The following is a 138,881-nucleotide window of genomic DNA, read 5'->3' on the forward strand; positions in this document are numbered from 1 at the left end:
AAGTTTGCAAAGATTGTGTGAAGTTAAGTAGTTTTAAACTATTTTCCTTCATCAGCAATTGGCAAATTAGGGAAATGTCCAGTGTTGACAACTTTATACGCAGGTGTACAACGGTTTTCAAATAATCACCATTTACTCCCCATTGAAGAAACTTGTTTACGCCATCACCAAAACCAATTAAATTTAATGTATGAAGTTCGGTGTTGTTCATCACCATACTCTGAAGAGCTGGTACAATGCTATCATCAGGCACTTTATGAGTCCTTACAGTAAGACTAATTAAATTTGACCAAGGTTTTGACTCACACATTGAGTCTGATTCCATACTATCACAAAAGTGTTGAGCGAAGGCATTATCCACAACACTGTTCTGGTCTGTGCAATGATAAACATTCAAGTAAACTTCTGCTAAGGACATGCAAATAGAACCAATAGGTAGGATTGAAGCTAGTGAAAAACAGCCACTCAATTTCAATTCACAAAGATTATGGCTGAGCATTGTAGAAAAATAAACCAGGTTAGCATCCAGTAGGTATGGATATTCAAGATAGAATGATTTCAGATTAGGTACACACTTCGCCATCATTGTCATGTTTACTTTGTCGTTTTGCAATTCGGTAACTGCCAGTGGAATCGGTGGCCACTGTGTCCCTAATACCTCTAACTCGAGTGGCCTTGGACCACAATTAAAATCGCATAACCAAGCGATTCCCTTCCAAGCTTGAGCATGCGAAAACCGGATGAGCTGTGGACACCAATACATAAACATGGAAGCAATGAAATTTTGCACAATGGGGCAATCGACACCAAGCATGTCAAATGTTCTCAATGTCTTGGCTACTTCAGTTCTGCAGTTGTTGATCACAAACAAGCCGCTTAAACTTTTATAACTTATCTTTCTTGGCAAAGTTAAGTTGTCCGAAATGTCCAAAGAAAGCAATTTAACACAATAACGACCAATAGCTTCCAGTACATTCCCGTCATATTGAATTTCACTCATAACCAGGATTTCTAAAGAATGAGAAAAATTGGTCACGAGTTTAGTCAAGCATTTAGCTGTGATTTTTGAACATCTTGACAGGTTCAATGCAGATATGTTGGAACAATATTCCATGACATACTGCACATTATTATCATTAATTATTTCATGCGGACAATTAGAAAAGTCCAATCTAGTAATCAAATGGCACATTAGTTGCAGACTAGGTTGAAAGTTCCATGGCATAGTTTCTATAAAACGATCAAATAAGATGTGTGCCAAATCCCCTGAAAGATCTTTGAAGTACGAATGCTTGATAAGTAACAGAATACCATCTCTATAATGAAAGTGTTTAAGATGTTCTGCGATATATTCACAAATGACCTTGCTAGCAATAGTTTCAAGTGAGTCAAAGGTAATTAATCTTGGCATTTCGTCTTGACAGTATTTCATGAATTTTCTTCTGTGCTTTTCAAAAACACTATTTTTTGCCAAATAATCGTAACTTACTTCACAGAGAACCTATTATGCAAATGAAAACAAAAATTAGATTTAAGCTCTTTATCAAAAATAAAATATTCTACCTTTCATGCAAACAAATTAAAGAATGGATATTGGTACAATAATATATATAAAAATAAACTAAAAAAACTGAAAACAACATATTTTGCAAAAAGTTTTTTAAAAATGCATACCAGTACACTTTAAAGGTAATGTATATTTAAGCATCAAGGTACAGTTCCAGTAAAACACTTTCTCACTTTCATCTTCTTTGTTTTTACGTAGCTTGCACATTAAAATACCAAGTTTTTTTTAACTGAGGACATAATTATGTTTTAGGTTACTTTTTCAACGCTCAGTTTTTCTGACTTTTGGGGATTTTACAATTAAAAAGGCCATTTTAAGCATATATCTACCTAGAACGACGAAGCGCATCAATTACTTTCAATTTGAGTTACTTCTCTTCATTTTACGGATCTTTTTTGGTGGGAGGCCGCCTAGACAGCTCTTCTTAGGCTGCTACATCCTACCTGGCCTTTAATGTAATTCGATAGCCTACGCCTTACCCTCCTACAGCACAGTATGGCATTGATTTCGGCTTATCTCAACAGATATAAACATGCATTAAAAGAATCCTTCGAAACTATGTCAACAGTAGGTGTAGGTTACTTACAACTGCAGTAGGGCAGCACTATCTACTAACTTTTGCTAGGCCTATAGATTGCAAACGTGCGCAACACATTGTTATTGCTTATGATCCAGCCTGGAAAATCAGTCAAGCATACAAAACATTTTGTCCTCTCATAAACATCAAACTTTTTTTTTGTTCATAGGTTCCGTGCTTCTAGAATTTGCCGTTTTGTAGTAAACGGATATCTTATGACCCAAACGATATTTACTGCGGGTATTGGCTTGATTCCAGGGTTAACTGACTCTCGCGGAATCAAATGTCCGTGTCCCGTAAAATTGAGGTTATCTGGCATACAGTTTTACACACTATTACACATATAGGCCTACAACAACGTAACAATATTGAGTGGGTTGAATCGTCCGCGGGTTGAATCGTCCGCAAGTTGAATCGTCCGCGGGTTGAATCGTCCGCAGGTTGAATCGTCTGCGGGTTGAATCGTCTGCGGGTTGAATCGTCTGCGACTGCGGGTTGAATCGTCCGCAGGTTGAATCGTCCGTGGTTTGAAACGTCCGTGGGTTGAATCGTCCTAGGTTAAATCGTCCGCGGGTTAAATCGTCCGCGGGTTAAATCGTCCGCGGGTTGAATCGTCCGCAGGTTGAATCGTCTGCGGGTTGAATCGTCTGCGGGTTGAATCGTCTGCGACTGCGGGTTGAATCGTCCGCAGGTTGAATCGTCCGTGGTTTGAAACGTCCGTGGGTTGAATCGTCCTAGGTTAAATCGTCCGCGGGTTAAATCGTCCGTGGGTTGAATCGTCCTAGGTTAAATCGTCCGCAGGTTAAATCGTCCGCGGGTTAAATCGTCCGCGGGTTGCATCGTCCGTGGGTTGAATCGTCCAACCACCCTTATGAACATCTATTCCTTGACGTTCCAATTTTTCTATATTATTTTTATCACAACCCAGTGATCGTCATTGATTATTACTAGGGCAAGTTTTTGCAACTTTTGCAACTTTTTTTTACAGCTTCCGGCAGCTTCCTAAATACTCAGAATTTATGTAGTATGATGTTTTAAGCTGTTTGTAAGAATTTTATATTGCAACTTTTTGCAACTTTTTTCTATTTTTCATGCAACTTTTTACTGCAACTTTTATTAAGTATTGTGCAAAATGTGAAGGAGTGATTTAAAAAACATGCTATAAAACTTTTTCTAGTATGTTTCTATTCTCTTTGCTTTGCATAACAAAGATATATGTGTTGGATTAGCTGCATCTCAATGTTATCTATGACGCAACACTTGGCTTGCAAGCTAAAAGTTTAACAACCCCAGCCAAGCACGACAGTGCTCCAACTAAATTAGAAGTGGAAGTATGACTTGGCTTTTGGCCAAGCCTGCACAAACGGGAACAGGTTGTGTCTAGTCTTTCGAGGTCAATTTTTGTTGAGATAGCTTAGTTAGTTGCAGACCTAGAGGGTTTGGGGTGTGGTATTTGACTTGTTTTGGGGGGAGGGGAGGGGTGGGTTAACGCTTTGCTGTTTGGCTTTTTGCAGAAAATTATTTCCGCATTGCGTTATTTTCTTGCTGCGTACCGGCAAAAAATGTTATTTTCGGCGGTCTCGCCAAGCCGTCCGTGAAATGGGAAAGTACCAAATTTGACAGCTCTGCAGGAGCTGACAGCGATATGCTGTCATGTAGGTTTCAAACCTATAGATATAGAACATAAAAATGTATACATGATCGATTGTATAGCGAAGAAAGAAACGGAACAAGCAGACACTCTGCAAATCTTAAACTGTTGGGTTATACAACGGATCCTTTCGAGTATCTCATACCCTAATGCTTTTAAAAACTTGTGCATAAATGCAACTTTTTACTACAACTTTTGTTAAAATTAAGTGCAACTTTCTCACGTTTTTCGTGCAGCAAAAACTTGCCCTAATTATTACTATTGATTAGTAATGACTGAATAAAACGCAATAATCAAAAAATGGGTCAATTGATTGCGTGTTCTTTTCTTATATAGCGTATCGTTACGAAAATATCTCAACAATACCACATTGCAGTGTTCGATTTTTCTCTGATCATTCTAATTTCTATCTGTATTATTCAACTGGCAAGAAGCTAAGCTATCTCCAGAAATAAGAATTTTCGTGCATGAGACATTTCTGTCCCGCAATTCCATCGCATTTAGCTACTTGACTGATTTTTTACCAAGACTCTGATCTAACAAAGTGCATTTTAAGCTTATTGGCCTGAAATCTATGTCAGACAGTTAGCGGGTTAGTGGATTAAGGCATCTCAATTTAAGGCCACCTTGCCCGAGAAAAAATGTATACGGTCATTCAAATTATATTTAGAGCTGATTTGTTTGGTGACAATCTGTTCAACTTCAAATGCAGACATTATTTATCTGTCTTTTAGGGACTAACTCCACAAAGATAATTACAGAAAAAATCGGTGTCTATTTGCCTTTGCGCGCGATAAGACAAACAGTGGTTCAACCACAAGCGTCTATAAACAAACACTAGTTACGAAGTAGATGATAACAACAGAAAAAGGCGATATAATTGGAACGCTTGAACGCGCATCCCGCAAAAGATTAAATCTTTTTAATCACAGGGTGATTTGTTAGATCACTTGGTAACCTGGTAATCACATGGTTCGAGCAAAGGCTCTAACATTTTTATGGCGATCTAGCTGTTAATCTCTGACGTAATTGTCTCAACTGATCATGGTACATAAAAACATTAATTAAAATATGGATCTATTGTAGCCTATACGTCTAAAAACTACAATTGTCCTAGCCATCAAAGATATAGGCCTACTACTCGCCTCATGTAACCTTATAGATTATAAAAGAAAATTAAAATGTAACGCTATATTACAGTATTTGCTTTTTGACACATTTAAATCAGTTTTTAATTTGGCAGCGTTTAGTGACGGTTTTGGTAACAACGGCAGCCCTCTTCACTGTCCAAAGTGTTACGCATTTATCATTAAAGCTCACTCTAAAATAGTACGACAACTAGCAACATTTAGGAGCAAGGTATTGGGAGTTATAGGCATATGAAGAGATAAAATACAGAACAGATAAAACAATAGGAATAACAGAGCAATAATAACAGAATAACCGATAATAATAATAACAGAACACTACAGATAAAATACTAGAACCAAAACAGCAAAAAGTAGCCTACAAGTTGTTCGTACGTTTCGGTTACAATCATGAATCAAAGTTTTCGAGAAACAAAAAGACGGCAGAGTTATAAGTATTCGTTACATGGAGAAAAAATCGATTATGTGGGACTGACGAATGCTAAACCAGAGTTCATTTTGTTTTGATTATTAATTATAATGATAACAATATCGACCAAAATACCGGAGTTACGAAATTGTTATCCAGTGTCTTTTCTCTCGAGTATTTACGTTTTATATAACTAGCTGCAGTGTATTGTTCCAGATCAACTGGTATGTGTCGGTTTTGTTTTTTTCCAATCAATGTATTAACAAATAACTATCACCACATTGTGATCAATGCTCTTTTCAGTAAATACATTAAATAATATAATTTATATAATTCACCAGGAAAAAAGGAATATTTACGTCATGTGTGTGTTTGCGTCGTGTAAACTTTCTCAACTACAGTATATTGGTTAATCTTATAATAACGCCACTTTCCAACGTAGACCAAAAAGCACGTTTTCCCATTCTGCATGTGAAAGAAATCATATTATTATTTCTTCCGCTCTCTCGGTTTAACTTAAACAAAGCAGTGCTTTGGAAGTTTTGTTATTCACGTATCTATGCCTACCTATAGTTTATAGATGAACTGTAATGAAATTCGATTATAACAAACACAAATTTTAAGTTAGTGTTGGCTTACAAATTTTTAATGGTAAGTAAGTGCAAAGCGGGACCTATATAATGTCACAACGTCATTAACTGACCAAGATTTCAAGGTAAACTTGATGTGACTTAATGATGTAAACTTCAACTAGACGCAGTTGCTTCTGTGACGACAACTTTTCGTAGTTGACTGGAAAAAACACTTGATCCTGTCGTACAACATTTACTATTGTATAGTGGTTATGATCGTGTCTCTATGACAAATGATAAAAACATCAAAGATTGGCCAATTTTTGAAAGAGGTCAGTGCTTTGTTATTGACAGGTTCGAGTGTAGTTAATCAATGTTAATCAATGAACTGCGGTAGTTGTGAAAAGTCGATAATTTATAGAAACGATAAACACATGCAGAAAAAAACGAGGGTTGAGTACAGTGGTTGGATTCAGCCGGTTCACACCGGTTCGTGCGAAACGGTTCTTGGAATTTTAATGACTTTCGGGAACCGAAAGGTTGTTAACAAGCGTATGTATACGTCTATATATATTGGCCCCGGATCAATATGGCATGCTGGTAGTGAGAAAACCGGATGTTGAAATATTTGAATCCCACCAATGGTTGACTATAGTGCTACAAAATAGATGAAGTAACAGTCATTGGACCTTTTAATCGCGCTATAATAAACTCTCCGTGGACAAATAAGTTGCCAGGCATCTGCATGAACAATGAACATTCCAATCTAACAAAAGGATTTGCTTATCCAGACATTTGTAACAACTTGTCATAATCGCAAGCTAAAGTCTACAGATGCATTTACTTCGAACATCGCTAAACGTATAGGCGCCAATTACTATGCGTGATGCTTGCTTGGCTATTAGCAGTAATTGGCCAAAGTGATGTCACAGAATTGTCTGTAACTTCTGTCGCTTGCTTCATAAAATGATGGGTATCTTTTCACCTTCACAAGTGCACAAAAAATTTAACTTAATATACAGTATGTGAATTTGGGAATCATTGAAAGATAAAATTTGCAACTTTACGAAGTTTTTTTGAAAATTTCTCACAAAACGAGTCATTTGGTCAATCTGAAATTGCATTTTTAAAATATATTTACATAGGCTTACTTACTTACAATAATGACTTTATGTCCTAATTTAAAAAAGTTAAAAAATAGTTGTTTTGGTTAAAAAAACCACTTATTAAAAAGTTTGAGTTGGAAAAATTCCTAAATTTGCATTGAACAATCTAAAAAGTTTCAAAAAAATTCAAGTTAAAATTACCGAAATATTAAGGTTTGAAGTGACGAAAAGTTGGAAGTCATTTTCAAAATTTTATTAAAAAAGTTAGAATAACCATATAACTTACTTTAGATGTAGCTTTAATGCGATGTACCTGTATGCTACTGCTAAAAATGGTTGGATAGCTCAGTAGAAAGACTCTTTGCAGTTGAAAGTGTTACGTTATTTTTATTAAAATCGCATGAAAACCATATAGCACTTTTTATAGGTGTAAAGTGCTAAGAGTTATCGGTTACATTTCATTCGCTAAACGAACACTATAGAGCCAAGACAGTCGAAGACGTTTTAATTATTCTGATACTTAGGTCGATAATTAATTCAATCATAATTATCAGCGTAGTGGAGGAACAACCAGGTTTGGTAGGTGGTAAAGAAATATCGACTATATAAAAAGGGCAAATCCTGGAACACATTCATTCACTTGATTGGTATTAATATTTGAAGTACTAGTATCGAACAAAACATCTAATTAATTAATCAAGATATATTTTGTGGGGTCTTTCTTCTTCCATCCAGGGACACAGGTTGGTTCCATCTTGACGGTGACACAACGCTTATGTCCTGCCAAACTATCAGCGTAACTTTTGTTTTATATTAAATGTGTTTTTTGTAATTTGGGTTTGGTTTCCGTGCTGACGCTAATAACTTTTTTACATTCTCTTAAGGATCTGTAAAGCACGTTTTTGCCCTCGACGTCTCGTCACATTTGCCGGTCCAATTTGTGGAAGTTTTTGTCATTAGCTGCTAATAGGCCTATGTTTGCAACCACCTGCGTCAGCACAATTTTTCGTTTCCCACATTGACAACGAAAAATAAAATAAATGAAATTCATAATCTTATGTTGGACAATAACCTTTAATGTCTTATTTTTCTAGCATTCCTTTGCGAGTGTGCTGTACGTCATAATTGGTTTGTTCGTGTTTTCACAGATTTGCTTAAGGGTGGCCCACAAACCACACGTGCAAGTCCTTTACGAGATAAATTCAGATATGCAGTTACAGCAAACGATCTTTTGTTCAGGGACGAGTTCGTAGCGGGTACATCGGCGGCAAACAGTAAAGCACGTGTGCGTTTCACTGTTTTCCACTAACCAGTTGCCAAAGGAATATCAAAGAAAATCCAAAGTTTAGCTTTTCGTTAAATGACCTGTCAGCCACGTTTACTCACTAACTGTAAATTTTTAACTTCGGCAATGCAGTAAATTTGTAAAAGGCAACTCGTGTTTACCTTTATCAAAAACTGCCAATCGATAAACAGCAAGTTTCGACTTGATTTTCAAATCGTGGCCTTAATTTGCTGCAATAATATTGCCTTAAACGAATGGAATGGAAAAAATGGATATGTTTTGACTAAGCAAGTAAACGAAATTTCAGCGAGTAAGAAATTCCCCATGCAATAAGAGGACACATTATTAATTATTTATTTCAATTAATTAATTTTAATCCCTGCGCACGTTACAACCTTTCCAATTCAGTTCAAACCCATGTCATTGACATAACTGGTTCCAAAGTCAAGTTGTTTTGGTGGAGTGGAGAAGCTCTAGTTTAATAATCTTATTAAGAATAATTGCATACTACAGCTTCACTGCACATACCCATCGTTAAATACTTCTAATATGATATAAACTTGAAATTAAGTTTTATTTAACACTTTTGGGAAAATATTGCTTGGAGCAGATGGCTTTACCTGTGAACATGCTGCTAAGTTTATAATGATCTTTCTATTTAGATAAGCAGTATGGATGACCTGCCTTTAATTTTCCCATTGTTTATAATTTTAGTTTTTTCAGTTGTTTTCCTGGTATGCTTTTACGTCTGCATAAGATTTGTGGTGAGTAATTTAAAATTGTTTGTACTAATAAAATTTTATTAAAAACGAATGCACTTAAAAGTAACAAACGCACCACTTGATCAAACTATTTCTATTGGTACATGTATATGCATATAAGTGAGGAATGTTGTTGGTTTTGAAGGGCTTGGAAATACATGGTAAACTTTTACAAGATAGGTTACATTTTACCCATAGTCTGTTCTCTTCTGTTTTGTATGACCCCATTTTTCTTTTTCAGTGGATCACCCTTAGAATGCCATTTCCGGATATGTTGCTTCGTATCATTGCTCTCTTTCGTTATTCGTTTTTCGTTTTTGCGTTGGTAACATTTTTTAGTGAGTGTCATTACCTGCTTTGTATAATACTGCGAGTATGTTGGTATCTCAAAGTTCTAAAGCAATGTTTCAAATTCAATTTTACTTTCTCTACTATATTTAACTGCGTTGGGATGTTAAATTTTACTTGTGGCAAATAATTTCAGAATTTTTCCAACGGTGGGTTTTACAATTTTGAAAACATGGAAGTTTGCTGTGCAGCTGAAACTCTCACTTAAGCTGTCGTAAGTATGTATGTATGCATGTATGTAGTATGTAGTGGTAAAGTCTATTTTGATGCATAAATCTCAAGGAAATGTTATAAATGAAAGTATTGATATTTGAACATTTTCGTGAAATGTGAAAGGTGATATTTCTAAATTTCTTGCCCAACAGTGACCTATTTTATCACAAAAATCTCTACTGATAAAAGAAGCTGCCTATTTTCCGTAATAGAAAAAGTTGTGATACGAGTTGAACTTGTGAAACTTGAAAATAAATGAAATAATAAGTCATATATAATTCATGTGTTAGTTATAATAATACGTTAATATAATTTTAACGAATCAAAAAATATGGTTTCATTGTTTCAGACAACTCTGTTATCTATACATGACTGTTAAAAGTAGTGCATACGCTTATGTTGCTATACCACTTTTAAAGCCAATTTCTTTCAGGTGGTTAGAAAGACTTTACGTCGGACATCAAAATCATGCATCAGTAGCAACATTTTTGTGGATTTTTTGTTTTCCGTAATTTTTACTGTATATTCAACATACAATGTTAACATTCATTTTGTTTATTTACTTTGCAAAAGTTTATTATAAAACAATTCATGGACATTGCTTGGTGGAGATGGTACCGAACTATGTTTGGCAATAACTCTATAGCCTACCCTTTTTATTTTTAGTCAAGGGTGGCACTAGAATTTGTTCATTGCCCGTAATATTTCCGGCTTGTAATCACAAAGTTATAGGGCTATATGTATTCAATTCCTACACTGTTGCTGGTTGTCGGTGTTTGGTTATTTTTAGGCCGATGCTATTTTTTTAAGTTTCTGCCCAAATCTATACCAAAATTCAACATCAGCTGTGGCTCTAGCATAACTGTGAAATGTTTTGATGGAGTTTATAAAGAAACCTGGCAAACATGCGTTTGAATGACAGGACCCACACCAAAGCTGAGCTTTTAGGGTACTCCACAATGTCAATCCGGCGCTGAAAAACTAAGCTGAGTAACATTACGGTACAGAAATAAATGTTGGTTTTATCACACTGTACGCTTGGGAACCATGTGGTAAATGGGATGGTCGCGCAACCATCGTCGCTCGTCAGGACTTACCCAGATGAATCTCGATTCTCAACATGGTTGTTACAAGTTAAATACTAATATCAGGGCAATCAAACTCGTATTAGAACTCGTATAAGAAGTTTCTAAATTTAACTTGAAAAGTTTTGGATAACAACAAAATGAACACGAGAATATTACAAACGAAAATGTGTAGAAAAAGGTAGGGGTATGATCGCAGATATTAAAGACATTGTTAACGGCTATACCTAAATAACAAGTAGGCCTAAGGTGCAGTAGCCTACTGTAAATTGATCACAGCAGCAAGACACTAACAAACACGCATTAAACTAACAATTACATTAAATTAAGCAAAAGGTTGTCAAAACAAATTCTAAACAAGAAAAGATAAGGAGAAATTGAAAATGGCGATAATGACAATGTTGGTTACCAGTGTTTACATTTCTGTTACGGCTTTGAGAGTTTGGGTTAATTTGGGTATTGGTACGGTATTGAATAAAACTGTAGAATTTATAAAAAAAATACTTGAAATATTGCTTAGGCTTATTCCGGTAATAGTAATACCATCTGAAAAGAGCTGTTTTTATAAATAAAATGGAAACACTGGTTACCGTCAATGTTATTACGCTGTCGCAATTTTCTCGCGCACCCATTACAAAATAGTTTGAAATTAAATAGATTTATCTAATTTTTGCTTTAATATTTTCAGTTCGCCAATTTCTTGTTTATTTGTTTCCATTTTTTATTTTCATGTTTGGAAAATTTCGTTTTGTCAAGTATGGGATTTGCACGGCACAAATAGTTTTTTTTTCTTGCTAACTATTTTCCGGTCTTACCTTGTTCCGTTTGAAAATTTTCGATTTATAAACTTTGTACTGATAATTATTTACAATGCATTATATTTTTTCGTATAAAATATCTAATTTATCCTACTTTCCTTCTTGTTCAAAAAATTATGGTAACTTCATTGTAGTAAATAAATAAAACACAAAAATACAATGAAAAATAAATATACTGCAATAAATAACTACATTATAATAGAAAAATAATAAAAATACAATAAAAATAAATACAATACAATAAAACAAAAAAATATGCTCACAGAAAAACAACGAACAGGAAGAAAGCGGTGAAGCCCTCGGAATGAGGACTATAAAACGTATACAAGGTGTGACGTCAAGAGTCTTAATACATGTCATAATCGTCGTGACGCACATAAAGTCAAGTCACTAACAGCGCAAACCAAAGTCAAGTTGAGTCAATTTAATTACATTCCCAAGTTAACCTTATCCAAACCGGGCTCGCGAAATTACTATTTTAACTAGGTGTGGCCGACACTTCGCACACATTTTCAATCGTTATTTACTCGAAAACTATACGTTGTAAACTGATCGGACTTTTACAGATTAGTAGCAAAAACATCTGGCTTCCTGTATACATCATTGTATACACGTTTTGTTGTGACTGTGTGCAGGAGAAGCCACACCTACAGTGCTGGCAAAAAAAATCTTTACATAGACAAAAAAATCTTTACATAGACAAAAAAAATCTTTACAAAAAATTCAAACGAAAGGACTTCACAAATTATGTCTTTTATTGCACATAAAATATTGTCAATCAGTACTTTGTCATCTCGCCCTTGGAATTGATGACAATTTGAAGCCTTCTGGGTATGGAATCAGCAAGGGAGGCAAAGTAGGTGGAGTCCAGGGTTACCCAGAGTTTTTTCAGCTCATGCTGAAGATCATTGATACTGCTTGGCCGCTTCTCTTGAATTTGGTTTTTTAAGACATTCCATGCATTTTGAATCGGATTAAGGTCTGGCGAATTACCAGGCCACTCTAAAACCTCGATAATATGCTCATTAAGAAAGTTTTTTACGATCTTCGACTTGTGTGCTGGACTGCTGGTGCACCATCATGCATGAAATGATCACACTGATGAATCCTCCAGAATGTGAGAAGATGATCTTTTAAAACAGTGATATAATTGCTTCCTTTCTTTGTTACATTTCTCGGAAGGAAGTACAAACCTGCCCGGTCCATATTTCCACTGAAAGCACCCCACACCATTACACTGCCAGGGTGTTTCATCGTTTTAACCGTATATTTAGGGTCATACCGTGATGCGGTACTCGGACGACGCACCATCTTTGGGACTCCCCTCACCAGTCTAAAAGTGCTCTCATCACTGAACATTACTTTTCTCCACTCTTCAGTTGTCCAATATCTATATCTTTTGCAAAAAATGAGTCTTTTCTTCTTCATAGCTGCAGTAAGCATGGGCTTCTTGGCTGCACGGCGACATGGCAGACCAAGGTCCTTTTGCAGTCGATGACGAATTTTCCTGGTGGAGACGCAATTGAGAAGCTCTGGGTGCTTGTTTTTCAATTCAAACGAGGTTATAGACGGATATGATGTTACTTCACGCTTCAAAAGCTTATCCGTTCTTGGCGTGGTCTTCTTAGGTGCGCCAGAGCCTGACTTCCTCTTCGGTACCATCCCGGGTGGAAATGACGACGTCGATCTTTTTAACTGATAAATGGCCTCTCTTGAGACCCCAATATCTCTGGCTACAGCAATCACAGAATCTCCCTTCTCTAACAAAGTCAACGCACGAGACTTTTCTGCCATTTGCATCTTCTTTCGACCCATTTTCGTTTTTGCAATAAAATTTCCAAGTCCTCAAAATTTCAAGAAATTGAAAAATACTGACCGATTTCACCCACCTTACTATTCACCAAGCTGCAACACAACACGAGGAACGCAGAGCATTGTCTTTGCGGTGAAGTATAGCCACATAGTAGATTATGACGTAAATACAAGCGTTTTTGTGACACAATGCTTTTGGCGGGAACAGTAAGTAAAACACATACATGGATTTTTCATGTAAAGTTTTTTTTTGCCAAATCAATGTAAAGATTTTTTTTGCCAGCACTGTAGTGTAAATAGGGTTAAGTCAAGTCGAATCAGTATAACGTTTATCAAGTCAACTTGTCAAGTCCAAGTCTTACCACCAGCCAAGTCTTACCACTTAATAACCGAAGTGTTTTATGTGCAGTCTTACATTTTTTTGTTTTTACTACTTTTTCCTGTTGTTGAAACCTGTTTTTTTGCGGTTCATTTTGCCAGTAGGTAACCCACTCTCGTCAACAATTTTTGTTTTTGTTACGTCCCCATGTGCACTTGCTTACATAAATTTCTTCAGACTATTGATTATTGCATTACTTTTTCCATTGGTGTTGCAGTATTTTGAATTGTACGAAGTGGCTACCAATTTACAAGTTTACACTTGGCGATACAACCTGAAATTTGTCTTTTAATCATATTAAAACTATTGTACGTTAACCTTGAATAAGATTGAACAGCTTTGTGCTGTTTTTACAGTGCAAATATTTATTTTTACAAACGACAAATACACGTATGCTGAGTTTGTGGTCTTCAAAACATTTATGTAACCTCTATGAGATTTCTATAGTCTTTAGTGGTCTTTTTATGGAAACCACCGAAAAAAACTTTGGTGATTTTTTTGAGGGAATCCCCGAAAAATAAATTGCTGCTTCAAAATACAGTACCATGTTTGCCACCAGATGTAATTTCAATAACAAAAGGTGCTCAGTTGGTGAATTAATTCTTTTATGAACTAACGTTTCGCAAACCCATACCGGTGAGCTTCGTCAGGGCAGATTACAAGAGAGAATTGCTGCTTTGTTTATCAACAAGGTTATCAAGATTTTTGCATTACGGTAGCCGGTAGGTTAAGTTATTACTGTATTGGTTGTTGTTTGACGCTGCATGGGCTGATGGGTACATCGTTAAGTAAGAAAATGACTGCTTCACTGTAAATAAGTCACGCAGCATGTTGTTAAAGATAGTTTTTATCTTATCATTTGGCTACATAAACATTATTCTTGCACGTTTTGAGCCTGTGGGCTTTGCTGCTTTCCCCAATCATTGTTTGTTTGTATGGAATTAATTTTTATCACGCTATAATGGTTAGCCTTTTATTTTTCGTTCCCCCAAAAGCAATGACAGAATGAAAAGAAATCCGGTCTGTATTTCATGACAGAATTTGTCGACATCTCGAGTGTCCTGGTGTGCAACGACTATAGCCAAGTGTGCCCCTGTTCAATCTTTCTTCAGTTCATACCCAGCCTAATACTTGTAATTGTAACTACAAATATATCTATCCTAACATAACACTTTATCAAAAAATATTGTGGGCCCGATAAGTTTTCATCACTTCAATCCCAAATACATTCATACCGCTCAAGGTCTTTCTCTATGCATGACTCCTTATATTTTACTATGAAATGTCTGTCAGTATGATAGTCACTTGACAACGTTGAGGCAAAATTTTGGTTAACTCGGACCAGATTGAGAAGTTTGCTAAGTACGCGGGGGATAGAGTTTAATTGCGCATATAATGACTATTGTTTCATCATGTTGCACAAGCATTTCTCACTCAAAAACTGCAAACTTTCCAATCTGGAACTCGGATTCCAAGTTTATCTAAAAATTGGATTCCATGGAAAAGATGTGGTGTTTCGTATCGTGTATTCTTGATACTTGCTTGTAGCAAAGTTGAAGAAAATTAGCAAATCTTTTTCAACTTCTAAGTTTATAAGAAAATGCAGAATTGTAGCTAAATTTATTTTTATATACTCAGTATGCGCTATTTCACCCACTGATTAATACCATAAATGCTGAAATAAGACAGTAAGATAAGCTGCTAGGAATAATGGTAAGTAAATATTATTGGAAGTTTAGAATAAGTAGATGATATATCTATGCAAGTCCAATAGACCCTTTTCGAGTTACTGTTCGGTTGGAAGATCTTTTTCAATTGCCTATACAATATCGCTTTAACAATGGAAATTATCGACCCACTTTGATTTTTTTAGATTGCAAACGTTTTGGCCATTGCTTTGTTACAATTTCACTCAGTTGGGTAACATAAGAATTCCTTTACACAATACAGAAAAAATTTAAAAAAATTTGTTGGCTAGTGCTTATTTAACAGTGGTTTGAATCCTACGCACTGGACTTGTTTGATATGATGTATGGATATGTGGTCAGTGAAACATGCAATGTTAAATGCATAAGAATTTGCATGAAATCTGCAGCACCAGCACTTTACACAGACTAATTTTGTTTGGCATTTCAAGCAAAGTTTAAAATAATCAACTAGAATTAATATATAAACTGAATTACTACATTCAGTGGTGCTGTAGTTACCATGCAAACTCTTCCGCATTTTAAGTTGCATGCTTTCCTGACCAGTATCCAAACATCATATTAAACTAGTCCAGTAGGATTCAAACCACTGTAAAGTAAGAACTAGCCAATATATTTTCAAATTTTTTTCTTTATTGCGTAAAGGAATTCGTTTGCTACTCACCAGAGCAAAATCTTTACAATCCAATGCCTAAAACGCTTGTAATTCAAAAAACAATTAAAATAAGTCAACATAGGTGACTGAAAAATCTTGTCACCCAAAAGAATGGTGACTGTAACTTGGAAAGGGTCTACATTGTTTAAATTGATTGCTTGTTAGATGTAATTCGATAGAATTATTGCCGAACAAAATATGGAACGCAGCCAGTAACAGAAGTTTTTAAGCTTATATTAAAGCTTAAAATCCGTGAGCAAAGGTTGTGAATTTTGGACAATAACCTAAATATAATAATAATTTTATCCTTTTAGGTCAAGTTTAACACTAAAAACTATTTGAAAACAAAAGAGGCACAGAATGAAAGTTTGTTGCGTACGATTTTTGAATGCAGGTATTTGCTTTATTGACGTTAACATACAGTATTTCAGTTTGTGTTTCATAAGTACACTAATTATACCTGAAGAAAAGCATGCAATAAGATTTTATGACTTTATATATGTGACATTTACTACAAATTTAAAATGAAAAGCTTTCAGATCGATTGTTTGCAGGGCTTCAAAATGCACCAATGGTAGCATGTCAATATCCTTAGTTAATTCAACAGAAACAAACTTTGCTGGGCCCGAAATAGTAACGGAAACTTCTTCCTTCTTTGATGACAGACGATACTCAGCTGGTATGTGTGTATTTATTAGATGTGTTTTATTGGATTATATGACAGAAGACAAAGAATAGAGGTCACTTATGTTACAAACCAATATACTGCCAATTATTTTGCAAAAATAGAGTTGCTAAAATATGAAACCAAAACAACAAGCTAATGCTTCAATTATTTCTAGGGTTTTTATGTTAATATAGCATTGGATACATGTGTTTAAACTTTTTTAAGTTTAATCAATAATTACTACTGTTTCTCCATACAATATTTTTGAGTAAATTAAATCGATTAGGCCAAAATGCCATTAATGTTGCTACTTTTTTCTACTGACTTCATTTATTTTCGGATTAGGCTTCATAATTCTGTTCCTTCTCACTCTCATATTGGCTTCTTTTATGTTGAGCTCTCTTGTTGACTATTTGCTTCAGAAAAAGTACACAAGAAAATGTGAAGAGGTTAGTATCAGCACATGTGCTGTTGTTATACAAGTTTTTTTCTTTATTTTCTGACGCAGTATTTCTTGACGCAGGCTATTAGTTGCGCTGGAAAATCAAGTAGACAACGTCGCTATTCATACTTTTCTTCGTTTTTCCCAAAAAAGTATGATACTACTTTTTCTTAGAGAAACCCACACCATAGTATTGTTTGCTTAAATATCAAAAAAGTTGGAAGTGTGTATAAAGATATGTGCAAAAGATTCAAGGGCCTTTGAAATTGATTTCAATGTTTTTAAGGAAAAAGCAACAAAAGAGTACGAAGTGTAACTGCAGAAACAGCTGCCAAATTTTGAACTGCGTAAAATGTTCCAGTTCCTGCTCATACCAGACCAATGTGTCATCAGAGTAACATTTTTTCTTTGCATATTTAAACGTTGAATGAGTAAATTTCTTTTGGTGTAGCATTCAATTATAGTAGAACCTGTACTATTTTTTACTTTTATTACCTTCATGTCTGTTAACAATTTAATTCTTTACTTTACTGTAGAATATGTAGATATAAATGCTGTGTGTGTGGTAGTGTATTGGAAAGATCAAACAATTGTTGTGTTTATTCCAAGCATTTGCGAAACTGCTTTAACATTTAATATTTTTACAATTGACAGAACATCATATGGCAGTTTACTTGACATCACAAAGGAAAATCTAAAAAATGTCCGCACTTTGACAGATTTGGGTAAATGGTAGTTAAATTTCATATACCGGTAACTCTTACGGTATTACAAATATTATTTTCTTCCAATCGGTGTGATTAATATGTCTGAGAATTACTGGTAATTCCTATTTGATCATGTCCTCGTACTTCTGCTACGCCCTTATATTTTGTATTTCGATTTTAACAACATTTGTGTTTGTAGTATTTTTCTCAATAGTTTTAACATGTTTTGCATGGTATTCTCTAACCCACTCCGAAAAAAAGGATTTATTGCTTTTTTTTATTTAAGATAAACTGAAGATATTCTTTATTAATCTCTCAAATTCTCATTACAATGGACTTTCCATTAGAGAAGTGAGACAGTTTGCCATTCAGTTTGGAGTACCTCCAAGAATGCTCTTATCTAACCGTCCAACAAACTTCAGTTCTAGTGAATCTAGTAGGTCATTTCTGCTACTAGCTAGGGTCTGAATTTAAACTAAATCACTATTTCTACATAAAATAACTTTTGCTTTTAGTACTTGCTGCACAATGTATGGTGAAATGCTTGGAATGGATTCATTCCAAGAAATTAACCGTAAAAGCAACAGATGTTATCGAGTTCTTTGATGAAGAAATGCAAATGAGAGGATTGGCTGATGACATGAGGCTAGCTGCTGGTTATTCTCCAATACCTGTTTGTAGGTGGTCCTCCATCAACCTTGTCAACGAATCTGCGAATTCAGCTTCATCTGCATTAGTACTCTCAGATGGTTCTTCAATACAGCAGACTCCATGTGCTTCAGTCTCATAAGTCTTGTGCCTTTCAAACACATCTAGAGCAAGTGCATCAGTTTCTAATTGACTTTATCCAAGCTTCAACCCTATCGCTCTATTTCGTTTGAAAATCTTGCCATACAGTATTTTTACACATTTTCATTGTTACTTTTCGTTTTTGCTGGTGCCGGAGTTAATTTGAAAATTAAAGATTCCCCACTCACAGCCTTGCTATTTGTAATGTCACGTGCAGTTTAATGCAGTTCATTTGTTGCAAAGTTTGTTTGTTTTTTTCTAATGTTTTTTGTTCATTGCCTTCAATTGAGTCAGATAAGTACTAAACTTTTGTTATCATCTTTAAGGTGTCATTTTTTATTATTACCATGTGTTAGTACTGTGAGTATTCCTGCATAGGGACTGTGTTTCTTTATGCTATTTTGTTCGTTTTCATTTTTTATATATGCACAAAATTTGAGTATTAACTAACAAAATGTTGTGTGCGTCTGCGAGACTGGGTAACGTATATTTTCCTGGTGTCTGAATAAATTTTCTTAGGGACGACTTGATGGAAAGCTAATAGGTCTTGATGCAGCATGATAAGGGTTGAAACTAAAAGATTTATTGAACGATTGCGAGAAATGTTGATATCTGACTAGGGACCTAGTTTGCTAAAAAACTTGGTGTGATATGCATTGACAGTTTACAGAATACTGTTCCAATTGTGATAAACTACGGTAATTGTTCAAAAGTTGGGCAGACGTCCCTAAATCGAGCTCCCTGTATGTGACAACATGTCGGCTTGATGTTATTCGGTTAAAGCCCCGTTTGCAAATTCGTCCTGGGTTCGATACACAACGGCGCTACCCGTTGTGAAGAAGACAAGAACAATGATTGTCTCTGTTGAACCAACGATATAAAGAACATGATAGGAAACTGCTAGGGGAAGTACCGTTTTTATTTCGCCCTCGTTACGCTTCAGTGCGGTCACATTCGTTTCACACGTTTGACTTTGGTTGAGCCTTGGACTTAGTGTAGCCTTACGGAGAAAGAACTATGATTAGGGGAAGGTGACCTTTGGAAGCGTATATATCAGTATAGCCTATAGGCCTAGCTGAATTTGGTTAACTTTGAAGTTTACAATGGTGCGAAATTTTTAAAACTCGGTGAAACTAGGCCTAAAGATCTACAGGTATGCTTGCAGATTGAGACTGCAATATTAAAATGCCACGTATATGTTGCATGCCTGAATGCAACAACTGTCAACCTCAGCACAATTTGTTTAGTGTACCAAACAAAAAAATTTGTATCAAAAAAAGAAGCATGGGCAGAAGTATTAGAAAGAAAAAGTTTGTCATACCGAGAGGACAAGTTCATGCACATGCACACTTGCAAAACCAGTACTAAAATTAGCCTGAAATTTGTACAATTACTCGAAGTACGATGGGTCAATTTTGACAACTAAAACATTTCTGACACGGCAGGACATTCATCTTTCGAACCGTGTAATCGCTTTTCTTTTAACTACAGCGATAAGAAAATAAATTGAATGTTTACAAGTCTAGCTCCTGCCATCAAAACTAGATAGCAAGCATTATTACATCATCCAGCATTCAAGTCAAACAAAGCCTTTGTTACATCATAAACATTTTATTGCATTTGAATTCACACCTAGGGTGGACTCACCACCTTTATTTAAAGACGAAACGTGTACAAATGTGTAACATACAAATTAAAATTGCGTTTCAGTTTACGCAGAATTTATCCTCCAACATACTCGAGAATACTAATTTCATCAGGAGTGAGGTTGCGGAGGCACTTGTTGGTTACACTATTCGGACTTAATTTACCTGCCGAATTAATGATCTGACTCCGTGGTTGCGTGCGGTTAGAAATCTCTAACCTTAACGTGTTACTACTGTTACTAGCCGAAAGCTATTACGATTAACAGATACAGTTTATCAGAAAACAATCCTTTATTGTAGGAACTGTACAGGTTCCGATTAATATGACACAAGCACAAACTTAGCATTCACCAATTAAAACAAGTCTAACGAATTACATTTTAACACGACTGACGTAATACGTTCGTGCGATTCGATATCTCTCTGTCTGCGCCGTTACTCGCGCAGAAGTTCGAGTTTATAAAGCGGAGCGATGTGAGCGGAAATATTCAACACAATATACACGAACATTTCAGAATGTGTGAACGATAAAAACAAAGCGTTGGCAATGGGAATTACATTCAGTTAAAACTAGGATGTTATGAAATCACCTGGTAACGTACTAACGGCGTTTTCACATAAAGTTATTTAGAGCAAGTTTCCAAATGTTGCATCACGATTGCAGTGTTATAAAGTTGCAACTGCAGCCAAATTGCATCTGCAGAACTGCTGATTGCAGTCTTGTAAATGAACAATGTTTTAGTAACTAAATGGCGCATACGTTCTCACAATTGATATAACGTTATTGGATGTGGCTCCCAAGCCACTACATTCCTCCCCCGCTACGGAAGGCAAAAAAAAATTGACAATTAAAATGTAATATACTGATTACAACAATGAGCATGCAATACGACGGAAAATCGGTAACGATACGAGCACAAGACAAAACGACGCAGCAAAGAAAAGGTTATTACGCATGCACTAAGCAAAAGAGATATACTAAAAATGTCGGCCGACAACTACAAAGGGAAATGGTAAAAGGTTACATGCATACGACATTAGCGGCACCGAAAACGCGTTTATACAATTAAAGAACCTCAAAGTTTGTGTGTGTCCGCGAATTCATCACGAGACGACGAAGCGGGCAGCGCGTCATCAGAAGATCCAGAAGAAGACGGTTGGTCACGAGAACGTCGAAGCAAGGGCGACGGATGAGTTTGTTGTGGATGTGCATCTCGATGGCTGCGTCCAGCGCGAATACGGGATACAAGGGATCTGGCATACCGCAAATGCTGCGGAGATGATCGGATAAACCCGATGGTATGGCAGAAGGCCCACATCATGGCAAGTAGCTGCAGGATGAAGATAAGGGCTGAGAGAAAAGGATTCGTAATCTGTGACAATGCAAGCAGCAACGTTTGTTTCGCGGCGTGCGCGAACGTGTCTGCGACGTAGGATCCGTTGATCATAGTTTCATCAGTAGTAGTAAGACTTGTTATGACATTTCGCATTTTCTCCTTAAGCAGGTTGGCTTCAGACATAGAGCTGAGCAGCGATTGAAAGTCAGTGAACGAGTCGGAGTCAGGCAGCTCGTTGAGAATCTTCTCGTAGTCGGGAGCGTTGTAGCTGAGGTGTATAGTCGACAAAGGTAAGTTGAGTTGGTGCACCTGCACATGTTCGTGCGATAAGGTGTAGTTGTGATAAAGGACCGTGTCCCCATGAACTCGGAAGACAAAACTTCTAGCTGGTCGATACGATTCCAGCAGATGTACTCCCGGTAAGACAATGTTGTCTGAAATGAGTTGGCCGTATTGGCTGTGGCCGTTTTGATCGCGATAAAGGATGAGAGGGCGTTGACTGAACGCGTTGCGGTACGCAAGTGACGGTAAGACAGTACCGTTGATAGCGTGACATGTTGCTCTGGACATAAAATCTCCAAGGTTGGAACCCATGGCTTGATGTCCAAGAGTAGAAGACAGTATCTCAGTAGGGAAAATCTTCCCAACTGCTTTGTAGAGTGTGCCAATCAGCTTCGTGAGTTGACAATGTAGGAACTTGTTGTCTTCATTGAACGTAGTGAGAACTTCGGAAATGTAAGCGAAACATGTAAGCATCAAACAAATGAACATGTTGTGTTTGTAATCAGAGAAACGTTTCGGTGGAAGGATTTTCCAACCAGTCCAAGAAGTCCTGAATGTGGCAGAAGAGGTTGTAGCGTCGTCATCATCGTCGTCTTCGTCATCTCCGTCAGAAACTGAACTACTTTGAGCTGGAGCCATTGCTGTCGTTGTTGTTAATCAGCTTGTTTACAAGAATAAAGTTAACAGTGTCCGCTTCATTGAAACACGTCGGGTCAACGTCGGTGGTCATCAAAATGCGGAGGCACTTGTTGGTTACACTATTCGGACTTAATTTACCTGCCGAATTAATGATCTGACTCCGTGGTTGCGTGCGGTTAGAAATCTCTAACCTTAACGTGTTACTACTGTTACTAGCCGAAAGCTATTACGATTAACAGATACAGTTTATCAGAAAACAATCCTTTATTGTAGGAACTGTACAGGTTCCGATTAATATGACACAAGCACAAACTTAGCATTCACCAATTAAAACAAGTCTAACGAATTACATTTTAACACGACTGACGTAATACGTTCGTGCGATTCGATATCTCTCTGTCTGCGCCGTTACTCGCGCAGAAGTTCGAGTTTATAAAGCGGAGCGATGTGAGCGGAAATATTCAACACAATATACACGAACATTTCAGAATGTGTGAACGATAAAAACAAAGCGTTGGCAATGGGAATTACATTCAGTTAAAACTAGGATGTTATGAAATCACCTGGTAACGTACTAACGGCGTTTTCACATAAAGTTATTTAGAGCAAGTTTCCAAATGTTGCATCACGATTGCAGTGTTATAAAGTTGCAACTGCAGCCAAATTGCATCTGCAGAACTGCTGATTGCAGTCTTGTAAATGAACAATGTTTTAGTAACTAAATGGCGCATACGTTCTCACAATTGATATAACGTTATTGGATGTGGCTCCCAAGCCACTACAAGGTTACTTGATGGCAATTCTGTTGTATTTTCTGCGTGTATTTTCCTAGAGTAAACAATCCAACTTATTGCAATTGATTTCAGAAAGTTGGAACATATTATACCACACCATTCAATATCAGTATAATACAACATTAATATCTTATCACATTAAATGTTAAGCTGAATCATAAAAATATATACCTGAGAAAAAGATCAAACATTTTTCTTGTGGCTTCAAGTGATTTGCATCGATCTGCATTCGGGCCAAAAATATGAAGAATTCTAGATATGCCATGTATACTAAACGTTGTCAACAACTCAGATCCAGTTGGTTTGGTGGCGAAAATGTTCATAAAGTAATCAATGGCTTCTGTCGTCAAATCATCTGGTGATTCACATACCTCAACCCACATACTTTTAACTGTTTTGCAAGAACACGTCTCAGAGGAAAAGCCTTAAAAAATGTTAGCTTGTGAAAAATCCTGTATTTGGCATACACACAAATTTATCTTGCTAAACATGTAAACTTATAAAAATATACAAAACCTTAAGGCTGCAGGACTTACCTAAATAACCACGATGCTTGACCTTTTGATGAACTTCAAAACCTCGCTGACTTTTAAATTTTTCATCACAGTATTTACACCTAACCAGTAACATGCAAAAGTAAACTCATTAAATGTATCCAACCTTCTATTTTCCTGGTGTGAGAGATAGTTTCTAAATCATATAAAGCTATAAGCACCATATACTTAAAAGGTCTCTTAGCCTCAGCCTATCTTAATTCTTAACTTACTGAAAGAGATCATTAGCTTGCAAAGCAGAAGATGATACAGGCTTGATTCTACACTTTTCATCGTCGACAACGATTTCAATTAAATATTCAGCAGTAAGTGCTGGTGCAGACGACATGTTGGCAACTGATAGGCTACACACGTTTGAATCGTCAAAACAACGTAAACAGCAACCTCACTTCTCAGTAATCGATAAACGAACCATGCAAATGCGTATAACTTTTCGCCACGACTCGCGTAGTGTGAGTGAGTAAGTGTCCGCAACCATGCGTGACGCGGGCGAAACAAAACCTTCTCTTCTCATAAAAAAGAAACAAACGAGGAGGAGGTAGTTTCCCATCATGTTCTTTATATCGTTGGTTGAACAGTTCTAATTTCAAATGATAAAAACAACATGAGTGTTTATTGTCGATCAGATTGTCAAGTGGTTCGAATCCTGGCCTCGCAATAATGTGGCGTGTGGTCGATACACAGTGACGTTTACCGTTTTAATGCCTTTGGGCAAGGCATTAACGACGTTTGCTCCTCTCAATGGGCCATTGGGCCTGGTGAACAGTTCTGAATCCGGGCAATACTTTATAAAAAAATTTAAAAAAAATTGTGACCATCGGAACTTGAACTAAGGCAAGCTCGTTAACTGAGGCTCGAGCGTTGAGGATTCATCGCCGGACTAGTTGTACAAAGTCTTCCCGCAGTCCAGGGATAAGGATTATCGTTAGTCATACCCTATATTGGAACTTGGACAAAAACAAGCTCCGTAAACGGGGCTCAAGGAATGAATTTCAGTCTTGAAAAGGCTTTTTATAGTCTTCGAATAAAAATTCTGATACCACACCAACCAAAGCTGTGTGTTTTTATCGGTAAGAAATAAAAATCAAATGGAGCTAGTATTCAAGTAAAAACTTCATTTAATCGGCTCTTCTCATTCTACGATTCGATTGAGGAGAAACTAAAAAAAGAAAGTGAATCCCAACAAGCTCAGCGTACGCAGGTAAGAACCAAAATATTTAACGAAAAAAACGCAAATCAAAATGAACTTGCAAAGGAAAACTGCTTGATATGTGGCATTTGGAGTCGTGTTGTTAGTTGTTGTTTAATGTTCATAAATCAACTTTGCTGATTTGCAATTTTATTTAACACTTTTTCGCTTATATTTTATATACAGGTACTTCTTTTTATATACTTTATGTTTTTTTTATCTGAACTAAGGTAAAAAAACTTGCTTTAAAAAAGCACAGTAAGTTGTTGTTTAAAACCTGGCGCAGATATAAAGGCTTTCGGTGTTGGACGCCACAATTTTCACAATCAAGGCAAAACTATAGATATCTTATATATAACAACAACTTATATATAAGATATTTATGAGCAAAACATAACAAAAGCAGGCACAAAAAATAGCTGGATTAGAGGGTCACTGTGTTGGTGTTACAGGGTTACTGGCAGTCTGCCACCATTGTCACGGTGGGGAAATTTTAGGCCTATCACCAGGCCCAGACCTACTTTATTGGTAAAGTGTGGTAAACGTACCTACGAGCCTACTGAACGTTAATGACGAATTATCGTATCGAATATATTTCGCTATTGCCCGTTGACTGTGGCGTGTAGAAAGGCCTGGCTGGAATGTACGACTGTTTCGACGAGAAATCGTGTGAAAATTTTAACTTGTTGGTTTACACTAAAGCCTCAATTCTTTGTTTGTTTACCATGCATCCGCCGTTTATCGAAGTAGGAAAATATGAATACGGTAAACGGCAATTACCAATTAGGCTAGTCTGTGAACTGAAATGTATGCTGATTTTCAAATTAAAACGAAGTACTAGCCTAACTCTTCTAAAGTTTAAATTAACCTAAAACTAATCTGCTCTGACCCAAACTTTAACTTCTCGTGACGAAATTACTAAGGTGCTGTATGCCGCCAATAGAACTAAATGCTATTTTAAATGACATTTTTTTTCAGGTATAGTGCACAACCACATAACGTCACAACTTGAGTAGCTGAGGTCCTGTGTACAAATGCTTTCTTTGGTTATGTGCTTCTGCTCTAGAACCCTTTTTTCCAAGGTGTAAATAAATTCAAAACTAATCTATTCCTACCTAAACTCTCACCACTCATGACTAAAATACATAAAAAATAAATTTGGATAAAAAAGGAAGTCAAACAATAGCAAGATTCAAAGCCCAAACTTCCAGCAAACGAACCTATCGTTAACCACTACTCCAACGCATTGCTTTCTGCCCCTTATTCAAAATGAGAGTGGTAAACCCATCAGCGAAAAGCTGTCGGTCACCGTATTGTGATTCAGCATCTTCGGTAAACAGACATCGATGAAATAGTCACTTCGTTATTATTTGATAATTTGACATGAAGATAAAAAAGATTCTAGTGTGCATGTTGATGAAGGTGTGTGTGTGCGTGCAGGTGCCACACTTTCCACTACAATATATTGAGGAAGGAAAAAGATGGTGCTAATTTTTTTACTTTTCAACATGCCATAATATGACAAAGGCAAATAAAGCAAAATATGCTTACACACAATCATAGAATGAGATTTAAATCAATTTTGCAGCACTCATGTGTCATGTCTTGCTGTCACTTTCTAGACATTTACTTTGGTCCTTCTATTCAAAGCACAATTCTTCGTTTATCACACAGTCAGCACAGATTGCATATTTACTCCTAAAAAAGGCCTAAAGACTTTGCATATGGTTGAAAAATGCTTCCAGGTTTTAGACTTGTTCAGTCACCTCTAGTTAAGAAACTTGTGATTTTGCACTAATGGACTTGATGCTAATTTAATCTGGTGCATGTTCCCTACACGAGTAAAACTTAACAGTTCGATCGGAACAAGGTAATTACAAGAAACAATATAGGCGGCTGGGATTCATAACACTGTGTGGAAAGGTGTTGTGAAAGGTTAGTGATAGATCACATTATACAATAAAAAGGTTTTTAGCTCTGATCTTAAAGCATGCGTCATTCAAAACTGAGCTGCAAGGTTGATTAATTGGCGCGTATATGCCTGTCTGCACTTTTTAACCTTCTTGGCCATATGAGAGGTATTAGTGCCAACTTCTTGTTTGTTAGGTGCAGATTTTGATTCTTCAGTAAGCTTGTGTGCAATCTGTTTGGTATGAAATATGAATGATTCATATAACACTGCATAAAAATTTGTTTGCGACTGTTTAAATACATTCAACATTCAGCTAAGTGCAAAATCATTTATAGACGTTCGCTTTAGCGCACTTCTAAATTTTGTAAAAAACTAGAGCGTGTCATTGCCCAATTTTGAAGCTGGGCTTATTTGAAGCTGTTTTGTAATAGTGTTCAATGAATTGTTACAGTTTTACAGAGAGCAACGATTAGAGTTATTCTTACTGAAACTAATTTAAAGGAAATGGTTCATTTTTGGGCCATTTTGTGTGGCCTTCTCCTGGTGAGTGCACCACGCCTCTCACTCAGTACTGAAAATGTGGAAGCATTTGATAATATCGAACAGGAGAGCAGCAACTGTGAAGACAGATGTGATTCCAATGATGTGAGCCTGGAATGTTGTTAGCTACTTAGTTCTCTTATTGACTGTGATTAAGTTTTAACTTTGAATATCATAGTTTCTAAATGAAAGCTAGTTTGGAAATTTATTATAGATCTAAAATCTTACTGCAGTATATATATTTTATGTCATTATAGCAAACAACTGGTGATGCCTGCAAGCGTGGTTGTAGGTTATTCAGTATCTCAGAGTGGGTCACATCAAACTTAACAGAAGTAGAAGGTGACTGTTTCTCAGGTAAAATGTATATTATATATACAACAAGTAATTCTTTCTGAGCTCTAGTTGTGTGTACTGTGTTTGCGAAAAAAACAGAGATTTTTGCAATGCAAGCTTCTTAACTAGAAGTTGAAGTGATCAATTAATTGAATTTATTCAAAGTTGGTACAATAGATAGATATCACTATTTTCTACATAAGCATTTGTGTCGAACTACCGTAAGTTAAGTTACTTTGAGCTATTTGAAGTTTTGAGTTTTGCAAAGTTGTGTTAAGTTATTAGTTTCCACTGTAAACTAGGATAACTTGATTGTAAGTTTGCCCTGTTTGTAAACCGCTCTCGATCGTAAGTTGCATGTAATGGTACAGTAAGTCTCTGCAAGACTTCAAAATACAGAGAAGAAAAATGTTTTCTTTAAAACTGCTGGCCAACAAAAACGCTCTATAAAGTTTTACTTTGATGACATTGCAGCTTACAATCAAATACATTTGCTATGCAAGCCTACTGTTTTGATATGTTAGAACTTTATGTTGTTATAATGTTCTTGAAATTCATATAGCATGCAAGGAAGCTTACCAAGAGGAATCGACAAGCAATCGGAATGCTTGCATTAATGGTTGTCAATTTGCAAAACCCATTGCTGAGAAACGCAAAGCAAAGGTGAATTGCCGTTCTGTGCAGTTACTTTGTGTGTTGACATGTCAGAATTATATAATTGCGATGTTGCTAAGTTTATAATCAATTCATTTATCTGTTGCCACATGTTTAGATAATTGCAATGGTGAGCAAAAGTATACAGAGTTTTTTGTAACATAATTGTAAAGATAGTATATATAATTTAAATTTCTTTTTTTCTTCTGTTCATGCTTTTATCGTTACTATTATTTTAATTTTTCAAGGTTATATTGTAATATTGAATTTTTTTTTAGCTTTCTGAACTTGAACCCAGTATTCATTTGCAGTATGTGTTTCCACTTTCAAATCTTTATATTGAAGCAAAAAATCCATTTGAAGATATGTTTAATGAGGTATATGAGATATCTATTTCTTGTTGACGTTTTATAGGCCATGTAATGTTTTAATGTTTTCAATCTTGGTATCTTCAGCATAATTTTGTGAGAAACTTTGCTAGTTAATGCAATCCAATTGGAATTAAATATATTGCATAGCCATCTCTGGATGATGATGGTATGATGAACCAGATGATGGGAGCCATGGCAAGATCATTTTCCAGGATGAACTCCATGATGTATTCCTCCGCTCGCGCCACTCAGATTATCGAGGTGGATGATGGTGATAACCATGAAATCGTTATCATTGAAGTAAGTGTTGTTGTACTAAGTATAGAACCACTCATCCTTTTTTATACTGGAAATATGAATTTCATAAAGTGCTGGTAAATACTACTAGTACTACAAAATCCTGAAAATCAACTACAATTTCTAAAATTGAGTAATTGACATATTGCATAATATACTTCTCTTCATTTCTATATTACGATTAAAACTGACGCAGATCTTTCAACGTAACATATCGCTACAATTTGCTTATTGCAATTAAATATAAGAAGCAAATGCTATGAGTCATTGCTGCAGCAATGCATTTATTGTTTTGCCTATAGCGTAATCATACAATTTATCTACACTGCCAAAGTGCATGGTGTTGCAGAAGCAATGGAAGCATATCTTTCCAGTAACAATTACTTGTTGGACATTTGACAGCTTTCACCCATCTCTTTCCCTTATGTGATTTCACCTAATTTGATAGATTTGTTGCTTATATTGCAGTTTGGAGATCCAGAGATAAATACACCGCATCCGAATGAGAAGAAAGTCATGCTAAACACTGACAGTGGTGGCTCCAAAACTACTCTTGATGATATCATTGAATCTAACCTTCAAACAAATGCCAACAGGTTCATAAATGATGATTTATTTAGTCGTTAATCCTACCTTTTATAGTTGCTTAACACCAACCAGGTAACCCACAGCTTTCACATAAAAGAATTGTCAGCAGCTTCTAATTTTTCATTATTTTATTGTTATTTGTTTTAGCAAGCCGTTCTTTTATGAGTTTAATTTCATGAATGAGTTCAAGGATGAGAAACCTGATGATAGTTACTGGCGTTCGGTCAAAAGTAAATTCCAAGAGTGGTGGGATTGCTTCTCAAAGTAATTAATACTATTTCATTTTGTACAAAGCCTTAGTTTTGTTTTGTCAATTTTTGTTAGTAACTGGTTTACCAGTCGAAATAAAATGCTTGTAAATTCCCCGTAGAACCTTGTGATGTAATTATCCAAAAACAAACCTAACTGACCATGACTTGAATACAAGCAATCTTTGTCACTTTATTACATTTGGTGTAGAAATTGCCAGGCTTGGAGACATTTTAATCATATAATGTTAACTATTACCCTTTAAGATACTTTGATAATTGTTCTTGCAGTTAAATTTTGCTTTTATCTTTCACAGAAAATCCAGCTTGCCTGAGTTAGTTCTTCTGTTGTTCTGGTTGTCAACATTGCTGCTTCTGTTGGCAGCCTGTGCTTTGCAGTTTCAATCAAGTAAAAAGGTATGTTTAGTAAAGGTTTTGTGGTTGGGTTAAGTAACATTTTCCTAGGTTATGTAAAACCTCACGCTGCAATTCCTGTCAGCATGAAATGTATATAATTATGGTTGGTATAGATACATCTGGATTTTGTTAAATTTTGTATGACCTAAGGGCGATTTAAGTAGTTATGTGGGACATTTTCAATATAAACTAGGCCTGTGTGAAACCCGTTATTCCACTATTTTGTTGTTTTCTTTCATATTTCTATGCATTGTTATTGTGTTTTGTAGCAGTTTTGAAGAATTACTGTTCTTTGTGTGAGCATTATGTGTTTGTTTGTATGAACAATACGTTATGAATGCAGGAAGCTCTTGTGCATGTCTTTATTGTCACTAAGCGTATTCACCGAGCATCATTTGCACACTAGTGTGTTGTGCAATGATGCTGTTTGCTCAATATCCTGTACTAGGCTGCAAATCTTGTGATTTCATAACACCAGTTTAAGCTTTGTAGTTTTCACCCATGAACATAGTTGATTAAATTAAACGAATATCTAATGGTAGCAAAAACAATAAGCAATATTAATTTTCTACAAACTTCAATTGATATGGTAGTGGTTTAACTAACTTTTGTGGACACAAACTAACTTATTTAGGAAAACAATATGATGTTACAGTAATGAATCAAGAATTATGTTCAGTAAATTGCTCTATAATTCTATTATTAATTATTATTAACAGAACTGTGATTTGGCGTATGACTCAAAAACTTAAAAGTACAACAGTTTTTGAACACATGTTGGGCCTTTGATAGCATTATTAAGAGTACTGTGGTGAAAGTGACCTTATATGTATTGAAAAACTTCATGAGTCTATTTAAGTAATGGATATTTTAAAGCAACGCGGCCATATAATGTATCCATTAAAAATAACGTAGGTCATTATGGGCTGTGTATTAATCACACAATATATTAATCACATATTCACACAATGGCCACTAAATAGTTGGTTATAAGATGTTCATACATTGCATAAAAATAAAGTGTATTTCACATGTGAGCATCTGATTTCGCCAAAAAGGACGATTAAACATATTCTGTAGCTGTAATAGTGTAAATCTTTTGTAACAAGTAAGAGCATAAAATAAAATTACATGGACACAAGTTACACAACAAATATCCTTTGCCCAGTGTGGTGGAGACAGATGACCATGGGTTGTTGTTTTTGAAATGTAATTTTACTTTGTGCTAAGCAAATAGCAAGCCTACTGTTTTTTTTGTTTTACTCATAACACCAGTGGTAAATAAGCATTGCTTAACAGTTTTTTTTGTTGTTGACGGCAATCACCAAAAAAACTGAAAGGAATGTTTGTGAAATAAAAAGTTTTTTTTGATTTGAAAACTACTATTGAAATAAAAAGCAGTTAGGTGATAATAATTGTAATATATATGTTTCTTTTTTGTTTGTAACTACATAATGCTTTTGCAAAGGTACATAGTCAAAATTTTGTACTAATGACCTTCTTCCATTTCCTCGCTTAGTTAGTGTTAACATTATTATATGTGTTTCGCATAACACAGTTTGACAGGAACAAGTAAAGATAACCTGTTACCATATTAGTTTTCACAGACAACCACAGTTACAACTCACTAAGGTACTGCGGCACAGCAGCATTTTGCGTTGTTGCCGTTGCTGTTCGTTTCACACATAAATGTCAAATGTTTTTTCGTCCGTTTTGATTACACCAGTTTGACGGAAGCAGACTTTGACAGTTGCCTTGTGTTTTACAGATGAGTGTTAATGGAGATCTGGCTTACATCACTGACACAAAAGGGAAGCTTCCTTCTCACGTCAAGTACTACCCTGTTCCTGAGGGAGGCAAGAAATCACCTTATTTTATGGCGTCAGTAGTTGGCACCCGAGAAGAAAAAGTCCCCTTGAATGACCCTCGATAAATGGGGATCGTTTTTCTTTAAGCTGTATTATACAATTGTCTAACCTTATAACGCACTTTTTGTGGTGTAGTAGTGTCTTGTAACTGAAGATTGCGCGCTTGTTCGAAAATATTAGTAGATTACTCACCTATTTTATTCTCTGCTTTCCACTCTTTAAAACTAGAGTTTGTCTGCCGCACGTGGGCGCGCGAGCGCTTTTAATAGGCAACGGGTTGTTTTGTCGTTCATGTTCCTGTCTGTTAAGGCCAGGGAGTATTATATTACGGTAGTAGTGTAAAATAAGTAGCGCTTTTGATTCAAAGCAAGGGTAATAAATAAACTTCATTGCGAGTATTTCAGTTTGTTTTCTTTGCGCATAATACAGTTTCTATATGCTAGTTTACCAACATTAACATCTTCAATTTTTCTGAATTTGCGAATTGCGAGTTACAGAAATCTTCCAAAGCGACTTAGCCAATCTATATCAGTGGTTTTTAAACGGATAGCCATGGTCCGTTGCTAGGTCAACATTTGCGGACCACAAGAACATATTCAGTGACCGGCAGTATGGGTTGTAAGTAAACGGATTGTTAATGGGGTTTTTAACTTCGCTTGTCAAATGGCGCTACAAATTTACGTAAAAATGGCGTGATCTAAGCTGTTCAGGAAGCCAAATAAACACATCACTACTTAATTGTAAATCGCATGAACGTTAACTGGATGACATTTTATCTGGTGTTGTCATTGTAGTTCATGACGTAAAACGTTAATTTCTAGAGTGAGGTACGCTATGACCATTGTTCACTTTATGATCGTAAATAAGTACGTAACCGTCTAACCGTACAATGCACACGTATCTAAATTTGCTGATATTTAAGCACGACTGAACGAACAAATAATTACGGGTGAAGCGATCCAATGCGTTTTGTTCAAGCATGTGGATGCACTGAAAGATGTCAACTTTACGGTAGTTACGGTTGAATAGTCACAGCCAAAGAGTTGAAACAGAAATAGCCACAATTTAGCGGAACTAGCTATTTTTGCATTCAAGTTGTAATCTTAAAAGTGGCAGTCACGTGATAAGTTTTCAGCCAGTGGAAATGTACCGTAAAATTCTTAACTTTAACCACATGTCTGAAGATAAGAGAAAATAGAACTTGGACAACTTTGAGTTTTTTAAAAAAAAAACTTCAGACACGGAAAGGCATTTGGGTATTTCAGGCACAACTAAGTGAGTAGTGTTTAAAGCTACAAAAGCATAGTCTACTCTGACGACAGTATTTTCTATATCGACTTCTAACCGTTGTCGAAAATGTTCAATAGTAAAATTACGAGCGATAGTTTTCAATCTTAAGATGTGAGTCAAGCGCTAAAACAATTTCACCTTCAATTTAAAAAAATTTGTAACTAAGAATACTGGACATATGATTTTCTAATAATATTTAGTGGTTCAGCAGTAACGTCAAATATGTGTCGCAAAAAAGCGTAAATTTGTTGCTAAATATCATATACGTAATAGCGATTATGACGTCACCGTACAAAACCATACAAATGACGCATATTTTGAATCAGGTATGAATAAAACGTTTCGTACTCAAGAAATAGGCAAGATGTGGTTTTCACTTCAGTACATAACAGAAACGCCTTGCGTTAGTGACGTAACTTACAGCTGGTGAATTTATACCGGTGAAGGTAAATGCGAATCAAGTTACAGTTGGGTTCAATCTCGGCGGTTTGCATTAGCCCAGTCCGATAACGGTAAATTGATCATCGTGAAGACACCGGTGCTTCATTGTTACTATGAGTGTGACATTTCTATAAACTATTTATAAATATGTTTTAGCACTTGCCTCTCACTTTAAAACTGAGTATACTATAGATGGCAATGCATGAGTCCAAGCAAAAGGTCGCCTCCTGCCATACAAGAATGAAAGCTACAAATCACAGGAGTGGAAATAATTGCGTTTGTAACACTTACATTATAACCATAAACTCATCCAATGCAAGATACGAAAATTTTTATGCACTCAAATAAAGAACTCTATTGAATCGTAAAGTAATAAAAGTCAAAAGGTTTTAGAGAACTTGCCATTGAATTAGAACGACACAATGTTACTGAAATGCCTCTGTTTAAGCTTTAGGAAGAAATATCAGTTAGACAGTTTTAGATATTTCATGAAAGAAACACTACTGTTGTTTACTAGTTTGTGCAACATCTTGATTTTATTTGGACAACGAAGTCTTTACGGCTTTACGCAGCATCTGTTTTTATCAAAGCGCAATATTTCCTAGAATTCAAAGTTATAAACAAAACAAAAAAACTGGTCAGTGCGATAGTTAGCAAACCGAACATTTATGTGTTTTTTAAAAAAGTAATTAAGACATAACGTAAAGTTTTTCATACTTAAACTAGTCGCAGAAGCGAATAAAAAAACAAAACAGGCCCAGAAAATGCAGTTACGTAACCAACTATTTGAGGAACTAATACCAACTAGAGCATACACATAGCGGCATACACTGTGAATGCAGCTTCTTGTACGTTGCAAACAGCAGAAAAGGCATAAATTGTAATTCATAGAATCTAAAAGCAAATGCTTTAAGTCGTTGTCATGTCTACTAAAGTTTTAGCGGCAACTTACGGAATTAACTTATGTCGTGGAGGAAGAAATGTATTTAAAGTAGCTCGAAACTCAGTGAATGGTTGCCGACAGTCACCTACTTTGGCATTACTTTCTCAGCAAAAAACTGAGTCTCTAAAAGCATCAAACGCTACTTTTTCGACTGAAAGCTGTCTCTTAACCTCAGGTAAGCTATATTTGTCTATTAACATATCGATAGGCTTATACCGATTGGTGTTTTCTATGGTTCCATAGGAATTGCACCCAACGTAATTCCATCAACCGCGATTGTACACACATGCGATTGCACCCACTCGGAATTGCACCCACACGGAATTCTATCCACACAAAATTGCACACACACACAGAATAGCACACGTTCGGTCTTTAGGACTGCACCAAACAAGTACTGTAGTACATAAGTAAATATGTACGTACTTTTCATATATAGAGTGAATGCTGCGATTATGTGTAACCACAAAACACAGATTCAGCAACTCAAACATCATGTTAAGTGCCAAATGACTCACCAGTTAAAGACTGAATATCGGATTAGATAGAGCTTAGTTTAAAGGGGACAAGTGGAGATATCTGCCCCCACGCTCCAAATTAGGTCAGAGTTTTTTATAATAGAACCGTCAGGATAAGATCATTAGGCTGCGTCACTGACGTAATAAGTGAGGCATTATTGGGCCATGCCCCTTTACAAACACCAGGCTGCATTCCACGTTAGTTATGCCATGACGTTGGTGTGGCACGGAGCCAATTCACGTCTTGGCACAACCATGGCAACTGTAAATTCAATGTTTTTCTTTTGTTTAGACGAAAAAGAGCACAGTATCTTCTTTTTTTAGAGATTACAGTTGGATAACGTCTTTGTTGCATTCGTAATGTACGCCAAACTGACCTTCGCCTTACCCATTGCACAGAAAGCACCCTGGTACAAACACAATTTTGGTGCCCATTGGCGTTGTCGCATAGTTACTCCTTCTTGTTCATTGCATTTTTGTATGCAATTAATTATCGGCTATATGATCTAGGAAAACATAATTAGCTTATTAGATGGGTGACATGGCATAAAAATTGTTGTATAGGCGTTTCAAAATTGTGCACCATAAATTGCCAATTTTTGTTTATATAAATAGTAAAATACATTCCTTTAAAGCAATTTTTGAGCATTTTAAACGGAATTATGTTGCGTGCAATGCCGTGGCCAATACTGTTTTCTATGAGCTACAGTGGTGGAGTTTAGGTACGTTATTTTGCACGTAATGACCTAGACAGAACTTTCACACACTCAATTTTTAACTAATTTAGAGATTGAATTAATCAAACATTACTCTGTAATTGCGCACTCGCACTTGTCATTTTTGGTTGTGTGGCACACGCAAGATCTTGCTAAAAAACGACCATACTCTGCAGTCTGGGACTCTGAGTGCAGAATCATGTGATGCATTTGTATCTAGACCCTTGCACCTGAATTGTGACGCCATGAAGTGTAGTGCACTTTTGTACTACACTGGACATTTGAATACTTCCAAATACATTACATATAAAATGTTTTCTGCTGTAGGGATTCGGCGCCAAGGAACTTTGTCTGCTCCATCTGCTGTTTCGTCAGACAAAGGGGATCACTTTCACCAAGACATGGAGGTTGGAACTTCCACTTCAACTCCTCCTGCTTCTCATACTCCACTAATTAAGCTAAACAAAGTTGCAGTGGTTGGGAAAATGACTCGATATGAATTTGAAAAGCAGCGATATGACGGGTTCAGTGAAAATGAGTTCAAGAAAGCGGTAAATATTACTATCCAATTAATCGGCTTGAGAAACCTATAATTCTTTTGTGCAGCTAGAAGAACAGAGAAATTTTTTTGCGTTTGGCATATAAGGTTATTATACTTTGGTAGGCTGATTAATTTTGATGAAAAACAACACTGAGACTTGAGAATTGCAATCAGAAAGATACAAAGATAACTTAGAAGTATTTTTGCATCTATTTATCGCAGCTTACAGTAAAAGGGTCAAGGTACGAAACTTTGCTGGCCCAACATGAGAAGCATATGATAAATCTTGGAAAGATTCTTGATGTCTTGAAAAGAAAAGGGATAGAATATCGGGTTTGTACACGTGGGGAAGCAACTTATTCCAAAGACACTGTGGACTGGGCCGATGCAGTTATCACTGCAGGTGGAGATGGAACTTTTCTTTCTGCGGCGAGCAAGATTAAAAACAGAGAAAAACCTCTTATTGGAATAAATACAGACCCAGAGAGGTAAGAGTTAAGTTAAAGTATACCTGTGTAATAATTGACAAGTTTGATGATAGTGAATTTATTCGAAAACATCCAAGAAGCATAAATGTTGTCTTCGCTGATAATTGAAAATTTGTTTTTACGAAGGACTAATCATGCAATTTTGCTCAAACAAGTTGCTCAGATTTAGAACTTAAAGTTGACAAATAAACATGTTGTTGAATAAATGTATATTTATGCTTAATACCGAATTACAGCTAATGAGGTTGTAAATGAATGACAAGCAAAGCATGATTTTGTTTTAGATCAGAAGGTCACTTATGTCTTCCTCCAAAATATAACTCAAACTTTGAGGAAGCTCTTGACAAACTTGCTGACAGTAAATTCCAGTAAGTGCACAATGCTGATTAAGTTAAAATTGATCTAAATAAGTTATAATTGGTAAGAATTTAGCATATATACCACTTGCATAGTCAACTCAGGTATCCTATATTTTGTGTACACTACCATTATTGTTTCCTATAGATGGCTGTACAGGCAGAGGATTCGTATTACTATGACAGGTTCCAAAGCTAATTTCAAACCACTTGACAACGGATCTATGCTGCAAGAAAGGATGAGAGATCACAGTAACCATCATTCAAGTACTTATTTCAGTGTTCTAGATTCTGACGACGATTCCTTTTTAATGCAAAGAAACGCCAACCCTTTAGAAGAAGGTATAAGCTTGTGTAGAGAATTATTTTTCGCATACAATGTTGGGCACTTTATTGTGGTCGTACTGTAGGTGGTTATAGCTTTATTAGAGTACTAATATAATACTGTATTGCTTTGTAAATTCTGTAATAAAAATGCCTGTCAGACCTTTTGTATGACATATCTGACTATGCAATAATGTTGTAAACGCAGTAACAGAATCTGTCACAAACAAATTCGTATTCATCTAAAAATCTCAGGGTTGTATTTGTACCACAGGTGTATCCCATAAACTTCAAAGTTACTGTGATGTGCTTCCAGTTTTAGCTCTTAATGAAGTGTTCATCGGTGAATCGCTTGCTTCAGTGTAAGTTACCTTGTAAGGATGTGCATTAATTAATTATTTATGCTGCTCATACCAGGGGTTTGTTACCAGCTTTGTTTTTCTTAAACCAGCGCAATGTTAAATCAATACGTTCGCTCTGGTTCTTTGGATAATTTTTTTTCTATACAACGCATAAAGGCATAACTGAAGCCCCATTAGGGCAGCTTCATGTTGCTCTTAATTAAACACTTGCAGTAGTTTTCCCATGAGTAAAAGATTTTTGCTTCTGTGATGGACCGTTTGCACATGAGCAACTAAGATCTGCAAGTTCTTGTAACAGTAAGGCCGCAAATGGCCTGACAATTTAAAGTTTTGCCAATCTTGATTAACTCTGAATTTCTTGGTGTTGAAATAAGAACCTCGAGGTGTTTTTGTGTTATTCATCAACAGACCTTCCTACTATGAGCTTCAAGTTGATAATGATCCATCTGAAAAGCATAAAAGCTCCGGATTGTGTATTTCCACTGGAACTGGATCAACCGCTTGGTCGTATAATATCTGTCGTCTCCATACAAAGACCGTGAAGTCGGTTTTGGAAATTGTAAAACGTTTACTCGCAAACAACAACGACACGACTAAATACGATGCTCTCTCTGACGATGAGGTCTTAAAGGAAGGTGGGCTGGCTTCAGATTTCGTATTTTATTTTCCTTTGCTTCTGTGAGCGTGATTAAATTGATTGAAACAAGTACATCATAATGGACTATTTTGTTACATGTTCTATTTTTTGAGTATAAAGACATACCGTACTGGACACTTGTGTAACTAATTCTTTGTCATGTTATGTTGGTAGCAGGAATGGAAAAAATATACAGCTGTAGATGTTATGAAAGATTGTAGTTAATATTTTCAAGTTCGACACAAATTTCTATGTAGTAAATGAGAATTAATCACATGTTAAAATGTTGTCAAGTCACGGAAAGACATGGGGACACTTTCATATTTGATGCCGCGGAGAGGAAACTGTTGTGTTCGATTCGAGACCCGATGCAGAATAAAGTCTACCATTGCAACACACCCCATCGATTTGCCGAAAAGCTTTTCATCAGGTTTGGGCAAAACGCGTGGCTTGGTTGCAGTTTTATGCGTTGCAAATCTACGCTCTATGTCTTATTTTCAACGTACATCTCAAGTCACGCTTTCAATTACTTTTCCTGTGGTCACTATGTTAAGTCATTGTGTTGCGTAAATGAAGCGTGCATGTATGCATTACGTTTTACTTACGCAACATTTAACAGACCACTATTAAGCGTAAGCCTACTAAAAGGAGACATTGAATAAAGCTTCGTAAATTCCCATTAGATCACATTGATTGGTTCGTAGCCTTGTCATTATCGCAAGTTTTTTACGCAGAACGTGAACATGGCTTATGTAAAACTATTTGCCTGTTTTGTTAATTTTGCTTGAATATATATTGCACTTGTGGAGCCACTTCAGAAGCGTAAAATCAACTTCGGTCTGTCACGTGCCTATATTTGTGGTTACGTCACAATCGAGTTATTGTTACAGATCGCGTTGCTGGGATGCGACTTTGTGCGTGGATGGCGACACCTCATTTGTATTCAACGACGGCGCCACGGCCGCCTTGCAGGTTCTGCCCGAGGACGCGCTGAAGACGGTTGTCTTGGACGAGGATTAATCCCGGCTTTTGCAAGACGAGCTTGCTTTTAGCCTGCCTTATTGTTTGTTAGATCTTCCAGGTTCAGTCGTTTCAACGTCAACATTGCACTTACAACTTAGTGGTAGAGTTCCTTTTTATTTACGTACCAACCCGTTTGTAATACGCAGTTTCGTAAGATGTTATTACCGCGAAGTCAGGCAGTTGGTCTGTGCTTGATCTTATCCACATTTCTTGCCTTTCTGTGCTGTCAAAGTTTTCATGATTACGTCGTATTTGTATTGAGGTTATGGACTTAAAATTTTACGTATATTAGATTTGCTGGTGGTTTGACAAATTGCTACGTTATTTAGCAAGGGCTAAACACCTGTTTATGTGGTCTGGTGTTTATTTCTAGTTTGATATTGTCGCCCATTTCTTATTTTTATATTTTGCGGGATTTGTTGTCTGCGTAAAATGCTTTACTTCGACCTGAGTTATTTCCTATGTCTGAAAATTATGTTATTTGTTGTGTTTTACTCTTTAGATTTTAGAATAAGAAAATCGACTCAATGCTATGAAGATGTCTTTTAATCGAAATCAAGCAATAGCTTGTATGCAGACTTCTGAATTTTGTTGCGCAGCTGATCTTTCACCTTTTAATGACAGTATCATGCAAAGCAAAAAATCAAAACTAAAATAGTAGTAAAACCAGTATTCGTTTCTTTATTCCACGAAACATAATTACGGTATGCAGTATTGTTAATCATACTAAACAAAATCACAACAGTAGCCTATGTCCTACAAAGGTTTAAAATGATCACATGATAGGATACACAATTACGCATAATTGTTGGCACTTTTAATGCCACGACAATTAAGAACCAGTTGACTTTAAACGTGGGTCACTGCGGAGTTCCGAGCACGGTCGTCAGTATCTGGAAAATCAATGATTACAATGGAGTAATGAGCACAAGAGACACCTGGACAAACCATGGCGATTAGAAGCGTAATCGGCAACGGTTTTATTGCAAGTAGTGCTGCAACTAGCGATCTAACTCTAAGTTTCTTGCATGCTTTACCGCTATACGTGGAAAAATGTGACAATTAAAATCAAAACTTTTTGTTCAACCATCACTAGATGACGCACCAGATGCTGATGATCGCAAAGTGCTTTGGTTTGAAGAACTTGACGTTACAGAGATGACGTCATCGTGGGCTTGAATTCCGGCAGAGGTTGTGGGAACTTCAGGAAGTGCTCTTCCGTCTGTGACGAAAACACAACTCATACACCAATCCTAATTATCTGGTATATCTTATTGACTCATACCAGCACTTCGGTTATTTTGAGTGTTGATTGCGTTTCTTGGCAATTGATAGTTTCGCAACGGTGGTCGTCTCGAACCCCTGTAAAAAGTTACAAATGAGGCGATATTGCGTATAGAAGATTACCGTTGAACACTTGTTACGGAATTACACTTGCCTCGTAGGAATGCCGGGCTGAAATGGCAAGTTATAGACGTATTCGTATTCATTCTCTTCGTCGCTTTCAGCACTCTCTTCGGCGCTTCCCCGGTCGCTGTTTAACTCTTGATGTTCTTTCATCTTCTCCGACAAGAGGAAATCGTAATGCTTCTTACAAACCTGCAGCTTTTCGTTCCTCTTTTGTAGTTTCTGTAAACAGTTTTAGTTTGCATGGACTTCGACATATGTACACGGTAATGTATAGGTCTAATCTCGGCATTTTACTTTCGCCGTGGGCAAATAGGCTTAGATGAAAAATATGAACCACACCTTGGTTAAACTGCTTGAATTACTTAGAGCAAAGTGTTAAATGTTTCTATCGCAGACGTGGTAAGTTCTCCAAAATATTTGTGTCGTTTTAAAAAAACTTTTCATGATATTCTTTCCACAGTTTGTAACAAACTTAACTCTGACTTTAAAAAAAGTCCCTACATTTTATCTTCTCTAGAAGGCATATGGGGAAGGCCCCGTGTTGTTTGGTAAACCGTGACGGCATGGATTATGTTACCTCCGTTTGCGTACCACTTCTATATTTTGCAACGAATATTTGCAATATTTTAACTGCAATGTTTTATGAGAAAACATCTACTTCTGACCTTTGCTTTTTGGTTCGTCAGTTTTAGGCAATTTTTCAGTGATTCCATTGCAAACTGGTAATTCTGTAAAATATGAAATTATGAAAAATGGTCGCCAAGCACTGATTATTAAAAATACAGTTATTGAAGATTTAAATTGCTCTATAGTGTTATAGTTCGAACGTGACAATGGTTGAAAAGTATAATATTTCTTCACGGCTCTATTACCGCTATTTGGCTTCCTTGATATAAACGCTATAACCATTTATGCATCAAACATTTAATTAAGGCACTGTTTAGATTCTAACTGTATAATAATAACGGTATATGTTTGTTTTGAAAGTTACCCAAAATACTTTATGTCGTAACGTCATTTACCTTTACATCGTCTTCTAAATTTTTGATCATGTCCTTGGATTGGTCAATGTTTCTTTGAAGGTTCTACATTCAAAATGAGACCATTGTTTTAAGTTTTAAAGGTTTTTTTAAACGGTATTTGGTATTTTATAGGTGTTGCACTTGAACAAACGTGTTACCTGTATATCAATCTTTGCAACCTTTCTCTCATTTTCCAAAACAGAAATCCTTTCTTGACTTTCCTACACAAAATTAGTAGATAGCAGCAAAAATTGCATTATTTGTTGGTAAATTTCATTTGGGTCATATAAATGCAGGCTATACGTGTATATGATCAATAGGATTAATGAATAAACGATAAACTATAGCAAAATATGACCTTTTATTTGAAACAAAATTTCAAAAAAGTTGGAAATATATTGATGAGCTTTTATTTTGCAAAAAAATACATAATTCCAGTCTTGGCTGTGTATACAATTAAAATTTTTGAATTGGTTTTAGCATTTCCATCAGGAAGTTTTGCAAAGTTTAAACAAGGATAAAAGCTTAGCAAGTGACAAACCTATCTTGCTAAATCTATGATTCGACTCATGTTTGTTGTGAAACTTACTCGTTCACTTGCTTGAAGCTGACTCTCAAAAGAAGTTACTTTTCGTTCAAATTCTCCGATTTTTCTGCGCAACATCTGCAAGAAAATTTGAATAAAAGATTAAACGCAATAATACTCAGTAGTTTAGCGTGCAATCTACCGCTCAGAATCCTTTCTTAATATTTGGTTTTACGTGAATTGTGGCATCCTGTGAAGTTGACTCAGTAAAAAACCTTCTTACTTACGTCATTTTCATTTTTAGCCCGATCTGTCATTCGTTCCTGTTCGTGACTTTGCTGTTTCCACGCCTAAAAAGTAAACATAGATAAAGAAGTTTTCTCAAAAGTAAATGCAAATTTCGAACTCTCATTTCAAAGTACAAGAAAATTACCTCTATTTCGCGACCACTTGCCGCTATTTCCTTTTGCAGGTCAACAATCTGCTCGCTCTTGGCCTGAACGTAAGAATAAATTTTGCTTTAGCGACATAAAAATCCAAAAACTACTTAACGTTGTAAATATGGAAATTGTTAATCTAATGACACCGTTTTTATAAAAAACAAAGAGGCGTAGATAGATCACCTTGTCTTTATTTTCGAGGACTTTCTTTTGTTCAGAAATCGATTTCAAAGTTTCTGCTATGTATGGTGCTTGTAGTGAAATTGCTTGTATGTTCTTAACAATAGTAAATAGTTTATTTTTAAATTCTGTTTTAAGACTTAGTATATATTGGCCTGCTTTTTAAAGGATATTGTGCGTCTTTTAATCAAAGGCGCCATAAAAACATTATAAAAATATTCTTACCACAATTAGGTTTGAAAAAGTGTCCACAATTCCATTGCAATCGCCTCCATCAGTTGCTGATGTCACTGCTTGCTGAGCCATTTTTAGGCTAAATAACTTACTGCGCTGTATAATATTCCAAAAGACCGAACCTGCAACCTGCTGCAAACTTGTCCGCTGCCACTGAATGTTTTTGTTGATGTCAGACAAAGAAATCTTGGTTGGAACAAGGCAGCCGCTGATAAGGAAGTGAAACCTCACCCCTGTCACAACTCACCGATTCCATGATCTGTGCGTGACGGTGACTTTCAGCGGCGTTCGACAGATGTGTTTTTGCTCATAAAATGCCTTTTGAAAATTGCACGCATTGACTCCTCTTCTGTCTGACATTTACTTTAACTTTGATTCAAAGTTGACGAATAAAGAGAAACTTGAGCGAAAGAAAGAGACTCGTGAATTTTTCCGCATAACAGCGAATAATTTTTCACATTTTTTCTGTGAACACTCAAAAATGATCATGGTCTGCTTTTTTCCCCAACTTGTCTTCTCCGAAACGTGACATCAAAAAACAACAACGTATGCAAAAGCTATGTATGCATTGTTAGTTATCACCTACACGGCTAGTCACATGCTCTGCGTTTGCTCTTCAAACTATTAATAATCTTTTATTTCTTCACTGGTGCGCAGTAAAAACAACGTTCCTCATTATTCACCAATACAAACACCAGTCCAACTTACAAAGAACCAAATGCAGAATGAAAAGTAAAACTCTTGTCCATAAAGCCATAGCGTAACCAACTATAATTAAAGTGTGAGATAAGAAATTGTTGGGCAGCTTAACAATCTTCGGGGGGAGTTGTGGGTAAATGCGTAAACCGTGTACGTGTGTAGTAAACTTACTAAAAACAATAAAAGGCGGCACAAGTGGCATATCGATAAATTACTAATACCAAACACGCCGTCACACATTGTGTACAAAAATGGTCGCAACAATACGGGTGGAATACATCTTATTATACACCTAAAAATACATCATGAAATACATCTAACAATACGTTTGAAAACATATCAAAGTGCAATTCTACACTAACACGCTTTTCAGCATGGTTAATACACAAAGAATCAACAAACGTGAAATTTGGTGACATACTTTGTTTGTTATTCGTTATTTTACAGATGCACATTTAACGGTTAATATAGATAATTCAATGATGTCGTTAGGTACAAGCTGCAATGAGCAAAATTTGCTAATCACAGATCATAAACAAAGCAAAGCAACATAAAACATGTATAAACGTTGTAGTTGTACTGATCAGAATACATACATATATAAACGTTGTAGTTGTACTGATCAGAATTTACACTAATTTGGAAATAACGTTAAACTGAAAAAGCAACGCAAGCCACTGTGGAATCGACCAGGCTATTTGTTTCGGAGCGATTGTTGGTTTCTGAAAAGATAATAAACGTCAGTGAGATTCAGCATAAAATAGAGAAATGAACGGATACATTCAAACACTCAAGAGGCCAACTGACCGAACGTAGTGTATGGCCAGTTCACACACACACACACATGCATAGGCTATATATATATATCAATAAGCTTCAGACAGGTAATACAGCCTGTGATGCGATGTGTGTTTGTGTGTATTTGTGTATATGCTCATACAGCTTACTTTACGTTCTATACCAGTCGTTTGTTCGATTAAATTTTTGCTTATGCATGGACTTATACATAAGTATATTAGTATATACTGTATCTTGTAACGTATGCTTACACAGATACTATGACTGCATGCGTACAACAATGGACAGGTTTGGGTCAAAATGAGCTTTTCACATCCGACAACGGAATAAATGATATCTCAGTTTGTGCAAATATTACAAACCATCGCTGGATGGCGTAACAGCTGTCGGTGACTGCCAAAAACTTCGGTTTGAGAAACTCGAAAGTGAAGAAGTGACGTCATCGTGGGCTTGGGCTCCGGCAGATGTTATTGGGGGGTCCGGTAGTGGTCTTCCGTCTGTGACAAAAATTGTGTAGTTTATTACTAAGCGGCATCGGTCCTTGTTATGCTGGACCAGCACCAGATACTCCAGAGGCTGCTTTTCAAATATCGGTTAACTTTTAAAGCAAGTTTTATAAATTGCGTCTTGCTTCATTGATAAACCTTTCTATCAAGTCAGCTGACTACAATAAAGATCACCCAAGTATGACGTGTACATGCCTTGACCGTTCATTGTGTTTCTTAAAGAACGCCGGAATCTCGAAGACAGCCGTCTTGAACGTCTTGATTGCCTGCAACAAATTACAAGCGGTCTTACTTAATAAGCTTTCAGACGTGGTCGTTTGTGGATTTTGTGAATTTATTGATCCAAAGTATTTGCCTCATGGAAGCGCCGCGCTGAAATTGGACGTAATCGTACTCATTTTCTTCATCTTCTTCTTCATCATTGCTTTCATCTTGCTCTTCACTGCTGGAATCTTGCTCTTCTTTCATCATCTCCATCAAGAGAAACTGGTAGCGCTTTTTGGATTTTTTCAACTCCTTATTTTTTTGCTTCATTCTCTAAAAAAAGAAACCAGGTTTTTTAACTTATCCGCCGTGGTGTAAAAGCTGGTGAATCCCCGAAGCTTTGCTTCCCTCGGGGATGCATTTGTTCGTGCAGGTTGGATGCGAATCGTTTTAACTCGATCGCGTGCAAAGGTGTTTTCGTCTTATTGTTTAGACCGATTCGCAAATATTTTATACAAATATTATACAAATATTTTAACCACCTTTGAACTCTGTCTCGTCAACTTCAGATCGTGGTTTAGCAATTTCGTATCAAGTTCATCGATCTGCAAAATGCATAAGAAATAGCACATTTCATCGTGCTTATTTGTGTGTTTCCAAGAGCTTTTAACAGGCGTTTGTCTTTTTTCGTAACGTATAGTAAACTTTACCTTTAGTTGTTCTTCCAAGTTTTTAATGATGTTTTTCAAATCGAAAACATTTTTTTGAAGGTCCTAAAATAAACAAAATTACAACATTTGCATTACAAATGCCTATAAAAGAATAGTTTATGAACCAAACATAATCTTTTCAAGTTAAAACAGAAATACGTTCATACCTGTTTTTCAGTCTCCAAAGATCTTTTCTCATTTTCCAGAGCAACGGTCTTTTCCACTTGCGCCTATTGGTTAAAGAGAGAAACTAAGTTGATTCAAAATAAATTACCTTTGAACATTCTTAATATTTTACAGTAAAAGCATTTACTACAAGCAATAATCCGTATGCTATCTATAGTACTTACTGTAAAACCGTTTTTCACTGAATGGTTTTAAGTAGACCACTGGTTCCCAACGGGAACCACACTTGGAGCGGGAACCGTTGGCTTAAAATCTTTAGAGAGGAAAATTTGGCCGAGGAAGCAAATGGAGAAAGATAATAAAACTGGGCAGGATTTTGGGCTTATTGCTTCTGCGACCGTATCGTATTACTATTGTAACTGTTTACCAGTCAAAACGCTTACTCGGGTCGTGGTTACATTCTTAAATTGGCTAAATGCATATTATTCGTTTAGTGAAAAAATTTTCGCCAAGGTTTTAGGAGCATTTTTACTCGTTTAAGATTTGCGAGTAAATTTTGCCTTTCTTTATGACATCTCAATGTATTAAATGTTATTGCAAGTTTATGCTGACAAGGCAACAATTGGAAACAGTAAGAGAATAGTATTTAAAAAAGCGTTAAGAACAACTGGGGTAGACTCAGACGGTGTAAACTGTAAACCCTTTGTGTATATTTGCGGCCAGACGACACTTACATAGCGTCAGCATGCGATGCTATCTGTCTGAAATTCCTGTAATGATTTTGCTGATCCGCCTCGGGTGTTTATATTTATGAAAAGTTGCGTAAAATATAGAAATTCTTGAACAGTAATATTTTGAAAATCGTTTTGTTTGAAAAAAAACAAGGCTCCTACTTGAAGATCGTTTTCCAGTTTGTTGATTTTTGGTCCACTATCTTCTATTTTCTTCTGCAATGTCTGTTCAGTGTATTAAAACACGCAGATAAAATATCATGTACACCTGACACAACTTTTGTCATATTTCAAACCATCTTAGCACCTCACTGCTGTATATATACCTTGTATTCATTTTCTAGATGTTTGTTTTGGTCCAGCAGAACTTGCAACTCTTGTTTTGCATCTGGTGCTACTCTTGAAATTTGATCAAAACTCTTCAAACAAATAAAATAGAATATTATTTGGTTGTAACCAGGACACCAGGGTAAACAAAAACTACATGTTAGATAAAAACAGAACAAACATTTACGGAGTTACTTATATGTGACTTTGCAATTAAATTTATCAATCTTATAACTAATTAAAGCTTTTTTATTTCTGCCTATAACGTGCCAAAATTTTATCAAAATTTTTCAACACTTAGGAGAATAATTAGTGTTTGGTCGCTATTTTCACCATTGCTGTGTTCACAAATCTTCGCAATGCCTTTGCTGGTGTACCATGTCATTAGTCTTACTGGCCTGTTGTTTTGCCATTTATCAGAATAAGAAGTAAGCTAGTTTAAAATTTGGTGACAAAAGATATGTACAGTATTTCCTTTTCTTGTCCTTTGTAGTCATGTAATTCGTATTTTAGTAATGCAGGAAGTATTTAGATCAGATGCAATATCTATTTCCAAGTCTATGCTTTGGTCCTGGACTTTTCATTAAAAATTAGCCCTAACTATATCGTTCCAATGATTTCAAGCTACAATAATTTTTGCTTTCGAATGCTTCCTGTATACTGACGCTAGAAACATACAAGTTGTACGACAGTCGCTCGCGGAAAATGTGGTAACTTCAGATATTTTCAAAGAATAATGCATTTACGCCACACATAAGTTTTAAAACAAATATGTGTGTATATTTATGCGTGTTTCGTCCAAAACAGCTAGTAACGTAAGAAATCTTCACCTTAAGCAATATGTTAAGGTTATGGAAACCCGGTCTGCCATCTTGTCCGTCTGGTCCTGAGGAAACTGATTGCTGGGCCATTTCATTAAACAATTGTTTCTCTATTCCGGAAAACTATATCTACAACAATCGATGTTGTCAACCTTTTTACCTTGAACAGTTCCAAACGCTATCAGCTGATTCCGCCCATTTCAATGAGTGCTTAAAACGGATTCGGTTTGGACCCACCCATTGTGACTCTCTCGATTTTGGCGAAGAGAAAAAAGCACGTCAGATTTGAAACGCGCTTGCTTCGATCCGACTAAATGTGATGAGAGTTTTTGACCACGCCCGGATGGATCTTAATCTTTGTGCATACCTACGAGGATTATATCTATTTGGTTGCATTTGGCGATGTTATGAGTGGTAGCTATATTTATATACGATGATACGTGTAATATGTCAAAGGTCGATTGAATTCTTCTCAAACTACTTACTTGAACAATTCATTTTACGCAAGAAAAGCAAAAAAATTACTTTTAAAATGTCTTTTTTCTAAGTGACACGCCTTGACGACAGTTCTATTTACAACATACAGTGTGTACTTGTTATATATACGCTCCAATGTAAAATATAAAATGTTTGCAACAAATTCGATGGCATTTTGCAACTGCCATTTTTTAAAGATGTATAATATAACTATAAGACAACGTATCTATAGGAAAAATGATGTTGCTCTGAAAAACTAGTAAACTTCTTATGAAATGTACGATCTTACGTATGAATTAATAATAATAGTAATTAATAACCCATACGCTGTTGCATGTAAATAAAGTAGAAAAGTAGGTTATCGAAAAGACGGCAAACAAAACAAGATACACCAATGCACAACTAACTAATCTATGCAACAACAGAAAAACCACAAGTGAATCAGAAAAGAAACAGTAGCAATGGAGCGAACAGCAAACAGTACGCTTTCTGTAGGTTTGCTTTAAAACATTAAATAGTGGAATTATAATTAATAATTATAATAATAATTTTAATTAATAATGAGCCGTTGTGTACTATTACATCACAAAGGCAGTTTTGCAGTTGGTCAAATTAGTGAAGGTGCATCTCTGACTACAGCTATCGTCTGCTCACGTGGAATAACGACCTTATGGACAAATAAAAATAAATGGATTTTTGTAATAATTGGATTTCGTTTTATGGACCCCTTAGGCTTAAAGCATCTTCTCGGATCCCTTAGGGGTTTATGGACCCCAGGTTAAGAAAGGGAGGAATCCGTCAGTTTCCAAAATAGAAAAACAAGCAGTGAAATGATCTCAAAGTAACGCAAACAATTTATACTAATTAGTAATGATTTATGCAATGATTAATGTAAAGGATGTGATTAGCGAGTAAATAAAGCTGCTTTAAAGCGTTTCCGACTTGCGTATTGATGTCGGGGCCGACAAGCGACGATTGGGCGTGGGTGGGCCTGTAAATGAAACAATATTATGATTGATTGATGCTTTTTATTTTGATGCAATGAGGATATATCAGTTAAGAAACGTATTGATGATGCGCACGTTCTCACGTCTTCACGTACATGGAAGTTTTAAGTACGTCGTTTTTCATCAAAGAATGTTGACAAGGCATTTGATAAAAGTCAAAAGTACTCGCCTTGATTTGAAAAGCTAAACGTCGAGCTTTGATCTCTCAGCATTTGAACCTGTACCGAGCCTTCTGAAGAGCTTGATTCTAAATCACCGCAAGGTTGCTCCGCGCCCTCTCTCGTCCTGGGATGTCGAAGAACACGTGGTGGAGGTAGAGAGGGAAGCGGTGGTTCTGAAAAAGTGTATGACGTGTATGTGTATGACGTGTATGACGAAAATTTAACTTTGTATCATTCACGTGGTGCCATTACGAAGATCAAATCACTTTCATCACCATCATCACCATCATCATATGACAAAAACTTCATATCATTAACATTTCGTCTAATAGAGCCTCATGCTTACTTTCATTACTTGACTGTGGCGTGGGAAGGGTTTTACACCTTTGCGATGTCCTGATAAAAACATACAAATGTCACAGTATAGTTTAAAAATGCAATGTAATAATATCAATTATTTTGATAAACATAAATATGTTTCTTTCAGTATTGCTTGTTTTACAGCAGCATAAAATTATTAAAATTCCATTTGTTGTCTGCAAGAGATTCAGACGTTGGCTTTAACCTGAATTTATTGTTTGAAAGCACTAAGTATAACGCGCACATATTCTGAAGGCAAAATGTAACCCCTTGGGGAATCCCCCAGGGAAATTTAAAAAGTTTCACATCGTTTGCGAGTTGCGTAGCTTTTTGCTTAACCAATGACGGAATGTGCCATTTTGAGTGGGTTTTGTTCACTCTCGTTCTCTTTTATTCTTATTTTGTGCGCGTATTCAGCTAGAAATTTGCAATGCTTTTGCCCACACAGGAATAAAAAAAAGCAGTGCTTGTACTTACCTCCAAGAACTGTCCCGTTTGAAAAAATTTTTTGGTCTGGTCTCTCCTGATGCGCAACTTTCTGCTGCTGCTTGGTCGACGTTAAGTTGAACGTAATAGGAGTTTGGATCTTCGTATATGTCATCTTCTATGTCGTCTTTATCTTCGCATTGTCCTAAGTGCTCTAGAAGTACATTGTGTGTCAGCTTGTGCAAATGGATGAGGTCTTTAAACGCCTTGCTATGTCTGCTTTTGCCCTGCGTACAAAAGAAATTACCCGAATGAGGGACAGTGACAATATGCACTCGATACAGCTTGTTGGGAAATTAAATTATGCACAATATTCGGGTCAATTTCTTACTGTTTCTTTCTTCTCAAAGTTTTTGCGAAGTATTTCATTTTCCTTCTGTAGTTGGTTTCTTTCTTGGCAAACTCTTTGACATTTCTCGGCAAACTCCTTCAAATTTCAGAACTTTTAGCTTACAGTTGTGCATATAATTAAAAATGCTTGTTGCATGTAGCCACATAGTTTTGTTTCATTACTGTGTGATGATATTATAATTAATGTAATATACGGGTTAAATAAGATTTGGAAATCTCGTCTTCAAGGATCGAATCAGCGAAGCGTAACACTGCGTCATGATAACTTCCCGTTATAACTTGTGCTATAAAATTTCGTGTTGCCCTTTTTTGCATGCGTTTAGCTTGTTGTATAAGTTTTTCATTAGCGTTTACTATTATTACTATTAGTATCAGTAATATTATGCAGTTGACAATAAGAAAAAAGTCTACCGAGATCAATGCTGTGAAATGGACGTCTTTATGCTGTTGATGTGCCAATGTTCTGTTTAAATGTAATCGTTCAAAGAAGAATTAATATAATCAGTTTATACTTTATACAGTTGTCTTTCTTGTGAAAACTACTGTTGAATTCAATTTGAAGAAGTTCAGTGTCAAGTTAGACAACTTCGTTGTCACCTTCACAAGACAATAATTCATTAAGGTGAACAATTAAGTCTAAGGTTGAGAAAAGCAGACAACGACCTTATGACACTCATATACCATCGACCGCAATAAACAATTCAACAAGCAAACATTGTAGTGAAGTGGGTCAACCCGTCAAGTTCAACTACCATATACACCCATTCCATTACAAGTGTGATTGATCTTAGTATACTTTTTGCTTACTGTCAACTGCATAATATTACTGATACTAATAATAATAGTAAACGCTAATGAAAAACTTATACAGCAAGCTAAACGCATGCAAAAAAAGGCAACACGAAATTTTATGGCACAAGTTATCAAGGGAAGTTATCATGACGCAGTGTTACGCTTCGCTGATTCGATCCTTGAAGACGAGATTTCCAAATCTTATTTAACCCGTATATTACATTAATTGTAATATCATCACAACTGCTTAATCAAATACTTTGAATAAATTTGTGATTTTACTTTTTTCTCTTTGGTTAAAGCTTCGACTTTGACTTTGAACGCCAATAATTCCTTCTCCAGATCTTCCATTCTATTTCAAGTAATTTATTCCAAAATTTATGAGTATAGGCCTATTGTCAATATCTGTACTTAACATCAAAAGCCTGAAACTCAATGAAAAAGAAGTGAAGTGCGATTTTTCAAGGTCAGAACAATTTTAACTCTGCCGTTCCATTGCAACACATCCGCTTTTTGTCACTTAATAACTGTGAAGTTTAATTATTAACAGCCACCTTAATGTATGTAAGATGGATCGAACACTAAAATATTAATACAAAATGACCCTCTGCAGTAACTAAACATTGCAACGTTTTAGTTGACTCAAATGCGTCCAAAATTTCCTGACTTATTTATAAGACTAATGAGAGAGAGCAAACCACTTTATTCGTTGCAATCTTTTAGCTGTGCATTTCTTCTTCTTCTTCATTATGATTATCTTCAAAGCCAAAGTGTATAGGCTATGCCAAAACGAATCTTTTTCTTTTGTTTTATTTAAGGAAACAACGGCATGTGGTGGTTTTTGCGTTAACGGTTCCCCATTAAGGAATATATAAAATTTGACGATTAAACATCAACAATTGTTTAAATCCGTATTAAGATGATGTCATAGACAGTTAAAGCTTAACTGGGGTGACCGGAGACATGTCCGCCCAATTTTTGAGCAACTATCATAGCATATCACAATTGGAACTGTATTCTGTAAACTGCCAATGCATATCACACCAAGTTTGTCCTGTCTAAAGCTTTCTAGCAAACTAGGTCCCTGTCTGGAAGACTACCGCAGAGTTGTTTTTCTGCGCCTTACGTAAATGTAATAAACTCAAAGCAAACCAGCGCAAATAAGCAAAATATTATTTTGCAGTTACTATTTGTTTATTAGGTAATAATCTGTTCCTACTTCAGCTATCAAAGATTTAATGAACTTTGGGGCAGCCGATTGCTTGTTTTCACTAACTGGGTTTTGTGCATTTTCTGCGTTGCCGCTGATATTTTCCGCTTCACTCTAGAAAGATTAGGCCTATATGTTCAGTGAAATTAGGCCCAAATCACGCATGGCTTTACGGGCAATTGTACATCAGACAACCGAGGCTAAGAATAATAAAATGTTAGCAATTTACCGCAAAACGATTAATTACAGCAGCATAGAGTATACTGTCAGTAACTACTGTACAAGTTCTTCAAACAACTTCTCGAGAGTTTAAACTAAACACTCGCCTTGTCCAAGAACATTACAGTCCTAAATACTAAATGAGTCTGCACCCACAAAGACATACATCTGTTACGTCACAATTCTATCTACAGGAGACTTCCCGCGCTTACGAGGAGCGAGCATAGTGATAGTCAAACGGTTGATTTCCTAAAGTACAAGAACAAGTCACATGTGAAAAAATAAAAGCATCAGTTTCTTTTAACTTCTGGTGAATCGAAATTCAGGCGAATCAAAGTAATTTAATCTTCGGTTACAAAGGAAGGCAAAGATGGAATCCCCAGTACACACCCTGATAAACCCATTAAAGGTGCAATCTTAAAAGAAACGACGCTTTTTGCTTGTGTGAGGAAAGGCGTAAACAAGCCATGTAACAATTGTGTACATCAGACAAATTCAAAGCGAAGCATATGACCAAAACTTTAAAAACGTTTGGTTAATATACATAACATGCATGTTAAGTACAGAAGAATGTGTACATATAGGCCCACTCCATTGCTAAACAAAAGTATGTTTAAGAGTGAATTGCAAATGTCACACTGTTTTCACGTGAATGGTAAAACATACAAACTGGGTTTGCAGAATCGACAGATATAAATCTATAATCATGTACTACAAAATTATTTGTGCCAAGGTGTACAATACAAACACCGCATGACGCACCTAAAACTCAAAAAAGTTGTACCAAATTATGCTAAGACATGCTTATTGTAGTAAGAAGCATACATGTCGTGACACATGTTGTAAGACCGTGACACATATAATTTTCTTTATTTATTAACTTTATTTAAAAAAAAATAAAAGATGCAATTTGTTTGTTTCTTTCAGGTTCGATACTAAACAGACTTCTTTTACACAAAAAATTACAAAACACTAGAAAGTAAGTTGCTTTTTGATGGCATTGCATCAGACGAGTTAAAAAAATCACTTTCGCTTATTGGCAAGCCCATGCAATAAATGAGAAAATGTTGTTGTAAAATACAGTAGATGTTAAAACGATCCTGAAAAACGTTTTGCGAGTGTCGATCGAGAACGTTGGGCTGCAAATCGAATGAAAAAGCAGTTTACTTTGATGCAATGTTTACATTTCGCTCAATAAATATTTTGCCTGGAAATACCAAATCTGTGGGTGAAAAGGAAAAACATCCCAAATGAACCGACAATACAATAGGACAACCATAATATCAAAAGCAATGAAGACCAACCTTCGTTTGGAAAACTAAATGCAGCAGTTTCATCTCTCAGCCTTTGCGAACTTACTGAGCTTTCGATAGAACTGGACTCCACATCATCACGAGGTTGAGCCGCATCGTCTCTCGTCTTTTGATTTTGAAGAACGCGTGGTGGCGGTAGAGAGGGAGGCGTCTGATCTGTGAAAGTTTATGTGACAAAAAGTTACATTTTGGTTCTTCGTGTACGGCCCGCTCATAAACACTTCATACTGTCGTCTTACATCACAGTAACGACACATCATTGAAACGTTGACCATAAAGTTAAAGCCTTACTTTTGTTTTTGAATCTTTGCGAGATCCTGATGAAGAAAAGGCAAAATGTTAAATTTAACTAATATTTTTGTTTGTTACTGTTTCACCTGAAAAAATTGTGAGTTCAAATCTACTTTTCACAGTTTTCTCTTAACCCAACTTAAAAGTTATAACATAGTAACCTGAACCTAACTTATAACCTCTAAAACTTCCTCCTAGTCTAAATCTAACTTCAATTAAACCCCACTAACACGTTATGTGCCCATCCTCCTAACGGTCAAACCTAACCGCCTGTTTTAAAAATGTGCTGCGTGACCTACACATACGATGAGGTGAAATATAGTTGCATTCAATTCTTTCTAGTTTTGTGCGACGGTTTTACACGCATTTTAAACTTTAATGCTATTTGATTATTGACTTATTGAAATACATTACAAATTACTTGTTTATAATAGATCTTTATGCGTTTAATGTTTTTAATCTAAAAGAAATGTTGACAATACGAAACATCCTACATAGGTTGAGCCCGCGTTATCTGTGGGGAAATTCCCGCGAAAATGTAAAAGCTGACGTCATTGCTTAGGCCCGATAGATTGCGCAACGTCGGTGAAATATCCAGTTTTTAACATACTTTCTGTGTCTTGACTCTGTTGTGTGTATGTTGTTGGATTTTACTATGCTATTGCATGAACATACACGGGCTCAAAAATGTTGATAAAACTGACCTCCAATAACTGCTCCGATTGAAAACATCCTTTGGTCTGGTATCGTCTTCCGATGATTCACACTCTGCTGTCACTGGATGCTCAAACATCAAGCCGACGTATGCATCTGGGTCTTCGTATAGATCATCTTCTATGTCGTCATAATTACATTGTCCTAAATGATTTAACAGCACGTTGTTGGTCAGCTTGTGGACATGCATGAGATCTCTAAACGCCTTGCTCTGTCGTTTTTCGTTCTGTAAACAATCATGAAAGTGGCTTCCAATCATATACACTTCTGCCTTTGAATTATGAAGACAAAGTTGCACAATGCAGTATGCTCGATCATAAATTTATTACCAATTTTCTGCTCTCGAGGCTTTTACGAAGTGTTTCATTTTCTCTTTGAAGTCTGTCAACTTTCTCAGCATTTTCCTTTAAATGGAAGCATCTATTAAAACGTTTAAGAGCCTACAGCAATGAGCAAGCTTATTGGAAAATTATACCAACATTTTCGTTGATTATAGATTTGTGTAATTATTCACAGCGTTCCTGGATCCAACCTCATGTTTACTTTTTTCCTAATCTGTTTTGCAAGTTTGGATTCAGATTTTTACCTGTCTCTCTGTTGTTAAAGTTTCGACTTCGATTTTCAGTTTTAAAACTTCTTGCTGCAGACTTTCCATTTGCTCTGTTGTAAATTTCCACACTTTGCCAAGAATGACATGTAGGGTGGCTTGGTATCAAAATTCTGTGATGCAATAAGCCAAGAAATAAGCAATTAAGCAAATAAGCCTTTTCCTGCTAGTTAAAGCAACATTTAAGCAGTATCCGCTGTTACAGCTTCTTTAACAATCAATTTGTAATAAGCTGTATACATTTTTTATTTGTAAAAAACTATATTTCAGCTTGTCTAAATCTTACAAAGCGATGCAGACCTCCTTTACAGATCCCGAGCAGCCTTCATTGTTTTTTTTTCACTTTGACTTAGCAGTATTCTTAAAAGCTATTTCCTTCTATCATAGTCGTTTAGGGTTAGTCATACTACAAACAAAAACGCGACAGGAATATTTTCACAATACTTGACTCTATTGATTTAGGACGGAAAGTAAATAAATCGCTCCAAATTTTGTGACTTGTTTTTTTTACACCAGTGTAGAGGGTATTGGTTGAACATTACCAACTCTGTCATCTGTTGTACTGTAATAAATGTTTTTTTTATTCATGGACCGTGTTGTTTTGTTTGAGTTTAAAAAACTGTGGCGAGTTCTAACTAAGTAGCTAAATTTCTTCTAAATTGTTTGAAATGAAACTGTTTTAAAGATATTATTAACATAGTTTACTTATGGTAAAAGTTTTCTTCAAGGGTTTATGATGTTGTTGAGAATACGGGTTTGGAGATTGAAGTATATACTGGCAAAAAGCCATTTCAACCCAGGAGGAAAAAAGACTCAAATTATAGAAGTATAATGCCGCAAAAACACAAAATTTGTTACGCTTCAAATGTTTAATGACGTATAAGGTTAAAGGTCGATTAGAAAAATTAAAAATTGACTATCAGGCAACTGAATTTTCTTGGTTGCCTTTTCATCTTTAACCAACTCCGCCTTTACTCGCAAGGTATGTGAATGTACGGTAAGCGCAAATATCACAAAGGTTAAACAAAGGTGCTCAACATACCGTGACCTTGCAATACCAAACTACTGTATTGCGGTACGTTTTTGGTTAAGTTTGCCAATAAGCGTAGGCTAGCATTGTTAACACCAGGAAGCAACGACGTATACAATGTATCGGTAACTATCAGTAATTAGCCACACAACAAATTTTTTAGGTTTATTTTACGGCTGTTATTATTTCACCGAAACAAATCGTACATTCATAGTTGTTTTTCACAGGTGTCTGAATGACCTATTAAGTTAAATGTTATAACACAGTAATCTAAGCCTAAATCTACCATTCAATCTAAACCGAACTTCAGTTAAACTAAAATAAGTAAATAAATAACTAACATCAACTTTGCGTATGCTCATTCTCCTAACCTCTTAGGCCAATTTTTAACAATGGGTTGCGTTAGCTACTTGGGTTAAGTGGTCACTCACTTATTTCTCGCTCTGTAATCATTGGATATGCGCTTGAGCAAGTTTTACTTCTAAAGCCTTGAAAGGGTTTCAATAAGTTCTAAAAGGGAAAATGAACCTTAAAGGTTACGAAGCACAAATCTAAGCCCTATATAGAGCTATCCGAAAAAAACGTTGTTTAAAGCGCATATAGAAATTCGACGTGACCTTTTTTAATCCTTATTACGGTCATAAGCAAGGCCAGATAATCTTTCTTGCGGGATATGTTTCTCTACTACGCATGTTATGATGACATTGCTAGAAAAGTTCAATGGCAGTTGAAGTTAAAAGTTCAAGTTGATTAAAGCACACCATAAAATTATGAATATTTGGTGTGTTTATTGTTTTTGGTGTGTTTATTGCAATTACTGCGACTGGTTCTTGTTTTATATATTTTCAAGGATCTCTGATTCTTTGCAAAAATTCGTGATATAATTACTAAACATCGTCGAATCCATCAAAGAAAACTTTCTTCTCAACGCCATCTTGTATTGGGCGGCTATGGTATCTCTTCTGGTACATTATTATTTTTTTATACCTACCAAAGTAGATCACGTCATGAAACGAGCAGTAATGCCATGAAATGATGTGATTTACATCTCTAGAAAGATCTTGCAATGGTGTGCAGCAGAAAATTACAATTGGCCTCAAAGCAATTAAAACTTCTATATAATTTGTAAACTTCAGAAAAAAGTTCACAGCGTGTTTTTGTGCTAAGTGAGCGAGCGCGAGCGGAAGACCAAAAAAATCGTGAGCGCGCCGCATTTTGACAAATGATCACCGCTCGCGAGATCGCTTGCAATAAACGAGCGCGCTCGTGCCCAGCTTTGAAATGTCTCGTCTCCAATGTTTTTCCTTGTCCATCCAGCGATGTAAAGCACTATGAAGCCCTATTATTAACAATCTGTTGTCGTAACACGTCATTTACTCCTTTGCTCAAGACTGAATAACGTGTTTTTAAGAAATTTTAAATGTTCTTTGTTTCTGGGTTTATGGGTTTATTTGCAGCGCTAGTAGTGATCAGCAGTTTTGATAATATCACTATTTTCGTACAGGTTTCAAGCCTCACAGGTGTTGGAGCTTTTTTCTCGTGCATGCTATCAACAGCTAGTAAGGCAACTAATTTTCGTCCCCACCGCGCCAATGACTAAAAATGGAATGATTGCATGGACTGAAGCGAAATTTAAGCCTGGTAAGCTTTTTTCAGCTCGGCTGCCTCTTAAAAATGCTTAGCGTTATTTGTGGCTAACTTTGCGTTGCCTACATGGACCGTCTATTTTGTCCGGTTATTTGGCTTTATTGTTGGCAGTTGTACTTCTTTTTTTCCCGGGGCACTATGCAATAGGCAAAAAGTTTACATCCAATCACAACAAACAGTGCCATTTAGCGATACTTTCACGATCATCTAAGAAAACATGACCAATATAATTTTATCCATAAGACGATGTTTTTGCTAATTATGCAAAAATATGTCACAGAAAGTCTCCACGTGTTCTCTATATGGACAGCTGATGAAGTGTTTCTCTAAATCTTGTTATTTGTAACTTGTTAATTGGTAAAATTTATTAGGTAATAACTAGAAGATCTGTCGGTTGTAACCAACTTAACCTTGCTATAGTTTTTACTGTGAGCGCTTTTTTGTACACCTTCATTTAAGACACGACTTAGCAAACAAATTTTGCAGTTTAAGCACGTTTGACTAAACGGATTTCCGCAGTTTTGCTTACTGGCTACGTCCTGAGTTTGTTTCATGAAGCACCTATAAGTCGAAACTGAATTCATGCGGCTAGTAGACACGCTAAAATAAAGCTAGCCATCAACGATACATCCAATCTTTAATGTTAGAAGGTGTTGTAGCTTACACTGTACACTTGGTGGGAGTTACGACGCAGTAGCTTGCCCTGTGTAATAAAGTATCTTCGATGCTTAGCACATAATATCTCTCTAAAAACCTTCCATGCTCTGAACTGCTTGTAGCTCTCTGACCTTTGCGCCTTACCTTATCAAGCAAAACAAATTGCAATTGACATTTTCGATATATTATACAAACAACGCGTAAATGAAAAGAAAGAATCATTTGCACTTATACACTTAGATGATGTTTCTACATATCAGAAATGAAAAGCATGTTTTACAAAAACGTATTGACAAAATAATAAAAAATACGAAGTTTTAGATGTTATTAAAATCTATATGAAGTAGTGATACTGTAAAACCAAAAAATGGTACCAATTGTACCATGCTTAATACGGAGCAAGCCCAGATAGAAAATGCAGGCCCCAAAAGCAACAATTTATAGTAACAAGATTGCTTAATCTGTGATTTAGAAAAACTGCCGCAAAATTTACGCAAATCCATGACACCAAACAGACATATCAAAAATAGAAAGTCTTAAATAATAAAAGTTATATGAAAGATCATCATTTGAAGACAATCAAAGAAATGTGTTTAAAATTCTTGCAAGACACTGCGCAAAGTCGTGTCAAAGCGCATTAAACAGCTTGGAAAGGTATAATATGTACACAGCACATTTAACACACTGTCGAAAAGTGTACACAAATAAGATGTGCAATGTCTTCCAATTCTGTATAGATTACAAAATAAATTTATATAGCTTCATGTTTGTTTTATAGTGACAATCACTATAGGTTGTAGATAGCAGTTCCTCTCAAAAACTGAAGTCCAGACCATCTGACCGCATCTGGCTCACAACTGCTTTGGCGCGGCTCAAAAAAACAGTTAACAAATTTCAGCTAAATTGTGGATTCGGTTTGGACCGCTTGTTCGACGTCAGGGTTATTACGAGTTTTTGCAACTGTGACCTGAGTAGCGGTCGCTGATTTCTTGCACCGAAAAATGGCTGCCACGTGTTTCCGAAAATCTTTCCTTGCAATAATATAAGCAATGGGATTCACACAGGTGCGCGACCAGGTAAAGCAAACGGAGTACGTGGAGAAATAGACATAAAACCGTGCACTCGGTACTCCGCCTTTTATCCAGTAGGAAAAGGCGTTGTAAATATTAACTGTTTGCTCTGGCAGCTGGAACACGAAAAAGGCAACAATGATGAAAACGATAAGCCTGGCCAAACTGTACTTTCTGGCGCTGCTGTTTAACAGCCTATTTCTGACAGTTATCAACACCTGGATGTAGCATGCACTTATCACAATCATCGGTATTGCAAACCCGAAGATGAAGTTGAGGAAGTAATACGTCCCTAAGATGATGTTCCTATTCGGGTTGCCCAAAGGAACCATTGGCGCGCAGGGAAACGAACACACGTTAAAAATGTCTTCCCCGTCTTCTGGCAAGTTGATTTCGGTGGAAGCATTCGCCGGAACAAAGGTTGTTGCATCCTCCGTTGAAGTCAACTGCGGGACGGATGTGGCGTTAGCAAGCGAGCTGGCGTTTACGCGATCGTTTGCGATTACCCTTTTTGTTGCAGAGTCGTAAAGGAGACTAGGAACGGACAAAAGAAAAGCGGAAAGCCAAACCGCGACACAAACCCAACGCGCGATACTGAGACGACGGTATTTCTCCAAAGTCAGATAATGGACGACAGCCATCCACCGGTCAATCGCCATGGCAGTCAAAAAGAAGACACTTCCATATAAATTCAAGAAAGTGATGGTGCCCGCCACTTTGCACATGGCGTCTCCATAATGCCACGTCATATCCTTGTAGTAGAAATCCACCCAAAAGGGGATAGTGCAGGCAAAAAGAAGGTCAGCTATAGCCAAATTAAAGAGATAACTCATCGATACTGTCCAGGAACGATATCGTCGTAATAAACTCACTATGACGAAGATATTACCAACGCTGGCAAGGATGAATACCGTAAGTAGAATAACAGTCAACGGAAAGAATTCGTCTTGCCTGTCGATATTCATGTTTTGATTTTCCATTTGCATTAAAACTTTATCTTTGAATCTTATCACTGAAAACAAGATAATGGATTTATTGCTTGATATTAAATAAATCTCATACACTGTATGATATTCGAAAAATATTTTAAAACTCCAGTAAAATTTAAAAAACTCTCGGTAGTCCTAATCAATGATCTAATTTCAAATTGAGTTAAGCAATCATTTAATATCTATCAATTGCCAACATATAGCTTGCTCGCCAACTAACCGCATTTAAACGCCTTTTGTCTTAATATAGGACAAAAACAGCCTTAACGCTTACAGCTGTGGTCGAGGTCTATTTCCAATTTAATAGCTCTTGAAATATAACTGTTGACGTGGTACATACGATCTACGACAAATGTTAATCATTTTTGCTCTCTATCTGGCGTTTCCACAAAAGACATTTCCTTTCCAAACTGAAACGCTTCCTCTAGGCTGGCAAGGACAATCTGACAAATTCCTATGATGGCAGATTTCAACAAAACTTACACCATATGCATATAACGACATGCATGACGTGACTAGAGGACGTGACGTCACGATCCCAGTTACAATAACAAAAATAACCGTGACGTTATTTTCAAACTCATCAGTCATCACCTACTGGCACAAGCTACGTGCCAACAATCAAACGATAGCTTGGCTATTGGTCATGTTCTACTGTAGAGCTTGAAGTTGCGTTAACAACTAAATATTTTGAATTTCAAATACTCCACGGATTAAAAAGTAAACTCAAAATATCAGAGATTCAGTCGATTTGATTCGATATTCTGAAATATGCACAACGCTTGGTGATTTGCTTTGTTCAAAATAGGTAAATTTCATATAAATATAGCCAAATATAGCAACTAAACAATCGTTATTTGTAAACACGAGGAGATGGATGCGTTTTTTGCTCATAGAAAGAATGGTTTAAAGTAGCGCATTCATCTACATTCTATAAGGTTAATTACATTATACGGGTAACAAACTTTTTTTAAGCGTCTTAGCTCTGTAAAATTGCATATATCTGCAACACCTCCTATATAACAGTTTGGTAAACGAGTCAAAATATAACTTTATTCTACCCATTCAAAATCTTGCAATATATGATATATATAATATGTACGTTATTTGCATACACGTTCACATGTTGCCCGTCTGCTGCAAGAAAATACTTGGTATAGCATAAATTAATAACCTTTAAAAATTGGAGTTGATTTATGTTAGTTGCGTGCAAACAGCGGAAATTCGAACATTTTTTCATCATGGATTAATTACATACAGGCCGCCAATTTGGTAACAAGCACTACAGTTTGCTAAACAATTACAGAACTATCTGCGCATGTGCAAAAAGCAGCTTGTGTAAGCAAAATATGCACTGGTACGAGGGATAACGTAAAAATCATCATACTTTTAAATGTGTTGCTAACATTTAATTTTGGTTATTCTACTATATGACCATTAATTATTTCAATTCCATATACACCGATGTAAATCAACACAAACGAGTATTATGACCAGTATACACGATGAATAAACAGATATTCTAAAAATAGAAACTTTATTTACTTTGGTGGTTTCAGACTTCTTTTGTTATAGTTAATTTATATACGTAATATGTTTAAGCTTATGAAAGCATTACGTGACGCTATTAAGCCGGGATTCCACCGGGAACGGAATGGTTTGTTGTTAGTAGCCCATGCAAGCTGAATGTAAAGAAATGCGATTGAACGACACTAATTTATTCATGATGTCATTCATTTGTGATGTCAACCTATTTTTACTTCGTATACTTTGGCACTAGAACACCTTGGCCGAGAGAATTTTGCTGAGAATTGACAACAAAAATTTACCAAGGCGGTGTTGATTATTTTCCTTTGCGGAAAATCCACAACAAAAATTGCGAAATGACACATTGTAAATTTTTCTCGCGGGGCTCCACCAAAAAATTCCAAATTTTAATTTCTGAAATATTGCGTCAGGATTTTGAAAATTTCCAAATCAATGACTTTCTGTTTTTCAAAAACTCTCTCAAATTCGAAGGAATTTCCCGCTTTTAACTCCACCAAGATTATTCACAAGAATAAGATGGAATATTACGAGAATATCTTTCGGCGGAGCCAAAGCCTTACTACAGTATAGCACTTTGTCAACAGCTTTTAACTAACCAGTCTGCTAATAATCAAGGTATCATACCATTGGCCAATTCATATTTATTACATCATAATGGGTTTTGGAAGTTTATCCGAAAGCGGCATCTTCATTACCTGTTCTACATCTGTAAGGTTTGCCGCTTGTAAGAATAAATTTCTTGGTTAATTTTTAGTCTGTCATTAATTACCCAAAAAATTGTAGAGAAACCGACATTAGCTTTTTAACTGCTATAACTTATCAACTAAGCTAACACTCACTGAACCGAATTTAACCAAATCTATCTTCTAATCTCAATTTAATCAAACGCAAAATCAAAGTTTTAAACTTATAACTTCTACACTTTACAGACTTATTTGCCTCTCTTCTAAGATTTTAACTAATAGATGATTTTCTTTCATTCCGTAACAACGTAGATGATCTGACAATCTATTCTTACACTTTCACTTTCTGGCTAATGATGTCAACTTTAGACTCTTGAATAAGTCTTCCTGGGAATTAACTGTAGGCTATTTATAATACCAAGAGTCACTCCAAGTATTTTTGCATTCCGCCCTCCCGTCCTACGTACGGTTGTTCACGTCCTGACCGAAAATGAAAAACAATTTGGATTTTGGAGCAATCTGCAAAAAAAAAGTAAAAAATAACTTGATAAACGAATACATTTTAACGTTGTCTATGCCTTCCAGTTTGTGAACTTTATTTCTCATTAATCATTTAAGCTTTTTGGGGTATTATATAACGGTAGCCAAAATACAGTTGTGACGTATGACATCCTGTTAAGTTATATGGTTTAGTTTTGGTGTCAAGTCTTTGGAAAATCTTTTTTTAAAGCTTAAGTCATAAATAATAGTTTATGAGCAAAGCATTTCTATGAATACGGTTTTATTTAACAATTTTTGCTTTGAAAACATGGCGTCATATATCGATATCTCAACTATAGAATCTCGTGATTTGATCATACAATTTCCTATGCATGTCGCAACGTTTTTAATGATATCAACGCAAAACACGTTTTCTTCATAATCGTAGTTTTAATCATTTCAAAATCAACGAAATTCGTTTTTGCTTTCTATTTTACTATAGCCTATAACGCAAATACTAGTGCAATGATGCATAAAAAAGAGTTTGGAAAATTTCTATTTTCATTTTCCTACTTCTTACAGTTCTTGCTCCTGATCAATTTTAACAATGGTTGCTGTCACGCTAATATCGCAAACCAACTTGCAATGAAAGGACAAATGGGCTAGGCCTGTTCTCTAATTGCTCACTGCTAAACTTTGTTGGGAAATTTTACCGTTGTGTAAAACGCTTTTATAAGAGATTCTATTGGGTGTTAACAATGCCATTGTGTCTCAAACTTTCGGTACGCTCATTCGGAATAACGGGTTTTAGTTTGACATATTCCATAAATAACCCATTGGATTGTTTGGCAAAATGTTGTGGTCGATTATTATGAGCTTGTGAAATGCTGTTACCAACGTTTGCGCCGATGAGCAGGTAGTATTCTATAACACCTTTAAAAAACCGAAGTGAAAACGTGCATAACAATTTTTTTGTTTCTAACAAGTTTATTAAGTTCTAACGGTTTGATTTGTTTATTGAGCAACTGAATATCTTCTGTCGCAAACGTACGCCATGCGTTTACGGCGGACCTTAGGGAAAGTAATGGCAAAACGGTTTTAGGCAAATTTTAATTTATTTTATTTCAAATTATTATCAAATTTATTTCCATTTTGCGGATAACCGCAGCTCGTATGGGGAATAAAAATCGAGTCCTTAAAAAAGATTTCTCAAGCTTTTTTCACGTAGAATGGGGATTGAGACCAACTAACAACTAATACATTTTATGTTGATACTTTTTCCGCTGTATATCTTTTCAAAATCGAACCGATGCCTTGCCGTTGCCTAGCGGTCAGAGTAATGAACTCTACAAATCTTACGAAGAAGAAAGTCCCGTTTGAAAAGGTAAGAGAAAAAAGAGGTTGTTGTTGTTTGCTAAATTGTCAAATTTCATGCTGGTGTGAGTAATAGTATGCTTATGATAAATTGCGTTTTAATTTTTGTTTCATTAGCCTTTTTAAGGCATAGTTTAAGTCCAAATCATAAACAGCTCAAAAGAATCACGAGCGTAGATTTATTTAGACCTATACTATATTTAGCAAGTCTCTTGCGCTGTTTAGACAAAATTAGGTAAATAAGATGAATAATTTAATACATGAACAAACGAATAAAAAATAACACGATGAATACTATCAATTTTTCGGAGCGTCGATGAAGATTTTTTAAGAATCCTGTTCGAGAAGCAGGATTGTGGTATCTGATCAACTGCCTTACACGCCTATTTTTAATTTGTGCGCCACTATGGCTCATGAATATAAGATCAAATGGCGCATAAAAATCAGTAGCTTACTCATGATTAACCCGGTATATAAGGAGAGTTGCAGGCTGGTAGCGTTTTCTTCGGTTGCCTTCTGTTGTGTATTTTGCGATTTTTAAAGCCATATTTGTATAAACATCTTTAACAAAACATGTGGTTCTAGAGTCTAGACTATTAGCTGATAATAAACTAACAAATTGATAGAAACGATTATTTGTAGTAGCCATGTTACGCCAATGGCGGATTAAGGGGGTGGTTAACTGGGCTGCAGCCGGAGCCCCTGGATTTTAGGGGCCCCCAGAATTGAAATACAAGTAGGTTACTTATAACAACAGAAATGACTTAATACTGGTTTAATAGAGCTCGTCTGAGTCTGTCCATTACAAGAAAATTAACTTCTAACATTTTCTTATATTTGCGTCGATCTCCTGACAATATTACGTCACTAACTCACTACGCCTCCATTTCCATTTCATCCACTCAGTTAGGTGGTGCACACATTCAAACATCGACTCGCGTGAAATCATTCAAATAGGTGGTCGTCATGAATCGGTACAGTTATTACGCCATAACCACCTTTGTTTGATTCTAAACAAACTCATTAAATGCAATTCTCCCAGTCTTTCTTAAAATGGTAATTACAACTAACCAAACTAACACCTGTAATTTCGCCTCAAGACATAAAAATTGTCATATTGGCAACATAATTTTACACATCAATAAGAATTAAAAAGTTTTAAACCATCTTAAGTTTTTTCACATCAAAATAAACAACCCCCGGAAAAGCGAGAAGGAGGCAGATGACAGTAAGAGAAGAAATCTTATACTGTACCAAAACTCCGAAACCACTGCTGAAAAAGCGTATACAAACATCATTATTCACTGCCGTATGTAGCAAAGTCGCAGGTAAGCGACTAACCGCCACTGTTGTAATGACTCGAATCACATTTTATGATGACTCGAGTCAAACAGCCTAAATGACTCGACTTGACTGGAGTCAGAGTGCATAATGGTCCGAATCACGTTATGACAACGGTAACGTCAAAAAATGGAGCTTAGGGCAACAAATCAGACATTTTTTAAAAATTTACACTTTTCTTAAAAAATATGACTCACATTAATTTGCAAACAGCTATGACGTTATGGCCTGACAATATGACGTTATTACTATGCTATGACGTTATGGTAACCACCGCAACGCATAGTTTGATGTCAGGAAAATTTTAAGTTATAAATGCATTAACTTGACTTGAGTTAAAGTTTAAACTAACTCGACTTGACTCAAGTTAGAAAAAAGTGACTTGGTTACGACAATGCTAATCGCAATATGGACATATGGTATTGTATAGGCCTATGATGGCATCAAATTTTTGCAGAAATTACAGCTTGAACCCAGTAATGACTTGTAGCGTTCGCCAAATTATCAGCTAGGCAATGGTAGGACACCACGCTTATTTGCCGAAAAAGTTGTATCTTTCTCTATTTCACAGTTCGCATTTAGAGTTAGTCAACTTTAGGACAAGGAGGCACATACAGACGCTCTTTTGAGACGTCACTCCAATTCAGGTTATGCCTGTGCTTCTGTTCATTTTATTTTCCTACAAATAGTTCCCAAGTTAGCCGGAGTGTGGGTCTGGTGGATTAGGAACGGCTCAACAGCACATATATAGCGTGATGTATTTCGTTGCGCTTTAAACTCTTTATGTTTCAGCTGTTCGAGACCTGCTGGACTTGTCGCACTTGTTGTGTGGCGATGTAACCTATATATGTTCTTGGATGGTTGGTTTTTTATGCTTTTTTTTATTTTCTGGTTTGAACAAATTTGATATCCAAAACCACTGACCATTGCAAACATTGATTAATTATAATTAACTTATTTATTGTATTTTTTTCGAAGATAAAAGCCGTGGCTACTATTTTTTATTTCTGATCATTTTGTGCGGTTTCTATTTTTTAATCAGATCAACAGACGATTGGACTCTTTCACTTTGCTGCTAATCCTGTTTAATCAGCACATGCTTAAGAGACCGTTCACACTTTGTGTCTCTTGTTGAAAGAACGTTTTCACACTTCCCATTCGGTACGCTGCTGGCGCTCGGCTTTGTCTAAATGACATCAGAAATGGAAGAAGTGTTACTTAGCTACAACTCTGCCGTCTCTATTATCAAGTAGCAGCAAACAAAGTTTTCACTTGTTATAATACCACTAATTCTACAGTTTCAACTTAGTCATTCATTTGCAAAGCACTTACTTTCACTTATTCTGTGCACACGATTTTTGTAGTGCTGTCATATAGAAACCTAACGCTATCTAACTCCAAAAGGATATTCAAAAGGGCTGCGTATGTGGTCTAGAAGTTCTCTGAATTATCAATTGAACGTGTACTAAATATTGCGGATGGGCCGATACGAACCCAAACCCAAATAGATTCGCCGAATATCGTCTTTGTAGAAGATTCAGGAGAACACGAATACCAACAATGGCGAACCCGAATACAATATTACTTATGAATTTGCTGACTTTGTTAAAAAATGATGATCTAGTTTCTCGACAATGCTAAAATAGAGTAAGCAGTTCTTACAATGAAGGTCGTTTTCCTAACGATTTTGCTTTTTCAATCGTTTTTTAAACACTGTTTTTTTTTTAAAGAAAGCGACTTGTTTATCGATTACGTCATGTTACAAGCAAGACTTGACTACTTTTGGATGAAATTTTATTGTTTGGTTCTAATACGAATAGATTCGGGATTCATTCGTGTCGACCTTCATGATATTCGGGTTCGCACGAGCCCGAATAATCTTCCTCGAGGCACATCTCTACTAAATATTACGCGAAACATCCGACTAATACTGCTTCAATTATATTATCTACAATGTAGCTCATAATCACGTAGCAGTCGTTATCTAGAATTCTATTCAGCGGGTTATGGCTTTTGGAGCCCCGAGCCGAGCGGAAGAGTCTATTCACTGAGAAGTGGATATCGGTTAAACTCCACACACTCTAAACTCAATACAATGTCAAATATGCAACGGATTTATACACGACGAGGAGAATGAACAGAAATAGACAGCTACCTCGAGGAGAAATGCGCTCCAAACCGGAAACTGAAAGCAGCATGTAATATCCATGACGTAGTCTGACCAGATAAAGTAAGATTCCTTGCCGCTTGCAGTTACTGTTACCGGTGATCAAGAAATTGTCGTAAACTTTAATGATATTATTCATAACGATGGTGAAACTGACCCACGATACTAAAAATAAAACTCGTGAATAGTCTTCAGAAGCGGGCTGGGCCACAAATTGTTACCGGGAAAATGTTCAAAGCGGCCGGCCCCAAATTATTGATATTTAGGCAAAGACTTTGCATCTAGCAAAGTGCATTCTTTGACAGCAACGACTTCGCGTCCTGCCCTTGTTCAACATTGAAACTTGCCAAAACGGCTTCATTGTGCCGTTTTGCTGCTTCGTGTTCTAGAAAGTGTTGATATACATCAGGTGAAAATGTGGTATGTGTGTTTTAGAAACTGCCTGACAAACCTTAGGCTTATGCAAAAGTACAGCCCAATCAGCTTCGTTCCTGACCTCTACGGCTAGGCTATGTCCTATTTCCAAGTACCGTATTTTCCTGAATAGAAACTGCGGCTACTATTTTTTATTTTTGAAAGTTTTGTGCGGCTTCTATTCGAGGGCGGCTTCTATTCAAGGGCGGTTTAAATTCAAGAAAATACAGTAGGCCTACGCTATTTCTGAATATATTGCATTCATTCATTACACTGGTCGACATGATTTTTATTTTCTGGCAAAAATGGTGACTTCTAAGATAATTTGCTCACGCTGATTACGAATATGAAGTCGCTTTTTTTCTATCACGTCAAGATTTTTTATAATTTGTGATTTAAAATTTTTCACTTCACTACTAATAACAGCCTGTTCTATGAAGTATTCCTCGTTGTTGGGTCATAGTTACTATTGTCATAGCCATTATACATCATTGTGACGTCATAATAATTTTATCGTGAGTAAACCAGGCTACATGCAAACACATGTACAGTAGCCTACCATATGCCAGCTTGTGCGTATCATAGTCAAGCCTAAAAGCTGTATTGTTGCACAATACAAATCAATTTGCTTCTATCCATGTAGCTCATTCAACTAGCATCACCACCGGGAATGCATTTTCCCAGGGGTGCTTGGAAAAAGCTCAATCGCCTTAGAACTGGCGTTGGCCTCTTCCGCTCAACAATGCACAAATGGGGTATGGCTCCATCTGCGGCCTGTGAGTGTGGTGCAGAAGAGCAGACTGCAGACCACGTCATAACCACTTGTCCCACATACCGCCATCCTTGTGGAAACCGTGGTCTGACAACAATGGATGAAAACCTGGTCAGCTGGCTAACAAACACCTGCCCTACAATATGAAGTTTTTGTTCCCTCTCTGAAATTAAAGAACCATCTACTCCACACGAAGAAGAAGAAGAAGATTCAACTAGCATGAAGGAGTCTTACGAAAATATGAAACTTTTTCTTTCGAAGTTGCAATATAGCACTCATACATGGAAAGTTTGCGTTGATTTTAAAGTCGTAAATATGCTACTGGGTCAACAAACTGGATTTACAAAGTAGCCTTGTTTTATGTGTGAATGGGACAGCCGAGACAGGAGAAATCATTGGATTTAACGTGAGTGGCCGTTGAGGGAGTATCTTACACCAGGCTATAAAAATGTTTTACAGCCTGCTCTTATCGACAGATCTAATGTTATACTTCCACCATTACATATTAAACTGGGTCTCATGAAACAGTTTGTAAAAGCTCTCAACAAAGAAGGTGTATGTTTTAAATACATTCGGGAAAAGTTTCCTCACTTGAGTGCCGAGAAAGTTAAAGAGGGTGTATTTGTTGGACCTCAAATCAGAACACTCACCAAAGACCCCCAATTTCTTGTTACCATGACGGATGTGGAAAAAAAAGCATGGCTCTCTTTCACCGAAGTTGTATCTAAATTTCTTGGAAATACTAAAGATCCGGATTACCAAAATATTGTAGAAAACATGTTGGTTTCTTATCAAGCACTTGGATGTCTAATGAGTTTAAAGGTTCATTTTCTACGCGCACATTTGGACAATTTTCCTAAAAACTTGGGTGACATGAGTGAGGAGCATGGTGAACGTTTTCACCAGGACTTCAAAGCCATGGGCACAAGCGCCCTTAATACAACCGTTTTTGAGTAAAATTTTCATTCAATTTTTGCAAAAAAGTGTGACGTGATGGGTGAATTCTGACTGCAAATTCGGAATCAGCATAGTCAAATTAGGTAAACTCAATTAATTGTTTGAAAAAAATTAAAAAAAAGTTGAAAAATGTCGCCTAGTGATAATTATCTAAAAGCATTGCAACCCGTATTGTAGCACTTAAGCGCTGCCTACAGACCTTAGTAGCCTATTGATTTGACGGAGAACCGTATGTGGAAATGTGGCACTTGTACGCACGAGGTTCATCAACGTGCATGCCGAACCGTTTTCTTTGCACACCGATTTATAATAAAGAAAGAAAGAATTGAGGCTTCTGTACACGTCATTTGGTCAAAATTTGGCAACATCTATTTCACCGGCTGCCGGTTACCGAATTTGTAAAAAGCTAATTTGGTAAACGTCAGCCAGTTACGCATTTAGTATTTTTCTACTTCAGTAAACGGCAACCAGTGAATTAGACACTTATTTTACCGGCCTCCGTTTACGGAAGTAGGAAAATAGGAATACGGTAAACGGCCATTACACTAATCAGTAGGGCAAGTTTTTGTTGCACTAAAAACGTGAGAAAGTTGCACTTAATTTTAACAAAAGTTGCAGTATAAAGTTGCATTTATGCACAAGTTTTTAAAAGCATTAATGTATGAGATACTCGAAAGGATCCGTTGTATAACCCAACAGTTTAAGATTTGCAGGTTGTCTGCTTGTTCTGTTTCTTTCTTCGCTATACAATCGATCTTGCATACATTTTTATGTTCTTTAGGTTTGAAACCTACATGACAGGATTTCGCTGTCAGCTCCTGTAGAGCTGTCAAATTTGGCACTTTCCCATTTCACGGGCGGCCTGGCGAGACCGCCGAAAATAACATTTTTGCCGGTATGCAGCAAGAAAATAACGCAATGCGGAAATAATTTTCAGCAATAAGCCAAACAGCAAAGCCTTAACCCACCCCTCCCCTCCCCCCAAAACAAGTCAAATACCACACCCCAAACCCCCTAGGTCTGCAACTAACTAAGCTATCTCAACAAAAATTGACCTCGAAAGACTAGACACAACCTGTTTCCGTTTGTGCGGGCTTGGCCAAAAGCCAAGTCATACTTCCACTTCTAATTTAGTTTAGGCACTGTCGTGCTTGGCTGGGGTTGTTAAACTTCTAGCTTGCAAGCCAAGTGTTGCGTCATTGATAACATTGAGATGCAGCTAATCCAACACATATCTCTTTGTTATGCAAAGCAAAGAGAATAGAAATATACTAGAAAAAGTTTTATAGCATGTTTTTTAAATCACTCCTTTACATTTTGCGCAATACTTAATAAAAGTTGCAGTAAAAAGTTGCATGAAAAATAGAAAAAAGTTGCAAAAAGTTGCAATATAAAATTCCTACAAACAGCTTAAAACATCATACTACATAAATTCTGAGTATTTAGGAAGCTGCCGGAAGCTGTAAAAAAAAGTTGCAAAAACTTGCCCTACTAATCAGTAAATTGAAATGTATGTTAATTTTCAACTTAAAATGATGTACTAATTTTTCCAAAGTGTAAATTAACCTAAAACTAATCCCATCCGACAAAGCCTCTCACGACTAGATTAGATCAAAAATAAATTTTGACGAAAAAGAAAGTCAAACATTATCAAGATTCGAACCCGATATCTTCGGCATTCGAGCCCCATCGTCAACCATTACGCCACCGCACTGCTTTTTTGCGCTTTTACAAAATGATAGTGATAAGCCATCAGCGAAAATCTGCCGGTCACCGTATTGTGATTCTTGGTACTACGACACCTTATCGAAAGACACTTTATCGAACGACACTTTATCGAACGACACCTGATCGAAACGACAGCTGATCGAAAGACACTTTATCGAACGACAGTTAATCGAGCCGACACCTGATCGAACGACACTTTATCGAAACGACAGCTGATCGAACGACACTTTATCGAACCGACAGTTAATCAAAACGACAGTTGATCGAACGACACTTTATCGAACCGACAGTTCAAGCAAGATTTTTGCGTGTTTCTCAAACATTGAAACAATGAGCCATTGTGATGTGCGGTCTTTGTAATGGTGTGCATTAATGAATTGTGATGTATATATCATAAAGATGTATATATCGTTTTGTATATATCACCGTGACGCGACACCTTATCGAAAGACACTTTATCGAACGACACTTAATCGAACGACACTTTATCGAAAGACACTTAATCGAACGACACCTGATCGAAACGACAGCTGATCGAAACGACAGTTGATCGAACGACACTTTATCGAACCGAAAGTTAATCAAACGACACTTTATCGAACCGAAAGTTAATCAAACGACAAATCGACACTTTATCGAAAGACACTTAATCGAACGATACCTGATCGAAACGACAGCTGATCGAAACGACAGTTGATCGAACGACACTTTATCGAACCGAAAGTTAATCAAACGACACTTTATCGAACCGACAGTTAATCAAAACGACAGTTGATCGAACGACACTTTATCGAACCGACAGTTCAAGCAAGATTTTTGCGTGTTTCTCAAACATTGAAACAATGGGTCATTGTGATGTTCAGCTATCTGTCCATGTTTGTTTGATAAAGTTGGATTTTGTAATTTTTGAGATATTGTGATATTTATATAATTTTGCTCTCTCTCCGCATTGAAACGTATTACTCATTTACGCACCAATAACTTGACTAACTATTCTTTTTCGTTCTCTTTTCACAGCGGGGGCGCGGCGTAACAGGAAGAATTTATAGAAATGTGTCACTTTTAGAAATACCTAATTTACACTAAATTCACTTTCTTTAGTTTTACAATTATGATGTATACAGGAAGCCAGATGATGTTTCTACTAACCTGTAATAATCTCATCGTTTACGACGCATAGGTTTCTAGTAATTAACGATTGCAAATGTGTGTGCGGGGTTGGCCACACCTAGTTTTTTTAGTAAACTCGCGAGCCTGGTTAGGATAGGGTTAAAAGATCCACAATTTATTGAAACAACTGACGATATGCACTGTTAAAAGAACGACAATTTATTAAAAGAACTGACAACATGCACTGTTAAAAGCACGACAACTGACGAAGTGCACGTTTCAATCGCATTCATTTAATTACAAGTTGTGTGCAATTGCTCGAAGATAACTTTTTATGTCCATATTTGTTGAGTCATAATTTTCAACTATGCTCTTCAGCCGTTGGTTGACAGCGTCGTAGCGCTTCTTCCGTGGTGGGCCATCGATTCCAGCACTCAATTGTTCAATTAACATTTCGTTGGAACCTTGTTCCTGCTTAATTTTTTTGACGAGTCTGTGAAGCGTCGGATGGGATATTGAGACACGCTTGCTGAACGCATTGTGCCATCCTTCAATGCTATTATTCGTTCGTGGAAGGTCATCTTGAACCCGGTGGAAGACATTCACATGTGTACGTGCTACCAAGCATCGAAGCCATTTATTTTGCGCTGTCGGTCAAGCTGGGATAAAGACCACTTTCAAGAAGCTACTTTGTGTAAAAGTCAGACAGCGACATGCCCCTTGCTATTAAATTTTGCCTTCAATTCCTTACTCTTTGTATCTATAATGACTAGTCTAGTCTACTGTACAGACAATCTCGTACTTAGTAATTCTCGTGCGTATTCTTGTGATATCTTATTAATATGTGGGCGGGCCGGCCGCCATGCGCAATCAAACACTTTATGATACAAATATAAAATATAGATATAAAATATAAATCGTCAACTTTATGATACGATAAGGTGTCGCGTCACGGTGATGGTACTACGACACCTTATCGAAAGACACTTTATCGAACGACACTTTATCGAACGACACCTGATCGAAACGACAGCTGATCGAAAGACACTTTATCGAACGACAGTTAATCGAGCCGACACCTGATCGAACGACACTTTATCGAAACGACAGCTGATCGAACGACACTTTATCGAACCGACAGTTAATCAAAACGACAGTTGATCGAACGACACTTTATCGAACCGACAGTTCAAGCAAGATTTTTGCGTGTTTCTCAAACATTGAAACAATGAGCCATTGTGATGTGCGGTCTTTGTAATGGTGTGCATTAATGAATTGTGATGTATATATCATAAAGATGTATATATCGTTTTGATTAACTGTCGGTTCGATAAAGTGTCGTTTGATTAACTTTCGGTTCGATAAAGTGTCGTTCGATCAACTGTCGTTTCGATCAGCTGTCGTTTCGATCAGGTGTCGTTCGATTAAGTGTCTTTCGATAAAGTGTCGTTCGATTAAGTGTCGTTCGATAAAGTGTCTTTCGATAAGGTGTCGCGTCACGGTGATTCTTCACCTTCGGAAGACGGACCAGGGTTAGGTAAAAGACGGAATCCGGACGGACTTTTACCCAACAGACGCCAGTCACTGCATCAAAATTTGCGTCTCTGCACACACAACTTCTTGTCGAAAACTGCAATACTTTGCAGTCGGGGCTGAGAAATGTCCGAATGTATATTACTAAATTAGTAGTGTTAGAACTATTGTAACTTTGTTTTCTTCTTATTCCTGTTTATGGCATAGGATAGGGTATTTGGGTCTAGTGCAGAAGTTCACAACCACAGGATACATTAAATGTATATATACAAATTTTGTATATTAGAGCTCAGCTGCCCCGATTGTGACATCATTTGGTTGTGCACTTCTGCTCTAGACCAAAAAGATTTAATTGGGCTAGTTTATTTTGAATCTTCTGCAACAAGATAATAAATAGTCATTTGTTTAAATATGGTGCTGTACTGCTGCTCTAGACCCAGGTTTGGGAACCAACAACTTACGTGATATATAATTTTGGTATTAGTTAGTTTAACTTAGTGTTCAGCTTAACCTGACTTTCTGCATACTACCCAAAGTATACAATAGACTTAACATATACTTGTGCTTTACTTCTGTCTAATCTGACTGTGTGGCTGCATGCGATTGAATGAACTAACCTAAATTATGTATCTACAATCTACATGCAACAATTTTGCTTCATATTTTTGCTAGGAATGGTTATGCAGCTGACTAACTTAAGGGTGTTTGATATAAATTTAATTCAACCTGGGAAAAAGTGAAACCTTTTTTTATTCTAAATTGATTGCATCGAAATATGTGCATTATTTTTCTGCATTCTGATCCGGACTGCTTGAGCAGCAGTTACAAACTGATTCTTGCTGCAAATCGAGATGAGCACCTATCTAGGCCTTCCAAATCGGCTGACTTCTTATCAGAAAACCCAAACGTACTGTGTGGGCTGGATCTGAAGCCCGGCTATGAAGGTGGTACTTGGCTTGGTGTAACTAGGAATGGAAAATTTGCTGCACTCACAAATTATTTACACTCTGAAAAAATCATTGGCAAAGTTTCTCGTGGATTTATTGTCCGAGACTACTTGGAATCAGATTCTCCTGTTCGAGATTACATTAACACAAAACTAATTAATGGCGCTTTTAGTCCTTTTAATTTTATTGGTGGCCAATTAGTTAGGAATGGAAACGAAATGGAATTGTTTTATTATGCAAATAACGATCCCAGTTCTCCAAGGCCTCTGCAAACAGGGAATTACTCTATGGCTTGCACAACTTTGGGTGGAAAGTGGAACAAATGTGTTCATGGTTCTCAGGTTTTTGAGAGAATCATTCAATCCACGGACAACCATGGACCCCTGGCACTTTCAGATTTACTTATAGATATGTTATTGTCGGACACCACTCTGCTCTATCCAGATCCAGCAATTGAAGAGCAAAACAAATATGGCTTTAATGAGAAGACCATGCGTTCGTACTGTTCTGTTATGATCGATGGCTTAGAACATTACGGCACCCGTGCTCAAACAGTTATATTGGTTGATCAGGAAAATCGATTATATTTTACCGAGAAAAGCCTCACTGTTGTAAATGGAGAGAAAACTTGGAATTATGCCTCATTTGACTTTCCGCTTAATTTGTCAAGTTAAGGTGTCATTTTTTAAATCTATTGTTAATTACCTCAAGACTGTTTAATTTTATCAACCTCTTTGTAATCTTTATCATCTGCACTTCATACCAATATAGAAAAAGTTAATTAACGTATTGGCATTGCTATGTGATTGTTGTGCATTCCACTATATTGCATACATATATGCTGCATGACATGTACAAACATCTTTTAATAACAGTGTTTCCTAATTACTAATTATTTTTTTTGTTAGATTATTAGCTCGTTGGTTGTTTTACGATAAGCAAAGATAAATGAAATGAATACTAAAGATCATGAACAAGACCTTGAATTTGTTTACGATGACTCTGACACTTACGAGAATGAAATCAGTGATTTATACACTTTTACTGAGGAGCCGGAATTTCGTGTCAATTTGGAAAATTTTAAACAACTGCTTGAAGCCAAAGGTAGGTTTACCAAGACGTCGTATTATTGCTGATATAATTTATATGAAGATTTAATAGCAATGGCATGCCATCTCATACACTTGGTTTGGAAATTAACCTGTTTTTTATTTCTTTGACAACCTGTTCAGGTACTACAGTTAAAATCTTTCCAATTAGACTCAGTTGCACATCAAAATGTTATGAAATTGTGTTATTTGATTTTTAAGGCTTGGAAAACTGGAGCAATTTGAGCCCCGAAAAGAAAGTTTTGTTGGTGATGCATATAATACAAGTCATTGAGGTAACGGATAAAGCTGAAAGGTAAAGCTGTACTTTTATTTACTCTCCTTTTTTGGCATAATAATGACGGATATTACAAAGTTGAACCTTGTTTATTCTTGGGTGTTGTCCAATTTAAAGCAAAATTAATTTATGTGTGGAATATCAGAAATATCCATGTCAATTTTCAAACTTCTATATTTTTCTGTTGGATAAACTTGAATAAATGTCCTTGACCTAAGTTATGACCAGCATAAACAACAATAGCAAGTAGCAATACCATAACTGCAATGTCAGAATTGTAAGAAATGCAAAGGAGGAAAATGCTAAAAGTTATACATTTCATACTTGCAAATTAATTTCCACCCAAAATAACCTCGTTAAAAGTGTTACGTAAGCATGAGTTTCTTAACTGATGATTTTCAAATTCGGAGAAAAATTTTAATTTTTGGACAAAATTTTTATAAAAAACTTCGTTTAAATTTTGAGTTGATTGAGTTTCAGGGTGAAAAATTATTAGATATAATTTTATTATAAATGAAGAATTGAACATGTCTTGTACATACCATAATTAGAATTATACTGCAGTAATAACAACATCTCTCAATATATGTTACTGTTGTCTCAGGTTCAAGGCAACTAGCTGGTTGTTATATCTTGTGCAAGGAGTCTATGGAGAATGTCGTAATATTGAAGAACAAAAACAAAACTGTCGAGATAACTGCTTTCTCTTCTATAAATTGGGCATTTTTGCTACCGTGAAAGAACTGCTTATGATGGAGATACAGTACGATCTACACCTATTTAAATATATAAATCATTTAATTCACTATTGTTAAAAATTTAGAATTTTTAAGAATTATTCCCAAGAATATATTATCTTTTCTCAGGGATTTGGAATATATAATGCGTCCTCTCATGCTTTTTTGCAGCTTAAGTGACAGCACACCGTCTACGGAAAGAAAATCAACAATGTTGTCTCTGGCTGATTGCAAAGAACTTCGAAGTCTTCTTAATATTCTTTACACAATGGTGGAGACCTTACGACATGAGGACACCATGGATTCACCTGAAGTTACTAAACTTCGCAGCGACTTCTTACATGATCTTGGTATGTGATTATATTCGTATGCGCTGTAAGTTGTAGCATTAGAACATTTTCATAAGCGATATAAAATCTACCTGGAATTTTTTCGCTGTTAAAAGATTTTAAATGTAAAAGCAAGTTAGATGACGTGGTGACATTGAAAATGTATAATATTTAATAGGAAGGAATTATGTTTAATTTTTGACTGTGTATCTTAGCTACGAATTTGTTTTTACTTATCAATATGCTAATCTTCATTTGAACGTTACATAGAGCAAGGTCTTCATGATAAGGAACCCCTTCTTATAGTCCTGTTCAATATGGTGTTGAAATTTTGCTCGGAGACTTCCTCCTGCTTGCCAATGAGAAAAGTTCTCCTCCTCGTTTGGAAGTTACTCCTGGTAAGATGTCAGGCACATCATTATGTTATAAGTCCCAATTGCTCTCTCCCAATAAATAAATGAGTGAAAATGTCCAACTGGTACTTCTTGTAGTCCAGCAGTTTTCATAAACTGTGTTTCTGCTTCCAGACTATATTGGGTGGATTTCGATCTCTTAACGAGAAAAAAATTAAGAAGCGCAAGGAAGCCGGACTCCCTATCCTGAATGAAGATCCACTCCAGGTTGTGCGAGACATGAAAGCTTCCGCTCCTCCAACATCTGCATCAGATATTCTTGATCTTGCCCAACCTCCAGGAAAAAGAAGAGCAAGAAGGGTAAAATGATCTGGAACATAAGTCGTTAATATATCCACTTTTCTTTTTGACGAAAGAAGCAGGTTACTTTTTTACCTGTGCCTGAAATAACAATAATACCATGGATATATTGCTCTCAATTAGGGATTTCAACAATAATGAAAGGATCAGCTGGTAGCATTTTTTGTGTTGTCTAAATTGTATGCAGGCAAGAATGAGTAACTGGTATAAAAATATGGTTATCAGATTTTAGCTGAGCTGGACGCGGAGACAACTGACATTGATTTGGACAGATCAAGCAAAGTTGATGCGGTAAGAGGAACAATGACATTTACCAGCCTAGGAACATAGTTGTCTTAATGATTTCAAATACAACTTTTTAGCCTTTCGAGGAAGAAAAAGTGACAAGCATTGATGACGATCCTATGGAATCGGCTCCAACCTTCCCCGTGACGGATTCCTTGAGTGGAAGCGAGGGGGATGCTGTTCTTGACAAAACAAACGGAGTAGTTAAGTCATCTGGACACATTGCATCACAAGAAGACGCTGAAGGAGAACTGGGCCATCCACCTGGTTCCATGGTAAGCTCTCGTAGAATTTTGTGTCAACATTTATTCGTATGTACGCATGCTTTATTTCTTGACCTGTCAAACTACTTTTATCTTGCTTGTCTGAAGATTTACTTTTATGCATCAAAGGAATTTTTAAAAAATATTATAATTTCTGTGAACCAGACATTTTAGAAGAATCACTTAATCTCGTGCTAGAAATGCATCAATTCAATATTAATCTGTTAGACAGCTTGTAAGCTACTGAAAATGCTACGCAACTTTCACATAATTTTTATACGTTTTACAAAATGAAATATTTCTTCCCACGCTTGACACAACCATTTTGAAATTTTAGTTTGTGCTATACTACAATAACTGCAATGAGAATAACACCTGTGCACAATTTTAAATTCTGATGCATGGGACGTACAGATTATATCGATGAGTTATGGTTGCGATTAACATCAGCAAAGATTTAAAAATTGTAAATTCAAATTGTAAAAAAATTGTAATTCAAATTACTTAAAATTGTAAAACTACTACTGTTCACTTTGCAAATGCCATTATAAAAGAAAATAATTTTGAGGACACGAAATGATGCCAAGAGATAATATGCTCATTTAGACACAATTTAAATTTATAGGAAACATAAGAATTGGGTTGGGACTGAAGAAATTGTGTTGATATAAGCCAATTGCCTTTGCAGGCAAATTTTACTGCAAATTCCCTTGTTCGTAGCAAACCATCAATGACGAATAGTCATCTGCGTGTGGGGTAAACTTTTTTGCTAATATTGGCAAGTTTCAGTTCTAATAAATGTCTACTATTTGATTAGACTCCAATGCCGACAGCTAGTGGGCCAACTTTGTCAAAAGACACTGCATCAATTGCAGCCAAACTTTTAAAAATTCGCAAGGAACAACTCGAAGCCCAATGTAATTCACCTATTCCTGAGGTGAAGGTTATTTCCGGGTTACCGTGGGTACCAAAGGCAAGGGAAAAGGACTTGGAAGCCTTTTTGAATGTTGTGAGGCAGAAATTCATCGGATACATACTGCCTGGGTAAGTGGATATCATCATAGGTAAAAGTAGGGAGGTTGAAATGTGATTGTTTTCTTCAAATCGCATTTCTGTTGCAGTGATCTCACCACAGATGCAGGCCTGCCTCCACCTACAAAGGACAGCATCAAAATATTACAAAAACACAAATATACGTCACTTAGTGAATTGCAGACTGCTAATGAAGTGCAGATTACCAAGTGTCCATTGACAGTTGGTAAAAACGAGGTAAACAATTAACTTTGACCTTGAAAAGGACCGGTTGCTATGACCGATCTGTTTCCGACCGAACCGGTTACAACCGACCGATTGTGACCGGAATGCAGTGTGTTAGCAAAGCATAACTTCACTGCTTATAGCATTTTTTTTTCAATCACTTGCCCATTTTGAAAACTACATTCTAATGTTTTATGCAGATAATTCCCGAGACCACTGTGGAAAAACTGTACCAGATAATGTTACCCAACCTTCCACAATATGTGATCGCCCTCTTGAAGATTCTGCTGGCTGCTGCGCCTACTTCAAAGGCTAAAAATGACTCCATTAATATATTGTCCGATGTTTTACCTGAAGAAATGCCGTAAGTTTCAAGAATATTTGAAAGGGTTAGGTTCTGTAATGAAGTTCATTGCTTGAAACGAACAGAAGGCAGTGACATCTAGTACACGTAAAAAGTAGAAATAATTTGAGAACAAAGTGCAAGTAGGATCCAAGAATTATTTAAAAATCTGATAAAGAGAAATTTGCAATGAAAGTTATTTCAGACATATTGAACTGTACTTCACTGGTTATCAATTTCATTTATTACTTTATAAAATATATTCTTATATCACTCAGTTTATCATTATCGTTTTGTTGATATTTTTGTTAGTACCATGGCCGTGACCTCCTTGAAGCTCGGCATCGATGTCAACCGTCATAGGGAGGTGATAGTCAAAGCAATATCTGCTGTTCTTCTTATTCTACTCAAGCACTTAAAGTTCAGTCATATTTATCAGGTATTGATTTACACTCTTTACATTTTCGCCCTAGCCATTGTATGCATGATCGAACAGCCTTATTGTTGCACAATTAGTTAATATCGTGTCTCGAGTTTTTCTTTTCCATGACTCTGTTTTATTTTCTTGTATGGTATATTTATTGCCATTTTTTCCCAGTTAAAATACTTATTTTATATTTATTAGTTTGAATATGCCAGTCAGCATTTGGTGTTTGCCAACTGCATACCTCTTGTTTTGAAATTCTTCAACCAAAATATTGTTGCTTACGTTACTACGAAGAACACAATTCCAGATCTTGAGTTTCCGGCTTGTGTCTTAGGTAAACTACTTCGAAAAAGTATATATTCAAGAAAAATCTGTAATGTATATAAATGCAATTATCTTACTTTAAACAACTAAACACCTCTAAATAAAGCGTTTTTTTAATATAAAATTTCTGCCTTTTCCTTCCAGTCATATACCATGCCTGCGTGTATCTTAATTTCTGTACAAACCACATTTATGGCAACAGGTGAGAAGAAAGAACTGACAGCTGAAAGTTTTGAAGGCATGGATACTGGTAACCTACCATGTTGGAGGAACCTCTTCTCTAGTATCAACTTGCTTCGAATTCTCAATAAACTCGTCAAATGGAAGCACTCACGTACCATGGTATGTCAACATTTTAATTTCAGTTTCATAATTTTTAACGTTCTAGAAACAAAAATTTAACGCTAGAATTTAAAACTATTTGCAGATGTTGGTCGTTTTTAAGTCGGCTCCGATATTGAAACGTGCGTTGAAAGTTCGTCAGGCGATTTTCCAGCTTTACGTCTTGAAACTTCTGAAAGTCCAGACCAAGTACTTGGGCAGGCAATGGAGAAAAAGCAACATGAAGACGATGTCCGCCATTTATCAGAAAGTTCGTCATCGATTGAATGATGATTGGGCATTTGGAAATGGTACAAACATAAAGTTTTGGTTTAATTTTTGTAATAATTAGTCTCAAACAGCTCACAATTTTTCTACAGTTGTGTAATAGTAATTTAAGTCCTTTAAATAGAGTGTAAAGCAGTTTTGTATTTTAAGATGAGTCTGGAGCAAGCGTTTGAAAAGTGATCAAACACAATCTAATAAAGTGTTCTTACAGTAACTGTGTCACAACTGTTCTTTCAGTTGTTGTAACTTACACTAGATGGTAAATTGTAAAACGTTGACATTTTTAATCCTGCTCCAGACATAGATGCAAGGCCGTGGGATTTCCAACAGGAGGAATGTGAGTTGCGGGCGTTTGTTGAACGATTCAACATCCGACGTTACCACACGACTGGATCTCGTGCTGGTGGTACTCCAAGCATCACAAGTCCGGTTGATGAGGATTACACTTCAGTTGATAATAACTTGCAAAATCTTCTTCAAGAAGAGTAAGCCGCTTTCGGATCATTTAGACATGATATTCAATTTATTTTAAGTAGAATGTTTATCATTTTAGGTATGAAACACGTAAGTTTTATACATTACATGATTTACATCACATTTAGTTGACAAATTAACAATTTCTGTAACCCTGTCAGCGTACATATTCTCGGCTAATGTAACATTCTTAATGGTGTTGTTTCATAAATTCTCCACTAACTTGTGGTGTTGTATAGGATTGAACTTCCATTGGATTTTCGGAAATCGTACGACGTTTGGTTGGAGAGAGAAGTGTATTATGCCAAAACAGACTGGGACCAACTATTGAAGATTCCATGCGTGCAATGAGCAACTTTTTGGTGTACATATTTCGAAAAAGAATTCGGTGTCTGAACATGCTACCACTGCTGTGATTAAAAGAAAAATTTATTTGGAGCTTTACGTGACGTGTCTGTATATTTAGAAGCTTATTTGATATATTCGGTTCTTTGCTTGCCGGTCTATCTTGAGTTATTCAATCTTCGAGTTTTACATAAGGCTACTTCTGTCGTGTTCCGCTTTAGTGGTGCTGCTTATTTTAATTATTCTACTTGTAAATATTCTTGTGTTGAGCACAGCAAGAAAAATTTCTAATTTTTAAAGTGCTTCTATATTTAAAATATCCTATTCCAGTTGTACAGAAATAAACGCATCGTACGTATTAGAGATATAAGCGCGTTTTGAAAGTTTGCCTTTGAATTATAAAGCATGCCTAGGAGCTAGGAATATCTCAAACTGAAGCGTGACTATAATTACATATCTCAAATTTCAATCAGTTCTACAGAGGCCCAAACAGATTTTTGGCCTAAATGCCTCGTTTATCTTCATTTGTGCCGACTATGAACAATATTCTGTATCTGACTCGACAATTTTAAACTGCTATGGTGTAATTTCCACGTTAAATACAACACTAACCGGGCAACCAAATTGAGTAAGGTACCAGTCAACAATGCTGCACAGCTATGCCAACCAAACTGTTAGGAATATGAGCGTGAGTAGTTAAGTACATATCACCAATGAAGTAGATGGCAAAGGTTTTTCTCAGACTTGCCACTAGTAATGCTAGGTACTTCTTAAACGTGCCACAAGTAACGCTAGGTATTTCTGCAACATGCCACTAGAAACGCTAGGTATTTCTGAGACATACCACGGATAACGTCAGGAGCATATCGCGAGGCAGTTGGTAGGTTATCACCAATATCACTCATGTTGTACATTTCCTATCAACTTACTTATTTCATTTACATCTAATATTGATATATCAAGAGTCACTTTTCATCACAGTATTGAGTAAAATCACAATTCAACGCTTGTTACCTGATGAGGTCGTATCGTCACTCAACATATTCAAACGAAATTGAACAACGAGACCAATTGCAGGAATAAAGAGCACACACAATGCACATCCCGCCGTTGCACCGTGTAGATTACAGTTTAATCTGAAGAAAGTGGGCAGAAAATCAAGCAGAGTCGACCAAACAATGCAAACGTGCCAATTAATTAGACTGCATTGCTTGATTTGTTTTTATATAGGCCGGTAATTCTTCGGTTTTGATATCACGCCAATCGGGATTGTCTGTTGCCTTTGTCTTGGGATTAAGTCTGTCCAGTTCGAGATAATATAATAGCGAGGACGTTTATCTTCTATTGAGGTTTGAACTGCCTTTGATTAAAAATACCAAAGTCGAAAAGAGTTTAACAATAACATGGCGATAACATCAGTTCAATTCCCTGGAGATTCTTGGGACACTCCAAGTTCCTCACTCACCCAAGCTGACAAGGATTATGATATCGAAATTTAAAAAGGCGCTTCTTATTTCTTACCAATAAAAAAAACTAACAAGTCTCACTTAAATCTGAAAATTCTTTTTCTTTAGAATTGCTCTCGCAACTCAGCGGTGTTCGTCGAAGCGCCCAGCAATTGCAGCAGAACGTCACAACTGCCTCTCAGTTGCAGGAACTACAGACTCAGTTGCAGTTAGAAAGACAGCGTGCGGCCGATATAAGACAGCAGGTATTGCATTTGAATTTTGACACTTCAGATCATTTTTATCCGCACGTACTGTGTTGTCTGTCTAGTAAAGTTCTAATTATAATCATCTAAATTGTCAGTCTGTTTAGATTTTGATAGATATTATCATAAAGATAAGCGTTACCGCGTTAACATATTTCCTAGCTGTCTATGTAATATATATCAGTATGTCAGGTAAGCAAATCCTGTGACACATTGAACAACTACTTAAACCTGTTCAATATTTGTTGTATATGTGCTAATTGTAATACGTAGTTTGTTATACAGTACACTCAGCTTATTATGGCCACCTTGGTACCAGACCGTTTTGGTCATAATATCCGAGGTATGTTAGTGGCCGAAAGTCGCTTTGAGCGCTTGTCACAGGTAAATACGTTACAGTTTACGTTTGGTTCGATTGACGTAAACAGTGTTCTGCCATTGTACGTATCTCTTTCTCCGACAATTTTGAGCTCAGGATTATGTCATATTCGTCGTTTTTTTATCATAACACACTACAATGAAACCCTTCTTGATAAGATGGATACAAGGTGAGAAGTCTGATTTAACAGAGGTGCGATATCCCTCCAGGATTAGCAGCTGTCAATCAAGCGTTTAAACAAAAGCAGTTCGCCAAGCGAAAGACTGTAAATAGCTATACCAGTTGCATCTTTTGTGCCTGTTTGTTTGTTTGGTGCAATGAGATGTGTTGCACAAACTTAAAGAAGAAAAGGTAGAGCTACATAAAGTAAAGCCGTTTGACACACTGTCTCTTTTCATAGTTGCATTTTGACGAGGCGTTGACAAAAAGTGCTTGTTCAGTTTTGATTGATTAAGCGACGAGTCATATACCGCTATGTGGAGCAAGTATTTAAATAGACAAGAAGAAAAAGCTTCCCCCCATCTCGGTGATGAAAAGTCCGAGGAAGCTAAGTGGGTTCCCTTCAAGCCTAGAAAAGATAGTTCTCCGGAGAAAATTCCTCCTACCGAGGACGTCAGCAAAACTGAGAAGGAATCGCACGAACAAGAGTTGGAGACCATAGATATTGTAATACTAAACTGGCATGAACCAGATGAAGTGCCTAAGGCTGCTACCCCAACAAAAGATGACAGTGATTTAACGTACAGTCTGAAACACGATGAACAATCTCCAGTCCCTTCTGACCAGCAAAAAGAGTCGAGCCCAAAATTTCAGGAAATGGCAGAAAAACTTTCACCAAAAATACCTGGCGGAAGGGAACCAGCAACGTTAATTCCAGCCAAGGCCAGTTTGGATTATTTTGCAGATGCGGTAAAACTAGAAGTTGAGTCTCTCAAACGGAAGTTTCGTGCTATGTTTAGCATTGATGTGTTAAATGATGACGAATCTGAGGTAAGTGGTATAAGTTCCTTCAAGCTCTGCGCAGTGTAACTGCATGGAAAATTGTTTCGTTCAATTTAAAATTGTTTTTCTGGTTTTTGTTTTTCTGTTTTTCTTGATAGCTTTGTGGCTTTGCGAAACTGTGCTTGTATATTTCCATAAAAAAGAAAAACAACCTGCGGAGTAAAATACCTTTGAGCTATCATGGTTCAAACTTACTTGCGTTTCAACTTTTAACACGCCGCTTCGTTCCACATTTAGACCAGTTAGTACTTTGGCTGTGTTTTCGTCACTAAAAAAGTAGCCGCCCTGAAAATTATTACAAATCGAAAAGTGTGTGGGTAAGTGTTTTTTTTTGTGAAATCAATTATTTGACTGTCAGAAAACAGTTGAAGTTTTTTGGAATGGTCCAATATTAACTTTAAATCACAAATACCCAAAAAATGATTTCGTATGTTAAGAAAGCCAAAAATATTTTGAAACTAAACATCCTTATGTATAGAAAATATGTGTGAAAAGAACGTTGTTTGGTTGTAAACCTGAATTTGCCGTGATAAAGTAAACAGATCTGATATTTTGTTACTCCTAAGCTGCAAACAGAAATACTCTACAGTAGTAAGGCAGTAAGTAAGACTCCACAGTAGGAGCCCACAGGTTGAGATATTAACAACTTCATTCTGCGCACATTTTCTCTATTTTATACATTTATATATACATTTTTCTACGTATACATTTTTCTACATTTTATGTGGAGCAAGTATTTACAAAGGCAAGAAGAAAAAGCTTCCCCCCCTCTCGCTGATGAAAAGTCCGAGGAAGCTAAGTGGGTTCCCTCCAAGCCTAGAAAAGATAGCTCTCCGGAGAAGATTCCTCCTACCGAGGATGTCAGCAAAACTGAGAAGGACTCGCACGAACAAGGGTTGGAGACCATAGATATTGTAATACTAAACTGGCATGAACCAGATGAAGTTTCTAAGGCTGCTACCCCAACAAAAGATGACAGTGATTTAACGTACAGCCTGAAACACGATGAACAATCTCCAGTCCCTTTTGACCAGCAAAAAGAGTCGAGCCCAAAATTACAAGAAATGGTCGAAAACCTTTCACCAAAGATACCTGGCGGAAGGGAATCAGCAACATCAACTCCAGCCAAGGCCAATTTGGATAATTCTGCCGATGCGGTAAAGCTAGAAGTTGAGTCGTTTAAACGGAAGTTTCGTGCTATGTTTAGTAGCATTGATGTGTTAAATGATGACGAATCTGAGGTAAGTGGTATAAGTTCCTTCAAGCTCTGCGCAGTGTAACTGCATGGAAAATTGTTTCCTTCAATTTGAAAGTGTTTTTCTGGTAAAATCCAAAATGTTAATCCTTTAAAAGCTGGTGAAATACTTTACGGAGAATAAGGAAGCTTGATAGTTCCGTGGCCTTGCGAAGCTGTGCGTGCATATTTCTGTAAAAATGAAAAACAAGCCTGCTGCCTAGAATAACTTTGGGTTATTATTAAAAGTAGTGAGACAGTTTAAATCAGTTATTAGTTTGATTGTGTTTTCTGCACTTAAAAGTAGCTGTCCTGAAGATTATTACAAATCGAAAAGTGTGTGGGTGAGTATTTTTTCTTTTTGAAATCAATTAACTGACCGTCAGAAAACAGTTGAAGTTTTTCGACAGATTCAATACTAACTTTAAATCACAAACAACCAAAAAATGGTTTCGTATGTTAAGAAACGAAAAAAGTTTGAAACTAAGTATTCTCATGTAGAAAACAGCTGGTGTGAAAAAATTGTTGTTCGGTTGGGAACCTAAATTTGCCTTCATAAATATTTGCTACTGCTTGGGCATAAATACTTGTAGTAAACAGATTTGACATTTTGTTACTCCGAAGCTGTAAACAGTAAGACTCCTCAGGTTGAAAAAAACGAAAATTTAGCATTTTTTCAATCAAAATCAACGAAAGTCGATATAATTGAAACGTTGACAAACTTTTAATATATGAAACACGCAAGTTTTATACATTACATCATTTACATCACATTTAGTTGACAAATTAACAATTTCAGCAACCCTGTCAGCGTACATTTTCTCGGCTAATGTATCATTCTTAATGGTGTTGTTTCATAAATTCTCCACTAACTTGTGGTGTTGTTTAGGATTGAACCTCCATTGGAATTTCGGAAATCGTACGACGTTTGGTTGGAGAGAGAAGTGTATTATGCCAAAACAGACTGGGACCAACTATTGAAGATTCCATGCGTGCAATGATCAACTTTTTAATGGACATATTTCGAAAAAGAATTCGGTGTCCGAACATGCTGCCACTGCTGTAATTAAAATTAAAATTATTTGGAACTTTACGTGACGTGTCTGTATATTTAGAAGCTTATTTGAAATTATGACAAATTAAATTTCGTTGTTGCATTACTTGTGTGAAGTATTACACAACAAACACTTCTGTCATAATGACCGCGTACACTGGCGGAAATTGTTACAACATGAGCGAGGACGATTGATGGTTGATAACTTGCTTTGACTCGATGGTATGAGTTCTCATTCCTCAAAATGCGTGATTATGCTGTTAGTTACTTAATGCTGTCTGTACAAATGACTAAATTAAAAAGTTCCATTTTATTTATTATCAGACACAAAGGCTTTCACCTTTGGACAAAACTTACTGAATGTTACATTGCGCAGTAGTAACCAGTGAAATCGATCACGTGAAAAAAAGGCTGAATGCCAGCAACACAAGAGTATATATAGAGCACACCAGTTCAAGCGAAGTAATTTATCTGACGTCATTGCGCAGTCTTAACAATTGAGTAGGAAAAGTAACAACTTATGACTCGTGACGTAATCGTCACATAAAGGACATCGTCACATAAAGGACATTTCTCTCCTTTATTAGAGAGAAGCTTGCGTGAAAATGAAATTGAAAGGCAAGCTGAATTCGACAAAATTATTTCTGTGGTTATAATATTCATCACAGTCATTAAAATAAAAATTTAGTACAGTACAATGACAGAGCTTGGCAAATATAACAAATATCGATACACCATTTCACTCGATATACAAAACATAAGGCATAAGCTTACAGAAGTGTCGCATTCTCTTGCGTGTCGGCTGCACGGCTATGCCAACCAAAATGTTAGGAATGAGAGGTGAGTGGTTGAGTACATATCACCGATGAAGAAGATGACGAAGGTATTTCTCAGACTTGCCACTATAGTAATGCAAGGTTTTTCTGAGACATGCCACTAGTAACGCTAGGTACTTCTGAGACATGCCATTAGTAACGCTAGGTACTTCTGAGACGTGCCACTAGAAACGTTAAGTATTTCTGAGACATGCCACTAGTAATGCTAGGTACTTCTTAAACGTGCCACTAGTAACGTTAAGTATTTCTGAGACATGCCACTAGTAACGCTAGGTATTTCTGAGACGTGCCACTAGAAACGTTAAATACTTATGAGACGTGCCACTAGTAATGCTTGGTACATCTGAGACATGTCACGGATAACTTCAGGAACATGTCGCGAGGCAGTTGGTAGGTTATCACTGCTGTTGTACATTTCTTATCAACTTACTTATTTCATTTACATATAACATTAATATATCAGGAGTCTCTTTTCATCACAGTATTGAGTAAAATCACTATTCAACACTTGTTACCTCATAAGATCGTATCGTCACTCAAAATATTCAAACGAAATTGAACAATGAGACAATTGTAGGGATAAAGAGCACACACATGACACAATGCACATCCCGCCGTTGCACCGCGTAGATTAGAGTTTAATCTAAAGAAAATAGGCAGAAAATCAAGCAGAGTCGTACTAAATGTGCCAATTAATTAGACTGCATTGCTTGGTTTGTCTTTATAGGCCGATAATAATTGTTCGGTTTTGATATCACGGTAATCGGGATTGTCTGTTGCCTTTGTCTTGGGATTAAGTCGATCCAGGTGTAGATAATATAATAGCAAGGACGTTTTTCTCGTATTGAGGTTTGCGCTGCCTTCAATTAAAAATGCCAAAGTCGAAAAAGAGTGGGACGATAACATGGCGATAACAGCAGGTCAATTTCCCGGAGATTGTTGCGACATTTCAAATTCCTCCTTCACCCACACCCACCCAAGTTAACAAAGATTATAATAAAATTCAAAAAATGCTTCTTATTTCTTACCAATAATAAAACTAATAATTCTCACTTAAATCTGAAAATTCTTTTTCTGTAGAATTGCTTTCCCAACTCAGTGGTGTTCGTCGAAGCGCCCAGCAATTGCAGCAGAACGTAACAACTGTCTATGTAATATACAGTATACCAGTATGTCAGGTAAGCAAATCCTGCCGGTGATAAAATCTACTTTTTTGTTCAACTTAGTATGAAGTTTTTTATCCTATGACACGTTGAACAACTACTTAAACCTGTTCAATATTTGTTGCATGTATGCTAATTGTAATATGTAGTTTGTTATAACTCCTTCGTGGTAAAACAATGTACTCGGCTACTGGTATATATGCTCCACATTAAATGATATGAAAATTCTGATTTTGATACGATGATGACGTATTTTTGTAACTGTTTTTCAAGGTATGTCAGTGTTTGAAATTCGCTTTGAGCGCTTGTTACAGGTAAATACTTTACAGTTTACAGTTTACGTTTGGTTCAATTGACGTAAACAGTGTTCTGCCATTGTACATATCTCTTTCTCCGACAATTTTGAGCTCAGGACTATGTCACATTCGTCATTTGTTATCGTAACTCACTAAAATGAAACCTTGCTTGATAAAATTGATGCAAGGTGAGAAGTCTGATTTAACAGAGGTGCGATATCCCGCAAGGATTAGCAGCTGTCAATCAAGCGTTTAAACAAAAGCATTTCGCAAAGCGAAAGACTGTAAATAGCTATACCAGTTGCATCTTTTGTGCATGTTTGCTAGTTTGGTGCAATGAGATGTGTTGCACAAACTTAAACAAGAAAAGGTAAAGCTACATAAAGTAAAGCCATTTGACACACTGTCTCTTTTCATAGTTGCTCTCTGTCGAGGCGTTGACAACAATTCCTTGTTCAGTTTTGATTGATTAAGCGACGAGTCATATACCGCTATGTGGAGCAAGTATTTAAATAGACAAGAAGAAAAAGCTTCCCCCCATCTCGGTGATGAAAAGTCCGAGGAAGCTAAGTGGGTTCCCTTCAAGCCTGGAAGAGATAGTTCTCAGGAGAAGATTCGTCCTACCGAGGACGTCAGCAAAACTGAGAAGGAATCGCACGAACAAGAGTTGGAGACCATAGATATTGTAATACTAAACTGGCATGAACCAGATGAAGTGCCTAAGGCTGCTACCCCAACAAAAGATGACATTGATTTCACGTACAGCCTGAAACACGATGAACAATCTCCAGTCCCTTTTGACCAGCAAAAAGAGTCGAGCCCAAAATTTCAAGAAATGGCCGAAAACCTTTCACCAAAGATACCTGGCGGAACGGAACCAGCAACGTCAATTCCAGCCAAGGACAGTTTGGATTATTTTGCAGATGCGGTAAAGCTAGAAGTTGAGTCTCTCAAACGGAAGTTTCGTGCTATGTTTGGCATTGATGTGTTAAATGATGACGAATCTGAGGTAAGTGGTATAAGTTCCTTCAAGCTCTGCGCAGTGTAACTGCATGGAAAATTGTTTCCTTCAATTTGAGAGTGTTTTTCTGGTAAAATCAAAAATGTTAACCCTTTAAAAGCTGGTCAAATACTTTACGGAAAATAAGGAAACTTGATAGCTTTGTGGCCTTGCGAAACTGTGCTTGTATATTTCCATAAAAAAGAAAAACAACCTGCCCACTAAAATAACTTTGAGTTATCATGGTTCAAACTTACTTGCGTTTCAACTTTTAACACGCCGCTTCGTTCCAAATTTAGACCAGTTAGTACTTTGGTTGTGTTTTCGTCACTAAAAAAGTAGCCGTCCTGAAAATTATTACAAATCGAAAATTGGGTGGGTAAATGTTTTTTTTGTGAAATCAATTATTTGACTGTCAGAAAACAGTTGAAGTTTTTTGGAATGGTCCAATATTAACTTTAAATCACAAATACCCAAAAAATGATTTCGTATGTTAAGAAAGCCAAAAATATTTTGAAACTAAACATCCTTATGTATAGAAAATATGTGTGAAAAGAACGTTGTTTGGTTGTAAACCTGAATTTGCCGTGATAAAGTAAACAGATCTGATATTTTGTTACTCCTAAGCTGCAAACAGAAATACTCTACAGTAGTAAGGCAGTAAGTAAGACTCCACAGTAGGAGCCCACAGGTTGAGAAATTAACAATTTCATTCTGCGTACATTTTCTCTATTTTATACATTTATATATACATTTTTCTACGTATACATTTTTTTACATTTTATGTGGAGCAAGTATTTACAAAGGCAAGAAGAAAAAGCTTCCTCCCCTTTCGCTGATGAAAAGTCCGAGGAAGCTAAGTGGGTTCCCTGCAAGCCTAGAAAAGATAGCTCTCCGGAGAAGATTCCTCCTACCGAGGATGTCAGCAAAACTGAGAAGGACTCGCACGAACAAGGGTTGGAGACCATAGATATTGTAATACTAAACTGGCATGAACCAGATGAAGTGCCTAAGGCTGCTACCCCAACAAAAGATGACATTGATTTCACGTACAGCCTGAAACACGATGAACAATCTCCAGTCCCTTTTGACCAGCAAAAAGAGTCGAGCCCAAAATTTCAAGAAATGGCCGAAAACTTTTCACCAAAGATACCTGGCGGAACGGAACCAGCAACGTCAATTCCAGCCAAGGACAGTTTGGATTATTTTGCAGATGCGGTAAAGCTAGAAGTTGAGTCTCTCAAACGGAAGTTTCGTGCTATGTTTAGCATTGATGTGTTAAATGATGACGAATCTGAGGTAAGTGGTATAAGTTCCTTCAAGCTCTGCGCAGTGTAACTGCATGGAAAATTGTTTCCTTCAATTTGAGAGTGTTTTTCTGGTAAAATCAAAAATGTTAACCCTTTAAAAGCTGGTCAAATACTTTACGGAGAATAAGGAAACTTGATAGCTTTGTGGCCTTGCGAAACTGTGCTTGTATATTTCCATAAAAAAGAAAAACAACCTGCCCACTAAAATAACTTTGAGTTATCATGGTTCAAACTTACTTGCGTTTCAACTTTTAACACGCCGCTTCGTTCCAAATTTAGACCAGTTAGTACTTTGGTTGTGTTTTCGTCACTAAAAAAGTAGCCGTCCTGAAAATTATTACAAATCGAAAATTGGGTGGGTAAATGTTTTTTTTGTGAAATCAATTATTTGACTGTCAGAAAACAGTTGAAGTTTTTTGGAATGGTCCAATATTAACTTTAAATCACAAATACCCAAAAAATGATTTCGTATGTTAAGAAAGCCAAAAATATTTTGAAACTAAACATCCTTATGTATAGAAAATATGTGTGAAAAGAACGTTGTTTGGTTGTAAACCTGAATTTGCCGTGATAAAGTAAACAGATCTGATATTTTGTTACTCCTAAGCTGCAAACAGAAATACTCTACAGTAGTAAGGCAGTAAGTAAGACTCCACAGTAGGAGCCCACAGGTTGAGAAATTAACAATTTCATTCTGCGTACATTTTCTCTATTTTATACATTTATATATACATTTTTCTACGTATACATTTTTTTACATTTTATGTGGAGCAAGTATTTACAAAGGCAAGAAGAAAAAGCTTCCTCCCCTTTCGCTGATGAAAAGTCCGAGGAAGCTAAGTGGGTTCCCTGCAAGCCTAGAAAAGATAGCTCTCCGGAGAAGATTCCTCCTACCGAGGATGTCAGCAAAACTGAGAAGGACTCGCACGAACAAGGGTTGGAGACCATAGATATTGTAATACTAAACTGGCATGAACCAGATGAAGTTTCTAAGGCTGCTACCCCAACAAAAGATGACAGTGATTTAACGTACAGCCTGAAACACGATGAACAATCTCCAGTCCCTTTTGACCAGCAAAAAGAGTCGAGCCCAAAATTACAAGAAATGGTCGAAAACCTTTCACCAAAGATACCTGGCGGAAGGGAATCAGCAACATCAACTCCAGCCAAGGCCAATTTGGATAATTCTGCCGATGCGGTAAAGCTAGAAGTTGAGTCGTTTAAACGGAAGTTTCGTGCTATGTTTAGTAGCATTGATGTGTTAAATGATGACGAATCTGAGGTAAGTGGTATAAGTTCCTTCAAGCTCTGCGCAGTGTAACTGCATGGAAAATTGTTTCCTTCAATTTGAAAGTGTTTTTCTGGTAAAATCCAAAATGTTAATCCTTTAAAAGCTGGTGAAATACTTTACGGAGAATAAGGAAGCTTGATAGTTCCGTGGCCTTGCGAAGCTGTGCGTGCATATTTCTGTAAAAATGAAAAACAAGCCTGCTGCCTAGAATAACTTTGGGTTATTATTAAAAGTAGTGAGACAGTTTAAATCAGTTATTAGTTTGATTGTGTTTTCTGCACTTAAAAGTAGCTGTCCTGAAGATTATTACAAATCGAAAAGTGTGTGGGTGAGTATTTTTTCTTTTTGAAATCAATTAACTGACCGTCAGAAAACAGTTGAAGTTCTTCGACAGATTCAATACTAACTTTAAATCACAAACAACCAAAAAATGGTTTCGTATGTTAAGAAACGAAAAAAGTTTGAAACTAAGTATTCTCATGTAGAAAACAGCTGGTGTGAAAAAATTGTTGTTCGGTTGGGAAACTAAATTTGCCTTCATAAATATTTGCTACTACTTGGGCATAAATACTTGTAGTAAACAGATTTGACATTTTGTTACTCCGAAGCTGTAAACAGTAAGACTCCTCAGGTTGAAAAAAAAAACGAAAATTTAGCATTTTTCCAATCAAAATCAACGAAAGTCGACATAATTGAAACGTTGACAAGCTTTAAATATATGAAACACGCAAGTTTTATACATTACATCATTTACATCACATTTAGTTGACAAATTAACAATTTCAGTAACCCTGTCATCGTACATATTCTCGGCTAATGTAACATTCTTAATGATGTTGTTTCATAAATTCTCCACTAACTTGTGGTGTTGTTTAGGATTGAACCTCCATTGGAATTTCGGAAATTGTACGACGTTTGGTTGGAGAGAGAAGTGTATTATGCCAAAACAGACTGGGACCAACTATTGAAGATTCCATGCGTGCAATGAGCAACTTTTTGGTGTACATATTTCGAAAAAGAATTCGGTGTCTGAACATGCTACCACTGCTGTAATTAAAATGAAAATTTATTTGGAACTTTACGTGACGTGTCTGTATATTTAGAAGCTCATCTGAAATTATGACAAATTAAATTTCGTTGTGATATTACTTGTGTGAAGTAGTACACAACAAACACTTCTGTCATAATGACCGCGTGCACTGGCGGAAATTGTTACAATATGAGCGAGGACGATTGATGGTTGATAACTTGTTTTGCTTCTGACTCGATGGTATGAGTTCTCATTCCTCAAAAGGCGTGACAATGCTGTTTAGTTGCTTAAGTTCTGTCTATACAAATAACTAAATTAAAAAGTTCCATTTTATTTATTATTATCAGACACAAAGGCTTTCACCTTTGGGCAAAGCTTACTGAATGTTACATTGCGCAGTAGTAACCAGTGAAATCGATTACGTAAAAAAAGGCTGAACGCCAACAACACAAGAGTATATATAGGGCACACCAGTTCAAGCGAAGTAATTTATCTGACGTCATTGCGCAGTCTTAACAAGTGAATAGGAAAAGTAACAACTTAGGACTCGTGACGTAATCGTCACATAACCTCCTTTATTAGAGAGAAGCTTACGTTAAAAATGAAATTGAAAGGCAAGCTGAATTCGACAAAATTATTTCTGTGGTTATAATATTCATCACAGTCATTAGAATAAAATTTTAGTACGGTACAATGACAGAGCTTGGCAAATATAACAAACATCGATACACCATTTCACTCGATATACAAAACATAAGGCATAAGCTTACAGAAGTGTCGCATTCTCTTGCGTGTCGGCTGCACGGCTATGCCAACCAAAATGTTAGGAATGTGAGGTGAGTAGTTGAGTACATATCACCGATGAAGAAGATGACGAAGATATTTCTCAGACTTGCCACTATAGTAATGCAAGGTACTTCTGAGACATGCCACTAGTAACGCTAGGTACTTCTGAGACATGCCACTAGTAACGCTAGGTACTTCTGAGACATGCCACTAGTAACGTTAAGTATTTCTGAGACATGCCACTAGTAACGCTAGGTATTTCTGAGACGTGCCACTAGAAACGTTAAATACTTCTGAGACATGCCACTAGTAACGCTAGGTACTTCTGAGACATGTCACGGATAACTTCAAGAACATGTCGCGAGGCAGTTGGTAGGTTAGCACTGCTGTTGTAGATTTCCTATCAACTTACTTATTTCATTTACATATAATTTTAATATAGGCCTTTCAGGAGTCTCTTTTTTTCACAGTATTGAGTAAAATCACTATTCAACGCCTGTTACCTGATAAAATCGTATCGTCACTCAAAATATTCAAACGAAATTGAACAATGAGACCAATTGTAGGATAAAGAGCACACACAATGCACATTCCCGCCGTTGCACCGAGTAGATTAGAGTTTAATCTCAAGAAAATAGGCAGAAAATCAAGCAGAGTCGTCCTAAACGGGCCAATTAATTAGACTGCATTGCTTAATTGGTTTGTTTTTATAGGTCGATAATTGTTGGGTTTTGATATCACGCCAATCGGGATTGTCTGTTGCCTTTGTCTTGGGATTAAGTCTGTCCAGTTCGAGACAATATAATAGCGACGACGTTTTTCTCGTATTGAGGTTTGCGCTGCCTTTAATTAAAAATACCAAAGTCGAAAAGAGTGGGATGACAACATGGCGATAACATCAGGTCAATTTCCTGGAGATTCTTGGGACACTCCAAGTTTCTCCTTCACCCCCACCTGCTGACAAGGATTATGATAAAAATTAAAAAAAGCGCTTCTTATTTCTTACCAATAATAAAACTAATAATTCTCACTTAAATCTGAAAATTCTTTTTCTGTAGAATTGCTTTCCCAACTCAGCGGTGTTCGTCGAAGCGCCCAGCAATTGCAGCAGAACGTAACAACTGTCTATGTAATATATACCAGTATGTCAGGTAAGCAAATCCTGCCGGTGATAAAATCTACTTTTTCGTTCAACTTAGTATGAATTTTTTTATCCTATGACACTTTGAACAACTACTTAAACCTGTTCAATATTTGTTGCATGTATGCTAATTGTAATATGTAGTTTGTTATAACTCCTTCGTCGTAAAACAATGTACTCGGCTACTGGTATATATGCTCCACATTAAATGATATGAAAATTCTGATTTTGATACGATGATGACGTATTTTTGTAACTGTTTTTCAAGGTATGTCAGTGTTTGAAATTCGCTTTGAGCGCTTGTTACAGGTAAATACTTTACAGTGTACGGTTTACGTTTGGTTCGATTGACGTAAACAGTGTTCTACCATTGTACGTATCTCTTTCTCCGACAATTTTGAGCTCAGGATTATGTCACATTCGTCATTTGTTATCGTAACTCACTAAAATGAAACCTTGCTTGATAAAATTGATACAAGGTGAGAAGTCTGATTTAACAGAGGTGCGATATCCCGCAAGGATTAGCAGCTGTCAATCAAGTGTTTAAACAAAAGCAGTTCGCAAAGCGAAAGACTGTAAATAGCTATACCAGTTGCATCTTTTGTGTCTGTTTGCTTGTTTATTTGTTTGGTGCAACGAAATGTGTTGCACAAATTTAAAGAAGAAAAGGTAGAGCTACACAAGGTGAAGCCATTTGACAGGCTGTCTCTTTTCGTAGTTGCTTTCGGACGAGGCGTTGACAACAAGTGCTTATTCAGTTTTGATTGGTTAAGCGACGAGTCATATACCGCTATGTGGAGCAAGTATTTAAATAGACAAGAACAAAAAGCTTCCCCCCCTCTCGGTGATGAAAAGTCCGAGGAAGCTAAGTGGGTGCCCTTCAAGCCTAGAAGAGATAGTTTTCAGGAAAAGACTCCTCCTACCGAGGACGTCAGCAAAAATGAGAAGGAATCGCACCAACAAGAGTTGGAGACCATAGATATTGTAATACTAAACTGGCATGAACCAGATGAAGTTTCTAAGGCTGCTACCCCAACTAAAGATGACAGTGATTTAACGTACAGCCTGAAACACGATGAAAAATCTCCAGGCCCTTCTGACCAACAAAAAGAGTCGAGCCCAAAATTTCAGGAAATGGCCGAAAACCTTTCACCAAAAATACCTGGCGGAAGGGAACCAGCAACGTCAATTCCAGCCAAGGCCAGTTTGGATTATTTTGCCGATGCGGTAAAACTAGAAGTTGAGTCTCTCAAACGGAAGTTTCGTGCTATGTTTAGCATTGATGTGTTAAATGATGACGAATCTAAGGTAAGTGGTATAAGTTCCTTCAAGCTCTGCGCAGTGTTACTGCATGGAAAATTGTTTCGTTCAATTTAAAATTGTTTTTCTGGTAAAATCAAAAATGTTAATCTTTTAAAAGCTGGTCAAATACTTTACGGAAAATAAGGAAACTTGATAGCTTTGTGGCCTTGCGAAACTGTGCTTGTATATTTCCATAAAAAATAAAAACAATCTGCGGAGTAAAATAACTTTGAGTTATCATGGTTCAAACTTACTTGCGTTTCAACTTTTAACACGCCGCTTCGTTCGTCATTTAAACCAGTTAGTACTTTGGCTGTGTTTTCGTCACTTAAAAAGTAGCCGTCCTGAAAATTATTACAAATCGAAAAGTGTGTGGGTAAGTGTTTTTTTTTGTGAACTCAATTATTTGACTGTCAGAAAACAATTCAAGTTTTTTGGAATGGTCCAATATTATCTTTAAATCACAAATACCCAAAAATGATTTCGCATGTTAAGAAAGCCAAAAATATTTTGAAACTAACCATCCTTATGTATAGAAAATATGTGTGAAAAGAACGTTGTTTGGTTGTAAACCTGAATTTGCCGTGATAAAGTAAACAGATCTGATATTTTGTTACTCCTAAGCTGCAAACAGAAATACTCTACAGTAGTAAGGCAGTAAGTAAGACTCGACAGTAAGATCCCACAGGTTGAGAAATTAACAATTTTATTCTGCGTACATTTTCTCTATTTTATACATTTATAGATACATTTTTCTACGTATAACTTACATTTTTCTACATTTTATGTGGAGCAAGTATTTACAAAGGCAAGAAGAAAAAGCTTCCCCCCCTCTCGGTGATGAAAAGTCCGAGGAAGCTAAATGGGTTCCCTCCAAGCCTAGAAAAGATAGTTCTCCGGAGAAGATTCCTCCTACCGAGGATGTCAGCAAAAATGAGAAGGAATCGCACGAACAAGAGTTGGAGACCATAGATATTGTAATACTAAACTGGCATGAACCAGATGAAGTGTCTAAGGCTGCTACCCCAACAAAAGATGACAGTGATTTAACGTACAGCCTGAAACACGATGAACAATCTCCAGTCCCTTTTGACCAGCAAAAAGATTCGAGCCCAAAATTTCAAGAAATGGCCGAAAAACTTTCACCAAAGATACCTGGCGGAAGGGAATCAGCAACGTCAACTCCAGCCAAGGCCAATTTGGATTATTCTGCAGATGCGGTAAAACTAGAAGTTGAGTCTCTCAAAGGGAAGTTTCGTGATATGTTAGATGATGACGAATCTAAGGTAAGTGGTATAAGTTCCTTCAAGCTCTGCGCAGTGTTACTGCATGGAAAATTGTTTCGCTCAATTTAAAATTGTTTTTCTGGTAAAATCAAAAATGTTAATCTTTTAAAAGCTGGTCAAATACTTTACGGAAAATAAGGAAACTTGATAGCTTTGTGGCCTTGCGAAACTGTGCTTGTACATTTCCATAAAAAATAAAAACAACCTGCGGAGTAAAACAACTTTGAGCTATCATGGTTCAAACTTACTTGCGTTTCAACTTTTAACACGCCGCTTAGTTCCACATTTAGACCAGTTAGTACTTTGGTTGTGTTTTCGTCACTTAAAAAGTAGCTGTCCTGAAAATTATTACAAATCGAAAAGTGTGTGGGTAACTGTTTTTTTTGTGAAATCAATTATTTGACTGTCAGAAAACAGTTCAAGTTTTTTGGAATGGTCCAATATTATCTTTAAATCACAAATACCCAAAAAATGATTTCGCATGTTAAGAAAGCCAAAAATATTTCGAAACTAACCATCCTTATGTATAGAAAATATGTGTGAAAAGAACGTTGTTTGGTTGTAAACCTGAATTTGCCGTGATAAAGTAAACAGATCTGATATTTTGTTACTCCTAAGCTGCAAACAGCAATACTCTACACTCTACAGTAGTAAGGCAGTAAGTAAGACTCCACAGTAGGACCCCACAGGTTGAGAAATTAACAATTTCATTCTGCGTACATTTTCTCAGCTAACATTCTTAATGGTGTTGTTTTGTAAATTTTTCACTAACTTGTGGTGTTGTTTAGGATCGAACTTCCATTGGAATTTCGGAAATTGTGCGAGCTTTGGCTGGAGAGAGAAGTGTATTATGCCAAAACAGACTTGGACCAGCTATTGAAGATTCCGTGTGTGCAATGAGTAACTTTGAAATAGACATATTTTGAAAATGCATTTAGTGTCTGAACATGCTATCACTGCTGTGATTAAAACGCAAATTTTATTTGGAACTTTTTGTGTCGTATCTGTGTATTTAGAAGCTTATTTGATATAATCGGTTGTTTGCTTGCCGGTTTATGTTGAGTTGTTCACCCTCGAAGTTTTGCAACGCATCGTGTGTATTAGAAATGTAAGACATAGATAATGATTTACATGCACATTTACAATCGCAGTGAAATTAGAATGCGAGTTCTTTTTTAACCCAACTCGTGGTAGGGCGCAATATGTGTTTTGCTCATGACAAAATACGTCCATAGCGTACTGCATCTTTAGGAACTCAAGCGGTTTCCGCAGTTAAAAACATTATTTTGCGAGTTTCTTACTCATAATGGAATCGATCTTCCTGACTTGTCCTATCGAGCTGCTAGACTTCCAATACAAAACTAATTGAGTCAAGATGGGAGTTACTCGTTCTGTTGCAATAGTGCGGCCCATGCTCAATAACCAGTGGCGCTACTGTTGTAATGCCCTTGGTCAAGACATTATAGCGACGATGGCGCTTGTTCAGTAAACCTAGTGAATAGTTGTAAATTCGGGCAATTCGATGTAAAAACTCAAAAGAAAACAGATAAAAAATGTAACTTGCATAAAATCTGGCTCGATAACCGGGGCTCGTCGGGTTTAAGTCGTGCAAAGACTTTTCACAGTTTGAGGTAAAATATTACGATACCATACCAAGAGACGCCCTATACGGCTGGGTTTCTATGTTCGTCGTTCTGGCTCTAAATTGTCTATTTTTGATGGTATTTATTTCTTGGCACATATTTACTGGTTCAGCGTACCACAAAAGAAATAACAGACAGAAATTGCGATACTAATTATTTAATTACAATACAAAGTGCAGTGGATTTGAAATACTGTACTCACTTCGGATGAGTCAAGTGACTTTGACATTGCTTCGACTCTTTGGTAGTTGTTATCCCGCGAGAACGATCAGTAATGAAATATGGGTCAATAACTTTATTCATATCACTGAAATGCAGCACTAAATGATGCTGAAACTGTCATATCCATTTTTACAATATAACAGTAGGGTTGGTCTGTTGCAATACTGCAGTTTTCATTACAAAAATCAGACTGAAAGTTTATATGTTAAACAAAATAAAAGATGTAACCGATGTTATACTGATAATGTTGATTATTCTTCTACAAAGCATTTTAAAACTACAGTAACATAAGTACACTTATTAACGGAACTTTGCAATACTTTTTCGTTAATTCACAAATTTTGTTCATTTTAATTACAGGATTTATTTTAATAGAGATTGATACCTAAAGAGGAGTTGCATCATGGCGGCATTCGGTCAGCATTTTTTAATTTGTAGTTAATTTTATTTGAAAAATTTATCGATGTTTATATGAAGGTGTACGAATAATGTTAGATTGTAGAATTTAACATGACATTTTGGTCTACATGAAATAAAGAGTTAAACACCCATATATTTTCCTTTTCTAAGAGGGCGCACTTCTCTCAAAGCAGGTTTTCTCTAAGGTCGTGCAGGATGAGAGCTACTGTACCAGTTAACGTAACTTCAGGCTTGGGTGATTATTGTGGACATTTTGTAGGCTTTTGTCTAGTCTATGTTTTCTTTGATAGAATTCGTTATAGTTTGTGTAGGTTTTATAGCGGAAAGTAAAAATGCTCAACCGTTTGGTAGGCTATAAGTTGAAATGAACGAAAGCTACAGGTATAGGCTAGTTCGGTAACGGTGAGACGGCTAGGCTATTTCTGCCAAATCGCCTGCAAATGTGAAAGTTGCGGTCAGCCATCAGGCCTGCCCCATAGGCGTAGAGTGTTTAAAAGCTAAACTCGACTTGTTTGATTTGTATTTATTGTCGGTCGGATTGCAGAATATGGATGTTTTGGAAAACATCTTGCGCCCGACCGGAAAGTTTGACGGTTTCGACGAGAATTCGTGCATTCAAAATCGCAAATTTTGGCATGATGGCGTGCACTGAAGCATCAATTAACGATTATTTATAATAAATTAGCGTTCAAACAACTAACTTTTTTTGTATATTTATTATATATCGGCACAATGAGAAAAATCTTTGACATGTATGTTGATGAATCTCATGAGTGCATAGGTACCACACTTTCCACTATGCAAACGACCGGCTTTGTTATTTATTTTAAATCAACTTGAAAATAAAAAAATCTAGGACATACGTTAATGAATCTTATAAAACACAGTTTAATAAAAAATAATAATAAATCGAACTGCAGAGTATTTTCATTTAGATGTTGGGTAGTTGGCGCCAAGCATCCAAAAGCAACAAGTGCGGGTGCGCAAAAATGCTTGGACGCAATGGAAGAATGCTCTTAGGTGTGCAATTACACAATAATGTATGCAGTTTGACTTATTCAATCTTTAAATCAATTGTAAATTGAGTGCATAGAAGTTCTGTCTAAATAGCACTGTGACTCAAGGCCCAAACAAGTTCAGTGTTTGTGGTGGGCAATGTACGGTTGACTTTCATCAGTCTGGGGATAAAAATTGTATTACCATATCATTAGTGCGGAAAAAGTGACAAAGTCAAAAGGCTTAAAACATGCATGAAAATATTAATGGTAAGAAATGCTGATAACAATTAGCACAACCACTAAAATCAAAGTTAGATAAACATACTGTAAGCAAAAAAGCTAAGTTGAGCAGACAAGCACATATTTTTTTTCAAGTAACAGATGATTGACAGTCGTGTCAAAACTGTACATCAACAAATGGGAACGAAAACCCTATTCCCAAGACAGGAAGCTGGTTTCTAATGGCCATGTTAATGATGTAGGTTGTCACTGACTAATCCAAGTTAGCAAAAATGCCCACCAATAATGATCTTTTTAGACGATATTGTGACATTATTGTTCGTTGCAAGATGGAATCTTCATGCGAAGCTTCATCGACAGTTTTGTATAAAGAAAGATGTCAATGTCATTCAACAAATGATGGTGCTAAGAGGAAATCCAATTTTCCAGTAACCGGTGTCAGACTCAGATCTTGGAACTATATAAAACCATCCAGCAGTAATTGCAATAAATATGCCAAATAATTACATATATAAACCGAGTATTAAATTACTTAATAAATAAACAGACAAGCATGTTATTTCTTAATTTCTCGTAGAGTTTTCTGCTCAGCATCATCATATCAAAGTACTAGTCAGGCAAATTAATCATGTGCATGCTGGATGTTTACTGCCTTTGTCTAGAATTTGGCAACTAAATATTCATTAGTGTGTAGAGAGAAATAAGCGGTTGCTATTTTTAAGCTGGAAGAAAACACAACAACTGAAAGTGTTTTAATATTTGCTAAAAACTTATATATCCGTCTATATTGATATACAATTGTCACCAATAAATAATCATTAAGTTTGAATTAAGCATATAACATAAGGTAAACAAGCATCCATCAGTAAAATGCATTGTGAATCCTTAGTCAAGGACTTAAAAACTGACTTATTTTCTAGAATTTCAAAAGGTTGGGCAAAGAATTCCAAATTTTTGGTCCAGAGTATCGAATGGCTTGTTAGGTTAAAAAATTACTGCAGAAGGAAAGACAAAAATTGTTTTTATATCTCAGTGAATAAGCATATCTCGAAAAAATAGTAATAATAAAGGCAGCAAAATGGTCTTAAAATAGTGCTATTTAATATTTATTCGAAAGCTTTTCTCAAATATTTATTGTTTTTTAATAGCTGTCAGCATGTTTTTTTTTTGAATAAGACGCATAGTGCTAGGACAGGAACCTTTTTTGACCGAATATTTTTTTAAACAGAATTCTAGCACTCTTTTTTTCACCTCCCATGGAGCAGAATAAAATATTTTAAATCTATACCTGTTATAGAGGACTACAATATCTTGCCCATAGACAAAACATTTGCGGATATCTTTTGATTTCTCCAACAAATTTCTGCTTGTCAAGATAAAAGCTTTTGTTTTATGGCGAGGAATCTGGCGCGGAACTTCTGCGATGAAAAGAGTGTACATTTTCGTGAACAAAAATTGTCAACACTTTCTGTGATTATTTTCAGGAAAGTTTTAGTCAGTAGCTTCCTCTTTGGGAACTTTCTGCATAAGAAATAAGTTCTTACTGTTTTGATCTTGTGTTCCCTACTAACATTGTTATGGCAGGCCAATATTTGTACTGTTGTAGGAGAGAGAGTGAAACAAATGTTTTTAACAGCATTGCAAGGCAAATAATAATTCTCCTTTTGTTCTTACTGGCAGCTTGGTAGACTAAACATCATAAAAACTTTTATTTTATCATTCTACCTTATGCTGATATAGGTATTTATATAATTATATATGCAAAGAAAATATTTCAGTCTCATTAGACTTCATAAGTGACAAGCTATGACATGCTAACATCTGCAATGTCAATTGCGACTGCATTTGAACTGCTGTCTAAAATCTGGGTACTTCCTGTAGGTCTCCTAGATAACCTAAATGAAGTTAGCATTGATGCATTATATTGTAATCTATATGCACATTGAACATGCATTAAAATATTGAATTTGAATGTACATAATAATTTAAAGCATTTTGGAGCAGGATAACATAGTATCAACACTAGGAATTACTGAAAACATTGAACAGCTTTCGGTTAATTTGTATTTTGACCCATCAAGTGTGACATGTCCCGACATGAAGGTGAGTTTGCTTTAAAGTGAATAAATCTAGTTTGAGTTTAGTTGTTAAATTAGCTTTTGTGATCATGGCCTGAACTCGCTGAAAAAATCTTCGTACAGTCTTTAAATATTAATTATGCATGTGTCTTGAGAACTGAACTTTAAAATCAAGTCATTTTTCTCTGCGAGATTTTAAATGCCATTCTTTTGCAGGAGTAAGCTGTGACAATTGCCTTAAGAGCAACTTTGAGGGAAAACGATTCAAGTGTTTAATATGTTATGACTATGACCTTTGCGAAAGCTGTCAAGTATTTGATGTTGCCACATCAAGGCATATTCCTTCGCACCCAATGCAATGCATTTTAACCAGAAATGAGTTTGGTAAGCTTATGGCCGCATTTCAAAGAGTTTTTGAAGAGTTGGTAATATGGTAGCGTCACTAGATATGTATTGAATTCATGGCAACAGCGTGCTTAATTTTTGATGAAATTGCAACTTTTTCACAGATTTGTATTATGGGGGAGAAAGTTTATCCCCGGACTCTCCGCCAGCATTTGTTTGTCCGCACTGTTCTAAGCTAGGTTTTACGGAGTCTCTTCTTCAAGAGCACGTGACGAAAGAACACGCTGATGTCCGCACAGAAGTGGTTGGTTTTGCTGCTTTTTGTTTATTAGGCTCTTTTTCTTAATTCTTCTTAAGCGAATGAACACGATGCAACAAGTTGCAGTTAAAAATATTTTTGTTTTGAACTTTTTTTCAATACTCTGTCTATTATAGGTGTGTCCTGTATGTGCTGCGATGCCCTCTGGTGACCCTAATTTGGTGACAGAAGACCTCAGTCATCATTTATCGATGGAACATCGTGCCTCGCGCGAAGGAGAAGACTCAGTTGTTGGACGACACATTCGTCGTACGTTACGTAAATTTACTCAAACTTTGTGAAGTGGAAATTCGTTATCTCAGCTCTGCTTACCTGAAAATTTTGGAAAACTTAGTAACCTGGTCCCAATAAATTATACCAACCAAGGATAATTCTAAATGGTTTATTCAACTTTAAGATAATAATCTTTTACTATAACTGGTAAAAGCCATTTGGAACATTTTGTCACACTAGTTTGCTGTTTTATCGTAACAACCTAATCAGAAAACGAAAGGAAAACAATCTTGCTTTATTTGATGACAATATATATTGAAGCCAACATACATAATTGCTCATTATTCATTTGTCTTTAAGTTGACTGTATAGCCTGAGACTGAATATGTGTAAGTAATCGCTATGATTCACCAAAAGCATGACAACTCGCATAGGACTGTTGATGCAATAATTTACATTCAGGCCGCGGAATGCGGACCCGTAACCATAGAAACATGAATTTTTTTGGTGGACCTGGATCATCGACGGCCGCTCCTTCGTCTGCCGTTTCGGCAAGCAACAACAATGCGTCCTCTCTCCGAGACTCTATGGACCCCATTGCAGGTATGCATTCTTAGCTTTTCTGTTTAAGTCAAAGTTTTTCTGCGGCCATGTCAAGAAAATTGGAGTGATTAGGTTAAAGAATTTAAGCTCAGTATGCTCTACCTTAGTATGATATAATTGCTGAAATAACTCGTAGTCTGCCATTAATGCACAAGAGCATTTCTTGTAAATGCTATAATGCTGATAATCCACCTGCTTATTGGAGTAACTGAGTGAACCTCGAAGCAGCCAGTCAAGGAGAGTTTTCAAAGCACAGAAAAATATTTTTTGTTTACTGGCATCAGCAACTTGTCCATACATATATGCACAAATTAACAGAAGCATATGTACCAATCTACTAAATAATGAGTTGCTATTGTGAGCATAAACTACAATCTATAACAAATGCACTAACTAAAACTTTATGCCACAAGCTGTAAAACAAACAGCATCCTTAATAAGCTAGGAAATGCCAACTGGGCGCAGATGCAAGGACTAACCCCCATAACAGTCCGTGCTCTTTGTTTCTCCTGAGCTGAATGTGATTTATCAGTTTGGGTCAGGTCCTGTCACACCTACAACATTGACCTAACTTTGAAAGCTGCCTGCAGGGCCATAACTGGGTGTCTGAAAGCGATAAAAGTAGACAACTTATTCCTGTTGGCAGTCGTTGCTCCTACCATTAAATGTATACTATGTAATGAACAAATCCTCTCCGCCATCTGTTTTGGCAAAAACCAGCAGCAAGGAGATTGAAGTTCAGGAAAGCTTCCTGCATTCAGTATAAGTCTGGAATGGCAGTTCTTACATGAAGAAACTTGCTCTCTGGTCCAGCGATCCAGAAATAGCATGACGCAAATCTTCCCTTTTCCCAAACAAATCTCTACCACCAGGTCGAAGGGGAAATGGTTCTTTTGCTCCTGTCTCAATCGTCTGAGATCCAAAGCTGGATATTCCAATGTGCTGATGAGGAATTGGGAATTTGAGGATGTCTTCATGCCCTGTACGTATGGAAAGCAGCAGAAGATGAAGCACTTATTATGCTCTCTTCTGCCCAAACCAAGCAATCAGAAAGACCTTAGGAATGTCTGAACAATGAAGCCTGGACACACATGGAATACTGGGTGGGCAATGTGTAGTGACACGGCAGGAAGCTGTGAAACATAAAACAACATCCTAGTTGCAGTGTGGATTTCTGGAAAGAGAAGGTAGAAGCACCAAAATTATTGTGTGGGCTGTTTGGTCTGCGTACGATGTAGTGGCTGGCAACCAAAAGTCTAATTGTTGATTGTGAAACGGATGAGTCTAATTCTTCTGTTTTTTTGACGTGCTGAATTTTTTATATAATTGTTGGTGTGTAAGTTGTAGATCCAGTTGGACTTAGCACTGTCTGGTTGTTGGGTTGTTTCACAAAACTTGCGCCGTTGCATCGTGTGCTATGCAGTCATGACACGACGACATCCTAATCATATGTAGTAGACTTGTAGTATGTCCACAGTGTTACTTTGTGATTTTGGCCATCCTCTTGGAGCTTGTTTTACAGGCACCTCTGTGCATACTAACCCATTGAGGGACTATTCCTGGTTTTATCTACATACTGTTGCCGACATAACTTGGCTTTAAAATACCAAATTCTCGAAACTTGTGTACAGAAACCGACAATGTCACTGAATGCCCAGTAAATGTTGCTGTAAAATGAAACATCTGCATGACTGACTGGTTTGGGTATTTGTTCATAAGTGATAAGGTTGTGTATATAACTATACATACAACATAATTTTTTTAAACAAGTGCTAGTTCGAGACTAGAAATCATGGTGATGTCTGACCACAAATACTACTCCAATTAGTACAACAGGAAACTTGACTTGATTGTCTTTGCATTGCTGTTTGATATTTTTGTGTTATTTACATTGTTACACGTTTCCAGTCCAATGTGAATTCAAACAAAAATGCCCAATACCATGTAAGCTGGGACATACTGTATGTAACCGTAGCTATAATAACTGATTTGTTTTAATTACTATCTCGTTGAAAATTTTCTCCGAATACCCTTCATTTGTAGCGATTAGACACACAAATTCTGAAAAGAAAAACTTAAACTGGCATATTCGGTAAAAAGGCGAAATCGATCTGAAATTGCCATATTTCATGCTATCAAACTTATTACGTATTTAATATGTTGAATTTCTCATTCATGCAATCAAACTTGAAACTAGCTTTGAGCATATATACAATGCTAAATATAATGCCATTATGCATAGATTGTATCATATTAGATTGTACTCACCGAGACCTTGAACTTGTATTTGACTTGTCCCATCTCAGACTTCTTTCTAAAATGTTAGAAATTTGGTTTGAAAAGTTGGTGTCCAATTTATTATAAAAGGAATATATCGTTCATTGCTTTCAAAATTGTCCTGGCAATGACCTTTATATCTTTTTAAAAGTAGAAAACTTTGATTGAAAGATTAATTGATCATGCTCAGGCTTCACATATGCCACTTATTTGCACATAATACTATACAATTTTAAACATACCAATTTATTATTTTGCAAAATTTTTCAATATAATTTCTTGAGAACTTGCGACAAAAACTCAGTTGTCTTAACTTGTCTATATTTCGCATAATTGTAAGCTGGCAACAGTTGACAAGCTTTTCTGAGCCTTCCTAGTGACTGAAAATTGTCAAACTATTTTGCTATCTTAGAAAAAGTTGTTGGACTAACGTTTTTTGTGGCCAATAAAAATCCTCCAAATTTAAATTATGAATGTTAAGTTTTTAAAAACTCTGCAATAACTTCTTAAATTTATGTCCAACGAAACAAGGTCATACCAAAAAATAAGTTCTAAGATATGGTTTGTCAAACGTTAAGGAGAAATGTGTTGCACAACTTCTAAAAACCACTACCTCATATTGGACGGCGTATAGCTGTCAAAGTATTTAAACTAGAGCAAAATGACAAATTGTATCTGGTTTACACGTTAATAGCAAACGCAAAAGGCGTAAGTTAGGTTATACCGACCGATAAACTTTCAACATTTATTGGTTGGTGTTATGTTGACCAAATACTTTCACAAATTCATCACATTTTGTGACGTTGTGAAAGTATGTCCCAAGGTGATTTCTTATATAACCACAGCGGCAGCATATGCGACTGTGCGTCTTACTATATATTCAACGGGCGGACATGCGTAAGTGACAAACAGTCGGTTGTATTTAACCGCACTCCACATAAAAGAACCTCATGTTTAAGTGAACGGTAAATGGTGCATGTTTCTGGTGCTAGGGCTAGGCTATAGCTCAAACTAATGTGATACACATTTTACGAACCCTTCACTTTATCAATGAGTTGAAACCTGAAATACTATAGTGCGTCGGCTTCACTTGGCTAATCACTGTCAGTTGCTTATCACGTGCACTAGCGGTGACTTTCGATATAAATTGCTTTAACAACTGACCCGATAGTCAAACCAACCACTCTTCTTCACACGCTTTTAGTTTATTGGGGCTGATGTCACAATTAAGCCATGGACGGCACTTCAAGACGTAGTAAGTTCGTTCAAGCTGTGAGGCAATAATTGCATTTACTACTGCACTGAATAATTCGATTTTTTTTTCTGATCCATATATCTACACTGTACAACGGTGTTACTTATATTCTGTGCACTTGTATTAACACTAACTTTACACTTTAAGCAAAGGAGTTGACCATAAATAGGCCACGCATCCAACTATTAAAGATAGGTGATTAGGTAAAAATCGATTTTAGTTATTTGGTATGAAATAAAAGTTGCTAACTTAACTTAAATTAAATAATACTGTCTATATTTTAAGTTAACTGTCAAGGAAAGGATCCTACTGCGGTAGAACCTACAATTTTTTTATTGATCTTCGATATGACGTTGAAAATGTGTTAAGCGTAACTGAAGCGTTTACAAATAAAACGATTGCTACTTTTTGGACTTCGATGTTTATTCTTCAAATAACTCGCATTTCTCAACACTTTGCTTTTAATGCGTAATTGATTTTTTTAAGTTAATGAGTTTTGCGCAGTAATATTCCCTTATTTGACCCGGTTAGTAGTTTACCAGCTTTCCTATCAACTTACTTAATTCATTTACATATAACATTAATATATCAGGAGTCTCTTTTCATCACAGTATTGAGTAAAATCACTATTCAACACTTGTTACCTCATAAGATCGTATCGTCACTCAAAATATTCAAACGAAATTGAACAATGAGACCAATTGTAGGAATAAAGAGCACACACATGACACAATGCACATCCCGCCGTTGCACCGCGTAGATTAGAGTTTAATCTAAAGAAAATAGGCAGAAAATCAAGCAGATTCGTCCTAACCGTGCCAATTAATTAGACTGCATTGCTTGGTTTGTCTTTATAGGCCGACAATTCTTCGGTTTTGATATCACGGTAATCGAGATTGTCTGTTGCCTTTGTCTTGGGATTAAGTCGATCCAGGTCGAGATAATATAATAGCGAGGACGTTTATCTTCTATTGAGGTCAATTGAAAATACCAGGTCAATTCCCTGGAGATTCTTGGGACACTCCGAGCCCCTCCTTTCCCCCAACCCTGCTGACAAGGATGATGATATGAAAATTTTAAAAAACGCTTCTTATTTCTTACCAATAAAAATAAAGAAATTAATCTCACTGAAAATTCTTTTTCTTTAGAATTGCTCTCGCAACTCAGCGGTGTTCGTCGAAGCGCCCAGCAATTGCAGCAGAACGTCACAACTGCCTCTCAGTTGCAGGAACTACAGACTCAGTTGCAGTTAGAAAGACAGCGTGCGGCCGATATAAGACAGCAGGTATTGCATTTGAATTCTGACACTTCAGATCTTTTTTATCCGCACGTACTGTGTTGTCTGTCTGGTAAAGTTCCTATCTAAATTGTCAGTCTGTATAGATTTTGATAGATATTATCATAAAGATAAGCGTTACCGCGTTAACATATTTACTAGATGTCCATGTAATATATATCAGTATGTCAGGTAAGCAAATCCTGTGACACATTGAACAACTACTTAAACCTGTTCAATATTTGTTGTATATGTGCTAATTGTAATATGTAGTTTGTTATACAGTACACTCAGCTTATTATGGCCACCTTGGTACCAGACCGTTTTGGTCATAATATCCGAGGTATGTTAGTGGCCGAAAGTCGCTTTGAGCGCTTGTCACAGGTAAATACGTTACAGTTTACGGTTTACGTTTGGTTCGATTGACGTAAACAGTGTTCTGCCATTGTACGTATCTCTTTCTCCGACAATTTTGAGCTCAGGATTATGTCATATTCGTCGTTTTTTTATCATAACACACTACAATGAAATCCTTCTTGATAAGATGGATACAAGGTGAGAAGTCTGATTTAACAGAGGTGCGATATCCCTCCAGGATTAGCAGCTGTCAATCAAGCGTTTAAACAAAAGCAGTTCGCCAAGCGAAAGACTGTAAATAGCTATACCAGTTGCATCTTTTGTGCCTGTTTGTTTGTTTGGTGCAATGAGATGTGTTGCACAAACTTAAAAGAGAAAAGGTAAAGCTACATAATGTGAAGCCATTTGACATGCTGTCTCTTTTCATAGTTGCTTTCTGACGAGGCGTTGACAACAAGTTCTTGTTCAGTTAAAGTGCGTTTACACGTAAAAATCTAGTGGATAACATGTATGATAGTTCTGACGATGATTGGTTAGCCGATAGTTCGGATGACAGTCCGTGGTCGCCGTGTTCATATGGGCATGAAGAAAAAACTTCTCCCCATCTCGGTGATGAAAAGTCCGAGGAAGCTAAGTGGGTGCCCTTCAAGCCTAGAAAAGATAGCTCTCCGGAGAAGATTCCTCCTACCGAGGACGTCAGCAAAAATGAGAATGAATCGCATGAAGAAGAGTTGGAGACCGTAGATATTGTAATACTAAACTGGCATGAACCGAATGAAGTTTCCAAGGCTGCTACCCCAACAAAAGATGACATTGATTTAACGTACAGCCTTAAACACGATAAAAAATCTCCAGGCCCTTCTGACCAGCAAAAAGAGCTGAACCCAAATATAATAAAAATGGCTCAGAGACTTTCACGAAAGATCCGTGGCAGAAGGAAACCAGCAACGTCAACGGATTTTTCTGCAGAAACGACGAAGCACCTTGAAGTTGAATCTCTCAAAGGGAAGTTTCGTGATATGTTAGATGATGACGAATCTAAGGTAAGTGGTATAAGTTCCTTCAAGCTCTGCGCAGTGTTACTGCATGGAAAATTGTTTCGTTCAATTTGAAAGTGTTTTGCTAGTAAAATCAAAAATATTAACCCTTTGAAAGCTGGTCAAATACTTTACGGAAAATAAGGAAACTTGATAGTTCCGTGGCCTTGCGAAGCTGTGCATGTATATTTCTGTAAAAAGTAAAAACAAGCCTGATGCCTAGAATAACTTTGAGCTATCGAGGTTCAAACTAAGAGCTTACGTTTCAACTTTTAACACACGCCACTTAATTCGTCATTTAGATCAGTTAGTACTTTGGCTGTGTTTTCGTCACTTAAAAAGTAGCTGTCCTGAAGATTATTACAAATCGAAAAATGATTGCGTATGTTACCAAATGAACAAAAAATATTTTGAAACTAAACATTCACATGTACAAAAATTTGTGAAAAAAATTGTTGTTTGGTTGGGAACTTGAATTTGCCTCGATAAATTTTTTGCTACTACTTCGGCATAAATACTTGTAGTAAACAGATCTGACAATTTGTTACTCCGAATAGAGATGGGCCGATACGAACCCAAACCCGAATAGATTCGCCGAATATCGCCTTTATGGAAGATTCAGGAGAACACGAATACCAACAATGGCGAACCCGAATACAATATTACTTATAAATTTACTGACTTTCGTAAAAATGATGATCTAGTTTCCCGACAATGCTAAACTAGAGTCAGCAGTACTTACAATGAAGGTCGTTTTCCTAACGATTTTGCTTTTTCGATCGTTTTTTAAACACTATTTTTCGAAAAAAAGTGATTTGTTTATCGATTACGTCATTTTAGAAGCAAATACGAATAGATTCGGGATTCGTTCGTGTCGACCTTCATGATAATCGGATTCGCACGAACCCGAATAATCTTCCTCGCGGCACATCCTTAACTCCGAAGCTGCAAACAGTGAGAGTAATCGGGTTGAAAAGAACGAAAGTTTGGCATTTATCCAATCAAAATCAAGGAAGGTCGACATAATTGAAACGTTATCTGTTGATATCAACTTTGATATTGCTTGCTCGTATTGCTCTAAAAACTCTGTTGGCTTTCATAGCACTTAGGTTAAGGACACCAACAGCAATCGTTGTTTCGAAACACCTCTTTGATTACGATTGCTTTGTTTTTGAACAATGCATCGGCCGAAATTAAGTTTATTTTTTCCCGCATAATAAATCTTTTTGTTTTGTACGACAAGCCGACTATTCCACGTAATCTGGTAGAGTTAATGGTAACTGATAAACAGATAATGATAGTGTTGATGTAATGTGAATTACATGGATACATCAATATCGACATAACGCCACTGCGAACAGTGGCGCCAATTAAACTCACAGATAAGGTCTCATAGGTAACAGTCTTTCATTCAAGACTGAAACAATTGCCGAGTTACAAAAAATTGAAATTTTATTACATTGCGGGCCGTATATTGTGCAGGCCTGTTGTAGTACATACAATTTAAATAAAGGAAATTGTCCTGTTAAATTAGGGGTTAATCATTTTAATGCTTGAATACTTTGTTTTTCTGATAAACTTTGTGGTCTAGCATGACATAGTTGCTAATGCAACACTTTTCATCACGTTTCTTTATAATGATCAATAGCAGTTTTGCCTGCATTTAACAATGTGACGTTACAATTAGCGACTATGGCAGTTAACCGCCAATTAACGGCTAAAGAAATCGGCTAAATTCCCAGTCTTTGATAAAATGCGCAAAAGCGAAAAATAGTGTGGTGCCAAAGACAGTTTTGGTCACGCCCATGCGTTAGTGACCGGTGAAAAATACGACTGAGGTTACGCAAGGTCATTCACACCCTGGTCATGCGCCAAATACGAGGTTAAGGTGAGACCGTTATGTCTCCACGACAAGGCTAACAACTTTTCTGATCTTATTGATCTATCTTTTCGCAAACATCATTTGCCGTTATAAAAATTCAACAAACAATATTGTTTTCAACACAATTAATCCACGCAGTTGATGCCTTAACTGCTAATTGCATGTCGCTGGTTCTTGCAGGATGGATCAGCCGTGAGTGGACTTTAACAGCATATATACACTAAGACCATCGTTGTCGGGGAAAAAATTGGCATTGAGTGTATTCGTTGGCATATACGGTATTCATTTTTATAATGGGATAAAAGCAATGTGTGCACTAAAAATGTCTAGTTTAATATTGCATATGCCCAGAAACATATTAAGAAAAGAGTTGTTAAAACTTGAACATGTAGCGAATACATTTAGTAAAAATTTAAGTTGGTTATCTTTGAAATTGATTTTAGGCAACAGCCATTTTATTTGCAATGCTGTGACATGGTATTGACAGGTTACTATTTATTTGTGAAAATTTTGAATAACAGTTTGTTTATTTTTGCAAAGTTTTCAGTTTCATTAAGAACACTCAATATCGATGCCCAGTCCATTTATTTGTTTTAAATTTTTACGTTTCATGTTTCATATGTCTGCTGCACTACAGGTATCTTCTCTAGATAATTTGCATTATGCTCATATTATTTTCAAAACACTCGCTCTGTGCGCAATTCGTCACCCTCAGAGTTTAATGAATTAACATATTTCATACAATTGTTAATATTGTTATTAAAAGTGTGTTATTGGCACTTGGTTTGGTTCAAGGCGTATCACTTTGTATTACTCACCGATCCCAGTATTTCTCCTAAAATGGCGTTGTGCTGAAGCACTTCATTATTCTTTGCGAACCTTTGTTACAAGAATGATGAGGAGATTTGTAATTGAATTCGCCCATAAATAGCTGGTGTCAAATTGAAAATTGTTCAATATTTGTTGCAAATATGGCTATTTTTCAGATAATTATGATGTCATAAATCTTTCCTGTTGATTCATTTTTTTAAGTAATTACTAGCTTTTAAACAAAATTAGTTTTGCTGCTAAGGAACTAAAATGACATATAATCAAATATCGATGGAGAGTGACTGAATGTAGTATTTCTACTGAAAATGTTTCCCCGAAAGAGAACAATCACTGGAAATGTTGTCACAGAGCCAACTGCAGAAGCTGTTCATCGTCTCTTTTCAGAGAAGGCACCCAGGTCCCTCAACTGTGAGCCCATGAATACAATAACAGTGGAAATTGTTGATAAGAACCAATGTTCCAGCACCCCTCCACCACCTGCCAGAAATTATGGTTCATTTCAGGAAAGGGCTGGACCAATGCCACCGTTGCTAGGGCCGGTTAAGGGTCCAGTATACGGACCTATACCCTTGCCCCCTCCTCCTCCCCCTTTACCTAAACCCCAGAGGCCTCCCATCACTACTGCTGGTGCTAGTTCCTCAGCTAGTTCGAGACACACTGATATAGTGACAGAATTGATGACGCTGCGAGGATCAATTTTAGCACAGGTCTCAGAAAGATGTAACATTTCTCATCCTGCAGACATGGTGTGCCAGGTGGATGGGCGATCCATTCCAGTATGTAACAAGACATCGGCGACATACGTTCACTGCTATTTGTATCACTTTAACATTAAATACTAGTTTAGTTAGGTAAACAAGATGTATAATTAATAGTCATGGATGGGTTTTAGATGCCTGTGTAGTGCGTTATATCCATGCAGTGTAATTGAAAAGTACTGTAGCAAGTAATTACTGTACACGCAATTTGTTATTATAGGTTAGGGTGTGTAGGTTAGCAGGATCATATGATGTTTTTTACTTTATATTACAAAGTAAAATATGCTTTGAAAGTATCAAGGAGAGATTATAAGTGAACACACAGGAAAATCTGCTCTAAATTTAATATTAGCATTTCACTAAACTGCTATGTTTACTGTTTAATGACTGTTTTATTCTTGATTAATGACTACCTTTGTGGTATAGCTGTAGTGTTGTCTTAAACATTATGCTGCCTGAATGCGAACTCATGCTGAACTTCCAGTGGTTAACCAAATGTCGTATCATCACCACCAGTGTTGGTGATATTTCTATACTTATTACGTAATGCTTGTTGTGCCATTTGTCAATGGGTACAACAATCTAGTAATAGTTTATGATCCAAATCGATTGATCTTGCCAGCTAAAACCTGGGCATTTAATTATATAATAATTGTTTATTGATGATGATACCTGATACTTTTTTGTTACTGTACTGGCTACTTTATTTCGGCTGTTATACTAGTGCGACAATCAGATAAACACGTTTCGTTTATGTCCACTGATCCATATTCTTGTTTTAAAATAGCTGGAACGATTTCCAAATAAGCTACAGTCAACGAGTAACGGCACACAGAGCATAAACGTGCACTCCTCTGCGGTTGGTGTTGCTACATCGAAGGCTGCGACTAAAAAATCCTCCACTCTCATCAACACGGAGGAAGAAGACAGTTCAAGATACCTCTTGTCCTGGTATTCCAGATAAATTCCAATGTTTTCTTTACTCTTAGGAGTTGCAAAAATGCATTGGCAAAGTCTCACTAAATGTTTATGAAACAGCATCAGTTAACTTGTTTGAAATTAGATAGTTGAAACCTGTTTGAAATGAAGTTTTCAACATAATATTAGAGTTGAATTGATTACCTAGTTTTAAATGGTTTCAATGATTATTTTGCACCAGTTTATGGTGTATTTAGGTGTATGTAATTTTTATTTTTAATTTTTTTAATAGTTTAGACGAAGTCGATCTCACGGAAGCTGAGAAGGAAGAACAAGCTAAAGAAGATAATCATAGAAGTTTATTTGTACAAGAACTTTTATTTTCAATGCTCTCATCGGATAACACTGATGAAAAATTACCAAGTGACTCTGACAATACCATGCTACTTAGCATGGAACGCGCTACACCAGTTGACTGTGCACTGTTATCTACCACTCCGACTTACGCATCACAAACACAAGAGAGTAGTAAAAATGTTTCTTTTTCTAAAACAACCCATGGGGACCGGGACGGTTCAACAAAATCAGACGCGGATGAGAAAAAAGTCCCAGAAAACTCATCCTGCTCCAACAGCGTTAGTGATGAAAACCGCGACACCGTACTGGTCAATTCTATGCTTGCAGGTAATTCCACCTCAGCAGTATCTCTGCAAGTTGACAGAAATCCTGGAGAGCGTTTGGAGGAAGCTCCTGTCGTATCATCAAGGTCAGCTCCTTCTCTCAGCCCTGAAAATCGATTGTTGTCCGAAGCGCAGCAGTGGAGGTGTCGTGATGCGGATGTTGATAGCGATAAGGAAAGCGACGAAGATAAACCTCCATCGCCCACTCCAGTGCAGCCTCAGCATCTCGCACTCCGATTGCCTGGAAGAGTTTTTGCCTCCGGATCCGGCCCAGTCAGACTCTCCGCTCCTGCTCCTGATTACGGAAGGGAAGATGTTGCATCAGCAAGTTTGAATAAGAACATCCGCTGATTTGATCTCGTTAAAAGAATTGGTGTTTTCATTTGTGGTTTTCACTGCATGTTAAAAGTATATATCTTGATGATTTATTTATTGTAGCCAATACAATTAATAAAGATTCTGTGCGACAGGTCAGCTGATGTAGCTTCGTGCTATCCAGTTGATCTTTTCCTCTTATTTCTTTGCCGATTCTCGAATAGCTCTTTTGATTTTTGCTTGGTGTTGAAATGTTTTTTGTGACTTCATAGTAGTGATTGAACCAAGCCCGTATCGCACCCAAGCAGCTTCCTATCGGAGTTGTGTAGAAACTGTCCAATGTTAATTCGACCGAATTGATTGTCTCAAACGTTACAACCCGAAATACCAACAGAATCCGAAGTTATAAGCATGGTGACAAATTGTGATGGATTTGGACCGGGCACCTTTGGTTGATTGTCGCGCGCTTGCAATTAGAAGACTTTTGACGTCATTATTTCCATTACATATTGCGTAATCACTTTCTTTACGAAATCGCTTTTCGCTCTCTTTGCTGAAAAAAAGTATCGATTATAATTAATGGCGTAATTGCGAGTAAAATTTTCAGTTTTCAGCGTCTTTTTTGGTTCTGCAAGAAAGTGCAGACTATTTTAGTTTTAAATCCTGTGCTTAAACCAGGTAAAATATACAAGGTTGCCTCACGCGTACGTTGTCAAGTTCTTAGCATATACCAGCTTTTAAATTTACAATTCTACAATGTTAAACTTGGACTGAGTTGTTGTAATTGTAATATAGATAAAATAATTTTCCTGGCTCATTTTAATACTAATACTTTTGCAAGTTGTATGCAATACGCACGCTTTATTTTTCCGTGATTTGCGTGTTTCTCAACAAAACGTTTTGTTTTAATATTGGTTTTGCGAATTAAATATGTGGATTTTTACGTAAAACAATTCTTCGTGGTTGCAATATGAATATACACTAGACACGTGGCTTCTAAAAATTGATGGTTCATATGCACAAAATGGACACCATGTTTTATGCTCAAAGTCAAAGTGTTACATTTTACGCTAATTCCCGTTGTTTTAAACTAGTAACTAAATACGCACAATGACGCCAGTTTTGTGCATTTTTAATTATTTTTTGTTACTCATGTTTTTATCAAAATTATCATCCGCCAGACGGTAGCGGGGAGCTAATACTGGAAAATGTTTAATTACCACTTAGAGGCTAGAGCAGTGATTCCCAAACTGTGTGCCGCGAATCTTTTTGGGATTTTGAAAAAGATCTGCATAAATATTTAAAATAAGGCATGCAGACAAGCATATGCGACTTAAACGCTTTCTAACTGCTTCAATAGCTGATATTTAAGCACATGTGACGATGAAACCAATTATGGCATTGCCGATAGAGTAGGGTAGTTTTTAAAAAAAACTTTTCTACTCTTGTAAGTGTGCCGCGAGCGTTTTATAATTTTTCTAGTGTGCCACAAGCTGAAAAAGTTTGGGAACCACTGACTTATAGGGTTCATTATGATAAAGCAAACAACACATATCTATATAGATAAATTTAGTTGGGTGCAGAGAGAGAGAGCTTTTCGGGCAAATTTAAGAAGACGAAAAATTAGTTCAATAAAAGTAAAAATGGTCTTTGCTGCACAAATCGTCGCCTGTTTTACTGAACGGCTAGTTTTGTGCAAAATTCACCCCACCAGTAAAAACTTTTCCTTGTGAAGTCGGAACGCATCTATTGTACAAGAAAATACATTGATAGACTCGTAAGTGCTGTTGCCTGGTCGTTGACGTTTACTTATAAATTGGTAACGTAAGCGCAGTGACCTCACATGAGTTGAACAACAACGCGCTACTGCTTTGATCAGAAAATTTCCCCTGGCAAACAGCAACTTTCATAAACTTTGCCAAACATCGAAAAACGAGTGTGCGGATATTTTCTCTCAAAAATAAATTTTTCTATCTTTGATGACGACACAGTTTATAAACTTCCAATCAACTCACAATAAACTACCTCGTACAATTTAGATACCGAAATACGTGGGAGACCATTTTATAAAAAATTAGAGAAAAAATTGTAACTTATGATCTTGATTGTGAGCAATTTGTCCAACATTTTTATGAAATATATAAAAAAAACGCAAACCGCCTTGACCGTTTAAGTGGTGAAAAGTTTTTAACATCTAAAGGCAATTCACAATTGATAAGAATCATGAAACAGTGTCAGAAATGTTTTCCAGAATTCACAAAAAGTATTTGCTGTAACCTTGATCAATTGGTTGAAATTAGGGCTGGAAATTTAGCCAGATGGTATTAGCCGTTAATTGACGGTTAGATGCCATTGTCATATCACATTGTTAAATGCAGGCAAAACTGCTATTGATTATTATAAAGAAATGTGATGAAAAGTGTTGCATTAGCAACCATGTCATGCTAGACCACAAAGTTTATCAGTAAAACAAAATATTCAAGCATTAAAATAATTAACAGAGCAGAAAATTTCGGTGGGCCAATGGATTACCAAAAATTTTGCTCCAAATTCTCTCCTACTTGTACGATTTGGGCTAATAGCTAACAAAATCTTTGGTCGCTAAGAGCTCTTAGCCGTTAGTGGCTGCTACTACTAATTCTCCCAACCCCAGTTGAAATATCAGGTCCAAGAAACAACTGAAACGAATTTTTTCTTAAATAACTGTTAACAGTTGTCAAACGTTTATTACTATGCACTTACTGCAACTTATTTTTTAATGATGTAAAATAAAGCTGTTTACAAAAAACGAAAATTTCCAAGGATAGTTTATCAGCTTCAGAACTGGACGTTGGGGCAGGCTTTCAGTTTGGGAGGTACGTTTCGCCTATATGTGCATTTAAATATTATAGTAATTCTTTTGTGGGTGTAGTTGTTATACTTATTCTAAACCTGACACATGTTTCAATACTACTCATAGGCTATTGTACTTTGTTGGTCTGCAAAATGACTTTCATCAGCGTTTTGATGATTTTGTTAGTAAATTCAACTGTCTGATGTTGTAAGCATATTGCCTGATGCTTCAAAGGCGGAAACAAATTCCGGGGTTGCTTTTATCCCACAAAATAAATTAATTGCACAAACTATTTATCTCTAAAGTGATAAAATCAAAAAATTAATCCGCCGAATATCCTCGAATAAGTAAAAAAATCGCAGCAAACTCAATTATTGATAATAGTCGTAAGGGCGTGAAATAACAAATAATATTAAATTTGACCTACAAACGAAACAAGAAAGGTAAGAAAAAGAAACGTTGAAAGTCAACTTAACCAAAGACAAGACAAAAGAACAGTTTGTTGAGGTCATATTTTGCGTTACAGTCACAGTTTGATGGGTGTTCCGGTCTCGTGGAGACAAACTAAGAAAAAGCATCGTCGCTGGTGGGCGCTCTAGTTCACGGATAATATTTAAGAAATAAAAGACTGAAAGAAACGATTGCCTGGCACTGAGCGGTTTCTACTTTGTCCAAGCCAAATATCAGAGACATGAAAATATAACCAACGCTGAGCCACTCAAAGTCGTTGATTAAACTCACTGCTTGTCAAGCTCATAATAATTAATTTAAATATAATATTTGCGACACAGATGGCTTACAGTAGTGACGTGTTCAGTTGATGGAAAGTGCACAAAAATCAAAAGAAATTGAGCAAAGATTAAATAACGCAGCACAACACGAGCAAATAGAAATTTCTGCTCGTTCTGGCGTAGACATGGTGTTTAATTACCGCGATGAGTCTTTCTTCATTCCCTTCAACCTCCTTCGCCTGTATGCAAGGATCGAAGATTTGCTGTTTCTCGCTTCGTTTAATCATTCTCCTGATTTACAACACTTTTTAGGTGTGCTCGTTAGTTCTTATTGTTCTTGCGTTGTTAAGAATTGAATTCGTGCTGTTGGTTTGCGATGCCGAAGCCACCATGCTGAGTCTGAAAAAGGATTCAGACATGGTGAGAACAAAAACGCTTTCATTCGCAGCTTGCTACGGCGACGTTTACTTGCACAAATGCTTGAAATAATAAAACAATGACCAAAAACATAATAACTTATAAAATTGTATTTATTGTCCTGAAAACGACTTCCTTTTACCTTTTTAGTAAATCTGAGCTATTTTCGACTTCACTTTTGACTTCGTTCAGGCTGTTCTTGGCTTCGGCCAAACCCTTCCTTAATTCACGTAAATCCTTATGGCGTTGGCTCTTTGATTTTGTCTGCCCGGTGTAAGGGGGCCACGATACGGGCAGAAGAGGTTTTGTTTGATCAACGTTGTTGGCTGTAGTCAACGGTAGAGAGATGTTTTGAGTTCTGCAAAACAAACAAACAATCCTTGTAAGTAAAAGTACAAATAGACATGGTTCAGTTAAATAGCTTCAACATGAAAAATTTTGACTTGTGTAAATATCATATACTGTAAAACCAGATGATCAAAAACCTTGATGCTGTTTCCTTTAAGAGCGTTTCGGCGAGGGACAACTTATCCCTGTATATTCTCTGCAATGAACGTACTGATTCTTCTAGTTCGCAGCAGATGCGCTCGAGACTGCGCATACGTGCTTCTGACTGCTGAATCTGCTTCATATATTCATTCATGTTGCTGCGCATTAAAACGAGAATCAAATAAAATTGACGGCTTTTAATTTTCATGCTGTAGAAGTGTTGTGCATATACCGAGCACGTAGTACGTACAAGCGTTTTGAGTAAAACATTTACAAGTACAATTCTAACTAAATACACAGGGTGGGCAACTGAAAATCTTAACAAGCAATTGACAATACAATCAATATTTTCCAAGTTTTTCTCAGTGAATCAGTTTTTAGTTTGAAAAAAGATGAACTCACCTGAACCAGGTCCGAGATTCTTTGTGAAGTCGCTTACATCTGGGGACACTTTGCTCCGTGAAAAGCAGGACAGAATTTTCACAGATTTTTGACAATTGTTGCTTCTCATATTTGTGTAACTGCTCATTGCTGTAATCAAGCCCTGCAAATAAGACACCAAGTATTCTTAACTGACATTCATAAACGTTTTTTAAAAGAGAACTAATTTTTCCAAAAAAGTAAATCTGGAATCTTTCTACTTTAAAATTTTTTTTACAATTAAGCTAAATTAAACAAGAAATTTTACTGTAACTTTTACGATATTTCTAATTTTACTTCTGCCAACAACGACGTACGTTTATTGTGTTTGTGTTTCTTGAATAATTTATAAACTTCACGAGATTGTTCGGAAAATTGGATCATCTTCTCTTCGAGGCAATCCTTGGATCTTGAGCCTTCATCAACAAATACAGATGCCGGCGTCTTATCTTGGATCACGGCTCGATCGAGTTTACGTATAATTTCGCTGATCTGGTCAAATTCTGTCCGGATCTGCCACAAAAAAGACAAGTTTTGCGCTAAGGTTGTAATTACTGCCTTATTTAAATATTTTATTTTCATTATTAACTATTACCTTATATTTTACAGCAGCATTATCTCGACTAACTATACGTTAAAAATTCTATGATGGTGTGATTACGGTTGTTCATCGCCGATAGAAGTGACAATTCATAATATGGCTACAATAATAATTACTCGTAAGGCGTTTTTCATTTTCAAAATTAAAAATTCGACGCACATGAGCGTCAAATTTTGTTAGAACACGCTTTGGTTGATTAGGGACTTTCTTCATTTTGACAAGCTCACAACAATAAAATTAAGCGGGGATCCGCACAATTTACTGTACTGTGAGTCATCACTGACATAATTTGTCAAACACTTGACTAGGTGGACATCTCTTACTTGTCTAAGACATTTCACTTTCTCTGTGATCTGGGTGAAATATAACTTGAGTTCGTTGACCTCGGGCGGTGTGGTGAGCAGAAGTGAAATAACTTGCAACAATGAGGTTTCACGTTGGTAGCTGCAATTTCACATTACAATGCTGCTAAATTTAACGCTGAACAGCTAAATTGTATAATTTCTGCAGTTGAGGTTGTTTTACAACTTTCTTGTTTATTCTCATATGTCTCAAGTTTTATTTAAATTAAAAAAGTCTAAACAATAAAGATTTCAAAACTGAACACGTCATGTATTCTCGGCAAATTTTCATTTAGACAACAACTCACTGTTCTTCAAAAATCTCCAAGGTTGTCTTCAAACTGCTCACCCTAGTTGAAAGTTCACTTCGCAGTATCTGAACTTTCATCACCCGACTTTTCAAGTAAGATCTACAAACAGACAAAAATTGCAAATTTTAAACAAAATCATACAATCTGTGTTGGTACCTCAGTCATATTTTTGTAAACTTCTAGTGTCCAATGTTACTTACACAAACCACTTCACTCCAAGACGGATCAAAGTTTGCACAAGCAGCAAATACTTCACAGATTTCCGGATATCGAAGAGCGTACTTGAACATACTTTGGCCAAACTTGAATCATTCTCGAGAGATAGCGATGATTTTACTTTTGGAGGTTTACCTGTTATGTGTATCATATATATTAAAGTATACGATAACTAATTGTGCGTTAATGCCAGCAATTAACTTGCAAATTACTTATATTTGTATAATTTTACAAAGAAGTCAAGCTTCATCATTTAGATGTGGTTAACTGAATATTATGTGTTTAATAATTCTTGAAGTTAAACACTTACACGTATGGGGTATTGGTATTGGTTGAAAATCGGACACATCTGTGCTAAATAATATGATGGGGTTTTCCGGTCCGGTGGCTGGATAATCTCTGACAGGAATGAAAGCTTCAATTTCAAACTGCCCTCCTTCATGCAACATCAACTGACGGCTAGAACGAATGTCAGTTAGTTCAGCAACGTGTTCTTGAAAGGAAACTAACCTATCAAAAAATAAACTCCAACAATTAGTTTAAACTACAGCGTCGTTAAAAATGACTCTCATACTTCTTTTTAAACAGGACTATGACTATGGTACCAAAAGAAACTTTTTATGTTTGGAAAAAACTAGATTACAGCAATTTTTCCCGTTTTTCACACTAACGTTTTTTCAGGTGAAATATAAACTTTATGAGACATTGCTGATGGGAAGCTAAAGACGTCAATGACAGTTTTAGTGAGGATATTTTCCACTTCGGTGAAGTAACGCTCAAATGTCCAGATTTTATGTGGGTCGCATTCCAAGATTCCAGAGAGCACAGGGGTAAAAAGTTGCTTTAACCCTCTGAAAATTAAAGGAAAAATAAGTAAGACCTTTTAGAACCGTGGTAAAGGATGTGTCACTTTTTGGAAGATTTGGAAACCAATCTTGGAATGGTCTAGACATCAAAAAACTAACAAGAAACCACAAGTGATTCATTTTTATGGTTAATCTCAGCAAAACTTTGATGAAACATCTTTATAGGGAAAGTCCAAACCCCTCAATGGCAACAACATTCTTAAGTGCATATTGTATATTCTTTATCGACTTTCACTGGTTGAATGGAGATTACTACAATTGATTTTGCCAACAAATGGCACCAATAAATTGTTAAATGGAAAACTTGAATAAATAAATGTATGGAAATCAAAGCATAATATCAACGGTAATGACAGCATTTAAATGTTGTAAAAATACACTATCACTTGCTTTACACAAACATTCACTTAGTCTACCATAAACAAATAATACATTACTGGGAGAGGCGACATGTTTTCGGTAGTTCCTGGCTCCACTCAATGTTTCCTCGTTCTGTCGACTGCACACCCGAAATAACACCAGATGGTTTTTCGGTTGTTATCTTGTACCTACCAAAAATTGTATTGAATGCAGCCAGTGCAGAAGGAGAGAGCAAAATATACACAAACGAACTTTGTTCAGCCAATGTTTACTTTCTAAATGCTTTAACGTTTAAACAAACATTTTCAACAAATGCTTGCAATGTTGTAATGATTTTTAGGTAGCGTCCAGGAACTGAAACTAATTGACTTTGAAAAGAATAATATTGCCATTGACTGGCTTCTAAACACTTACATAATTTCTTTGTTTCTCCTAGCGCCACCATATGGTCGAAAAGGAAGTTGTCCTGTAGCGATGTGATAAAAAGTTACACCCATACTCCACAGATCTACAGTGGCTGAGAACTTTTTACTAGGAGGTTTTCTTAAAACGGCACGCTCATAAATGTCTGGGTGCTGCAAACAATGTGAAAAAACGCTTTATTTGCATTAATTCAAAACAAACTTAGGTTTCCTGAAACATACTAAATTTTATTTACCAAATACTCTTCTGTGCCATAGAGAGAGACAAATTGCTCATTGTCATTTAATTCACGGGCAGCACCAAAATCTGTCAACTTGTATATTGCTTTTCCGTCGCTTGCGATAGTTCTCATGATGTTACCAGGTTTTAAATCACGATGCACAATCCCCTTGTCATGCAAATGGTTCATGCCCGCAGCTATAATTAGGAAAAAATGACAATTATTAAAGCCTGGATTTTTGTAAAAACACTGTGGAAACAATAGCACATGACTCACAATGACTGTGTCTGTAACCAATAGTAACTGTTAGATAGTGTATCCTTTTCCTAAGTAGTATGTATATCAACTGTATCATGCAACTATGGCCATTCACAAAATGTGTTCCCTTACTAATATGACTAAGAACCCGTTTGAACTCATCCTCTGGCAAGCCATACAGGTTTTCTGGATCATCCAACATGTTGTACAAGCTACCAGCGGAACAAAGTTCCATGATAATAACATCGTGTTTCGTAGACACCTGCAAAAATAGAATGATTGACTTATGTCTTTGCACATTCAGACTAAGCGCCAGCGCTGAGTTCCACAACGTTTACAAATTGCAAGAAAGAATAAAAATATAATACATAATGAAATGATCAATTTAACCTCTTCTTCAACATCATATAGACGAACAATATTTTCGTGGTCAACTTTTCTCAATACTTCATACTCCCTTTTTCGAACATCATTTGGTCGCGCAACAAAATTAAGTGAATTGAATACTTTAATCGCATATTCCTGGCCAGTTTTCTGCAATGTTAGATCTCTGTGTTATGATTCCAGTAAGTATATACAATAAAGTAATAAAATGTTTACACATATGGTTTAACAAAATATTTGTCGCTGTTTATGTTTTAGTGTAGCTATCAGCCTAATTTGATGCAATCTTTAATGCTACATATGTACACTTTTTACGAAATACTGCAAAATGTTCAGCAATGGTACCTTATTTCGTCCTTTAAAAACAAACCCCGTGGCCCCCTGCCCAAGCACATCAGAGGTTGACCAGATATAACTGTTGGTTGTTCTTATCGAAGAACTAGTGTGGGCAGGGTGGGGCATCATTATATCTGCAAATTTAAGAAGAAAGTTTAAAACCTCGGTACAATATGATAAAAGCTAAAATTGACGGAAGTAGCAACAAACAATCAAAAGTTACAAAATGTTTTTTATTTATGGCTGCTAAGTAAAACTTTAGGTTTCGAATAGAAGTGCACAACCAAGTGAAGTTAGACATTGCACTGAAACCAGACCACAGAATTTGGTTTATGGAAATAAAGTGTTCTATGCATAAAATACTGGCAACCAAATGTGTTTACGCAGAATCTGCTGCTTTCTACTTAATAAATTTTTTTTATACATTTTAAAACGATAGAATAGTGAGTCTGCGTGCATTCAACAGGCCAGAAAAATAAGCGAAGAATTGCACTAACAAATTTGTGCATAAACCACTGTCCTGTAACAAAAGAAATCCAGCACACCATACAAATCAGAAGGGGTTCATGAAAGCCAAGATATATTTCATTGAAATGATTAAGCTTAAAAAATATCTCCCCTTGGAGAACTGAATTAGTTGCACAATTTTTTTTGCACAGTAAACTGTATTCCCACAGAGAACTGAAACTTTACGATCCGGCTTTAACAGGGTTGTGCACAACAAAGTTTTCCAGACTGGAAAGCATGGCACTTTTCAACGAGATCTTGGGGGTGTAGGACGGCCAAAATCGTGGTGACCAAATGTACGATGGTTAAAATTAGGGTTCACTGGGTGCAAAATAGTGCATTTTGCAGTCCGGTAAGCAAAACGCAGTGACACCGTTTTTGAGAGGTAAATGTAAATGTTTTCAAGGTAAACACTCGGGTTCAGCAAGCACAGTCTTCAAAGCTCTCGAAGGTGCAGTAGACATGCTTTCCACTATGGAAGATGTTGGTCTGAATGGAAAATAATGTAATAGTGCGAGGAAGAAAGTCCAAAGAAAAGTCCAGTTTGCAAACTTTCCAATAAGGGGGACCAGCAGCTTATACTAAATGGTACTTGCCTTATAAAACCAAGAAACAGCCTACATCGCCAAATTTTAACAACTAAGCTAAGCAAATAAAGATAATACAATTAAAAGCTTGTCATGGTCAGCTGGATAGTCTTAAATGGTACCTTATAATGGTACAAGGTATACCTTAATTAATCTATATACTGTTTAATAGTCTATAAAAAAGAAAAGTTTAGTTGAATTGCTCATAGAAGTTTGAGCATAAACATCACAAAATTCTACTGAGCACACTTTTATTCACATCACATGAGTCTGCATCACTCTTAATTTCAACAATTCAGCTTGGCCTACTCCAGCACAATTATACACTGACTACAGCCTAAAGTATTAAAACTAAAGACTAAAGCTTTAAACTAAAGTATTAAAACAGGAAGTACCGCTACCGGTTAATCACAATTTGTACCAGTATAAGCCTAGGCTAGGATAAAGAAGTGTATTTTACAGCTCTCACAATTACTAATACAAGAAAACTGCTTAATTGATAATAGGCATCACTTGGCAATTAGACTATATGTTACGGGACAGCGGTATAGACAGGGCTGATTTTTCGTCCCCGCCGCGCTTTTGGCGAAAAATAAAATGATTGAAATGATTGATTAGTTACCATTCCATGCTTATTTCTAAGATTTGTGCTTATTTTCTTAGAAAATAAAGTACAATGTCTTAGAAAATACTAATGTGCTTATTACAAATAAGCACATTCACAATCCCTTTAGTATACCATTTTGTACCAAAAAGATACCAAAATTAAGAACATGCAAATAATGTCTCGTTTTTTTAGGAACATTGATTGGTTTCTCCTGCTGTGCACTTTTTAAGGTAATATTCTACTTTCGTTTCCTAATTGTCTTTATTTTTGAGTCCAGACCGATGGCAACCCTTGCTATAAGCCTACTCGTCTATATATATATCGCCATATCGGTACATCTTTTATAGGCTATATGTGGTAGCATGGTACGGTAGCAAGAATCATTGCGTTATACATGAACTATTGATATTCAAAACAATTTCGTTAACCTAAAACAACAACAAGTATAGACTGTGCAACTTATACTCGAATCCTGTAGGTAACTAGGTAGGCCTAGCATTGCACAAATGAAATAAAAATTTTGAAAGTAATAAAGTCAGCAGCTGCCGCGTGCGCTGGTTTTCGTGCGCTATGCAAACGTTAAACATAGTGAGCTGGCAATTTGTCGCTTGGAGTTATGCTACATAAAACATGGACTTTTACTATTTCAAAAGAAAAGATCGTACGTTTGAAGCAATTTTTGACAGTTTCTTGTTTACCCTACTTTAATGTTATAACATAGTAACCTAAACCTAACCTTCCTTCTAATCCAAATCCAATTGCAATTAAATCAGAAAGGGCTAAAATTAACTTTGTGCATTCCCATTCTCCAAATGACCTAACCTAATCCAGTATCTTTAACAATCTGCGTGACTTAATTTCGGCGAAATATTACCCTCTAAAAGTTATAGGTCGTACGATATGTGCAGTGAATGGTGGTGAAGTCAAAACCGCCACGTTTTTTCGTGGAACTGCGACATCAAACATATAGGCCTACTACACAGGTTACAGGGCAGGCTTACGAAAGAGAATCCTAAAAAGCTAGCAAATAGGTATACCAGTAGATATGTCGTTTTCAATACGATCCAAATAGCAAACAGCGATTTTCAACAAAAAAGTATAGAAACTGTTACAAAAACATTTTGTGGATATTTCAAAAAGGAAAAAACAACTATAACCACAAAGCTAGCAAAACGGTACGACATCGTTAGAATACATTCTTCAAAACAACAAGGAGGCCAAACTATCAAAAACTATTAAATAAAAAAAAGAGCTACTCACACCCTACCGTTTCTGGGAAAGAAGCACTGGCACTGTCCAGGCGCTGTTTTAATCCACTGATGTTGAGCGAAAACCGGTTTATCGTGCATAGTCGAAAACATGCGGTACAGTTTCAAGTCTCTCCTACATCAAACTGCTGGACTGAGTAACAATTTTAACGTACGATAGTTTTTAAAGGCTGAATATATCTTTTGAAGATAAAATCTGCAACATGTAATAAGACGAAAGTCAACAAAACCAGGATCCAGATGTAGGGGAATCACCGATGAGAAGGCAGTTTCACATCAACAATCGTTGCGATCGTCAGGTGCTTTTCAAATACGACATGGAGACATTCTACAGGTTTGCAGCGCTTTTGATTTAACTTCGCGCAAGTTATGTGCACTGGTTTGGGAACCGAAACTGCGGCAAGTGGCAGAGAAACTTTCTTGAACATTAGTAAGAAGTTAATCAAGAAACAAACGTCTTTGTCTCCAGCTCGCGCGATTGCTTCGGGGTGCAGTGTGCTTTGGTGCGAGAAAGCCTTGCACACTATTCAGCTTTAACTTTTAACTAACTTCAAAGCACGTTCAATGAGGCGTTGCTAACCCACTCCGAGCAAGCAATGCCAAAAATCTTCTAAATCTAAAAATATAACATATCTTGATATCATTTCGTGACTACTGGCGTCTGTTGCGCAAAATCTGACGTAAACGCACAACCCTTGAATACAGCATTTCAGTCAATGGTCTTCTTTTTACGGGGTTATAACGGGTCAGCACGAAAAGTCAAATTTACAGACAACAAGAAGTTGCGTCTACATAGGCGCAACTTATCTTTATGTTCCGTACATAGGCAATATAGGCTAATTGAGCAATCGCATGCCATGACCAAGAGCCTAACGTGACACAAGGTTAGATTAAATTATTCATCGCCACACAGTGCGCCTATTTAAAGCTTTGTGACGCACAACTTCGCAATAATCCACCGAAAGTGACGATAAATTAGTTTCATGAACTAGTCCAGACAAGGTCACAACATTCGAGGATAACTAAAGAAGAAACACGCTACACTGACACCCTCACATCCCTAGCACACGTTTTGAATACAACAAGCATTACGAGCTCACGATGGGTTACACTGGTAACATTGCATTCACAATCTTAGTTCGGTTAACTCAACTGTAAACCCTCTATCACCAACCCTATGATCTTCCTTATTTAACCACGAAACTCGAGGTCTCAGTTTGGTATTGATCTTACAACTTTATATGAACTTTCTGGAATTGAACTCACTGCTTTTAATGAGTTATTTAATTCAAAATAACTTACTACAAAAAACTTGGGGCAAGACTGTCACAAATTTTTAAGACGAGGAAATAACAACGGGATACACATCTTAAAAACTAACTGATAAATTTCATTTTAACGCAGGCTTTCGTAGCTATCAAAGTCTACTTTGTCGAGGGGTGTAATTTTTTTTCGAATTAGGTAATAAAATACAACCTATATAAAAAAAGTGCACCCCGAGATAGCCACTGAACAGTGATTGTTGAATTCATACAGTTAGGATGACCAGCACGGCGACATTAAATATAAAGAATTTTTAGGATATCCACTATGTAAAACCATTCTCAGAATTTCAGGCAACCCTTGGTAAAGGTTAACTTTAATTTCTCTATTACCAGTGCTTGGTGTAATCCGAGAATGGGCTGTTTTGCAAATACGGCTCCTTAAAAACTTGCAAAAACGTTGGGCATTTTTTTTATTCGAGACCCCGCCATACCATACTTTTACCCTTAAAACCGTAGGCGTCATCTACGCCTAAATCAATGTCATTCCTTTACCCTTAAAAGCGGGGGCGTTATCTCCGCCTAAAATCTTTGTCTGAAAATAAAGCTCCGTCTGTTTATCTAACATTTATACAATAAATGTACAATAGTTGTACAGTAGTTACCAGTTGTCATAGCCCATAATAATAAAGCATTGGCTTGGAAAGATCGATATTTAGATAGTAGATAGGTGACTAAGTATCAACAAAATAAAAGATATACTACAGATGTAGAATAGATGGAATATTTGGGATTACGTGATACGCGTTATGATGATTCAAGCTTCTGGCGCGGCTTGTTTAAATAGCTTGCGGTTTTTACGGCAATGGGTAGGCAGCACGTGTCCAAAGAAATATGAATAGAATAACGTGCGTAGGTGGAAAAATGTTCATTCACAAAGTTTCACAGTAATTACGTAAGCAAAATTACAACATGGCACTAAACAATTCCACTACGTGTATATCCGGAGTCCTCAGTATACTTCAGAAAATCCAACACTTAAGTTATATCAGCTGTTTTTAGTCAAATGCCGAATGATCATATGATAACGCATCATATTTCACCAAATAAAGGGTTTCACTTTTCAGATCTGCACACACATCAACACGTGACAAATATCAAGCTACCTACGTCATCGAGAAATTTGTTTCCAAGCCCGTCGTGACCCAGTAAACCAACAACGTGAAATTTCAATTAGTTCAGTTCCATTGATTGCGTCTGCCAAGTGAAATCAATTGAGACAACGAATATAGGGGAGGAAGTTTTTGCACGTTTGCTGTCGTTTAACACTGCTGGTGTTATTTATTTACTACGAGTTCTTGGAATATTTTAAAACTTCCCCATGTGTAGTTATTAATGACGTAAGCGGGTATTTTACAAAAAATTTCATCGTATTATTTAAATAAATGCCTATGCGTCAAAATATCCGGCAATGTGAAACGTCATTTTCCGCTGGATGGCATGACTCATTAATTATTGCTGATAAACTTACCTCGGAAGTTATGGTATTCGACAGCGTAAAAGCCCCACTTTTATAATCAAAATGACCTGGGGCTAGAAAAATGCAAAGCTAAAATTTTGCGTAGGCTGATATTATCGTGACAATGCGAGTATAAACTATTGACGGTATAATTTTCAATGTTGTGAAAATGGCTTAAAGCTACTCAAAACACAACAAATTCGAACAAGCAAAACAGCTTTCCTCAAAGTGTACATTTTAATTTGGAATGCGTGTAGTCTCAAACACGGCCCTACTTCTATATGAAACACTTACAATATAGCGACTAACAAGCCTATAGATTTTTCGTTTATGAATAGGAAAACGTTTCCCTGTATCAATCCTGTCAGAAAACTTGCCAGCAGCTAACGACTAGCTAGCGCATTACATTTTTAATTAAAATGTCATTCAGACCTGGAACCACAAACCGCCAATGAACAGAAAACATCTGAAGTTGAGACTGGCAGAGTACTAACAAGAGGAAGGAAGCCGATTGTATTCATATAAAGGCAGATATGAAATAAGCCTATATGCAAATAAGTAAGACTAGTCAAGAACGCAAACGATGCTTTAGTTGGCCAAAGGTAAAGAACCACGTTGGAGTCAATCGAAAAAGTTTCCGAAAATTAGTAATTTGAGGAGGCCATTAGAAATGTCATAATAACCCAAAATTGACTCAAACAAAAACGAGAAAATAGCTCAAAGATGGCCGCAATTTAATGTTAAATACGTGACGAATACCTTTGCGGGAAATGGCGGTCGACCTCACAATCAAAAAGGAAAACAAAGCTATTATTTCCAAAAAGTCGTCAGTAGTTACCGGATAGCTACCAACAGCGGCTAATCACCATTTTGGTTTTACGTTACATCACTAAGCGAACAACAAGTGCTTTTCTTCTAAGACATAGTATGGCTTGAATGGCCTAATAATATTGGCACTTATCTATATATTGTTAACCTGCTAATCTTTAGTAGCATTATAGAAAACTGACTTTCAAGTTACCTACTCTACATTTACGACTTGTTACCAAGACAAACAGGTTTGAGCACTTGTCTTGGATAGCGGACTATAAACGTACCCAAGAGAGCCCTTCTGTTAAGTAAGAAAAACGTCGTAATATCTGTTCTAGCGAATCTTTTTGTGTTATTTATTACTTTACGGCCAGTGCAACACCTCATTTGTGTAGTCTTTTCGGATGCTAGCAGGGCGTATAATCTAATTATTTCATATCGAAATTGATGCTACGAAAAGCTAAGTTACTGCCTTACTATTCCGTATTTGGTATGCTAAATTCTTACTTACAATTCAGTGCTGGGCAAACACAAGCATGGATTGAATTTTATCCACTTGACTACACTACGCCGCCTAAATTCACAATGACTGCAGGCGCAGTAATGACTTGATTTTCTGATTTTGACAGCGTGAAAATGCGCTAGTCAAAGCATCATTGACGGAAAGTTGGTACAGACAGACAAATGCATTACGTACGATATCCCTTCATGCTATTCTTAGAGTGTGCGTAAATGATGGTGTAAGCTTTTTCGCTTCCTGTAGCTATTTAATGTACCAATTTTATGTACTCGTACTTGTTCACTATGGACCAGTATGTTATCAGTTATCACCCTCAGTGCGGACGACTCTATGACCTCTCTAATGAACATTCAGATCACTGCAGTTGAATTGATCAACGCGATCGGCAAAACCGTTCATTAATTTCAACAGGATACTGAAGGCTGTTCAGTGTTTAGTAATAAAAACTTTGATAAAGTCAAGACATACAAGAACGAACAAAGAGCTTTTGTGACAAAGACATTAGCAAACAAGCAGGAAACATGGGGTTTTCCCAGCCACACAAGCGACCTAAATCGATACAAGTAAGCAATACATGGTCGTCGTCATTCAAGTTCGTCTCCTGCGGTGGTTACGTTCGCAGGCAGAAAAAAGGTCTAAAAACTGGTTGTTTCGAAAACAAATTCTTATCCTGGCACCAGCTTTTATTGAAATTGCCTTTCCTATGACGTTTCAAGGTGATTTTTTCGCGACATACTTGTCCATGTAGGTTACAGCAATATTAAATACTTTTAGCGAGAACGATACAAAAAGTGACTAAGAGTAGTTGAACTAGTAACCTGATTCGGAAGTTTTCGAAAAGCGGATCACGGGGAATTTCAGGGAAAGTTGACGAAAAGCACGCGGATATGCCACGAAGAGTTTAAACATTGAACCGTCCTTTGTCACACGTACACAGTGTTATATATGGCGCCCCGTAACAGCACGAGAAGTTACAATAATAAAAACAGCATCCCTGTAAAAAGAATCGAGAGCTTTCCAAGCGAACCACAGCCCTCCAGGTAAAGGCTTTATCTTTTTGTACAAAACACAATACGTTTTGCACAATATGGTATCTCACTCATCCACCAGTCGCTAATTAAAACGCGTGATATTACATGTAGTACGACTCAGTGAAGCAAAGATAGACGTTTGTTTTAGCACGTCGAAAAATTCCCGTTCTAACGTCAGCAAATAATAATGTGTGTGCACTCACATGTTTGACGGTGCTTTCTTATCACTCTCTCAAGCTTGTCAGACCAAAAAAACCTGATGACGTAATCAACGTGATTCATAAAATGGCGTCATGGCTATACGTCTTACATATTGACCTAAAAATCAATGAGACTTTCCCGGACAACAATAAACGATGCCTCGTCTATACTCTGGCTGACATTATAAATGGTGTCGATTAAAATAGGCCCAAGTACGCCTTTTACCAGAAAAGACAACCGAAAAACTAGTTTAGTACTTTAGCTGGGTTAATTAAATAACCACAAAGCGGCCGAGAAGGGAAATTCAGCGTGACTAACCCGAAACTAAACTATGCTGCGGCGACCAGAGGAAAATTTATAAAAAAAAAGATAAAAATAACATTTTTTCGCGGAATTGTTCGTCAGGCTCACTGGCTCTATGAGTTGAATCAAACCGAAACGTCGCCGTCGTCGTTTCGGTTTGAGCAAAACCTGTTTGACGAAACAACGAAATTTATATAAAGTTTTCATAGAATTTGTTCAAATAAAACGCCACAACAACTCGTTAAAATGAGAATTTGCGGTCAGACGGTGTTTTCTTACGGCTGTGTGTGTTTTTTAAAAATATTTTAAAACACATCAGCAAATTTTAGCGTTATCAAAAGCAACCACAGTTTAAACAGAGGTCATGCGATCTATCGTAGCATGAAAGTAGATATACATATAAGATATATACTATGTGCCTGTCTGCTTATATGGTTTTAGCTGTTAGAAATGCCATAGCCTTAGTCTGGACACAAACTAGACATCGACGCAACCGGAAAGAGACCATCAGAAAGCAAAGTGCCCAAATCTTTGAAACCAACATTTCCTTTCTGTAGTATACTGCTGAACAGTGGGTATTTTGTAAGAGACATTAAACCAAATTCAAATTGAATATTATTGATACTACTTTGACAGAGATATTTTCTTACGTCTTTTCATCAAACTTGCATCGTTTTCTGTAGCGAATACCTCCATCGCCTCGCCAGCTATTTGCGATTTCAAACTTCAACTTCTGCTTCTTTATCCACTCAAAAAGAATCAAACCAAATGCTATTTATTGAGAAAGAGAAAACCAACACTCACGATGCAAACCCACAAGCGCAAACCAACAACCTTTTGTTAACTTTTAGGCTATGTGTGAAGTTGCTCAAGAATTTGTTTTCTTCAAACGTATTGATTTAT

At 36.5% G+C, this 138,881-nt stretch overlaps 17 protein-coding genes and 1 long non-coding RNA gene across 30 annotated transcripts in view; 10 read left to right on the plus strand and 8 right to left on the minus strand.

The window, feature by feature from the left end:
• Positions 1-8,975: 8,975 nt before the first annotated feature.
• Positions 8,976-9,648, plus strand: LOC143460694 (uncharacterized). Its single transcript, XR_013117937.1, has 3 exons — positions 8,976-9,079; positions 9,318-9,414; positions 9,561-9,648. It is a non-coding gene; the product is annotated as an uncharacterized LOC143460694 (long non-coding RNA).
• A 2,930-nt stretch (positions 9,649-12,578) lies between these two features.
• On the minus strand, positions 12,579-13,355 carry LOC143458825 (uncharacterized). Its single transcript, XM_076955700.1, has one exon. It carries the CDS (start codon positions 13,353-13,355, stop codon positions 12,579-12,581), a length of 777 nt encoding a protein of 258 aa, XP_076811815.1.
• Positions 13,356-14,305: 950 nt separating this feature from the next.
• On the plus strand, positions 14,306-19,227 carry LOC143460547 (uncharacterized). The gene is made up of 10 exons (XM_076958105.1): positions 14,306-14,453; positions 15,370-15,444; positions 16,407-16,486; positions 16,647-16,771; positions 17,105-17,208; positions 17,283-17,353; positions 17,488-17,595; positions 17,856-17,926; positions 18,195-18,344; positions 18,424-19,227. Exons 2-10 carry the CDS (start codon positions 15,442-15,444, stop codon positions 18,696-18,698), a joined length of 987 nt encoding a protein of 328 aa, XP_076814220.1. The 5' UTR covers positions 14,306-14,453; positions 15,370-15,441; the 3' UTR covers positions 18,699-19,227.
• Positions 19,228-23,296: 4,069 nt separating this feature from the next.
• LOC143460596 (uncharacterized) lies at positions 23,297-24,379 on the minus strand. The gene is made up of 4 exons (XM_076958179.1): positions 24,162-24,379; positions 23,932-24,011; positions 23,567-23,819; positions 23,297-23,429 (listed from the first exon to the last, which is right to left on the minus strand). Exons 1-4 carry the CDS (start codon positions 24,275-24,277, stop codon positions 23,339-23,341), a joined length of 540 nt encoding a protein of 179 aa, XP_076814294.1. The 5' UTR covers positions 24,278-24,379; the 3' UTR covers positions 23,297-23,338.
• Positions 24,380-27,477: 3,098 nt separating this feature from the next.
• Positions 27,478-32,767, plus strand: LOC143459098 (uncharacterized). The gene is made up of 9 exons (XM_076956071.1): positions 27,478-27,695; positions 27,848-27,947; positions 28,489-28,589; positions 28,859-28,957; positions 29,099-29,251; positions 29,717-29,844; positions 29,984-30,100; positions 30,402-30,501; positions 32,270-32,767. The coding sequence occupies exons 1-9, from the start codon at positions 27,555-27,557 to the stop codon at positions 32,432-32,434; spliced, it is 1,104 nt and encodes a 367-aa protein (XP_076812186.1). The 5' UTR covers positions 27,478-27,554; the 3' UTR covers positions 32,435-32,767.
• Positions 32,768-33,649: 882 nt separating this feature from the next.
• On the plus strand, positions 33,650-40,541 carry LOC143459097 (NAD kinase 2, mitochondrial-like). The gene is made up of 9 exons (XM_076956070.1): positions 33,650-35,218; positions 36,605-36,828; positions 37,041-37,306; positions 37,591-37,674; positions 37,811-38,004; positions 38,261-38,348; positions 38,757-38,983; positions 39,280-39,415; positions 39,876-40,541. The coding sequence occupies exons 1-9, from the start codon at positions 35,023-35,025 to the stop codon at positions 40,003-40,005; spliced, it is 1,545 nt and encodes a 514-aa protein (XP_076812185.1). The 5' UTR covers positions 33,650-35,022; the 3' UTR covers positions 40,006-40,541.
• A 122-nt stretch (positions 40,542-40,663) lies between these two features.
• LOC143459099 (uncharacterized) lies at positions 40,664-44,148 on the minus strand. 2 transcript variants are annotated; one of them, XM_076956072.1, is made up of 12 exons: positions 43,812-44,148; positions 43,590-43,682; positions 43,400-43,462; positions 43,254-43,316; positions 43,030-43,104; positions 42,599-42,661; positions 42,441-42,503; positions 42,084-42,146; positions 41,447-41,637; positions 41,294-41,370; positions 41,096-41,230; positions 40,664-40,901 (listed from the first exon to the last, which is right to left on the minus strand). In XM_076956072.1, the coding sequence occupies exons 1-12, from the start codon at positions 43,890-43,892 to the stop codon at positions 40,858-40,860; spliced, it is 1,011 nt and encodes a 336-aa protein (XP_076812187.1). In that variant the 5' UTR covers positions 43,893-44,148; the 3' UTR covers positions 40,664-40,857. The 2 variants fall into 2 exon arrangements, with proteins under 2 accessions (XP_076812187.1, XP_076812188.1); XM_076956073.1 differs by having other exon boundaries at positions 41,114-41,230; positions 43,812-44,136.
• Positions 44,149-44,439: 291 nt separating this feature from the next.
• Positions 44,440-48,948, minus strand: LOC143459101 (uncharacterized). Its single transcript, XM_076956074.1, has 10 exons — positions 48,752-48,948; positions 47,921-48,013; positions 47,757-47,819; positions 46,905-46,967; positions 46,738-46,800; positions 46,570-46,632; positions 46,179-46,360; positions 46,019-46,089; positions 45,680-45,814; positions 44,440-45,241 (listed from the first exon to the last, which is right to left on the minus strand). Exons 1-10 carry the CDS (start codon positions 48,830-48,832, stop codon positions 45,171-45,173), a joined length of 885 nt encoding a protein of 294 aa, XP_076812189.1. The 5' UTR covers positions 48,833-48,948; the 3' UTR covers positions 44,440-45,170.
• Positions 48,949-49,337: 389 nt separating this feature from the next.
• On the minus strand, positions 49,338-52,799 carry LOC143460174 (uncharacterized). Its single transcript, XM_076957588.1, has 6 exons — positions 52,659-52,799; positions 51,565-51,660; positions 51,225-51,460; positions 50,734-50,783; positions 50,396-50,560; positions 49,338-50,210 (listed from the first exon to the last, which is right to left on the minus strand). The coding sequence occupies exons 1-6, from the start codon at positions 52,725-52,727 to the stop codon at positions 50,146-50,148; spliced, it is 681 nt and encodes a 226-aa protein (XP_076813703.1). The 5' UTR covers positions 52,728-52,799; the 3' UTR covers positions 49,338-50,145.
• Positions 52,800-54,099: 1,300 nt separating this feature from the next.
• Positions 54,100-58,044, minus strand: LOC143461159 (uncharacterized). 2 transcript variants are annotated; one of them, XM_076958970.1, is made up of 7 exons: positions 57,031-58,044; positions 56,710-56,843; positions 56,453-56,527; positions 56,114-56,349; positions 55,410-55,435; positions 55,110-55,274; positions 54,100-54,944 (listed from the first exon to the last, which is right to left on the minus strand). In XM_076958970.1, exons 2-7 carry the CDS (start codon positions 56,776-56,778, stop codon positions 54,895-54,897), a joined length of 621 nt encoding a protein of 206 aa, XP_076815085.1. In that variant the 5' UTR covers positions 56,779-56,843; positions 57,031-58,044; the 3' UTR covers positions 54,100-54,894. The 2 variants fall into 2 exon arrangements, with proteins under 2 accessions (XP_076815085.1, XP_076815084.1); XM_076958969.1 differs by having other exon boundaries at positions 57,017-58,039.
• A 2,216-nt stretch (positions 58,045-60,260) lies between these two features.
• Positions 60,261-62,492, minus strand: LOC143460665 (type-1 angiotensin II receptor A-like). Its single transcript, XM_076958275.1, has one exon. It carries the CDS (start codon positions 62,118-62,120, stop codon positions 60,963-60,965), a length of 1,158 nt encoding a protein of 385 aa, XP_076814390.1. The 5' UTR covers positions 62,121-62,492; the 3' UTR covers positions 60,261-60,962.
• Positions 62,493-76,290: 13,798 nt separating this feature from the next.
• On the plus strand, positions 76,291-78,086 carry LOC143460669 (transport and Golgi organization 2 homolog). Its single transcript, XM_076958279.1, has one exon. It carries the CDS (start codon positions 77,006-77,008, stop codon positions 77,849-77,851), a length of 846 nt encoding a protein of 281 aa, XP_076814394.1. The 5' UTR covers positions 76,291-77,005; the 3' UTR covers positions 77,852-78,086.
• LOC143460660 (striatin-interacting protein 1 homolog) lies at positions 78,084-85,039 on the plus strand. Its single transcript, XM_076958258.1, has 17 exons — positions 78,084-78,281; positions 78,488-78,581; positions 79,168-79,326; positions 79,472-79,650; positions 79,900-80,027; positions 80,157-80,342; positions 80,568-80,633; positions 80,705-80,902; positions 81,708-81,934; positions 82,012-82,159; positions 82,348-82,511; positions 82,803-82,929; positions 83,116-83,251; positions 83,444-83,583; positions 83,669-83,873; positions 84,149-84,335; positions 84,564-85,039. The coding sequence occupies exons 1-17, from the start codon at positions 78,131-78,133 to the stop codon at positions 84,673-84,675; spliced, it is 2,607 nt and encodes an 868-aa protein (XP_076814373.1). The 5' UTR covers positions 78,084-78,130; the 3' UTR covers positions 84,676-85,039.
• A 1,127-nt stretch (positions 85,040-86,166) lies between these two features.
• Positions 86,167-90,152, plus strand: LOC143460667 (uncharacterized). Of its 2 annotated transcripts, none has more exons than XM_076958277.1 (4): positions 86,167-86,380; positions 87,160-87,749; positions 88,496-89,002; positions 89,885-90,152. In XM_076958277.1, exons 2-4 carry the CDS (start codon positions 87,234-87,236, stop codon positions 89,888-89,890), a joined length of 1,029 nt encoding a protein of 342 aa, XP_076814392.1. In that variant the 5' UTR covers positions 86,167-86,380; positions 87,160-87,233; the 3' UTR covers positions 89,891-90,152. The 2 variants fall into 2 exon arrangements, with proteins under 2 accessions (XP_076814392.1, XP_076814393.1); XM_076958278.1 differs by lacking the exon at positions 86,167-86,380 and having other exon boundaries at positions 86,935-87,749; positions 88,496-88,656; positions 88,756-89,002.
• A 1,486-nt stretch (positions 90,153-91,638) lies between these two features.
• Positions 91,639-97,121, plus strand: LOC143460663 (uncharacterized). 5 transcript variants are annotated; one of them, XM_076958269.1, is made up of 5 exons: positions 91,639-92,063; positions 92,764-93,353; positions 94,140-94,643; positions 95,430-95,936; positions 96,822-97,121. In XM_076958269.1, the coding sequence occupies exons 2-5, from the start codon at positions 92,838-92,840 to the stop codon at positions 96,825-96,827; spliced, it is 1,533 nt and encodes a 510-aa protein (XP_076814384.1). In that variant the 5' UTR covers positions 91,639-92,063; positions 92,764-92,837; the 3' UTR covers positions 96,828-97,121. The 5 variants fall into 5 exon arrangements, with proteins under 5 accessions (XP_076814384.1, XP_076814383.1, XP_076814388.1 ...); XM_076958273.1 differs by lacking the exon at positions 91,639-92,063 and having other exon boundaries at positions 92,327-93,353; positions 95,430-95,590; positions 95,690-95,936; XM_076958272.1 differs by lacking the exon at positions 91,639-92,063 and having other exon boundaries at positions 92,328-93,353; positions 94,140-94,300; positions 94,400-94,643.
• A 1,698-nt stretch (positions 97,122-98,819) lies between these two features.
• Positions 98,820-102,736, plus strand: LOC143460666 (uncharacterized). Its single transcript, XM_076958276.1, has 3 exons — positions 98,820-100,210; positions 101,002-101,490; positions 102,279-102,736. Exons 1-3 carry the CDS (start codon positions 99,695-99,697, stop codon positions 102,414-102,416), a joined length of 1,143 nt encoding a protein of 380 aa, XP_076814391.1. The 5' UTR covers positions 98,820-99,694; the 3' UTR covers positions 102,417-102,736.
• Positions 102,737-106,982: 4,246 nt separating this feature from the next.
• LOC143460662 (E3 ubiquitin-protein ligase KCMF1-like) lies at positions 106,983-121,143 on the plus strand. Of its 3 annotated transcripts, XM_076958264.1 has the most exons (8): positions 106,983-107,116; positions 107,308-107,475; positions 107,601-107,740; positions 107,872-108,004; positions 108,431-108,571; positions 113,252-113,388; positions 119,032-119,195; positions 119,455-121,143. In XM_076958264.1, exons 1-8 carry the CDS (start codon positions 107,101-107,103, stop codon positions 120,191-120,193), a joined length of 1,638 nt encoding a protein of 545 aa, XP_076814379.1. In that variant the 5' UTR covers positions 106,983-107,100; the 3' UTR covers positions 120,194-121,143. The 3 variants fall into 3 exon arrangements, with proteins under 3 accessions (XP_076814379.1, XP_076814381.1, XP_076814382.1); XM_076958266.1 differs by lacking the exons at positions 106,983-107,116; positions 107,308-107,475; positions 107,601-107,740; ... (1 more) ...; positions 108,431-108,571; positions 113,252-113,388 and adding an exon at positions 113,395-114,779; XM_076958267.1 differs by lacking the exons at positions 106,983-107,116; positions 107,308-107,475; positions 107,601-107,740; ... (1 more) ...; positions 108,431-108,571; positions 113,252-113,388 and adding an exon at positions 114,858-118,262.
• Positions 121,144-123,235: 2,092 nt separating this feature from the next.
• LOC143460661 (serine/threonine-protein kinase TBK1-like) overlaps positions 123,236-138,881 on the minus strand; it is a 19,819-nt gene continuing 4,173 nt past the window's right edge. The window contains exons 1-17 of one of the 4 annotated variants that reach the window (XM_076958261.1): positions 138,629-138,689; positions 129,373-129,497; positions 129,034-129,177; positions 128,776-128,905; positions 128,401-128,582; positions 128,157-128,317; positions 127,820-127,930; positions 127,188-127,367; positions 126,827-127,026; positions 126,501-126,651; positions 126,298-126,399; positions 125,972-126,092; positions 125,365-125,560; positions 125,030-125,171; positions 124,624-124,785; positions 124,281-124,496; positions 123,236-124,120 (exon numbers count right to left, since the gene is read on the minus strand). In XM_076958261.1, the coding sequence (XP_076814376.1) occupies positions 124,030-124,120; positions 124,281-124,496; positions 124,624-124,785; positions 125,030-125,171; positions 125,365-125,560; positions 125,972-126,092; positions 126,298-126,399; positions 126,501-126,651; positions 126,827-127,026; positions 127,188-127,367; positions 127,820-127,930; positions 128,157-128,317; positions 128,401-128,582; positions 128,776-128,905; positions 129,034-129,177; positions 129,373-129,497; positions 138,629-138,674 (2,460 nt within the window). In that variant the 5' untranslated portion in view covers positions 138,675-138,689 and the 3' untranslated portion in view covers positions 123,236-124,029. Of the gene's footprint in view, positions 124,121-124,280; positions 124,497-124,623; positions 124,786-125,029; positions 125,172-125,364; positions 125,561-125,971; positions 126,093-126,297; positions 126,400-126,500; positions 126,652-126,826; positions 127,027-127,187; positions 127,368-127,819; positions 127,931-128,156; positions 128,318-128,400; positions 128,583-128,775; positions 128,906-129,033; positions 129,178-129,372; positions 129,498-130,466; positions 132,277-132,331; positions 133,371-138,628; positions 138,690-138,881 lie in introns of those variants that run through there. The other 3 variants (XM_076958260.1, XM_076958263.1, XM_076958262.1) reach the window with 3 other exon arrangements.

The sequence above is a fragment of the Clavelina lepadiformis genome, chromosome 5, assembly GCF_947623445.1.
Source record: "Clavelina lepadiformis chromosome 5, kaClaLepa1.1, whole genome shotgun sequence".
In the NCBI taxonomy this organism is placed as follows: domain Eukaryota; kingdom Metazoa; phylum Chordata; class Ascidiacea; order Aplousobranchia; family Clavelinidae; genus Clavelina; species Clavelina lepadiformis.

What these genes read in the sequence shown, in the direction of transcription:
- LOC143458825 (XM_076955700.1), bottom strand. Translation starts at nt 13,355, where the DNA reads ATGGGTCGAAAGAAGATGCAAATGGCAGAAAAGTCTCGTGCGTTGACT.
- LOC143460547 (XM_076958105.1), top strand. An exon ending in TGACAGACGATACTCAGCTG is followed by an intron (nt 16,772 to 17,104) that starts GTATGTGTGTAT and finishes TTTTCGGATTAG; the next exon opens with GCTTCATAATTCTGTTCCTT. An exon ending in TCTTCGTTTTTCCCAAAAAA is followed by an intron (nt 17,354 to 17,487) that starts GTATGATACTAC and finishes AATGTTTTTAAG; the next exon opens with GAAAAAGCAACAAAAGAGTA.
- LOC143460596 (XM_076958179.1), bottom strand. Translation starts at nt 24,277, where the DNA reads ATGTCGTCTGCACCAGCACTTACTGCTGAATATTTAATTGAAATCGTT. An exon ending in CAAGCTAATGATCTCTTTCA is followed by an intron (nt 24,012 to 24,161) that starts GTAAGTTAAGAA and finishes GTTACTGGTTAG; the next exon opens with GTGTAAATACTGTGATGAAA. An exon ending in ATGTTTGATCTTTTTCTCAG is followed by an intron (nt 23,430 to 23,566) that starts GTATATATTTTT and finishes TGTTTACTCTAG; the next exon opens with GAAAATACACGCAGAAAATA.
- LOC143459098 (XM_076956071.1), top strand. Translation starts at nt 27,555, where the DNA reads ATGGTTCATTTTTGGGCCATTTTGTGTGGCCTTCTCCTGGTGAGTGCA. An exon ending in TTGAAGATATGTTTAATGAG is followed by an intron (nt 28,958 to 29,098) that starts GTATATGAGATA and finishes TATATTGCATAG; the next exon opens with CCATCTCTGGATGATGATGG. An exon ending in AGTTTCAATCAAGTAAAAAG is followed by an intron (nt 30,502 to 32,269) that starts GTATGTTTAGTA and finishes TGTGTTTTACAG; the next exon opens with ATGAGTGTTAATGGAGATCT.
- LOC143459097 (XM_076956070.1), top strand. Translation starts at nt 35,023, where the DNA reads ATGTCTACTAAAGTTTTAGCGGCAACTTACGGAATTAACTTATGTCGT. An exon ending in ATAAATACAGACCCAGAGAG is followed by an intron (nt 37,307 to 37,590) that starts GTAAGAGTTAAG and finishes ATTTTGTTTTAG; the next exon opens with ATCAGAAGGTCACTTATGTC. An exon ending in GGTGAATCGCTTGCTTCAGT is followed by an intron (nt 38,349 to 38,756) that starts GTAAGTTACCTT and finishes ATTCATCAACAG; the next exon opens with ACCTTCCTACTATGAGCTTC.
- LOC143459099 (XM_076956072.1), bottom strand. Translation starts at nt 43,892, where the DNA reads ATGGCTCAGCAAGCAGTGACATCAGCAACTGATGGAGGCGATTGCAAT. An exon ending in TTGCAAAGATTGATATACAG is followed by an intron (nt 42,504 to 42,598) that starts GTAACACGTTTG and finishes TTTTGAATGTAG; the next exon opens with AACCTTCAAAGAAACATTGA. An exon ending in ATTTAGAAGACGATGTAAAG is followed by an intron (nt 42,147 to 42,440) that starts GTAAATGACGTT and finishes CATATTTTACAG; the next exon opens with AATTACCAGTTTGCAATGGA.
- LOC143459101 (XM_076956074.1), bottom strand. Translation starts at nt 48,832, where the DNA reads ATGGCCCAGCAATCAGTTTCCTCAGGACCAGACGGACAAGATGGCAGA. An exon ending in CTTTGGAGACTGAAAAACAG is followed by an intron (nt 46,801 to 46,904) that starts GTATGAACGTAT and finishes TGTTTATTTTAG; the next exon opens with GACCTTCAAAAAAATGTTTT. An exon ending in CAGCGCGGCGCTTCCATGAG is followed by an intron (nt 46,090 to 46,178) that starts GCAAATACTTTG and finishes AATTTGTTGCAG; the next exon opens with GCAATCAAGACGTTCAAGAC.
- LOC143460174 (XM_076957588.1), bottom strand. Translation starts at nt 52,727, where the DNA reads ATGGAAGATCTGGAGAAGGAATTATTGGCGTTCAAAGTCAAAGTCGAA. An exon ending in CTTTAACCAAAGAGAAAAAA is followed by an intron (nt 51,661 to 52,658) that starts GTAAAATCACAA and finishes TGAAATTTGAAG; the next exon opens with GAGTTTGCCGAGAAATGTCA. An exon ending in AAACGGGACAGTTCTTGGAG is followed by an intron (nt 50,784 to 51,224) that starts GTAAGTACAAGC and finishes TGTTTTTATCAG; the next exon opens with GACATCGCAAAGGTGTAAAA.
- LOC143461159 (XM_076958970.1), bottom strand. Translation starts at nt 56,778, where the DNA reads ATGGAAAGTCTGCAGCAAGAAGTTTTAAAACTGAAAATCGAAGTCGAA. An exon ending in GCCTCGAGAGCAGAAAATTG is followed by an intron (nt 56,350 to 56,452) that starts GTAATAAATTTA and finishes GATTGTTTACAG; the next exon opens with AACGAAAAACGACAGAGCAA. An exon ending in GCAAAGATTCAAAAACAAAA is followed by an intron (nt 55,275 to 55,409) that starts GTAAGGCTTTAA and finishes AAACTTTCACAG; the next exon opens with ATCAGACGCCTCCCTCTCTA.
- LOC143460665 (XM_076958275.1), bottom strand. Translation starts at nt 62,120, where the DNA reads ATGCAAATGGAAAATCAAAACATGAATATCGACAGGCAAGACGAATTC.
- LOC143460669 (XM_076958279.1), top strand. Translation starts at nt 77,006, where the DNA reads ATGTGCATTATTTTTCTGCATTCTGATCCGGACTGCTTGAGCAGCAGT.
- LOC143460660 (XM_076958258.1), top strand. Translation starts at nt 78,131, where the DNA reads ATGAATACTAAAGATCATGAACAAGACCTTGAATTTGTTTACGATGAC. An exon ending in ATCGGATACATACTGCCTGG is followed by an intron (nt 81,935 to 82,011) that starts GTAAGTGGATAT and finishes TTTCTGTTGCAG; the next exon opens with TGATCTCACCACAGATGCAG. An exon ending in TGATTGGGCATTTGGAAATG is followed by an intron (nt 83,874 to 84,148) that starts GTACAAACATAA and finishes ATCCTGCTCCAG; the next exon opens with ACATAGATGCAAGGCCGTGG.
- LOC143460667 (XM_076958277.1), top strand. Translation starts at nt 87,234, where the DNA reads ATGTGGAGCAAGTATTTAAATAGACAAGAAGAAAAAGCTTCCCCCCAT. An exon ending in TAAATGATGACGAATCTGAG is followed by an intron (nt 87,750 to 88,495) that starts GTAAGTGGTATA and finishes ATGTGGAGCAAG; the next exon opens with TATTTACAAAGGCAAGAAGA.
- LOC143460663 (XM_076958269.1), top strand. Translation starts at nt 92,838, where the DNA reads ATGTGGAGCAAGTATTTAAATAGACAAGAAGAAAAAGCTTCCCCCCAT. An exon ending in TAAATGATGACGAATCTGAG is followed by an intron (nt 93,354 to 94,139) that starts GTAAGTGGTATA and finishes ATGTGGAGCAAG; the next exon opens with TATTTACAAAGGCAAGAAGA. An exon ending in TAAATGATGACGAATCTGAG is followed by an intron (nt 94,644 to 95,429) that starts GTAAGTGGTATA and finishes ATGTGGAGCAAG; the next exon opens with TATTTACAAAGGCAAGAAGA.
- LOC143460666 (XM_076958276.1), top strand. Translation starts at nt 99,695, where the DNA reads ATGTGGAGCAAGTATTTAAATAGACAAGAACAAAAAGCTTCCCCCCCT. An exon ending in TAAATGATGACGAATCTAAG is followed by an intron (nt 100,211 to 101,001) that starts GTAAGTGGTATA and finishes ATGTGGAGCAAG; the next exon opens with TATTTACAAAGGCAAGAAGA. An exon ending in TAGATGATGACGAATCTAAG is followed by an intron (nt 101,491 to 102,278) that starts GTAAGTGGTATA and finishes GGTGTTGTTTAG; the next exon opens with GATCGAACTTCCATTGGAAT.
- LOC143460662 (XM_076958264.1), top strand. An exon ending in CTCTATGGACCCCATTGCAG is followed by an intron (nt 108,572 to 113,251) that starts GTATGCATTCTT and finishes CTTTTTCTTTAG; the next exon opens with AATTGCTCTCGCAACTCAGC. An exon ending in CGGCCGATATAAGACAGCAG is followed by an intron (nt 113,389 to 119,031) that starts GTATTGCATTTG and finishes GTTTTAAAATAG; the next exon opens with CTGGAACGATTTCCAAATAA.